Consider the following 144179-nt stretch of genomic DNA (forward strand, 5'->3'; position numbering starts at 1 on the left):
CTTTTATCAAAAATATTTATATTGATATCATTATCAACTATTTTAATTTTTAAATCTAAATACTAAAAACTGTGGCCAATACTGTTTATAAAATCAAACGAAAGAAATATAATATTGAAACACTAATTAAAACCAGTAGAAAAATGTGTTTTTAAGCAAATTTTAAAACTGGTATTCTTAAATATTTTAATATTTTTAAATCATCCCCTGGCGACTTAGTTGTAAACTTAATAACTTATAACGCTAAAATTCGAGATTCGATTTCTAAGGTGGACATAGCAGATAACCCATTGTGCATTTCGAAGTTATAACGCAATGTACGAAAGTGTTAGGACAAGAAAATATGTTCTCATTCTTTCTATTTCATGAGACTAATACTTCCATGCCATTACAGAATGTAAATGTTAACACTATGGTAATGCTTCACTGTTCCTTCTTTACGATTAAATGAGCCATGGTGAGAATATTTATCATTCACTGGAATTCCCATATATTTGTATCAAGGGCATGTCATAAGGGTTCTGCTTGAATGAACATACTGATCAAAGTTAGGGTCTGAAATAAATGTAATTGTATCCCATTCAATGTCTACTATATAGAAAGAAGCTGGTAAGGAGCTAGCATATGGTACCGATATATGCCAGAAGAAATCAATTTAGTACCACTCCACAAATGAACCTTGATAAAAACAGTGTTTAATACTGTATATTAAGGTAGAAAACCTGAACTTAGTGACACTTATGTTAAATCTCTTCGTTTATTCAGCTTTCGGGATAGAAGGAAGACTGCCACTGATATAATGAGCCATGTACCAAATGAGAGAAAAGTGTCCAGATCTACAGTACCGAAAAGACTCAACGAGAATTGTGTAGCAGTTAATATTGCCAAGAGACTGAAATTTGATAAAAAGTACAAAACCTGGACTGTTGATGATTAGAAAAGGATGTTATGGACGGATGTGTCCAGGTTTGAAATAGTTGGTTCAAAGCGTAGTTGGAATGACCGGTGGAAGATAGGTGAAAGATAGTTATTTCAATTATAGCACCTACCATAAAACATGAGGGCGGCAGTGTGATGGTTGAAGTGAGGGTTAAGGGTATGCTAAGACAAGAGGAGATATTTGAAAAATATATGGAATAATGGACAAATGTCAGTACCATCAGATACTGATCCATCAGAGTATATCCAGTGGCTTGTGTATTATTGAGAAAGAATTTTACTGTCAAGAAAAAAATGACCTCAAACTCTCATCCAACCTATGCAGAAATTACTTAACTAACAAAGAAACTGCTGGAGTCATTCAAGTGATCCAATGGCCTCCATATCTTAACCAAATTGAACACATCTACGATTTAATGGATTAAAAACTTGACAAATAAAAAAATTACTTCCAAAGAAATTTTAGAGGAGTTTATTAAAGATATATGGAGTAAGATCAAAGAACGCTTTGATTTAAATATCTTGCAATAATACGTAAAAGACTGTCTGCGGTTATTAAAACAAAAGGGGGACACATAGTATTAACTGTTTGCTGAACTCAAGCACTTCTACTGAGTTTCTCTTGTAATAAATGTAAAGAATAATAAAATATTGATATTTTACTTGAGATTTACCTTCCATTGTTCTTTGAAAGTAACCTGAAATATAATTTTTGACTTTGTCCTAACACTTTTACACAGTACCATATACGAGTGTGTGATTTAGACCTGTTGGTTATTTTTTTTCAGAGTTCCTTAACCCATCAATTTTCACGTGTCTAAATGAGCTTAAAAACCAACAAATTCCAAGAGGATTTTAGTGGAGATTTTGTTTAATTAACGAAAAGCTACACAATAGGCTGTCTGTACTGTCTGTCGCGAGAATTGGATCCCAGATTTTAGAGTTTACCACTGAGTCACTCAAGAGCTTTAGTGGAGGGTCAAAGTGAACTTTATGTTCGTATAATGTTAAATTAAATAGTTTTTAGTTAAAATAACACGTTAAGCAGGCGGTTTACAACGTGTTTTTAAGGAAGTATTCAGAGTCCAAAGTTTTCATTAAACTTTAAATCTTGTATTCTTTTAGCTAGTTTAGCTCTGAACAATTCGTTCTTTGCGACATTTTTACTTCTTTCATTCACACACTTGGCTCTAAATCCTGGTTCATGGCTTAGTCTTTATAAACCACACTTCAAGTCAAGTCATTACTGTCGACTTTTGTATAAAGTGTGCAAAAAAGTTTTGTATAAAGAGATCATAAAATGTATTTTGAGATGTAAAAAAAAAAGAGAAAAATAGAAGACCGGATATAAGTATATATATGTTTTTTCGGCTGGTAGATAAGAAATTCTATACATTGGTATCCCAGGGCGCTTTACTTCCTATTTCCTGTCTGCGACATGACTCTCCTTTTTATTGGACTTACATTGTCCAGATGGCGCTTTCCCAAATACTATTTTACGTCGAACAAGAAGATATAGCTGTTCAAGTGAAAAAGTACAAAAAAAAAGGACAAGCCAGATAACAAATTACTCCTTTTATCCTAGAGAGATATGTTGATAAAGATTGAAAAGTGACGTTTATTCGATAACTTTCATATTGTTTTTTTTTCTAAATATAGATAAAAAATACATATATTATCAAAACATTATTCACTTCCCGTTTAGATTTTGATTAATATAAAAGTATTGGATTCAGTGAAATGTTTCTGTAAGAACTTGTATTCAATAAAAAAAAACTAAATTAAACAAAGAAAAAAATTTATAAAAATAATATTTGTTTGTTTTGATCTAGTTTTCATTTATTTGTTTGCATATTTCAATTTATTTATATTAATAAATTATTTAGTTTTCATTTTTAGGAATAATAATACATTTTTATATTTCTGGTATAAACAAGTAGTTATTTATGATCGTTACAAACAAATGATAACAGTAAAATGGTCATTCGAATTAAATTTTATAACCCCAAGGGTGTCTTTGCATGAGGTGAAATCTATTTATAGAATACGTAATAAAAATAAAACAAACGCATATATATTACGTAATATTAGTCCACTTTACCTTTTTATCATAGTTATACTACTATATCATTTTCTCTTATTATACTTAAATAGGTTTCTTGACCTTTGATCTCATAATTGACGCCTCGCCCATCAACATGCACTGTTTATATATCTTAATAAGCTCAAACTGTCTTAATAATATTAATATCTGGACTTTATACTCCAAGGGTCTAGTTTTAACTCTGGTATCATTTCACCACATTTGCTGCTTTCTTGAGATCACTCTATTGCTAGAAGATGAATTCCTGCCCAACATGTCTTGGGTCTGAGAGAACAACATGATGAAGTAGAATCTGCCTGTACCTATCGGCAGTCAGGATATCATCAGTTTTGAGTATATCTCTAACTTCACAGCTGAAACACTTTTCACGCTTCTATTGATCTCTTAGCTCGCTTCGATGTACATGTGATTTAATCGTGATATCTTTCTCTTTCATAGGAGGCTCGGCGTAGCTTGATAGTTAAGACGCTCGACTCGTAATCTGAGGGTCGTGGGGTAGAATTCCCACTACACAAAACATGCTCGTCCTTTCAGCCGTGGAGGCATTATGGTGTCGGTCAGTCCCACTATTCGTTGGTGAACGAGTAATCCAAGATTTGACTGTGAGTGATGATGACTAGTCTTACGCATTAAATTAGGGACGACTAGCGCAGATAGCCTAGTGTAGCTTTGCGCGAAATTCAAAACCAAAAAAAATTTCATAGATGAAATTACACACGCCTTCGATAGTTTTAGTGTCTTGACATTCTTACATGTTTTACACTAATTCCTGTACCCTGAATCCGAAAACTATATTCATTTTTTTTCTATTACGTAAAGGTTTCTTCACAAAACTTGGTATGTACTTTTACAAAAATGAACCATTTTCATTGAAACTAGATTAAATTGTGTGCTTAACAATTTGACAACACTGGCTATAGATTTCTCTAAACCAATCGCGACGTAAGAGTCTTATCGATGGTTCGAGAACCGGCCCGGCATGGCCAAGCGTGTTAAGGCGTGCGATTCGTAATCTGAGGGTCGCGGGTTCGCATCCCGGTCGCGTCAAACATGCTCGCCCTTTCAGCCGTGGGGGCGTTATAATGTGACGGTCAATCCCACTATTTGTTGGTAAAAGAGTAGCCCAAGAGTTGGCGGTGGGTGGTGATGACTAGCTGTCTTCTCTCTAGTCTTACACTGCTAAATTAAAGACGGCTAGCACAGATAGCCCTCGAGTAGCTTTGTGCGAAATTCCAAAACAAACAAACACACAAAAGGTTCGAGAACCCAAACATAATAATAAAAAATATCTTCATTGTGGTAAATGAAATAATAATTTGATCTAATTAAGAGTTGTTTGTTTATTCTGTATCTGTAAAAAAAAATATTATTTTTAAAATATGCGTAACTGAATTATGGAAAAATCCGTTATTAAAACCAAAACACCTTTATGAAATTTAAATTTTCAAGTCTGTGTTAGTGTTACAAAACAATTTGATACATTTGTAAATCTATCCTCTCCAGGTCTGCCAAACGTTTTTGGCTGCCAAGTGTCCATTTCAGCATTGTAGCTTGGTTATTTCACAGAAGCAGTAGTTTTAAGTGACAATTTGTATCTTACTGTTCTGAAGGCAGCATTTCCTCCTGTACATACAAGCTAGGTGTAGGTCAATGGCAGTACCTCTATTGAATTGTTTTGGATCACGTAACAGTACGTTTTAATTTACCTAATATTACTTTTGAAGAGTTTGAGTTTTGTATTTCGACCGTTTCAAAACTATCTGTTTCACATAACCTCTTCACAGGGTCCGTAACATTAAGTGTAAGTTTTCACATTAACTTGTTGCCTGAAGAAGTGCTTATCACAATACTACTGAGAACTGTACGTTTACTAATATTATTCTGCCGTGGCACTGTCTAATTCATAGGATGGCAGCCATTTATAAAAAAAATACAAAGTATAGACAAGCTAAACTTATTCTAGCTCAGTTCACTTTCATAAAGTAAAGAAAAACCAGTCCTATAATATTTCCATTTTCTAACTATTTTATTCACTGCTTTCATAACTATTTTCAATATTTAATACATTTTTATGTATATATTAAACCATAAAATATTGGAAGGTTAAAAGAGTGGTGCGTCATTCCTAATTTGAGTAAACTGTGTAACGGTAAGAAAGACCAAGTTTCACACAGGCTGGTATGTAAGTATCAGGCCATCCCATAAGTAATGTCCGAAAATTTAATACAGAAAGTACATCATATTTTCTTTCTTTGTACAATGCTTTAATGACTAAAATATGCAGTAGGACGTGTATAAAAATGTTCAGACAAATAAAATAAACTAACCTAACTCAATTTTTTCAGATCATTAATCAAATAAACCCTTATGAAGATGGATGTGTTTGAGGAGCACATTAAACATATAATATTTTATGAGTTTAAAAAAGGAAATACTGCAGCAGAAACTACACGAAACATTCAAGGTGTTTATGCTGTGGAGTTTCTCAATGAAAAAAATTTCGAAGGTGGATTCAGAAGTTCAGATCAGGTGACGACAGCTTAAGTGATGCGCCACATTCAGATCGTCCTGTTGAGTTCATTGATGCCTTGCTTCTGGCTGCATTTGATGAAAATTGTGCTCTAACAGTTGATTAGCTAGCACAGACGCTTAATTCAACCCATTCAACTTATCTGCAACAGCTTGGAAAGGTGTCAAAACTTGGAAAATGGGTCCCCTATGATCTGACACAAGCCAACCTTAGAGCAGCTCTCGTGAAGGTAACTCATTTTTTTGGACACGTTAGTGAATGGAGATGAAAAATTGATATTTTATAAAAGTGTTAAGCGCCGAAGACAATGGCTCAGTGCAAGTAACCTGGCTAAAGCACGGCCCAAAATGGACCTCCACCCTAGGAAAGTCTTGTTAAGCATTTGTGGGATACTGTTGATGTAATCCACTTTGAGTTGCTGCCATTAAGTGTAACTATTACATCAGACTTCTATTGTCAACAGTTAAAACACTTGAATGTTGCATCGAAAGAAAAGAGGCTTGCTTTTATCAATCGTAAAGGTGTTGTACTACACCAGGATAATGCACGGCCCCATGCAGCAAAGATTGAAGAGCTTTACTTGTAAAAACTTCCATATCCTCCTTATCCTCCGGACCTTGCCCCATCTGATTATCATCTACTTCGACGTTTGCAGAACTATCTTGATAGAAAAGAGCTTGGAACACATAAAGATGTTAAATCTATTTTCTCTACATTCTTTTCCTCCAAACCCCAATAATTTTATAGAAGTAGCATTCAGAAGCTTATAAATCGTTGGCAGGAAGTAATTAATAATAATGGAACATAAGTTATTGATTAAATAACATTAAAAGTGTTTGGAATCCTTTCTCTTTTTCTGAACCTAAAATCAGACATTAATTAAGGAATAACTTAATACTTTGTTTCAACTTAAATTCACATTCCTATACTTGAGTAACGTTTTAGCTCGCAGTGTCGTCGCTAGGTTTATGACGAAGATCTTCAATACAATTAAGTAGTGAGCCTCGACATCTAAATAGTTAGGAACTCTTGGCCTAAACAACGCCTTATTGCCAAGAGTAGTGACAATACACTTCAGGAAACAATTCGTCATTTTTATCGAGAAGAAATTCCAATACTTCCTCGACAACACAAGAAAGACACGAAAAGTCAAACAATTATAAAGATAAGATATATATTTCAGACAAAAGTGGTGTCATTTCAACAACTAAATTCAAAGCAATAAGAGTGAATAAAAACTTCTAAAGGTGCTGGGTGACATTTAAACAACTGAAATCATAACAATGAGAAAAACAAAATAAGAACATTCATCATATATTTTCGGAGCACTTGGGAAACAGAATACTTTAAGACGCATTACATACCATCTTAAACAACCAATATAACATAGCGCTAAGAAAACAAAAAAAAAATATTATAAGATGAATTAGTTACCATTTTAACATAGAGCTAAGAAGACAAAAAGTACTCTGAGATGAATTGGATACTATTTTAACATAGCACTACGAAAACAAACGAAATTATTATAAACTGAATTGTGTATCATTTTAACATAGCACTAAGAAAACAAACCATTTTATTTTAAAATGAATTGAGTATCATTTAAACTAAGACAAATCAAATTACTTAATTAAGGAAGAAAATAATTATTTTTTTACCTTCTCGTTGTCACGCAGTAATTTAAGTATTCTTAAAGAGGTTTAGTTGTAAGCCTAATGTTTTAGCAAAACATATGCAAATATATTTTTTTTAGTTAATAATCTTTACTATCTCAATACGACTGTGAAACTTCATAAATAAAAACAGCATAACGTGAAATGTTAATTTTTACAAGAAAGATATATATGCAAAGATATTTTAGATAAGCAAATCTGCCTTTTACTGGGCCTAATTTATTTATTCCGATACTTTAACAAGATATAAAAATATAATATTGTTTTTAATGTTCTGTTTCCGTCAACTTCCTATAATTGGCTCTTTGTGAAACTTTTAAGCTCCCCTAATTGAGTAGAAATGTGTGCACACGTGAATCTATAAGACAGAAGCTGCTGGAACATTTAATAAAAATTAATGTACGTTTCCTTTGTGTTAAGCTAGTGATTAGCATGCTAAACTACAAATTCCAAGACTGGGGCTGTATGTGTATTTTAAGAGTGATGATAAATACAACAACTGTATTATAATTGTTCGTGAGGCTGTGAACTAGTTGCTTTCTCTCAAACTTATCCAGTATTAATTTGATTGATAGAATTCATAACATAAATTATAGATACCTGAGAAAAACGTAAAGTCGAATGTTGAGTAAATGGAATGACTAGTAAAATTTTGTATTATTATATTTATATGTAATAAATAATTATATTTTTAAGTAAATTCCTCATAATAAGCTCCATAAAAGTTTAAAAAACACGGTTATTACCTATTTATAAATAGAATGATAAAGAATTTTTTATTTTTATTAATAAAATCATTAATAGTACCTTACATAAGCAATGTTATATTTTTATTACCATCTCTTTAATCCTACTGACCAAAACTATATGTAGTTATTTTGTTTTGTTTTTATTTTTCACTCATTGCGAGATACAAGATTAGGTTTTAGTTTTAATTTCTGTGACGTTAGGCCCATACACATTTAGAAACAGGCTAACAAACGTTGATAAAACAATTTGATAAAAAGAATTCCAAGAGAGGAATCCTGAAATGGCCAGAGCAACAACTTACCAGTAGTAGTTTCGTTTATTTCTCATCCAATTAACCTAAAATCCGTGTCTATTGAAAAACAAAGAGAAGAGAAAAACACAAATAGTTTAAAATAAGCTAATGAATAATGTTTTCTGGAGTTATTACAACAGCTATATTAAATAACAAGAACAGGTATGTCTCTTAATCTGACAGGAAGTAACAAGGACAGGTGTGTCTCTTAATCTGACAGTAAATAACAAGGACAGGTGTGTCTCTTAATCTGGCAGTAAGTTACAAGGACAGGTGTGTCTCTTAATCTGGCAGTAAGTAACAAGGACAGGTTTATTTCTTAATGTGGTAGTAAGTAAAAGTGACAGGTGCGTCTCTTAATCTGGCAATAATTAACAAGATTCCTATACAATACCAGGTGTTAAGTTAGCTATTGTAGATATTACAAAACAATGGAAGACCCTGCTCCAATATCAGTTTTCAGTTTATCTATTTTACAGAATATGGAGCAATATAAATTCCTTACTAGGAAAATCAACGAACAAAATCAGTCTCTTCAAATGATTAGTGAGGTGTATCTTTAGATTTTCGTCTCGTCAAAAATGTCACTAAATTTGAGGTTTTCATTAATATCATATTACAATATCGACATATTGAATATTTGTTCTCTTGGCAGTTTTGACTATGTACGTTAAAATGAGTGACATCTATGAGTCCAATGTAAGACTACTGTTCACAAAAATCGATAAAGTTTAATACATCATGTCTTCATCCATCACTGAGCAAAGAAGGGATGTTTACCTTAAACAAAAGACTGTTCACATATTAAATAACAATGAAACGTATCGCTTTTTCGGAATCTAGAGAAATATTCGCAACGTAAAACGCAAAAGATAAAAAAGAAAATAAAGAAATGTATATTTGAAAGGCGTCTCATTTGCTGTGTTAAAGAAACCATAAAAAATGACTGAAAAGAAAGGGTAAAACAATATAGAAGCATGAATAACTTAGTCCAAGTTTAATGAAAGGATAAATGTCACCCAGTTGAATATTTTCAAGTATGTCGCTATGCCATTTGGTTTTATATGTTTTGAATTTCACACAAAGTTACACAAGGGCTATCTGCGCTATCCGTCTCGAACTTAGCAGTGATAGATTTGAGGGAAGGCAGTTAATCAACACCACTCACCGCCAATTCTTGAGTAACTCATTTGCCATCGAATAATAGGATTGACTCTCACTTCCTAACACCTCCAGGTATGTCGAAGATCAGAACCCACCACTCGCAGAAGGCTAATCCAGCGCCCTAACAATAAGGCCATGTCAGGCTATGTCATCTAGCACGTTATCAAATCATCTCCTTAGGTATATCGCTACGTGTATCTTTGAAAAAGTAAATCATTTCCTTACGTTTGCCACTACGTTTGTTTGAAACAATAAATCCTCTTTCTGTTTCGGTTACATTTGTTTTTCTTCTAAAATAGAGAAGGCAAGTTTGCTTAATTAATTGTGCTATGCAACAACCAGACAAATACATGTATAAGTAAACAAATATAAGAGAAATATATACAAACGCATGTAAGACCTAAAAAAAATAAGTTATGAGGTTCATTTCTAATATCGTTATATATTGGCCTTTAGGAACAGCTGATGCATAAGTTTTAGTTTTGGTTTTCAAATGCTCTCTTATGGTTTCGTCCCAGCTGAGTGAGTTTGACTAGTACAGGTCGTGTATCACTCTGGCATATAGATTATTATAAAAGAGAAATAAGCCTATTAACTAAAGTCGCGATTCTTTTCAATGGTATGTTTAATAAAATAATAAACTGATATTTGCACTTTATCCAGTGATCTTATATATGTGTGCATGTGTTCGAGTTATTTGATAGCAGTATGACCACAGAGAAAGTACTATGTCACTATTTTCTTAATTTATCCTTCTCCGAAACCTTAGGCACAGGATATTTTTTTATACGTGGTAAACTGGGTGAGAATCTCACACTAAAAAAACTTAAAGAATAAATGCTTACAAAAATCTATAAGACGTAGAATACAGCCACTTGTGTCTAGATGATCTCTAGACAGATAAACCTAACTTTTCGAACTTCATGTAATAAAAGTTCAATCTTCAACTTAATTTATTACTTCCTGATGTTTTGTTAGGGTTAGTTAAGGTGAAATTAGATATGTTATATATATATACATCTCCTAGTAGGTATAACATATTGTTTTTATTTTAATCACATTTAACGTCGTTATTTTAATTGAAGTATCAGTGTTCGAAATATTTATCGCAAGAATTTAATTTATTCTTTTTGTATCTTTATAACCATTTGTTGATGGTTGTACTCTGGACATTGTCTTGCTACTTGACCGTGTCGTAGTAATATATCTCTGAAGCCATGTTCTTCTAAAGTTACACTGTCGGAGATGTTTACTAGGTTTTTATTAGCCACAAGGCGTTTTTATTGTATTGTTTTTTTTTTAAATATTGTTTATATGTGGTTACACCGATGCCATTTTGTTTGTTAATTAAATTGGAGACAGTCTTGAAACCGACAGCTGAAGTTCGTGTGTTCCGTAAGTAAGGTATAATATATTGTTGATTGAAAATTATATTTTATTCATAACAAACCTTATATATAATTAGATATGTTCGTTAGCGGATTTATTTTTATTTATTTTCTAACCAGATACTTTGGTTTGATTAGATTTGCCCCCCGCTTATACAGCGGTATGTCTCCGGATTTACAACGCTAAAATCAGAGGTTCGATTCCCCTCGGTGGGCTGAGCAGATAGCCCTTTGTGGCTTTGCTATAAGAAAAACACACACAAACACACACGGTTTGATTAGAAGATAATAATGATTTATTGCCATAATATATTTCAGAAACATAACTTTATTGTGGGTTCAAAGTTTTTATTAATTCATATTAAAATAACAGGTAGTTTAAAAGTGAAGCAGTAAGAACAACAGTAAACATGAAGTGATAAAGAATCAATAAGACAGGAAGTGAGAAAAACAACACGAGAAATCAATTACCTACTCAGTGTTACAACTCCACGTGTGTGAGATCTCTTGTGATTTGAGTGACTTGAGTAAAGTACGTATATAACTAAGAAGAAAAACATTAACAGTAACATCGATATAAACATGTAGTAGGTAGTGAACTGTTAGCAGCAGTTTCAACGTGTTCATGTAGTAGGGAGTGGACTGTTAGCGGCAGAGAGAATATACACGAGTTTGTACAAAAATATCCAGATCTGACTGGACCAAACATAGTGTATTTTTTTTTAAATATATACCTTTCATTGTAACTGCATACTCATTAGTAGTAGAAATCGTTGGCGCCTTTTTCAAAATAATGAGGTATGGACCCAGTGATAAAAGAAGTTGGCTTTTGGAAAAAGCACGTTTGGGGTACAGTTTGGATAACTAGATAAAAAGAAAATTTAAATTGATGAATTTCACGTGAGCATTTTGTTAAGTCCATTCCGTTTTTCATTAAAATGTTCCAAGGTGTTTATTTAACCATTACATTATGTAGTGACATTTTTAATGCGATTCTATTTATAGCTTCCAAAGGCTTGTTTAAAAGCAATTTCTATGTGAATCTTTTAAATATCTGTTTGTCATGCAGCGAAAAAGGCAGGTTTATCTCACTTGTGATAGAATTATTTTATTTGTAAGAGAAAATATATATAATTGTTTGTTGAAAGGTAAGCACCAAAATACAGAATGGGTTATCTGTGCTTTGCCTATTACATGTATCGAAACCTAGTTGCTAGCGTTGTATATCTGCAGACATACCGCTGTGCCATTGGTGGACTATATGTTATTAAGGGCACAAGTATTTAAGGTATCGCAAACTTTGTACCTTGCATCCAGATAGCTTAAACCTATTGTAATCTTACCTTAGACCTTGATTCTGATATATCAGGAACTTAAAGAGCCTAGACTTATTTAAACCTGACCCTTGACCTGAAAAATATTACCCATGGTATAAATCCATAGAAAATAGGCCTATTTAAGTCTTGACATTCATAACAATACCAATAAAATCACTATTAAAGATTTTACACATTTAGAAAAGCAAGGTCTATTGAAACTTAGCCCTTTACCACAGAGAGAGGCTAAGCCTATTTCAATTTAACCCTTAACTTTGATAATGATATTAAGGTCGTAATTATGGCGTTAAGCCACACTTGTGACACAAAATACATTTTTCACACAACATTTGTCGTCACAACTAACGTGACATCTGATTGTGAAATTCTGAGAAAATATATTTGTCAGGGCATTTTTCACCTTGAAATGATCTCGATGCAATTTTAATGGTACAGCTTTCGACAATTGTTCGTTCTGGGTAAGTTTTGGTGTTCTGGTCTCATATGTGAAGAAATAATTCATTATTTGTATTTACTTATTTTAATATTCCTTTTCTTTTGTTATTCTAGGTTTAAACCTCTTACTGTTTCACAAACGTAAACTTTTTTTACGTGATTGGCCTCTAACAATAGACTTCCTGTATTTTGTCTTTTTATCGTGTTACAATTTATCTTCTTAACGTGTTACAATATAGAAGCTTTGTATTTTGTCTTCTTAGCGTGTTACGATATAGAAGCCCTGTATTTTGTCTTCTTAGCGTGTTACAATATAGAAGCCCCGTATTTTGTCTTCTTAGCGTGTAACAATATCGAAGCCCTGCATTCTGTCTTCCTAGCATGTAATAAATATAATGTCCTGTATTTTGTCTTCTGTTATTAAGAATAGCCTGTCTTCAATCAATCAGGAATCATGTAAACAGTGTGGAAAATTTCTACTCAGAACTGTATAAAAGTAATCGGAATAGTCTTATAAATTATATATGTATTAATTAGCATAGAATTAAATATGCTGTGATCTAAAACAATTTTGCGGTTTAAACCAAAACACTTTAGAGGCAAACTTACGTTAATATTACCCACTTCTGTCATTAAGCAAGAAATAGTGTTTAGTGTGTTTATGCCGTAAAAAATCCTATTTTGATGGTACAACTAGTGTTATGTAACAGCGATATTATATTTAAACTCGATTTTCAAAACTGTTATATTGTGCTTCGGGAAAGAATCAACAATCAACATTTTTTCAACCCCGCTGTCTTCTTCGGTGCAGTGAGGCCCATGAAGTGTTCTTGGAGTGCACGTACCACAAACTGACAGAAAAAAACATATCCTTAAGTAATTTGTCATCCTCTTTCAGAAATATTTGTCTTTTGTTCGCAGATTTCTAGGCTTCTTTCAAGTTACTGGTATATTATTGTAAAAACAAAAACTTATACGAACTGGTCCTCATTTGGAATTGATTACAAGACGTCTGTAAATAGCTCTTTCTCGCTGTATACAGCAAATAATTGTTCGTTTAAAGATACTAAATGGGCTCCTTATGCTCTACCCACCCCTGCTATAAAAATTGTCATAATGCCTCTGACTTATCAGTGAGCCACTGGGGATTTATAACATTTTCTTTAAATCTTTAAACGACAAGAAAACCATGAAACAAAAACAACTGACGGTAAAATTCACATACAAAATATCCTCAATGTTACTCACAACATACCTGTATAATGGTACATATAGCATATCCATAGCAAACTACACTAGAACATATCCCCAACATAAAATACAGAATATCGCTAGTAGATTACACTAGGAATTACGCTCAAAGGAAGTAAAAGGACATGCACCAAAACAAAGGAAGTAAATAACAAAATATATATTAAAACAAAGGAAGTAACAAAATATATCACAACAAAGTCAACAAATGTTAATAAACCAAAACAAAGAAAATAAAGAGCAAAATATTATATCATCGTAAAGGAAAATGATACGTCAACCCTTAAAAGGAACGTCATACATAACAACTTATGAAATAAAGTGGTATATCACACTCATAGAAACAGTCACATTTAATGCCAACAGAAGAAAAAAGCAATATACGACGGTAACAGAAATAAACAGTAATATACCACATCAATAAACATCGATACATCACATCAATATAAAAAAAAAACAATACCACACCAATAGAAGTAAACGGTGATATACCACATCAATAAAAAATAAACAATACATAATACCTGTAAAAGTAAAGAGTGACATAACACACCAATAGAAATAAAGAGCGATACACAACACCAATAGAAGTAAACAATAATGTATCACGCCAATACAAGTAAATAGTGATATACCACATCAAGTACGCTATTCAATTGTTTAATCGAGTTTTTCAATAAATATTTTATACTAGCAAATACGTTATTGTTACGAAATTCTGTTCAAGTTAAAAGTGGGACAAACTTCCTTTAAGTATCTAGTAACCATGTTTGTGAACTAAGCTACTGGATCTTACTTTCAAGTTTAATAATCTAAGATATTAGAAACTGCTAAAAGACCTTTTAGCTCGGTTGATAGAACACTCGCTTGTATTTCAGACCCTTGGTTTAAACTGTGTACATGAAAAATGCAAAAACTGAATTTACAAAAATAAAAACTTGGTACACAATGTGTGGTCATCCCACGACCCGAGGACCGGCCTTTTGTTCACAGGTCTAGTTGTTAAAAAGTGCCTTCCTGGCAGTCTTCATAGAGATCTAGTCACTTAGTTAAACTGGTATAGCACGTGACTCCTGTTGGAATCTGAGCCAAGAAAGTATTAAAATACAGGGAATGTGTTTTTGATGTTGACTGACGTGAATCTCCAAATCATTTGGTGACGTGCAAAAAGACAGCGGAATGTACAAGTAAATATTTATCAAGGATTACTTCTTCTAGTCGGATGCAAAACTAATGTTAACAGTCAATCATGAAGAATCTCGTCAACTAACCCTCAAGTGTAATAAGTAGTTATCCAGAGGTTAGACAATAACTAATTATCTTTCGTCCGCTCTAAAACTTGGAGTTTGAAAATGAGTTATTTCAGTGAGAAGTTAATAATTCAGATTACTGAGAACACTTTTAATGACTTACTGAAGAAGCGACAAGTTGCTAGTTGATTAAGTAAACCACAGCTATTATTGTAGTTCAGTTATCTTTTCAGCAATGAACCAATAATTACTACATGCTATTTCCAAATCTTCATCACTTAATGACCTAATTGGAAGCATTTCTTCTTTGAAAGCGATTCGTATACACCAGTCTTGTAAAACTGGTCCAAAATGTACACACATTTGACGGTCGAATACTACTATAGAAATAACTAGTACTGTTTGCTTAGTAAACCAATAACTTCTCTTTACATCAAGAAATGAGCTTGATATGTCCGTCATGGACAACAGAAGACATACTAGACCTCTTAATGTGACTGTGTTTAAAACATACTGTATTATGACCAAACTTTTTAAATAAAACTCGCAATTATAAATTGTAATGTTATACTTAGTAACCCTGAAACAAGTGGCGCTTAAGACGTAACACGAAGTTATGTTTATAATAGCTCTGCACGCACAGGATGTTTGTTTTTACAACATAACACAAAGACAAAAAATATGAACCTGCTGAGTCATGATTACAGTTTCTCCCGTACATTGTACAGAACCTCTGTAACTAACATAATATGGTATAAAACTGTTTAAACATGATTCCTCTTTGTCCCGTACATTTTACAGAATCCCTGGAGCTGATATAATATGGTGTTAGATATTTCTGTGAACACGTAACCACAGTCGAGTTTATAACGGAAACATTTTTGTTACTTTGTATCTAAGTTCTAATCAAGAAAATTTATTGCGTTTTGGAGGGTATCAGAGCATAAGTTTAGTGGATTTGAGGATGTGCGGAGAAAGGCGAGATATGCGATTAGCAGATGTGTTAGAAACTATGCCTCAGTATGTTTCAAAGATGTTAATAATCATTTTAATGAGTGTGTGAATTATAAGAAATTATGTTTTAGTAGGTTTAGAGTTGATTTTTATGACATTTGAGTGCAGTAAATATTATTTAAATGATTTTGAGAAGTATATTTCACCGTGTTTAAGATATGTAAGGAATGGTGTTTAGTAGCTTTGATGGGTGTTGATAAACGCATGTTTAAAAGGTTTAATAACAAAGGTGAGGATTAACGAGTTCAATAGTAGAAGAAAATAAGATCAGCAGCACGTGCTATAGCAACATGTTGTTTACGAGATTAAGTGTTGTGTAAATGATGTATAGTAACATGTGTGTATGAAAATAAGCGTTTGTATAAATAATGTATGTGTATCTGAAAGGTTAAAAAACACGCTCAGATTTCATCTGTTTTTAAATTTCCCGCAAAGCTATACGAGAGATATCTGCGCTAGCTATCCCTAATTTAGCATTGTAAGACTAGAAGGAAAGCAGCTAGTCATCGCTACTCACCGCCAACTCTTAAGCTACTTTACAAAAATAGTAGGATTGATCATAACTTTATAACGCTCCCACGACTGAAAAGACATGCTTGATGTGATGGAGATTAGAGCCCGCGGCCCCTAGATTGCGATTCGAGCGCCCTAACTACCTGGTCTTGTCGAGCCCTCGCATAGAGGAACGTGTATATTTAATGACAAAAAGTCTAGTGTAAGCACTTAATAAATGTGACGTGCTCATCATTAACTGTTAACATTTTTATTAAAGGACGGATGGAAAGAACACAAGTAGTGTTATTAATACAGTTAGGCCAGAGCTGAAAGAGGATTTCTATACAGAAACTCTTTACATTGATCTAAAAACGAGGTTTGAATATATGAAAATATAATGACGAAGAATCGAACTCGCGACCCTCAGATTAAGAGTCGAGTGCCCTAACCACCTGGCCAAGCTGGACCCAGTAGTTTGAAAGCCATAAAAACATTGACAACCGCCCTACATAGTCTATCCAAATTCTCTGAACACAGTTTCCATTTAGCTTCCAAAAGATCAAACTTTGTTCATTTTTTACATACTGTATTCACATCTCGTAGTTAAGTTTGAAAACTTAACTAAGTTTTATTTTTATTTTGCAAAATTGACGTCCGACAGGAACTTTCATTACACGTGCAGAATACAGTTAAAAATAAACCCAAAACTGTAATATTGTAGCAATGACGAAGAAAACTGCAATTATAAAGATCAGATACTGTAACATTGTAGCAATGACGCGGAAAGCTATTATAAAATAATTTCGGTCCCCACCTCGTCATCCAATTTTGTATAGAAATTGTAATGTAATTTGTTCATTTGTGTGGGCTATATGTGATTGTGTCGCACGTGTCTTTGATATGAACTACAGTTAAACAAGATCTACATGTGTAGTTTTTATTAACTATAAACTGATGCTGCAGAGTTTGGATATCTTACAAACCGCCCAGATCTGAAACAAATATTTGAAGTGTTACCTTTCTCTGGAAATGTTTCGATGAACGAAGGTCCATCACAGCAACCATAGTGGACAGTTTTATTGTCGCTATAGCAGCTGCTTTCATGCACTAACCAACGGTATAGCGTGTTCAGCAACGTGAACAAAATTATATTTTTACAAGATACTATGGAACATAAATTATTTTTCGTTTTATGCAGTGTTGCTCCATGTTGTCCAGAGTGCGAGATGTTTTTATAGGGTTGTACAAAAGCAAAATTCAATTTAGAACTTTATTTCAACATCTAAACATAACTTACAACTTTATTTTTAAAGTTGTTTAAAAACTGTTGTACGAATAATTCTTGAAGGTGTATTTTAATATACGGATGTATACGTGTAACGGTTTTCTTTCATACACAACTGGGTTGATATTCACAAGTTTGCTAACAGTTGGCCAGTTACCGTTGTAAAGAGAAAATAATTCTTTTCAAACTTGCTGAATTGGTTTTATTAGACGTAAAGAATAAAAATTCTTTCTCCGATTCGTCGTTTTTTTTTTGTTTTTTTATATCTTGTTTGCAAAAGAGCTCGCAGTTCGTATCGATCATGAGATGTCTTAATCCTAACACAGTACGTGAATATCCAAATTCTCAAGTTCTATACGGTTGTCAGTGATACCGTATAGTGAATTACCACATGCACTATTTACTGAAAAAAACAAAACTGGGGAGCTTTTATGATTTCTTTCCGTCACTAAATGAAAGTTTGCATTATGCCAGTTAATTTCATGATAAGAATATGGTAAGAGCCTCATCCGTTTTATAAAAAAGAAAAACCCTTCTCCATGCAGCTAAAAATAAATAAAACGTAAACAGTACTCATTCATCGTAAAGCATAAAAATAATTTGTCTGATTCTAATGTAAATAATACAAACGTTCTGGAAATTTTATAAATTATACTGACACAATCTTTAGTATAGCAGTTAAAACTACATTAGACGAAACTAAGAGGAAGGAATAGGTTACAACTTGCAAGTTAATACTAGAGATATATAAATAATGAACGTGTAGGGACAAACAGTAAAGAATCATATATTATATACAGCATACGAATAATTGCATCTGACGTAATGACATCAGAAATAAAATAAATTAGCATAATTACAGTAATAAAATTAACAATTTTAATTATTCTACTGTAAACATTCGAAAGCTTCTCAAATAAATTGACCAAGAGATGTCGTTTCAGTCCCCCTGCTGTCCCAGATGCTCTACTGTACAAGCTTCTCGCTTCAATAGAAAATATCGAAGACTTCCTTCACTGATGTGTTGTCCTTTATATAGTTTAACATTCTCGTCATATAAATATTTCCCCTCGAAAATGACTGTGATGTAGGCTGACGTTTAGCAGACGAAAGTTCGTCCAGAGAAGAATTACACATTGAATTGGTTGTGAAACAAATATGTTAAACTAGTCATCTATAGCGTTATAGTTCTGACCTGCGCTGAGAAATAGTTCTTGCTGGTTATGATTATTTCTGTATATTTCTATAAACAAATTAAAGTATTTAATATTTGTACATAACAACAGGTAAAGCAGATCTCCCAAAAACATTAACAAATTTTGATATTAAGATTAAATAAAATTTATGTAATTATCAAAATTTATTCACAGCTAATTAAACTTTACGTTCAATTTTAAGATACAATTACACAGGTGGCGACATCTTACGTTATACAAATAAACTGTTTTTTCTTGTCTTCGCATTCCGTTTCTTGCCGTACCGATTGATAAAGAGGTTTTACTTTAACTGGTAATTCTCTCCAATATCATATTTTATAACTGAAAATATGTTTAATCTTTTGTTTGCAAACAGCTGGTCTATCTAATGAGTCACATGACTGGCAGTTGCCTATGCATAGCTAACACTAATATCGAACTTCTGACGAGAGGGGGGGGGAGACAACCTACAAACAGCATCCCATGCTAACATGACTACTCTTAATAGTTGATGCTGTTTGTAGACTTTTTACGCAAAGTTGCTACACACCTGTGTTAGAAATTAATTTTGAGGTGAAAGAACCACAGCACGCTAACCACTACCGTCACACTCTGTCCTAGTCTAAATGCTATCTAAGAGTAGTATTAATTGTTAAATTAAAATGCCCACTCTCAACGGTCTCCAGTTAACTAGAGCATTAAAGAAGACCCTTGAGACCCATCATGAAGGTCAGTGGTTCTGAAGATGTGATATTCCAGATGGTTTAAGAGCTGATCCAAAAAACATACCAAAATTAGCACCATTCTTCCCATTAATCCGATTTTTTTTATTTTACTTTTTTACAGTGGCAGGGAAAATGAAGTGAATAACCAGGGGCTAATATTCGAGAACCACTGCTTTAAGATGAATTGTGGAAATTACTGCAACGTAAATAGCACTTCTAAAAAAATGGTCCAGAGATGTAACAGAAACCTAGGATAAAACTAGATACAATTAACTTGTCATATGATCCAGTAACCCTTACAAGTAGTTATTGTTGTAGTTCACATAATGATAAATGAAATGTTTGATAGTTTGTCGTTTCATAGCACAAAAAGGTTGTTAAAACTATGAAACAAAACATAAAAACTTCAAGAAATTTATTAAACATAACACACAATAAAACAATTATTTTTTTCCTCTACGCTGGAATTCCACAAAAACTATAAAAATAAAATATTTTTATTTTTATATTTATATAAAATATACCTTTACAGTATACAACCATCTCATAGAACCATTTTGGCCTCTTCAAAACAGTTTGTTATTTGTTCACTAATATTGCTAGTATTTCCAATTAATGTTATAGTAATTCTAATGTTGTTGATTATATTAATAGCAACTATTAACACTTTAATTTATATTAGTTTGTTTATTAAAATATATTTTTCATATGTAATTTTATATGCTCCTGTCATATTCCTTCCAAAACAACACTTTGGCACAATTCTATTAATCACACAAATCTATACTTATAGCATGATAACACATACATAAACTTCATTATAAACACAAGTCAACAATTAAACATAGTATTTGCTGCTGTCTGTGTAACACGAAAAATATTCTGAAGTAATTAAAGACTGCAAATTCAGGCCCAAGAGATGAGTATGGAAAAAATATTGGTAACTAATGATAAACATTTCTTACAAACTAAAAGTATGAAACTTGACTTAATTACAAATTCCAAAAATCTTTGACTCATGAGCTTTATAAAGCTACACTACATGCAATTTTACGCAAACCTACAACACCAAAATATCCGTTTTATGTAAAAGTTAATGGTATTTAATGTAGAAATGTAACCACTTGTGAACCTGGAATGCCAGACAGTTGTTTTAACTAACAGTTAAAGTTATTTGGGTGCAGGTAGTGTCTATACAAACACAGAGTATCAAAAGTCTATTTACTAACATTTAATAGTATTTAGTTTGTGGTAGTGGCTTTACATGACCTTTGGACTCCTTTAGTGAGAGCACCTTTGCATTCTATCACATTTAGCAATAGATCAGAAAGTTGAGAATGTAACTCAGCTGCAAAATTAGCTAACTTCTGAACCATTTCCAATGCAGGTGACAGTCGAGGAGGCGGCTGTGGGTCACTTGGGCCTTGCCATAGAGAGTAAGTTGCTGGAATTCTAAAGTTATGTTGTGTTGGAGACTGATACAGGATATGTTGGAGCCCTGTTATATGGTTTCTGAAATAGTGTTGCAAATTTTGAGTTGGCTATACATTATATTTTCTAACACAAACAGTAATACCTTAAGACAATAAGTAACTGTATTGTAACAGTATGTTCTTTTAGGTAAGACTAAAAAACAAACAAAACTTTTACAACAATCACAGAAACTACATACATTTAAATTAAGGAGTTTCAGATTAATCTGCTTTATACCAGCATTAAAAGATAGTTTTTCTTGAGTAACAACTATCATACTAAACTTACAGCTAGTCCTATCAAACACCATATTTACATGGATATCATTTAAGATAGCTACAGTATGAAAGCTAAGAATCCTCTGTACTGTTATTTAACTGTATATGATATATTGACAATGAAATCTTTATTTCTAATAAACTAGCAAATAATATCAATAATTAACTAACTACCTACAAAAATCTAACCTAATTACTGATTTTTATAATGCAGATTTCTGCAAGTTATTTGACATCATTGATAAAATATGTAGCTTTACAAAGTTACAAGTTAAAATATCAGTACATTAATGTTGATAAAATACACACATCATTCTTGCAAGGTCTAGCCAACTCTGCTTTCCACAGTTCTTACAAATCATAATAAAAATACAGTACACATTCTATTTAAATCACATGTTAACAAAGGTGGCAATATCATGTGTTTATCCATACCTATCTATAAACTTAAAATTTAGTCAGTTTAGTAACAGAATAAATAGACACAAAGGGCCAAATGCATTACCTTATGTGTTCAACAATACTATTGGAGTTTAACAGAACAGTATGAATGCGATTTACAAAATTTTGGGAAGAGTTTCGTTCCATTATTACAAAAGATTCAACCGTGCTCCGTAGAGTTCGTTCTTGATCCAGCTCCGACTTCACCTAAGTGATCAGAAAGTGTCACTTGTATACAGTTCAAACATTAAACTAAATAGTTCTGTCACTCATTAAAATAGAGGAAGATTGAAGTTTAATTTAGTACCGAATTCAGGAATTTATAAACACATGTTTGTAAGGAAGACAATCTCAGATACGGATCTCCTTGAATATTTCGAAATACAGTACACATTATGATGTTTTTAATCAATGTTATATTTGAAATGTAAATTTATTGTCTACACCACTTGTTAGAGAAACAGTGAAGTGACACTGTAAACTTCAGCAATACCCAAATAATTCGAGAACATAGAACAAGATCAAGCTATAGATGGACCAGTAGCATACATGCTACATGCTTGTATGAGTTACTACAGCTTAAGAGATAGAAAATACAGTTGTATACAGAACAGGCATGTGTAGCACACTAACTTCTACCAGCAGCATACAGAACACTCATGACATATTATAACCCCTATAAGTAACATACACACACTGTAGCCCCTATGAGGAGCATAAAGAACATTTATATGACACAGCCTAAGCATACAGGCCATGAAGAAACCGGTACAAAATGTTGTAAGTTGTTTTAATAACAAAGTGTAATTTAACTGTTTTAATGATTACAAAAGATTAACGTATATTGTTAATATCAATGAACATTAAAAGAGATGGTATAATTTAACTGTTGCTTTAACGATTTTTTGAGAATCGAAATACCTTATTAACAGTAAACAGAAGTGCAATTTAACTAACAAAATAAAAAGTATAAGAGTGAATAAAACATACCTTCTCTAGTTCCTGCTCCAGTTTCTCTACTTGGTTACTCATATAATTTGCATATACTTGTTCTTCAGGAGTGCTAAGCAAGGGAGCATTTCTGTGCCACCTGCTAATAGCTGCCGACATCTTCCTCTTTGGACCAATGAGCCTCAATAGAGAAACAGAAAACTTAACTCCCACTCAAAGAAAATAAGATTCTTGCTGATTCATAAAAACTGTTTAACTTGAAGTGGAAAGAAAACTAACTACGATATTTGACTTCTACTGTGCAGTATGTACTGTTTGTGTTTTCCAGAGATGGCTGATATGAGTATTAAAACTTTAATTGGAATAAATTACAGAACAAAGTTAACCTTTTTAGGTCATCTTCAGATTAAAAAGTACTGTCTGTATTGTACTCATAACAAGAAGCATGTGTAGTTACAAATGATATACAATTTTGGGTTCATTATGGTGACTAAAATAGAAGCTCCTTTTGTAGTTAATACTTAGACTATTAACTTTTACCAAATCTAGTTTCTAACTTTCAAGTACTAATTTCTGTCAAATTGTTTATGACATAAGAAAATCAAATTGACTTGTGCACACTATGACATGGTTTACAAACCCCATTTTTACATCAGTAGTTCTTCTGTAAACAAAAAGATATAAATGTTAAAATGTACAAAACTTGTAACAAGAAGATTCAAAATAAAACTTTTATTTATAAATGTACTCACATACTTTGTCTTCTCTCGATAGTATGATTCTAATATAAAGACAAGATAACCCTTTCCAGCAATAGTTTAACTTAAGTCTATTAAAACATTGTCCACCACCTGCAGTACTTTTACATCAAAAGAAATTAACACAGAAACATTAACATACTTTATTCCTGCTTTCTCAAGGCCACTTTCATCCAGTGTTAAAAATGCTTCTAAATCAATATCTTGACTTTCCAAAACTGGGTAGTATTTTGACAAACCAATGTTGTTCAAAAAAGCCTTTAAGTCAGTGGGATATGGCATGGGCAGCGAGTTTTCTAGTGAAAAATAAAGACATCTTTAATCCAGGATGTTAACCTTTCCCCAAAGGCAGGGTGTAATTTTGTTTGAGAGCATAGAAAAAGAAACTTCATGGTGAAATTACTTCTAGATATATCTGTATCAGATGAGAAGTGTTTCACATACAAAAGAAAACACAGCTTTAACCTTGAAATTATAAACTTGTTTATACCCTGCTTGTTACCAGTGAGGTCTACTTGCTGCATCAGATTGAATCAATGTCAAACCATTCACTGTTAGAAACTAACAAGAATATTTTATGAAATATTTTGTAACAACAGTAATATTGAAAGTAACCATTAAAGTCATAGACTCAAGCAACTTGGTACATTAACAGTTTAAAAAACAAATGGGGTCCATATGTAAGCTCAACAATAATTCTATGGTTAATAAATCTACAATAAGCATTTTACATAAAACTCTTGAAGCCATTTAATTATTAAAACATGAATCTTTCAATGTTATAGGAATAGTCAGGGTTCACTTTTCAACAGTTTAGTAAAATTAGAAATAACACTAACAAAATCCAAGATGCTTCTTCCAAAAACAATTAAATACAGGCTTATACAACCTGCCTTTGCAGATATTTTGTGCAAATAATTTCTAAAAAATCTTCAAGCACAATTACCATAGAACATTTAAATTACGAGTTGTTTTCAAGTAAATTCCTATCACAAATGATGTCTCAACCATTACTGTGTCCATTGTGTTCCACTTGGCCTGAAGATCTATGACATTACACAAAAGTCCTAGCTGACATCAGATAGAGTTAACAGTTATTTTCTTTCACACCCTCACTCAGATGACCTTACAAATAATTATTTGCCACAAAAGTAAAGTTCTTTTAAGAATTTTTTTTAGCAGTCCAAGCTATTTGGCTTAATTTTACACAACACTATATAAAATATAAAACAAATTTAATATGAACCATAAATTGTGCTTCATGAAAAAAACTAAGTACTACAGTTCTCGTTATAATATATACTGGATATAATACTGTTTCTTACCATCAGGTTTCTTTGTTATATAAATATTACAGGTTCTGATTATTTCTAAATTAAGTAATCTAATACATATATGTTGGGTGGATAATTATAAAAAAAATTAAACATTTTACTTGTTTCTACCAAAGAAACTCATCTAATTCTATAGCATAGTTTAATTTATTATTTTGACTATCTAACAGAGTTATGCATTTTATATTCTTTTGTGCTAGTCCCACTAGTACTAAGCTCTGAAAAACATTCAAACCTGATTTGCATTTTAACCACACTTCTACATAAAACTTACTCTGAAGAATATACCTATATGATTTTCAGTGTAGCATTCTGACATTCTTCTTGAGAAAAAAAATTATTAATTTAATCAACAAAATGAAAAATATTCTAGAAACTGACAAATCAAATCCATTATCCAGAATACAGCATGAGAGATGCATGTATGTGTGTTTTTTTTATAGCAAAGCTACATGGGGCTATCTGCTGAGCCCACCAAGGGGAATTGAACCCTTGATTTTAACTTTATAAATCCAGAGACATACCGCTGTACTTGCAGGGGGCATGAGAAATGCATTTTTGGATGCGAAAGATCACAAATTCTCAGCCTATTGAATATGGAGGTACCAAGAGGTCAGTGGTTCCCAGCCTACAATCCTCAACTGAAATTTTAATAGTAGTATGTGAAAATGAGAAATTTGTTTTTAATGTTGGAAACTTAAAAAGTATTTAAAAATAAGGCTTCTGCCTATATGTTAAGAATTTTTGCATATTTATGGGCTTTATAAAAATATCTTATTGTATCTATGTTTATATCTAATATTGAGAATTCAAACCTCTATAAGAGGAAGTACAGAATTGTTCTTGAATCTTTTGTGACTAAAATAAAAACTGGAGTGTAAAAGTATATCATACAAAAACAATACCTTGATTTTATATGCTTTATCTATTTTCAATATATATATATTTTTTTTCTAAATCCATGTAACAGATTTTCATATTACACTAAGATATTCCAGAATATGGTAGCAGCACTGGAGAGGAGTATTAAAACTGGTTAAACCAATATAGCCAGTTACCTAGGAACATCAGTTACATCTAAAATGGTTGACTCTTTAATTAGATATGTGGTTAATGTCACAAAAATAATCACCAATACCCATTACCATAACACTGACTGTTTCTATTAGCTGGTAATTGATAGATCAGCATTACAAGTTTTGAATAATTCAAGTTTCCTCAACATAACTTTACCATTATAATTAATAAAAATAATCAACTAATGATAATTTCCAAGTATTAATATTTTCAATTACTCAAAAACTACCCATGTAACCAACATATGACCATAAAGTTTATTTGGTTTTAAGGACACAATGGGTTCTCAATGCTCTGATCACCACAAGTATTGAAATATGATATTTAAACTATGTAGTCTTTATAATTTTTGCCATCTTGTGAGAATAATCAACAGGTTGAATGTAACTGATCATTAATTAACTAGCAAATTTCACTGACTGCTTACCTCCAAACAGTACTGGTACAACAAGGAATTATCTATTGTCAGTTTAGGATTATTGTACAATGAAAATTTAAAAATGTACTACTATACGTAATACTGTATTTACCTTGCAACCAAGGAGGAAGCCCTGGGATCCCAGGAATCTTTGGCTGTTTGGTAACACTTATTCCATAGGCATCCATTAAATGTGAGAACAGTTCAGGCATATACTGAATGGATGTTTCTAAAAATAAAAAATATTAAGCAGTTTTCATTCTCATGTATAAACTAATTAATATACCTAACTTTATCACAACGATGTACTTCTACATCGTTTTTTTGTCATGATGGTGGCTCATAAAATGTGTCCTAGATAATTAAAGAATAAATATCTCCTATAAAATTATTATCAATACTATAAGTGTGGCAACTAGTATTTGGAAGACAAGTATGATTTCATTCCTTTAAGTTACATACTCATTCCTTATTACACAGCACCGTTTATTCACAAATAAGGTGTTTTTGGTGAGGTATTTTATTATGACTTATTCTACAATAAAAATCCAACAGTTAAGTGTACTGAGGTTTTGAAAGTAATTTTGTTGTTAAAAGTTTATTTCAGAAGTCTTCACCTTGATTGAATTTTTGTAAGTGATGTGATTCTAAAACACTGACGACCTTCACATAACCTTTCTTCTCTGCTAGAGACTTAGCCGTATCACCATCTACAGATTTTTCCAGTGGATTAGCCCCCTTAAAAATAGTGAAAATCAACAAAATCAATGCCAGTTTTTACATAGTTCACATTATGTTATCTGCAGAATTAACCATAAGACAACACAACATCTGCAAAACTAAGTTAAATACAAATCTTGAGACAGTTTAATAAAATCAGTTTTTTTTCCCCACCAATAAGAAGTTCAATCTCCTGATATGTACACAACTTCTTGGAAAATAAACTAACATTAACAATTTAAGTTCTGAAATATAATGAACTAAATCTTATTAGACATTAGGTTTTTCTGCATTTTAAATGTTTGTGTGTTAGCCATGACAGATGTAGTCACTGCACTGCTTTAAACCAAAATCCTAACTTATACACGTGTTACTTCAAAGAAAGACATATCTGATTTTATCACAACAGTGTACTGGATGTTTTGAAGAAACTTGTTGAACCCTAATCATCTATGACCCAATTCAACAGAAATAGACAAATGCACTTTCAAATTTAGATTAGTAATGTAAATCAAAACATGAAGGCTGTATTAAACATAAACTAAGTGTTTCATCAGTATCCATGAGTCTATAGTTTTAATATTTCTTTACATAAATCTCATTTTCATAACATTTATAACTAGAAGTACGTAAAAAGTGAAAGAAAACCCCAATACTATGTCCGAGAAAAAACAATATGAAGAAATATTACTATACTTACAGCTTAAAATGTACTAGAGTTCCATTTATTTTGTTAGAAACAGCCAGAGTTCAATTTTGGTGAATAGATTCCAACTCAGTTTTGAATTCACAATAGAATGTTGATTTTTATATTCTATTTAACCGAGTTATAAGCCAATATACATTTCATTTTTTCTCTTTTACCAACATTAAATAATGGAACATTATGGTAGAGTTTATTTGCTTGAGAGAAAATGAACTTTAAATAATTGGATTTAAATTAAATCAGACTAAACTAGTGTATACTGATTAACATAAGTCAATACTTTAACATCATTCTTAGTGAGTAAAACTTTAATCTTAAGTGAAGGGGACTAGTAATAATGTAGTCTTTGTTATGCACATATGGAATAATGATATGAGGAAAAGTCAAAAGCTAATTAAATAGTACAGGGGTTGATAAAACTATTTAAATACAAAGGCTATACATGAATTGTGTCAAAGATACTGCCAGAAATTAATTGTGGATAAGATTTTGAGTAGTCCACTAGCACTAAATGATATGCTGAAATTAATATGTAAGGATGAGCAGCTTAGCTAGTTGGAGTTTTAAAATCAGTTCAGTGGGAGGAAGGAACTTTTTGGAATGGATGGTTACAGTTAAAGGAAAGGGTCTGACATGTTTGCAAGGGCTATAAAATCAGCTGTAAGGGAAGTTTTAAACTACGACTAGATAGTAGTGGCAGCAAAGAAACTAAATGAAACAAAACTAAGATGTAGAAAAAGGTTTAGCACAGGAAATAAATATAAATGTAGTTCCAAGAATAGGCTTGTTACTTTTGTAATGCTATACATAAGAAATAAAATAGATGATTTTATGGCACTGGTAGAAATAGAATATTTTGATATAATGGAATAACTGAAATATGGTTAAAAATAGATTTCTTTTTATGACAAACTTCTTTAAAATACATGGTTATATGTTATTTAAATGAACAGAGTAGTAAAGAGAAGGGAGAAATGGCTTTGTATGTAAAGAGAGTTATATCCTGTTGAAGTTGACAATATTAAAAGTAATATCAAAGAGACTGAATCCATTTGGATTTCTGTTAGTGGATATAAGTTGAAAAAGCTCTTAGCAGAAATTTGTTGCAGACAACCAGATTAAACTGATGAAATTAGTAAGAAATTTTACAGTGAAATTAAGATTTCAGTTGTTGATGAAGTCATAATTATGGGTGATTTTACTTTTAGGCATACTGACTGGAAAATGCTATAGTCAAACCATGAGGGAGAAAGGTATCTGAAAAGTGATGAGATGGATTTCTTCACAAATTGGTCATGAAACCTAATAGAAATAATGCTATTTTAGATTTACTGTTAACTTCTAATATAGAAATGGTTGAGAGGTTGGAAACAAGGGAACACCTAGATACACATCATCATTACTGTATTAGGTTTGATGTTTTGCTGCTTGTGAAAAATCAGAAATAATGATATATGTAAAAACGGCTAGTTTGGGTTAAGGAAATTTTTATGTAGAGGAGCGAACAATGTTTTGACCTTCTACGATGATGAACGAATAAGATCAAAACGTTGTTCGCTCCTCTACATAAAAAGTTTCTCAACCCAAACCAGTTGTTTTTGCATACATAGTTTTCTCTACAAGTGGGTTTTCTCGTCATCACATGAATAATGATATTTTGATGCCAAATATTGAAAAAGTAAATTCTGATGGGATGCAATAAGAATTGTTTGTTGTGAATGGGGAAGATAAGTTACTTAGAGACACTGAAGAAATGTGAAAATTTTTCAAATTAAAAAAAATAAATAATATGTATAACATATTCCTCACAGATAGAAAGTAAAAAGTAAAAAAAAGGCTGAAAACAAAAATTAACAGTAAGAATTTTTTAAAGTGCATTAAACAAAATGTTAGGAAAGGAATAAGCCCCTTGAGGGATGATAAAGGAAGGTTTTTATTTGATGATACACAGTACCTGTGTAGTAGTGGGTGTAAGGCTGAACTGATCCCTTGAGATTCAATCTAAATCATAAAAATGTTGGCTAGAACTGGTAACACAGGATTTTCCATACTTAGGCCATTTATATGTTGGTAGTTTTAGTTATTGAACATAAAAAGTTAGTTTTGGTGGTAATGAATTCTATAAGGGTTGCAAATTAGTTGCTGGGGATGTGTATCAATGGGTTGGAGTCTTAGATATATAGTTAAAGTTATCTTGCAAGCTTCAGATGCTGGGAATTCTGTGAAGAGGGAGATTACATCAAAACTGGCCATTAAGACTTTATGGTTTAGTTGATTAAGTTAACCACATTAACTCAATAAACCTCAAAATTAAGTTCACCTGTGAACAGGTGAAAAACTAATCAAATAGAATTTCTTAACCACAAGATCACTAGAACCAATACAGAATTCCACAAAAAAATCACCCACAAACTGTTGAAAAAATTATATGCACACCCCTAGACCAACAACACAAACCATAATAAATTACAAGATATAAACTAAATTTTACACTGCAGCATACCATATGTTCCCTTTATCAGGAAAAAAAATAACCAACATTTGGAAAAAACTTAACATTCCAGTAAACACCAAACTTATTCAAAAACCAGGTACAAAACTAAAGTCCGTACTATCTAAAAACTACACTAACAAACACAACACCAACGTTATTTATAAAATACAATGCAACAACTGCCATGATTTCTATATTGGAAAAACAAGCAGAAAAATGGAAACTACATTCAAAGAACACAAAAAACACCTTCACATGTTTTTTGAACACTAGAAACAAACACAACATAACCAGAGAAAACACAGATACTAAGTTGGGAAACAAATATAATAAAATGCAAAAATCAAAGGAGCCCTACTTATACAACAATAAACCAAAATTAAACAAATGTAAAGGAATGCCTGTATACTTATACTTATTAATAACCTAACATCCAACTGCAACTCCCCCCTACAGTCCATTACCTATTTATACTCTGGTCCCCAAGATGTGCCCAGCAATGGTCAGTTGCAAACTACCTCTTTGTTAACCTGAAGATGACCTAAGAAGGTCAAAAGATTGTTCTCTGCTTTATTAGTAGAAAATGTGTTAATACCCATACCAGCCATTCTGAGATACATTTTTATAGGCCTATCAGTCTTACATCAGTTGTTGGAAAAGTTTTAGGATGCAGAGCTTCTTTCATTAGACAAAGTAATTTAACAAAGTTTATAATTTCATTGAATAGTCAACATGGTTTCAGTAAGGGAAAATATTGTCTTACAAATATTTTGACATAGTTTGAAAATGTTACTGCATATATTGATGAGGGTAAAACGTGTAGATTTGAGGTACCTGGATTTTCAGAAAGCATTTGACAAAGTATCACAAAAGGCTTATTAAGAAACTCATCTATAGGTGTGGAGAATAAGTTAACTAATTGGATAGAAGAATGGCTAGAGGGAAATAAACAGAGGGTTTTTTATAAATGGAGTTCAGTCAAATTGGATTAATGTTATAAGTGGTATATCTCAGGGCTCAGTCTTGAAACCCCTGCTCTCTTTGACTTGCATTAATGATATAGATGAAGGAATAGTCAATAAATTACTTAAGTTTATTGACAACATCAAGGTCTTGGGTGTTTCTGACTAAGAGGATGTTGCTGTTAACAAAAGAATTTAGACCATTTAGTGAGTTGGACAAATACTTGGCAAATAGGTTTTAATTATGATAAATGCAAGATAGTACATGAGGGTTACTGCAATTTGATTTATAAGTATATTTTGGATGGGAATAACCTTAAAGATGCCATCTTCAATGAAAAGGATCTTGATAGAATGATTGGTCAGTCTCTTAAGCCACTCAAACAGGGTGTTGTTGCTAATGGTAGGATAAACAAGATTTTAGATTCTGTCAATAATATTAAATACAAGTCTAAAGAAATAAAACTGTTGTATACATCAATGGTTAGGCCATATTTGAAATACTGTGTTCAGTCTTGGATTTCTTACCTTAGCAAATATGTGGTATTTTTGGATAGGGTTCAGAAGAGGATTATTAAACTGGTTACTGGGATGGAGGGATTTTCATGTAAGAAGAGACTAAGATCCATAATGTTGTTTTATCTTGAAAAAAGATGACTTAGAGAGGATCTGATTGAATTGTTTAAGATTGTGAAATGAATTGATTAATGTATCAACAGTTTTCATATTTGTATTCTTGAGACAGCTGGTATGGCTATTAAAAGTTTCAACCTTTTTTAGGTTGAAACATTGTTCTGTACTTTATTTTACTTTAAAGTTTTAATAACCATACCAGCTGTCTTTAGAACAGATTTTTACTTAGAGTTTCTTGTTATCATGAATTTTTCATATCTAACAGCAAGAATAATAGAACCAAACTAGTTTCAGGCAAGGAAGAAGCCATCTTCAGCTAAAACAATTTTATTTTCTAAACAAAATGGTTGGCCTATGGAATAAATTGCTTGCAGATGTTTCGGAGGCAGTAAATTTGATAGTTTAAAATAAAGTTTGATAGATATATGGATGATAAGGACCAAGTTTAATTTTTTTTTTTTTTTAATAGTTTTAGTTTAGCTTAGAGGATGAGATAGCCAAGGTGGACATTATGTCACATTATCCAGTCCAACAATAACACGATTACCTACTGATTGTCGTCAAATAACATACTTACATTTTGAAGAAGGGCAGCTACTATCAATTCATGGCCTGCATTGGCTCCAATCATCAAAGGTGTAAACTTTCCAATTTTCTCACTAAGGCAGAAAATATAAACATCAAAAGGAATATTCCTTCATTTATATGAACAAGAAATGACTAACATATCTGTAAAGACACTATCTCAAACATAAATGGTAGATGATAAAAAGACCTACCAGATGTTCAACTGTGCTCCATTTTCTATAAGAAGATGGAAAAAGTTCAGGTGTCCTAAATATACAGCATGAAACAAAGCTGTCCAATCTTGATTGTCTCTATCTTCTGTAGAAGCCCCATGCTTTCATTAAACACAAACATATATGAACTCAGAGGTCTTTGCACACATTTAATATATTTAACTCTTTATTAATTTTATTCTAAAAACTTTAATCTTTCCAAGTTAAATAAATGCAAAACTTACCTGAAAGGCTACTTTTGTAAACTAAAAAACATCACACTGAAAAGCAACTTCTGTTTGTCTGTGTGTGCATAATGAAAACTGAGATTCCACAGTACACTTAACAGTTATTATAAAAAACATTAATTTGTTTGCACATTTTTGTGCATATGACATTATTTCAGTTTTCTTCTTACTCCTGCTAATAAATGATTAATATTCACACACATTCCATACAACCATTATCATGAAGCCATAAATATGCCACACATAGCAAAAGTATCTTTACAAGTTTTAATACAGGTACTACACATGGGATACAAAAGTACCTATAGAGTTAAGGCCCTTTAAAAGGTGTTACTGCATCTAATTAAACTGTACTACAAAATTCAACATATACCCAAACACATTTGAAAGCCTAACACTTCCATAAAGAAAAAAATCTGTCATTTAGATGTTTTAATTAAGAAAAAACATGATTAAAAAGCTATGTTATTAATACTGAATAACTCTGTTAATATGAATTACAATCAGGTAATTCTACCTGAATAGTTAAACTTCAGTTAAACATTACTGTTGTAAAATAGACACCTGCAGTAAATGTTCATATGAAATTAAAACACTTAAAACCAAACCTATTTGTACTGTACTACCCTACACCAACTTATATTAAATTTTAATTAATTATTCAGTGATTGTACAGTACACAAATGACTAACGCAGGTTTAAAGATTCTTCATATACAGATACTAAAGTCAGAATATAAAAGTTATCTACTTTCAGCTTATCACCTAGTTATTTATAAGCTGCTCCTTTTATTTTACTACCAACAGTTTGTCACCTGACCACTATACTACCAACAGTTTGCCACCTAGTTATTTAGCCACAAATAATTAGTCACCTAGTTATTTTAAATTTGCTTACAATATTTAGTCTCCAGTAAGACCTGGTGTTTATGGCATTTTATTCCTAATCTGAAGTCTCGAGTTTGAATCAAGATTATTGTACATACTGAGTAAGTCAGCCATTGAATTGCCTTATCAAAATATCAATCAAACTTGTAATAAATTAAGATTGAATGAAAATAAAACTTAATATTTTGTAAAGATAGGAATTTAACTCATTTTGTGTTAGTTTTTAAAAACTGGTTTTGTTTAAAAGACACGGTAAAAGTTCTGTTGTATGTAAATATACAAAACTGAATATCACTCTAAATTTGTGTTTAGACAAGTATCTATGTAATGCATGAGTAACTTGACACAGAAAGTGATACCTATTTTAATAAATGTTATTATCCTATGTCTGAATTTAATGTTTGCTTCTTATTAATTGAAATTAATTTTATAGGATTTTTTGTGTACAAAATACACTGCCTTTGTCATTAAATTTAAGATATACAATACTAGTGTTTTAATGCAGGGTGTTCAGAAAGTCACTGTGCACTTGTATATTTATTAACAGACATGTTTCAATATAGAATACAGGAGGTAAATATGAATGACAATTATAAACAATGTTGAAAGTAACCCCCATTGGGATCAATACAGGCTTGGATCCTTCTTATTTTGTTTCTAAACACTGCTATCAGTTACTGGCTTGAAATATAATAATATATGATTACAAAACTGCACAGTGACTTTCTGAACACCCTATATAATGCAAATTTATTTACCAATGTCACTATTAAATTTCCACTTCAAACACTTTACAATTCAACAAACCATCTTCATTAAAGGAAATGGAAAACAGTTTTATAAATTTGCTATTAGACAACTTTGATAGTTAGAACATTATATAAAATCTCAAGTGTTTCCCCATGGTTGTGTAAATCAATGAACAAAAGACACAAAGAATACCTTCTTTTTATCATTAGTATTAAAATAAGATAGTTACAAACATCTAGCACACAAGAATAGACAATATTCATAACTACCTGTAATAATGTTTTTCCACAGTTAACATTATCACACATAGCGGCCAACATCAGAGCCGTGTGGCCTGAAAAGTTCTTTTCACGTGGGTTACTTTTTGACATCAATAACAACTTGAGTACTGTTTCATGGCCCCAGTAAGCAGAATACATCAAAGGCGTCCAACCACCTCTGTTTTGCTTGTCTACATCAGCAGAATCCTGTAAACTTAAAGAAATGTACTCTTCATTTTAACTCCAAACTTGATTTATGGTTTCTGTTTCTAGTTTTATCAGTACAAGTCTGCTTGCTGACATTAAAGATATGCCAAGTTTCTTTTAGTATAAAACTTTGATAAAATGTTTCATTTCTCTGATATTGGCAAAACTTGTAGTGAAAACAATTATGTAACACTTACAGTATTTTAGCCACATAATAATTAGAAATTAGACTTATCATACTCACTCATAAATCAACATTTCACCACTGACTGTTCATGTTACAATGAAACTATGCAAGTTAAAATTTAACTGCAACTTCTTGTGCAAACTCTGACCTGGTGGCAAGCAAGTTATAATGAGTGTTTGTACATGTTATGATAAGTGAATTTGAAAGTTTAGTCAATAACTTCATGATAACAAGTTTGTAATACACTGTTAAAAAAAGGTATGTTGATATTACTGGCAATCAACACTGAAGCTAACTTGTACTGTTTCAATCTTTCTCACTTTAACTTCTTACATTAATATTTCATGTTTCTATTTTATATATACAAAGTATTTCTGTGATATAAAATAGTTTATTCTCTAAACAGATGACTCAGAACATTTCAAAATAACTTACCTTTCTAAACATTTCTTAACACAATCTTCTTTCCCTAAGCTAGCTGCAGTATAAAGGTCCATTGTGTCAAAACCAAAATCATTTTGTTCTGCCCATGGCCATGGCAAATCAGTTCCTTCGTTCACATCAGACTCTCTAGTCTGTCCAGAATCAGTCATCGTTTCCACTTCTAGATGGTACTCTTTACACTTTCTAATACTTCCAGTTTTTAATTTAGAAATCCATTCTACAATATGGTTCTGTGTCTTCAAACTGTTGGATAAATGACAATAAAATTACTTTTATCAATAAATATATTTTATACAGAAAAGAATACCTTTAGGCTAATACTTTAATTAGATCCATAATCTAAGCTACATTCTGAATAAGTAGAGTAATACAAATTATGTGCCAAAACCCACATCAGTAAAGCACTGCCCATTCACCACATCAATGAAACTGTATAAAGTTTATAGATTTGGATGAAAAACAAATGTTGATTGTAATTTGTGCAGCCATCTTAAATATATTAAAATTATGTATAAAACAGTTAAATGTCCATAACTAAAATCATAAATTTAGAACTGTATGTGTACAAAGTGTTGATCCACATTTTTATAACTACTGATTTTATGGCCTTGTTTAATAAGTGCTTAGATCAGGGTTTTGTTAATAAAAGTCATAGTTTTTGCAATAAAACTATCGTTGATTATATTTTTGAGTCAAAGATGTCTTTAAAATTAAATAACAGGTTGGACAACCACCAAGTTTGGATATTTTTGTATATTAAAAAAATGATGACATTTTGAGCTAGCTCTGTTCATCAGATCATATGGTTTTTGTAAAGTGTATGATCTGACAAGGAAAGAGCTAGCTCAAAACCTTATCCTTCTTTTAATAAAAATATATAAAAACACTTGGTGACTGTTCAACCTATTTTATTTTTGTTGCCTCTATGGCTTGAACTATATCATTTCATAAAACATATAGTTAGCTTGAAACACTTATCTTTCAAGAAATGCTCATGGAATTTGTACAAGATTGTCAACGTCAAACAAAAGCTAAAAGTTCAAATATCCCATTTTAAACTAGTAAGAATATCTAAAAAAAAAAAAATACATTCACACAAAAAAAATGTTTTTTATTTACAGCAACTATATTGGTTACTCATAACTACACCTGTGTATCAATATTTCTAACCCAGAAAAATTCAATATGTAAATTAGGCTTTGCACCCTAAAGAAACTTGTTACAGGGGGCTTTCATTCTTGCACACAAATCTAAAATATAGACATTTTTTGTACAAACATCGTAGGCTATAGATATTTAAGATCATTGCTTAGTTTTGTATGTTTAGTTCACCATATCCCTACTGTTCCAGTTATACTTCTTGAAAACCACCACCAATTATATAAAAATACTTGAATTCCCCCCCCTTTACTTATAAATATTTCATTCCATTTGGGAATTTTAATGTTATTTCATTATTGGACACACTGTAATAAAAACCTGAATACAGCAAAATGAGAATACATTACCATTCACTTCATATTTGCAAAATACATGTTAAGATTTTGAGTTCCTCATCATACATTATCTTTCAACAATAAAAATTTTATTCTTTAATAACTTAACCTCACTATATAAAAATACATTGCAAAGAACTATTATATCCAATTATCTACTTGTAACATTATTTTTCTGCAATATTCTTAAAATCACATTTGAATTTGCAAGAGTAAAAAACTTTGCAGCATTTGTAGTATGGAAGACATTAAAAGTTCCATTTTATATATATATTTTCTGTTAATCCTATATTAAAAAGATCATATATCTAACTTTTTTTAATATCATATATATCCAAGTTTCTTAATTTTTATTACTTAGAATTTCATTAAGTATTACTTCCATTTTTGTACTTCAGTTGAATGTAGCAGTAATTTCACATCTAATTACAATGATTAACAAACACCAAAACAATAAATATGTGAACGCTATTAAAGCAATTTGTTTTACAAAGTATTTCCATACCAAAAACTTAAAGAAATAACAAGTTATTATAGGTAGAGTAACAGACTGTGCAACAGGAAACAAAATTCTAGACTATACTAACACTGGAGCTTAGAGAAATAAATATCACATGGACAACAATGGGTCATTTCGTTTTGTAAAGCGTCTCTTTAACACTTACCCTTTGAAAAATATAAAAACTCAAGCCTACCATTTATTTTTTTCAGGAACTTACATATTCATGGACAATATAATCCAGGCAAAATATCAACAGCTGAATATTAGTTATATAAAGACACCGAATATTCGAAAGCCGAGTAAATAAGTCATAGTTAGATGGGTTTTCAAATCTTTTTCTAGGGCCATTCATCGTTAGAAAAACATCCCACTCGCAACGTTAAATTTTCAAAATATGACTAACATATTTTAAGGAATAATTTACTACTTTTAATTTTACATCTCTGTATAAAGCAAAAATTATAATGAGAAAGAAAAGTCATTTTGATATGCAAAGATTACAAAACATTAAAAGATAAAAGCCACTACGAAAAACAGACACAACGTCATAAGGCTAAAGTACAGCTAAACGACATAAGCAAGGAATTGAAATAATACAGAGTACGACAGACAACATCCTATCTTATCCTTATTAAACCCATAGAAAAGTATTGATCACTTCACAATAATTATAAAAACTATAAGTTATAGTATACAATATCGAGCGTCCATTTGACAGTCACATATACCCTCAACTCTGGATTAATTCGTCCCGTTGGATCCTCGTTAACACAGTGTCACAACTTCAATTTTAAATTACATAATAAAATTGTACGTTAAATATCACAAGTACAATTTGTTGTTGAATAACAATTTAAGCTTGGAGGCCTCACTACTGAAAATGAAACCTAACAAACCTCAAAAGACTTGTCAAGATTGCATTTTCACTGATTTGTAAATTCCAACAAAGCGTTACTCTTACCTAAACACAAATCGTACCAATTGCAAATACGATGACGTGAGACATCTAATTGCTAATTCACTTATTTGAATTAACATTTCTTTAAGTAAATCGAAAAAGTAGCCATGTAAATTATTAAAATTAATACAATTGTCAAATATGCGGTATTAAATAAATTATACTTCATAATGCAAAGCTATAATACGTAGTTTTAAAATTAAAAATTATATCTAGTGTTTCATTTAAAATGTATGCAAAAAATAAATATTATATCTATAGCGTTTCATTTAAAATTTATGCCTGTTTCACAGAGAGTTTGAATACATAATAACATCACAATGCGTTATGTGTAAGCATTTAGACTTCTCTCTAAGCCGCTACGGTTTGTAAATATTTACCGCCTTTGATACTTCCACGAACTCTGCATTCTGAGGCACTCCGCTATTACCACGACCTTCCAACAGCTTTACAACTTGGGTATTCAAAAGGCAATATAGAAAATGCCTCTATACTCTCTGGTTACAGGGATCTGTAAAGAAAGGACGTAAATCATGTGTACTTTGTTGGAAGTGAAAAGGTCCATGAAAGAAACAGTATGTGCAATAAAACCAATTCTGTGTATGAGAACCACTTGATGGTGTTGTTGTCAACGTGCTTGGCCATCTGTTCTATCACAGAGTAACAATGAGAATAAATACATCATGTTGGTGATAGACCATTTTGCTAAATGATTAGAAGCATATACTGTTCCTAACCAAAACAGAAACTCATGCAAAGAAACTTAAAGTCAACCTGCTGAAGATCACATGAATCCCGTTAAGATATACTTCAAGTGGATTGTCAAAAATAGAGCTGCCAGTGGATTTCACCAAGCCACCTTCTCGAGAAAAACTTTGCCATTTTTAAGACAACAAGAGAAAAGAAAATCACCAAAAATGGTTTACTGAACTGTTTGTTTGTGTGTGTGTGTAATACAGGAAGGGGCAGTTGACTTATATGTTTGCTCGCTAGAATTAGCATTCAGTATATAGTAGTGAAAATATAACTATCTGGAAATATTTTGTAGTGTGTAGAAATAAGAGTATAAAATAAATCTGTGTGAATAATTAGTCAGTAACTGAATCAGTTAGATGCAAGAAAGTGAGTTATTTAGCTACATTTCAGTTAGTAAGCTAAACAGTGAACTAGTAAGAACGTTTATTATCGATCAATTAGTGAGGAAACTCTCAGAAGTAAGTTTTGTAAGTTAGACATATTATTAGTCTCGGAATAATGTTTGTGAAGTTAGACCTACAAGTGAACATATCCTTTAGTAAATTTTGATGTCAGAAAAATACGTAGGTTCAATAAGTCTTGATAAAAAAATATAAAAATCTTGTAACTCAAGTCAGAAAGATGTTCGGGATTTTTAACACAGCTATTCTTTGGGTAGAAGTTGAGATCCTTACTAATGGGACTGAATTGTGCTTCAAAGATTTGTTATGTTCGAAAGATTAACAATATTAAAGATACAATGCTGGCCAAAATCTTAAGGCCAATGAACATAACAAAAATATGCATTTTGCGTTGTTAGATTTATTTTAGTGGAGCTTCGAAAGATGAAAATAAGAAAAGGGAAAATAATAATAAAAAAATATTTAATCGGGAAAATGTGAACACTGTGAAATTAGCCTAAATACTGGCTGGTTAAGAGTTTAATACCACACCAAAAAGAAGTCCTAAACAGGGTAGGAAATGCCCAACAAGAGGTCTCAGTAATGAGTTGCACGACCGTCATTGAGAATAACTGCAAACATTCGCTTTGGCATGGTTGATATAAGCGTTTGCAGAAGGCTGGCTGGAATGTTATTCCAAATGGTGAAGATGGTTTCACGAAGATCATGTACTGCTTGGAATTGACGTCCATTTCTATAGACTTCCCTTGCCATCCACCCCCAAACATTTTCAATGGGTTTCAGTTCGAGCAAACACGTTAGATGGTTTAAAGAATCACGTTATTTGCCATGAAAAAGTCCTTTGTCCTGCAGGCATTGTGGATTGGAGCATTGTTCTGCTGAAAGATCCAGTCATTTCCACGTCAATAAGGATGCTCTCTCCAACATGCCAATGTAGCTGGCTGCTGTTTGACGCCCCTGTATAACTTGAAGCTTTATTGTTCCATGGAAGGAGAAAGCACCTCAGATTATGATGGAACCTTCTCCACTGTGTCGTGTAGAAATTGTCTCCGGTGGGATATTCGTATCGTGCCAGTAACGTTGGAAGCCATCTGGATCATCCAGGTTAAGTTTTTTTCTTATTAGAGAACAAAACCTTCTTCCACTTTGCTACATCCAATGTTTGGTGCTTTTCAGCAAAGTTTAAACGAGCTGTTTCGTGGTGTGGAAGGAGGCGTGGCCTTTGAAGACGTTTACGGTTTTTAAAGCATTTCTCTCGTAGATGCCGTCTTATTGTTCTTGAGCTGCATTTTAGGAAGACAGTCATTGCCTTTACATGATATGGACGTACATTGTCACTCATAAGCAGAAAGTCTGGTGAAATTACACTCACATATAGACAAAAAATGTGTGCTCTCATCTCTCTGTCTAAGGATTAAAATTTTCATTTCATATGATTACAAAGACGTTATTGCCTGCAATTGAAATACTTCCTACACCATGAGCCTCCTCCAAACCAATCATGTTGGAAGACATTCTGAGGCAAACTGTGCTCACCATGGCGTCTTAAAACTCTCCTGAATCTCTCAAGAAAGTCCACACAGTAACGGGACTCGTCACTGAAGAGTACAGTCCTCTATTGTTGCACAGTCCACTTCCTGTGTTGTCTTGCCTACTGCAGTCGTGCCTGTCTGTGTTGTCGGGTTAAAGGGACATAAACAGCAGGACGTCTAGCCTTCAACTGAGCTTCGTGAAAGCGTCTGCATACTGTTTATGTAGACATTCGGATTCTAGTAGTATCTTGAAGGGAATTACAGAAATTAAAGGCTGGAGCATATATTCCTTTGATCCTGGGTGGTCAAGTAGCAGTCTTGTTGTGGAGTTATTCATCTTCTCCTTCCTCCACCATGTCTCCTATTAACTCTGCCAAACTGTCTAAACCTGTTCCAGATGATGAGCATCACACTTGGGATGTACCAAGAGCAACAGTAACTTTCCATTAAGTCACGCTTCCCTGCAGCATCCCAACAGCCCTGTTAAGTTTTGCAGAGGAAAGATGACGTCTTTGACCTAAACAAGGCATTTCCTGTACTGATTATTCTCAATCAGACCAATTTAACATGTAGTGATCTCAAATTAAGAATATCATAATTTCACTGAATGAACTTTAAGTTTGAGGGGTATAATCAGAAATCAGAACGAGGATCTACTCAAAGCCACCCAGGCAGAAAGTCTATACTTGGCAGACAACGTCCAGATTATCGACTTCCAAGCTATGTCTTATTTTAGAACTGACCTTTATTTATATAATATGTACTCATTCTCTTTATGGGCTTGCATAACTGCATTTAAAAGAATTAATGAAGGGTATTTCTAATTTGTGGGGTCAAAAGTCAACACATGTTGTATGAAGCACCATCAGTATGTAAAACATGTTAATGTTATAGGGTTTGAGAACATATCTCCAGAAAATTTGCAAAAATAGGTGTAATGAAATTATTTCTGGAAGGAATTTTGCTTGAAATATAGCTTTAAACCATTGCGTGGCTATCCACAACTGCGATAACCAACAATGTTATAAAAACTTGTATATACGTTTTACTGTATTGTTGTTTGCTTATTGTTAAAATTTATCGCCAGCAAGTTACAAACCCCTACTGTAAGGAATCAGGCCTACAAATCCTGAGATATTACAAAGTGTCAACAGAAGCCATTGCATATGACTATTTCAACTAAAAAAATACTACTCCTTCATCAAAAGAATATGGACTATATAGCAACGTTAAATAGCATAAGCAACTGCAGTATAACAATATAAGTTTTTTTTTTTTTTACATTATAAAAATATAGGGTTCAGTCAACCCCGTGTTAAATTGCAAACTCTCTCTATATATATTATATCTAATTTAAAACATTCATTAAAACGTTGCTTGAATACTACCATCAACTAATATAAAAATAACGATAAATGTTTTATTGTTCGACAAATAAAGTAAATTTTAACATTCTTTTAAGGTCCGAGATGGTCAGGTGGTCAAGACACTCAACTCGCAATCCGATGGGCGCAGGTTCGAATCTCCATCGCACGAAACATGGTTGCCATTTCAGCTCGTCAATGTGATGGTCAATTACACTATTCGCTGGGAAAAGAGTAGATCAAGAGTTGGTGGTGATGACTAGTTCCTCTAATCTTACTCTGCTAAATTAGGGACAGCTAGCGCAGATAGCCTTCGAGTAGCTTTACGCGAAATTCAAAAACAAACAAACCCCTCGCTAGACTCAGCAGATAGCCCGATGTGGCTTTGCTATAACAAAATACACATACTTTCATAATGTTTAATATCATTTATAAATTTTGTTAAAATGTATTTGTTTTATTATTTAGCATGTGGAAGTACTAGGCTTAACTATACCACTGGTTAATTATGCAGCCTCTAATACAATAAATTATAACATGGAGTGTAAAAAATATAATTGTTAAGGAACTTTTGAGAGAGTGAAACTAAGTATTCTAAATATAATTTATATTTTATGTTCAGTTCTGTACTTATTGTGGGCAAAATAGCGAATTCAAATTCGGAATTACTAAGTATCATCTTTAGCCGCCACCATTCGCTTTTATATTTTAAAGTTTTAAATTTAGAAGTATTTAAATGTCATACCAATCCAAACAACATTTAATACCAATGGACTGTTTCTGTTTTGCAAATATTTACGAAATGCTGTGAAAAAATAACAAAACATTCTAACTACGTTTTACGTGTTTTTTTTATATTTTTTGTAACTTTGAATTTAATGACATTTAAATTATAAATGATTTGAGCTGTTTGTTTGTTTGTTTGTATTGAATTTCGCGCTAAGCTACTCAAGGGCTATCTGCGCTAGCCATCCCTAATTCTGCAGTGTAAGACGAGAGGGAAAGCAGATAGTCATCACTACCCACTGCCAACTCTTGGGCTACTCTTTTACCAATGAATAGTAAAACTGACCGTCACATTATAATGCTCCCAAGGCTGAAAGGGTGAGCATGTTCGGTGCAACTGGGATTTGAACCCGCAGCCCTCAGATTACAAGTCGAACACCATAACCTACCTGGCCATGCCGGGCCCGATTCGGGCTCTAGTAACGGTAGTTTCAGTCTATGTTGATAGTTTTTAAGAAAACATAACTTTATTGTGCAAGCTGCAAAATACGTTTGATTAAATTTTGTATAAATAGATAAAAATCTGTTTGGCTGGATTGTTTTTAATATATAGAACTTCTGTTTACTATGGAAATATAGATAGCCCTAAGATAATTTTTCTTTTTCGAGAGCATATTTAATAAATTTATTCACTAGAGTACCTTTAGTTACGTATTTGAAAACTGTTATACTGGTTTCACACACTATTTATGCCCTGAAAAGGGCTGGAGTACTGTGGGATACTCTGGTCCAAAATCTGCAACAACAACAAATTCTTACTAGTAGACGGCATGAAAGTTAGGGATGGAGGAAGAAGTTTTGTGCACATGACCCTCCTGGGTATTCAAAAATTAAACATACCTAAATACCCACAAAGAAGAAACGAAGCGAAGCACACTATATATAGAATTGTGTGTAATTGCAATTAGAAGTGTAATCTTAACTAAAGTTCTGTCTCTAATTTTACAGAAAATATAAAAACTTGTCACTTTAAATACAATATTCTCATCAAAATGTCTGATGCTGCATAACCAGTTGTTACTGATATAATTATATAATGTTTATATATCCTTTATTTTATGTAATACCAACAATTATATTACAGATAACATTCACAAAACATCCCCTTCCCAAGACTAAGCTTACCATTGGTAGAAATATAAAACATTTTAGAATGTCAGGGTTTACTTTTAGAAATATGAGTTTGGTTCGTTTTAAATTTCGCGCAAAGCTACTTGAGGGCTATCTGGGCTAGTCATCCCTAATTTAGCACTGTAGGAAGAGAGAAAAGGCAGCTAGTCACCACCACTAACTCTTTTATTGACGAATGGTGCAATTGACCGTTACATTATAAGGCCCCCACGGCTTAAATAGAGAGCACATTTGGTGTGACGGGAATTCGAACCCTTAACCCTCAGATTGTGAGTCGAATGCCTCAACCACCTGACCATGCCGAGCCTAGAAACATGGTAGCACAGAATGAAAGTGGGATTCATTTGTAGCTGTAAAGCTATTTTTTAATGTATACAATTCAGCGAAGTCCCTTTCTTTCACTCATAGCTGTTTTTTTTTTTTTAATTTTGTTTGGATTAGTTTTCCTAACACAATTAAAAGAATAATTATAAAACAAACATTTAATGCTTATGTAACACTGAGAAAACTGATTATAACAAATTACATTAACACAGCTTCAGAAATTGGCCTGGAATAAAAATATAATGGGCTTTTGAAGTTTCATTCTAAGATCACCAATAAGACAGTACAAGCATTCATTGATGATGTGCTGTCGGCTTTGTGTTCACTGCTCCTGCTTAGTCACCAGATGGCACCAAAGTTTCATGTGAGCTCTCAAAATCATCCAATTTTCATCTATAAATAATTTACTAATAATTGTAAGTTTTATTATAAAGATTTAAAAATAACGGAAATATGATAACTTTATTAGATGCAAAAATTACGATTTGTCAGTTAAATGTCTGATAACATACACAATATCTTGTACAGTGCGGCTTCAATCAGCACGGGATTCACTATAGTGCGGTTTATAATTTGCGACTGATGATTCGACTAGTACTGAATGATTCACTATAATGCGACTTTATTCATATACATACAAGTCCTTGGGTCCTTTTTATTATGACTGACATTTTCTGGAACAATCTCCACGAATTTGCGTCACTTGCTTATTCTAGATCTTTCTCCGAACTTATACAATGCGCATTTATATACTGTACAGTATAAATTTGGGCATCACTCGCTTCTACCTGCAGTCCAGCTTCAGCCTTTTCTTCTTAAGTATGGGTGTATCGTTATCGCAGAGATTCCTTTATTATGAGTGAAAAGAGAAAGTGTGATGATACCGAGCCAAATAAACGTAAATGACTGACATTAGAACAGAAACCTAAAATCATAAAATGCCATGAAGAAGACGGTTCGTTTGCCAAACTCTCACGGACAAAGGAATACATAAATCATCTGTAAGACGTCCGATTCGTAATCTGAGAGTCACGGATTCGAATTCCCATCGCACCAAACATGTTCGCCCTTTCAGCCATGAGGGCATTATAATGTGACGGTCAATCCCACTATTCGTTAATAAAAGAGTAGTTCAAAAGTTGGCGGTGAGTGGTGATGACAAGCTGTCTAGTCTTATACTGCTGAATTAGGGACGGCTAGCGCAGATAGTCCTCATGTAGCTTTAGGCGAAATTGAAACCAAACCACTCCACACAATACATCTATACTGCAACCAGTGGATCAAGGTGTCATTGCGACGTTTGAAACTTATTATTTGAGGCGAACTTTTTCTCAAGCAATAAAAGCTACAACTAGAGAAACTGCACTATCTTTGACTGAGTTCTAGAAAAATTACATCACAAATGTTATCGAAAACATCAATGAAATATGGCTTGAAGTTAGTGAGAGTAACAGGAGAGCAGTGTGGAAGCTCGTTCTGCCTCACTGCCACTTGGAGTCCGAAATTAGGGATGCTCCCAAAGACGTCATCAAAATTGGATACAATCTTAGATTCGAGTCTTTGGAAGTGTCTAATGTTCGAGAGCGCATTGACGCACATTCTCAAGCTGTCGACAATGACATTCTCCGTAATTTAAACCAAGATCGGGCATATGAGTCAGAAGAAGGAAGCCCACAGTGTAATGAAAGTGCTAGTGAAGAGCGGGAAAAAGAATTTCTCTTACAGAAACTTGAAAAAATATTACGGCAGTGGAAACTGCTTCAGACTTAATTATAAATTATGATTGTTGATTTTAAATTAAGCATAGAGCTACACAATGGGCTATCTTTGCTCTGCCCACCATGGGTATCGAAACCCGGTTTTTAGCCATTGGGGGGCTATGAATCATGATCCAGACATAGATCGCAGCATTAATGACCAACGAGCGTTAGAAAATGTCATTCGATGCAACCAAGAACTCCACGAAGAAAAGAAAATGGTGAAACTTAGATTAGTTAGAATTTTCTTTAATCAGTAAATTTTTAGAGTTTACATTTTTTCAAAATAAAATTTTCATTGTTTTAATTTTTCAAAATAAAGTTTATCAATTAATTTAGTTTTTATTTTACCTCATAACTATTTGTTTATTATTTTTTTATAACTAACCAGGCTTAATTATTTCTACTATGAAAAAATTCCTTATGATACACACGAATCATTATTTTTCCTATTGAAAGTACTACACGTTCAATCAATACTGTAGTTATTTCCAACGCATTAACAGCACTGTGCGAGGTATTCCTCTAGTCGTTTCTTTATGAACCTGTATGTGATAAAACCTTCTAGTTTTACTAAACTTTCTGGCTCAAAATATCACTAACAGTTAGTGTACTCAACTTCTGAATTAATATATTCTAATCCTTGTAGGTTTCAACTTTCTTTATGATATTAAGAACTTGTAGAAAGTATAAAAATGAGTGAAAGCTCACCAAATCAAAATTATTTTATTAGTGACCACAAAAACATTTCAGATAAGTCCTTCATCAAGTATTCAATAGAAGGCTGTTGCAAAAAACAGTTTTCATGTTCTCTAATACAATTACTATATTTTCTGTTTTGTAACTTCACCCACCTACTTTGTTAGTTTGTAACACATTTAGGTTTGTCAACATGTTACATTTTCAGTTTTATCTCCACTTTTCTTACTCTTATCAGAAGATCTTTATAATCCAATAATTCAGCATTATCAGAAACACATCTTTACACCAATCAGACTTTCATCTAATAGTGTAGCTTTGATACTTCAGTATTACCAGGAACACATCTTTATATCAATCAGACTTTCATCCAATAGTGTAGCTTTGGTACTTCAGTATTATCAGGAACACATCTTTATACCAATCAGACTTTCATCTAATAGTGTAGCTTTGGTACTTCAGTATTACCAGGAACACATCTTTATATCAATCAGACTTTCATCCAATAGTGTAGCTTTGGTACTTCAGTATTATCAGGAACACATCTTTATACCAATCAGACTTTCATCCAATAGTGTAGCTTTGGTACTTCAGTATTATCAGGAACACATCTTTATACCAATCAGACTTTCATCCAATAATGTAGCTTTGGTACTTCAGTATTATCAGGAACACATCTTTATATCAATCAGACTTTCATCCAATAGTGTAGCTTTGGTACTTCAGTATTATCAGGAACACATCTTTATACCAATCAGACTTTCATCCAATAGTGTAGCTTTGGTACTTCAGTATTATCAGTTCATGAGAGAAAAATAAATCAGGAACACATATTTATGTTAAAATATCCATAAAGATTTTATTTGCACCAAGAAAAAACTAGTGATCAATAAATGATACATATATATCTCAGAATGAAGAATTCTGTCAATATCCACAAACTGTACTCACAATTAAACAGTGAATATAACACAGACAAGCAATCAGATGAATTGTTGCCAGAATAACAAATATAATGTTAATATTTTTATAAACTATCAGACAATATATTAAGCATTATTGTAAAATATCCACCGAAGGTTGGAGAAAGTACCTACTTTAGAATGTAACTGTAACAAGCAGAGTATTAACTGGTAGCATAATTTTTATATTATGTACGTATATACATACACGTTGAATAGAGGAAAACAAAAACTATTATCCATGTAACTGTCAAGACAGTCATAACATAATTAAAAACTGAAACTTTGAATTATTCAACACAGTGTCTGGTTTTACAAAATTTTGAAACATAAGGTAGTATATCTCTTGTAAGACTGGTTTATAAATTACCTTAAGTATGATCTATTACACTTATATTTCTTAAAACTATAAATCAGATTCTGGTTTTGAACATACAGAAACACAAATTAAAGCTTAAGGTAGAAAAGACAGAATTCATAACTATAGAAGCTACTGTTATCACTCTGGTATTACAAAGGGTAGTTGTTACAATATATATATGCACCATCACCCTACTTCACCTTTGTTCCAGCTGGCATTCCATGTGGACTGAACTGGAAGATAAGATATAAAAAAATTATTACTTTATTTTGGAATATGACAGGTTGCGACACACAGTTATACAACAGTTGATTCATTTTTCCCTGTGAAAGCTCAGACCTGCAGAGAATGTAAAGTTAGAGAGCTATAACTTCTTACACAAGTGATTTACTGTAACAAGATTTCCTGTGAGGCCAGTTTTTAAACTTGAAATCTATGTATTATTGATTACTGTAAAAACTGTGTAAAATCAGCAAAATAAACCAAACTGATAAAAGCTAACATAATATTTGTCTGTTTTCAATGTTTTTTTAAAGCTACTCAACAGATATTAGCTCTAGCTATCCTTAATATTGAAGTTAATAGGTTAGTGGGAAGGCAGCAAGTCAACATCATCAACCAGCAATATGGGTTGCTCTTTAATACTGTTTAGTGGTATTGGCTGTAACATTACAACATCCCCACAAGTGAAAGAACAAGCAAATTTTGTGACCAAATTCTAATTAACAACCCTCAGATTACAAGTCAAGTGCCATAAAAACATTTTTATGTACACAGGCAATAAAAACTATGTCCTAACAAATTATAAAAATGGAATTAATGATTAATATATATGGAAAAACATCTCGTTTGGGTTGAGAAAATATTTTACGTAGAAGAGCGAACAAAGTTTTGACCTTCTTCAGTCATCGTCAGGTTCACAAAGAAAGAAAGAGGTGACTGACCGGATGCTGACCACATGTTTGGAATGGGTTGTGTCTCTACTGCCCTCTACATTCCAACACTCAGTTACAAAACCCCTTCCAAACATGTGGTCACCTTCCTGTCAGTACCTCTTTCTTCCTTTGTGAACCTGACGATGACCGAAGAAGGTCGAAATGTTGTGTGCTCTTCTACGTAAAATATTTTCTCAACCCAAACGAGGCATTTTTGCATATATATTTCTCTATAAGTGGGTTTACTCGACATCACTGGGAATTAATGATTATCATGTCCATAGTTTATTCTCAGTAATACTGGTATATTAAATTAGCTATATTAATAACTGGTTAATTTTTACACAAGTAGCTTATACTGATTAGAAGGTAGCAATAAATACTCTAACATGTAACATTACAATTCTCTGTAGATAAACAACTAGTATGCATTATACATTAGTGTCACTAATAGTCATGTTACTGGCATGTAATAAGAACCACTTTGACATCACAAATATTACAGTAATACTTGATGCCTTTGTATATGATGGGGTGTAGGTGCATTACTTTTACGTTTGTTGTATGTCCTGAGTCAGGTAGTAATATCTGTGATTGGATGCAGAATCTGAAAGAGTAGATGTATTACCTGTATGTTTATTGTATGTCACAAGTTAGGCAGTAGCATCTAGGATACGATGTAGATTTTGGGTGTGTAAATAAATTAACCATAGATTTGTTTTACATCACAAACCACAGAGTGACATTTGTGCTAAAAAATATGTTCTAGGTGTGTAGATATACTAGTGTATTTAAGTGATAATTCTTATGAATAGAACTATTTTAGATTTTAATATTAGGCAAGTAAGATGCATAATTAGACAGCCATTTATTAATGTTCACAAATCAACCTAGGCTAAGAGAAGAGCAGACACATAAACAAAGACTAACTACTTACAATTAAACGTACACCAAAATGGGTGTCTCTATCTGAGGAACTTGTTGCAAGGGCAGACTTAATAACTCCATTGGGGCATACAGCCATGAACCTTCCTTTTTCAATTGCTGATTCAAGGACTATGAAATTTTTATCAAAAGGAACCTCTCGAGCTTGAAAGCGACAGTAACCAGTTCCAACATTTCCAGGGCCCTGAACAGGCAGAGTAAAAAAATTTGTAAACAAAATGTTGTGATAAATACACTGTCAAAAAAATGAGCAAAGATACAGTAGAAATATCTCATTAAAAATCTTGATCACACATTTATGCATTCTGAATTATTGTTCAACTTTGTTTTAACTTGTTGACTGCCATACAACCCACGGGTTGGTCATGATAGTCTTCCAGTAAAACCCACATGACCCATCAATACGTCCTGTTCTATTTTATTTTTGAAGGGCTACTTACTGGCTAGGACACAATGGCTACATATACATTCTTCCTACAAAAAGTAACTAATGGGACCCTGGAAAGTATCAGCAAAATAGGCTTAGGAGCCAACGTGTTAAAATTAATCAATTTTTACTTAAAGGAGAAAAACAAAACTTTTATGCTGTGCAGTTATAAATACAATTATACGAATGTTGGTACTTAAATTTATAGTGAATATACATTCATATCCTGGGTATGGCAATCCTTTACTGAACAGAACATCTCCAATCACTCTCCTTAAAACACCTGTAAGAAGTATCACCCAATTTATGTTGAATTATTAAACTTATAGTTCCTAATTTATATTAACACTGAGTTCAGCAATAGTAACTTTCTTTGATAGGTTGTTTAAGCAGGGTATTCACAACAACTATACTGGAATGAACAATAACTGCATGTCGTAGAAAACACACGTGTAGAGGATGACATTTGAAAAGACTTTCATCTTTTATCCCCAGTGTAAACAGAAGACTGTTCAAACATTCTCTACACTTGTGTGTTTCCTACAACAGGCAGTTGTCATCAATTCCAGTGTACTTTAAGAGTAATTTCTTTTCTCACACTCGTATTACCTGTATATAACATTTCTTTTAATACATAAGTTACAGTAAAACTTACAGTAAATTACTTGTAATCTTAGAAATATAGCAGACTATTCACTAATTCCATTTATCCATACATTACTTTAATGCTATGACCTCAATCACCAATATTTAATATGTTAATTGATAATATACATGAAAATGTTCTAAGGACAACCGATATTAATTCATACTGCATTCCAAAACATATCCATGCATTATTGAATTGTACAAGCTAGATATTAAGTATTATACATTCTTCTTTTATGTATGTTTTAGACATATTGATAGTAGACTAAAATATAAACACTGACAGCTGAATGTAGTTGAAGTGTTCCATTGATGATAGCTAGGTAGTTGAAGTTGTTGTGAAGTTGAACAATACAATCTTCTTCTCTCATTACTGTGAAGTGAGCTGAAAGATAGTTTAAGTATACATTAAATAAGCCATTCTTACTTCCACTCTGCTAGAAAACACTAGATAACAATCATATATTTGTAAGATTACTTTCATACACTAACAAAATAAACCAAGTATTTACTATCACTGAATATTATTTTATCTTCCACTGTTGGGTGTGTGATTTTAGTTGCTCTATTGTTTATTCTATTCTATGTTACTCATTTTCTATGACCCAGCAGTAATTTTCACTTCCAAATTTAATTCTGTGTGTGTGTGTGTGTGTGTGTTTGACTTCTTTTAATGACAAATTGTTTTTTTAAGAATTATACGTTCATGTATCTATATATAACAACCTGTACTATAATGCATATTCTGTACAATAGTTAAAGCAATAGTACAGTAAAGAATAAACACAAACAGCCTGTACTATAATGTAAGTTCTGTACAATAGTTAAAGAAATATAATGGTCCAGAATAAACACAAACAGCCTGTACTATAATGTATGTTCTGTACAATAGTTAAAAAATAGAACAGTAATGAGTAAATACTGTTAAAAAACTGATGTCCTTCTCCACCAAGTCCATCTAATACCAATCTTCCATCTTGGGCTTGAAGAATCTGTAGACTGCGCCCAGTCACTCGAGATACCAACTGTACAACATTACCAGCTTGTAAGAGTTTCTGAAAGAAACAGATTATATTTTTAACTTTCTATTAAATAAATTGAAAAAAATGTTTGAACAAAGTAGGATGCATAGAGCTAAGTCATTATTTCCATTACCTATATGCATCTATTAAAGACAGATATGATAGTGAATCTAATTTATGATTAATTTTAACAAAACTACTGCATTATGATTTCTCATTATAATCTTCAAATAATTCAAGACTTTCCTTTCATTTGTGACTCTAAAAGTAATCAACTATGTATATTTTATTATTCCAGTTATCCATGTCTCTGAAGAGAATTATTGATTAGCAAATTCCAGTAACCATCCAGCTGTAAGTTAGTGAAAAATCCTTTGTTACAAGAATCTTAGGACTAAAGAAACTAACAAACATTTAGAACAATTAAATAACACTTCAACATGCGTACTAATGTACATATTTACTGTCTTGATTCAGGTAAGCATATACAAGTTGCCAGTTAAACAGCTCTATTAAGTAGATTTTGAGCATGTACACAAAATTTTACAGATATTATTGCAGCTGGATATTTTTAAACAATAAACTGTTCAACAACTAATTTAAAAATATAACAGCAACTTTTACCGTACACAAGTTATGATTTTAATAATTACAATGTTTCAACCTTTAATGTGAAATCATTATCAGGTAAGTTACATTTAAAATGCTAATAACTCAATACTGTGGGTCAAAATGTAATCATTACAATAAGAATATGGTCTGGTAAATGTTGCTGACATCCATCCATGTGTAGACAGATGTTACTTGGACATTTAGGAATGTGACAGGCTAGAGTAGGGGACTATGGTTGGCCATGATTATAAGGTAGGCAACTACAAATTTTACACCTTTATCAACAACATTAACTACAAAATAAACTATATCTAACTAACTTTATCAACTACTTTAACTAGAGTGTAAAATATATTTAACTACCTTTATCAGCTACATTAACCCTTTCACAACAGGTCACAATTCAAAGGCAATGTCATCATGTTTATTGACTTGCATTCAAAATTTTATTCAATTACTATTTTATGAATTTATCTCAATAAATTTTGAATCAAGTTATATATCATAATTCAAATTTTAATATTTATATATCAGTTAATTTCGTAATTTAAAAGTAAATATTAAAAGAATACATTTAAACATAGATTTTTGGTAAGTCATGTGGTATGCTTAATGCAGCATTGTTCAAAAGTAGATGTTTATGATGTCAAAATACTGAGCCTATAATTTTATAAAAATTTGAAGCTCAAATGTTGATGGGCTACAATATAAAATAAAACTTCACATCTTTTTATTTTGGTGAGATATGGCTCATGTACCGAATCAAATGTGGTGGTCCTGTTCAACTCTTTCCATTTCTTGAAGCAGTCCCTTATATACTCTTACTACAGCAGAGAACATGTGAATAACCAATCAATAGATTAGAATGTTTCTACAGTGGTTTTATTCAGCCATTAATCTTTGAAAAAGCTACCATATTCTTTTGATCCAAGTTTTCAAGGACGTACATTGTGCTTTAGTCTGCTCAAAGTTTCATAATTTTAAAATCTAAATAGATCTTACTAAGTTTAATAAATTATAGTGGAATTCTACAATATCAATAAAGTTATTTATGATTTCTTGGTCATTCAACTGTATATATAAAACCTAAAAAAAAAAATTATTTGATATCCTCCACTTGCAAAATTTTGAAAGGTTAGCAACCTATGTCCAGCAACAATCAAGTACAAAGGTTGTAGCAAAAAGAGTTAATTGTTTGCTTTACTTTATGTTCTATGTTTTAAGAAAAATAAGTTTAATAATTTATTTCTAAATAGTAATAACATTGCATAACAAAATTTTTACTTTTTCTTGTTCCTGGGCAGAAAGTGTTATTTCCCAATTGCTTATGCCTAAAGTAAATGGAAAAAAAACAACAACTATTTTTTCTCTTCAAACTTTGCTTTTGTGACCTAGGTAATGAAATTTTCAAATTAACTATTTTCCAGAACATTCCAGGTAGATTCAGTTCTGAGTAGCTGATAGAGAATTTTCTCAAATTTACAATATTTTTCAAGAACTTCCTAGAATGTTGTAGAATGTACGATATTTTTCAAGAATCTTTTAGAATTTTCTAAAACTTTCCATAGTAATATATATATATATGTACACGGGCTCACCACTCACGACTTCAGTTTAGTTCCAGCTACCTAAGTGAACACATAGACCTTTCTAATTCTATCAAAGATGGTATCAAGAAGCTGCAATCATTCTCTATATGCATTCTGCTACGTATGTGGCCAATTTATCAAGACAAAAGCAAAAAAGTACTTTGTGATAGCATCTGCTAAAATATGTGAAGTCTACAAGTCATATTTCAGCATGTCTGTTGAGGATCAAGACAAACCATGGACACCTCATTTTACCTGCAAAAAAACTCTATATGGTAAAAAATACAATTTATGCTTTTTATTTATTTATTTATTTATTTTATATTATACAAATTTTAGATCTTTTAAAATTTATTACACCTCAAAAAGGAATACAACAGTGTCAAGACCTTGCTAGAAGCCTTGAAGTATGATGAGCATGATTTGGAGGTTATCGGAGACTTCAAAATGGTGACATTCCTAATGGGTCTCCAAGGAGGCTTTACAAAGCCTCCCTGTTATCTTTGCCTTTGGGATAGCAGGGACACTGCAGCACACTACAATAGGAAGCACTGGCCACAACGGACTGATTTCTCTGTGGGGAGGCACAATGTCAAGTGTGACCCATCAGTGGACCTCCAGAAGGTGTTGTTCCCACCATTGCACATAAAATTGGGTCTCATGAAACAATCTGTCACAGCTCTTGATAAGGAATCTGCAACCTTCAAGTACCTTTGAGACTTCTTCCCTAAGCTGTTTGAGGCAAAGGTCAAAGCTGGTGTCTTTGTTGAACCACAAATAAAAAAGATCCTGGAGTGCACAGAATTCTCACAGAAGCTCAGTAGGAAGAAAAAAAAAAAAAGCTTGGGACAGCTTTGTCGTAGTGGTTCGGGGCTTCTTGGGAAATCACAAGGCCAGAAATTATGTGGAACTGGTTGAGGCTCTGGTGAAGAACTATGGCAAAATAGGCTGCTGGATGTTCCTGAAAGTCCATATCCATGACACTCATTTTGATAAATTAAAGGAGAACATGGTAGCATACTCAAGGAGCAAGGCGAGTGCTTCCACAGACATACTGGACTTTGAATGCCGCAACCAAGGAGCATATAATGAAAACATGATGGGAGCCTATATTTAAGGGATGATACGTGAAATTGATCAACATTACAGTCGTAAATCTTGAGAAACTACTCACTTCTAAATATTTTTGTATAACTTTAGTATAAATACATGTAAATATTGATTCATATATTGTTTTATTCAGAACTTATGTAAATGAAAATGTGCAAATTTGCACATTTTTACATAGAAAATTGGTTAATTTCTAAATTTCATTATCCAGGTAACAAAAGCAACGTTTGAAGGGAATAATTGCCATTTTTTGTATTTTTACAACATAAGCAATTAAGAAATTACACATGCTATCCAGGAACAAAATTTGTGTTACATAATGTAATTTATACACACATATATATAATATATAATAATTGAAATGTTACTGCATATTACAAAATACTAGTCCACTAAAACACAGCCAAGAAGGGAAGACTAAAGGTCAGTTTCATATTATTGGATATGTGACCTGAGTGCACATGCACTGCACCAATGGAAGTTATGCTTGACATGACTGGAAGATCAATATGATAAAAATGTATATGTTCCTGTATGGCATTATGAGACTCAAGATACTTGGACTAAACATTTGTATTTTCATGTTATAATAAGTAGCTATTCTAGCGTGAAAAAAGAATAACTTATATTTACTTCCTAATTTTTTATTGTCACAAGGTTGGTTAAGTAACAGACCCTACAAAAGTATACACAATAACATAAAACATAAAGTCTTACTGAAAACAAACATTTGAAATGTATTTAGGAGTTTATATTATACAAATAATATTTGAGAATTTTGAGAACGAAGAATTGTTTTTATTTAATCATAACATGAAATCACTTTGCACTCAGACTAGTAACAAAATAGACTATTTTCACAAACAAATCTTCCGTAAACATATTTCATTAAAAAATCTTATTGGACTTGTAATCTTTACTAAAAGTCTACCAAATATTGTGAAGATAAACATGCTTTATCAAAAGTTATATTGAAAATACTTAACATGTGCAAGTGTGTTGAAAAACATGTATATTATACCAAGCTTGTCACAAAATGGTTAAAAGACCTATCCTAAACTCTGACCCACTACAAGCAAAATATAGAATTTTTTTCAAAGATTGTATTCCAATACCATTGTTTAATACAACTATATTTATAGACTACAATCTAATTTGAATCATCACACTGAAACAAACAAAATTATGTCCATATATTTACATAAGGACTTGAAGCAATAAAGTTTATTACCCTAAATATATCCAATTAAAAAACCCAGACATCACCTAAAATCTGAATACAATTCTAATAAAGTCTCTCATCCAAAAACCTCAAATGTTGCATCAAAGATCACATTGTTATATGGAGTAGATGAACTTGTGTATGTTATAGTAAGCCAGTTGTGAAAGGGTTAACTTACTTTTTTATCAACTAACTTAACTTCAGTGTAAACCATAATTCTATACTATTATTCATCTTAATGGAATTTTACACGCTTAAGATTTTCCCAAATCATACAAATATTTTGCACTTTTATCCAAAATCAGTTAACCTCTACATTTTTACTTCCTGTTAAGAGACTAATACTGTAATTGCAGAAATTATCATTAATTTTGTAATTTTTCTATAAAAAATGTCATATTTATGATAATTAAAAATAAAGAATGTAATATACATGCGATATTAACACACACATTATATACAAAATTAGTTTTAAAAAATGACATATAATATGCTGAGAAAACAAAATTTACAAAACTAATCAGCAGTTAACATGAAGACATCACACTTCTGTCTACCTGAAGTTCACTGTTTAACATTTAGCAAGTGGATGCCATTTCTTTCTTCATGAAGTGCATTGTTTACCAGACATAACATTCCACTTATTTATACAGAAGTTCAGTAGTTTACACATTAAATATAATAATATAGCTTTTTCATTTGACTTGTCAGCATAATACTCAAAATGTAAATTTTGTATTAGAAAGTTAGACATTTTTCTTAAAAGAACATTTTGTATGAAGCTTACCAACAGTTTTACTATCACATATAAAATCTTTATTTCAATATTTATTACAATGTAACATCAGTACACAAATTATTTCTTTCGTAAGTAAAATATTTTAATACAGTGTAACAAAAAATGTGATATATTAATGTAACAATCACCTATTTTTCAAAATCAATAAAATATTTAAGTTGAAATTTGTTAGAAACAGTCATAAAAACTGGTTTAGTACTCCATAACCATTTTATTTAAAATGGGTGTGAGCATTACACTGAACTTTTGAAGCTAATGATTTTTGAAAAATAAAAAATTAATTTTCCATGGTTAAAGTGTCAAAATATGCATTTCACTCTTCAACTGCTTGACATTTCAACCATATCATTGCCATCTCAGTATAAAAATACATACCTACTATCATCTTCCATCCTTATTGTTCTCCAAGTGTTCTACTATTAAATGTAGCTACATTATTATCATCTGAGAATAATGAAACATACGTACTACCAACTCTTATCCTTATTGTTCTCCAAGTGTTTCACTCTAGGATGCAGCTATACCATTAACAACTAGAGTATAACAAAACTTACCTACTGTGAAATGACATCTTTCTTGTCTTCTATGTATTTCACTCTTGAACAGAGCTATACCTCTACCACCCAAGGATAAAAGAACCTACCCACTACCAGATCACATCCTGGTTCTCCAAGTGTTCTTCTCTTAAATGCAGCTGTATTGGTAACTACCAAGTTTGTGATGAAAACATCAATATAGTGGTGCATCCTAATCAAACCTATGAATGACCTCAGAGATGGCTCAAATTTTCTGTTCTGTGTCCAATGAGGCATTACTGTATCATTAAATTAACTTGCACATGAAAACATAAATATGCACTTTCTTCAAAAAAAATTATAATAGGTTCAAATTACCAATAAAGGATGATCAATGTAACGGTTTAAAGTCTTTGCACCTGTGGAAACTAAACTTCCTACAACACTTCCAACTTCCTTTCCAATATTCATCAAGGTGCCTGTTAGCCCATGGTTACTCTTCACAGCACCCTAAATTACATTAAATATGTTAATCTCAGAGCTCAGTTTCTCTTATGAAGCTAAAAAGTAAAAAAATTAGATTAATTAACACAACAAAAATATCTTTTAAAAATAAGGTTACTCAAAAGATCAGGAAATAAAAGTATGATTGGTTCCTAATACCATGAAAGCATAGTTGGTTACTAATACTATGCCTAGAACTTCTTCCATTCATTCTTCAGTAAGTTCTAGATAATTGACTAATTGAAAACTTTTTATTAATTTTAGTACTTTACTTGTGATAAGAATTAAATCTTATAACTTAAATTATAATCCAGACAACAAACAAACACAGAAGGAAAACTTAACCTTACCATCCAAAAGTAACCAGTGGTCTTCAAACAGCACAAATCTGAAAATTCTGTTTTAATTATTACAGCTCAAGTGTAATATGGTAACAAGACATTGAAAATGTAATCTTACTTGATATTAAGAATTTCTTTACATGCTTCCAGTTATCAGTAAAAATTATGATAAAAATTGCATGGACACATCTTGCTTGTACAGCTCTTCACAATACATCCAGCTTATATATATTAGTTTGGTTTTCATTCAAATATTTAGTTTGTATCTCATGATTGGTCAGTTGATTTAGTGTTTTATAACACAAAGCAGCTAGACTATCCACGCCAAACGTCCGGTAAAAAGGTAAAAATAAAGTAAATGTAGTAAAATTCATAAAAGGAAATGAAGTTAAAACAAAACATTATTTAAAAACATAAATAGCATAAAACCAATGTTGACATCCAGTCTACAATGTTAAGAAAGAAACTACAGTAAGAGAAGTTGGAAAGGACTTTCTGCAGCATAATGGTAATTATCACAACCCACCAGGAACACTAACAGGTAAGTACAAGAACCACTGTCAGTCACCTGAAGTTGGCTTTTCCAGTCCTGGTTCCAGGTTATGTGTCATTATGGCCATTTTCAAAAGGTAAAGTAATAAAAGTTTCAAAAGACATGCAGCAAAATTGTAATAATAACTCACCAGGATGACTAAAGGGTAGTACAAACGGATAGTTCAAACAGCAGCGTTAGCCACCTGAAGTTGGACTTTCCAGTCTTTGTGTCAAGTTATTTAATGTTATGGTCATTTTCTGCTTTTGAAATCGAACAAGAGAGATTGTGATTCTTAAAAGGGAACCACATTAAAAAAGGTTTAACATATAAATTTAAAACACTTGAATGACATTAAAAAGATTAATGGCCTTTAAAAAACTAAAAATTTTATCAAGGTGGACAGTGTCACCATCACCAATAACACTTTCTAATGTTACAAACAAACCTTGGTAACAAACAGTGTTTAAATGGTGCCATCGTTGAGAGTCGTAACAATTGCAAGAAAGTAAAATGTGGCTTATAGTGATTTGAGTGTTACATAGACTACACACTGGTGTATCAGTTCCAGATAAAAGAAAACAATGAGTTAGAAAACTGTAACCAATGCATAGTCTAGTTAAAACAACTTCCTCTTTCCAATCCTTACAGAAACAAGACGGCCAAAGTCCAATACAGGGTTTTATTTGGAAAAGCTTGTTTTTGTGTTACTCACTCAAAGTTGATTGCCAGCTGGCATGGAGCCGAGCCTTGAACACAGGACCATAGTCCATGTATGGAATAGGCACAGTGATGATAGTGCCAGAGCAGATAGATTTAGCTGCCGTGTCTGCAAGCACGTTCCCATGAATACCAATGTGGCCTAGTATCCAGAAAAACTTGATAGATGTAGATGTCAATGAGAAATGGTTCAGTCGGTTTTGAATATCAGCATAAACAGGGTGTTAACCAATATGAAGTAATTCTTGGGCCAGTAGAGAACTAAGCGAATCAGTATAAATAGTGCACTTTGAGTACTGCTTAGCTTCAATATAATCCAGGGCAAAAGAAATGGCATACAGTTCAGCAGTGAACACAGAAGCTGTAGAGGGGATTCTGTGCACAACCACTGAACAGCAACAAACCATGGCAGAGCCCACAGAGTCACATAATTTGGAACCATCCGTATAAACTGGAATGGAAAGATTGTTCGAAAGATATTCAGTAAATAAAAGACAGTACTTCCAATCGGGAGTATCTGCTTTACTCAAATGACTTAAAGAAAGGTCACATTTGGGAACTGTAATAAGCCATGGTGGGATGGGCTGACCAGTGAATACTGTAATGTTATCCGAGGACAGACTCAATTCATCCAATTGTGCCTGGACACAAAGGCCAGAAGGAGCAATCTCAGATTGTCTGTTCTGAAAAGGTATGGCCCACCGAGGAAGGACAACACAACCCTAGGTGGGATGCTTTGGTAAGGAACAAAGTTTCGAAGAATATAGTAAAGACAGTTGCAAACGGCGAAGGTGCAAAGAAGGTTTACGAGATTCTACGTATAAGCTCTGAACTGGGGAGGTGTGGAAAGCCCCAGTGCAGAGTCAAAGTCCTTGATGATGAATGAGGTCCAACATCTTTAAAGCCAAGGGTCTGGCAGAGCCATAGACCAGTGATCCATAGTCGAGTTTTGAACGAATAAGAGCACGATATATCTTTAACATAGAACATCGATCTGCTCTCCAACTGGTAGTAGAGAGGACATGGAGGATGTTCAGTGCTCTTGTACATTTGATCCATAGCTGCTTAATGTGTGGTATAAAGGTCAGCTTATGGTCAAAGATAAGCCCCAAGAACTTGGTCTCATGGACCACAGGCAATGAAACTTCACCGATACAGAGATCAGGTTCAGGGTGAATACCCTGTTGGCAGCAAAAGTGCATGCAAACAGTTTTAAAGAGAGAGAAATTAAAGCCATTTGTCCTAATCCACTACAGTACACGATCGAGGGCAGTTTGTTATTACCGCTCAATATATCTCATGTTCGATGACTGACACAAGATGTAAAAGTCGTCGACATAGAGCCCGTTTGCAACAGTGAGAGGGAGTTGTTCAGTGATGGCATTAATCTTTATACTGAAAAGTGTGACACTCAAAACACAGCCCTGAGGGACCCCAAGTTCCTGTAGAAAAGAACAGGAAAGTGTTGAATGCACACGAACTTGGAATCTCCTGTCCATTAAAAAGTTTTTAATAAACATGAGTAAATGGCCACGTAACCCATATATATCAAGGTCTTGCAAAATGCCATACCTTCATGTTGTGTCAGAAACCTTCTCAATGTCAAAGAATATTGATAAAGATGTTGTCGTTTGAGAAAGGCTTCTCTGATTGACGTTTTAAGTCTAATCAGGTGGTCCATGGTGGAATGCTGTCGTTGGAACCCACACTGGGTGGGCGAGAAGAGGTTGTTTGATTTGAGGAACCAAACAAAATGAGCATTAACCATCCTCTCCAAGGTCTTACAGAGACAGCTTGTCAAATCAATTGAACAGTAGTTTGAAGGAATCTTGGGATCTTTCCCAGGCTTAGAGAAAGGTAAGATAATAGCCTGGCGCCAAGCATTAGGAAAAACATTCTCCTGCCAGATCTGGTTAAAAGCAATGAGAAGAATATCAAGAGAAGCAGGAGATAGATGGCACAGCATGTCATAGTGTACATCATCTGGTTCAACAGATGTACTGCCAGAATGATGAAAGGCAAGTTTCAGTTCCACCAGTGTAAAGGGACAATTATAGTCAAAGAGATAGTCAGTTCAAAAGGAAAGAGGTGAATGCTCTGCCTGAGTCTTGATGGCCATGAAGGTGGAGGAACAAGCAGAAGTGCTAGATACCTGGCAAAAGCTTTTGTCTAGAGTATCGGCAATGCTCCGGACATCAGCTACTTCTTGGCCATCAGAGAGTAAGATCGAGAAGGGGGCAGAATTGTAGTGCCCACTGACCTTCTGGACCCTGTCCCTTGTGACCTTGAAACTGGTGGTAGAAGATATGCTAATTGTGAACTTAATCCAAGATTCCTTCTGGCTTTGACGTCTCACCCAACTAGCATGTGCACGGGCCTTTGGATGCCATGCGGTTTGAAAGTGTGGGATATCTACGGAAAGTATCCCAGGCCTGTTTTTGAGCTTACCATGCCATGTGACAGGCAGGATTCCACCACGGACGAGGATATAGTGGAAAATGTGTCGAAGTTTTAGGAATACAATGAGCAGCTGCTTGTATAATATAGTCAGTTACTGCTGCCACACAGTCGTCTATTGATGGCTGACAGATGATGGCAGGATCAAGTTCTGCAAGAGCAGTGAAAATGGACCAGTCTGCCTGATCCAGCTTCCACCGTGGCAAGCTGGTTGGGTGGCATCGACCACAGCCAGTCTCTCTCAAAAGTATAGGAAAATTATTGTCAACCCTCCATGAAAAAAAAATGGGAGAATAATGAAGGGGAGCCAACTGAGAGATCAATAACAGTAAAGGTGCATGAAAATAAGTGGAAGAACCAGTATTGAAAAGAGAAAGGTTGTGATCAGAAAGCATATGTTCTACAGAGCGACCTCTCCTATCAATAACAGCACTTTCCCAGAGGGGATGGTGTACATTAATGTCCCCCAGGATTAGAAAGGGAGGTGGCAACTGTTCAATGAGAGCATCAAGGTCTGACTGATTATATGTATCTCCAGTTGACAGGTAGAGAAAACAAACAGTGATGGTATGACTCAAGGAAACATGGATGGCTACAGCCTCCAAGGGTGCGTTGAGTGACAAAGGCAAGGTGGGCACATGCTGATCAACCAACAGTGCCACCCATCCATGTACTCGTCCATCACACAGCCTGTCATTTCTGTACAGAGAAAACTGCCGAAAGGTGACTGTTTTGGCAGGTATCAGAAATGTTTCTTGTAAGGAAAGACATACAGGATGGTAGAAAGCAATCAGTGTTTTGATGTCATCCAGATTAGAATGTTAACCTTGACAGTTCCATTGTATCAAGGTGTCCATTTTTAATGATGTGTAGGTGAATTGGGTGGAGAACCCTTCTGTTTACAACAACGTCTTTTTTCCTTACTGTCCTTATTCGGGGGAGGTTTATTGACGTCTATGGATCCTGCCCTGGGTCAATTGGGCATGTCTTTGTTGTTGGAAGGGGACTCCAGTGACTGAGGACGTGAGCAAATGATTGTTTTGCATCTTGGAGTGGGAGAAAAAGATGTATCTGAAGAAATGCCTGTACCTGGAACCAAAGGATGTGGATCATGGGGTTTGTTGGAATGTATGAGAGGAACAGAGATTGGTGTAGAAGTTGATTCATCAACCTTTTTAACCATGGAAATCAAAAGGCTTTTTATTTATTTTGAGAACGATTCTCTTGGAGGCACAGAGAGATCTGTCTGTACTCCCACTGTAGTTGTGAAACGAAGTGCAGCAGCATGTGTCCTAGATGAAGTGGTGGACAGCAATTTCCGAGCCTCAGGATAAGTAATGTTATGAGTCATTTTCAAACACTGCAGCTCATTTTCCTCCAACCATTTAGGGCAAGAACAAAAGTAGAAAGGGTGAGAAACATTGCAGTTGACACAATGTGGGTCTGTTTCACACTCATAGGCATTGTAGTCCTTGCCACCACAACAAGCACATGTCAGGGAACCACAACATGACATCTTTGAGTGACCAAACCTCTGACATTGGAAACATCGGAGAGGGTTTGGAATGTACGGCCGCACCCTGCAATTTAGATAACCTGCCTTGATGGTGGCAGGTGCTCATGGTGATGTAAATGTTAAAATGAGGATATCTGTTGGCAGTGTAACTCCATCTTTGCAAGTGGAGATGTGCCTCACTGCAGAAACTCCTTGAGTGGAGAAACCAGTGAGAATCTCTGAATCGGGGACATTCTTCAAATCCCTCTCAACAATAACCCCTTGTGATGAATTCAAAGTAGCATGAGGTGTGACCTCAATAGGTATATCCCCAACTGCCTTTGAATTCAAGAGGAGTTCACTGTGTTGGGATGTGGATGTTTCAACCAATGTCTCCAGATTGAAGCTTCTTTACTGATTTTGGAGAGCCAGCAAGTCCCTCCAGTCCCTTCTGAATAAAAAAGGGGGACATTTGCCCTAAAGGTTTCTCTGAAAGAGAATGTAGGATGAGAAAATGAGGTACAACTGGTGGTACAGATGTTGAAGATTGCTGATCAGTCTTCAAGACGTGGTCGTTTACCTTTTGACTGTTTTTTCATTATTTTATTTAAATTTTTATTTGGAGGATCCATAGGAAAAAGGAAAATTTCAGTGCCCACTAACCCCACCCACCATGGAGCCCAATGAGGGGACGCACTACAATGTCAAGCAATGACACCACAGCAACACAAGGTTTCGTGAGCACAATACCCAAACACCAGCATACGACACAATGTCCACAACGCTCAATGAGAACTTCCAACACTGGTACTTGGTTGACCCTAGCTCAAGTGGACCAGCCAATTGACCCAAGGGGGGCCACCAAAGGCCACCCGTCTACAGGAATTCAAGGCCAAAGTGGTGTGTTAGGGTTGGACCCCTCAACCACCAGGATCCTCTCCTCCCCTTCACGGGTCGCCACGCATGGAAAACACGTGGGTGGATGTTTAGATCCCACAGGAGGTAACCTGAAAAAACAGAACCTTCCCCGGGAGGTCCCCTCACCATGCACAGGAATCCACACCGAGGGGTGTATCTCAGGATGGTTGGTATGGATATTAACATTTTTACTAATAAAGCAGAGAACAATGTTTTGACCTTCTTAGGTCATCTTCAGGTCAACAAAGTGAAATTCAACTGTACATTTTAAAAAAAATCAATATGATTTGAATTATTTAAAAGGAAATTTATTGCTAAAAATTTGTTTTTAACTATAAATCATATTTTTTGTATCTAATCTAAGAATTAACATTATTTCTGTAAAACAGAAGTGAGATTTAAACACAAGTTTGCTCAGATATTAAAGAAGGGGAATGTCATTTCTTTTAAAATAAACATTTCAGTAAATAACTTTTGATATTTGTGTTGCACAGATATCCCTCGAGTAGCTTTGCTCAAAATTCAAAAACAAAACAATATTTGTTTTATTGAAGTATACACATGATTTGAAATGTGCTTAGTATTAATGATTTTTTGGTTTTTAAGTTAACAAATGTTAACCTGAAGATGACCTAAGAAGGTTGAAACATTCTTCTCTGCTTTATTAGTAAAAGTGTTAATACCCATACCATTCATCCTGAGATACATTTTTACTTCAAGTGGGTTTCTCATCATCACAAAATATTTAGTTTCTCTGGTCTTTAATCAATACATTTGCTCTGTAACCTACTAGTCTGTTCTGCTTTTCACTGATAACAAAGTCTGTAGTTTCGGCCAGGCTTAAAAATATTTCTATTTACTGTAAACCAACTGTTCATAAAAAATTTGGGCAAAGCAAGATTTTTATGATCTGAGAAATTTTTATTTTCACTAGTTTCTGCCAGTATAACTAACATTCTAGCAAAATGTGTCAACCTTAAAATTTTTATAATTGTATTATGGTTCGAATATTTTATTTCTTGGAAATTCATGTAGACCATGACAATGTGGGAGGGCATCATCTGATTACTATTTGAAAACTCAATGATGAATGGCCAATGCATTAAGGTTTGACAACATGGCTTATCATGTCCCCAGGACCCATTATATGCTTAACTAGTAAATACACAATCTGACAATGAAGAATTTACTATTGACAAGCATACATCAATAATATGGCAAACACAAATCTGTCCAATGTATCCGTCTCCAAAAAACGTTCTCCTGGTTTAAGTTAAACAATTTAATTTAGGTTAGAAACTTATCTACGTGGAGAGAAGTACTTGTAAATTTACTTGACAAATGAGATGAAACAAAATAACATTTCAAACTGTTAGAAACAGTCAATTCACCTTTGTAAATCAAGGTTGTAGTTGACCATCAAGTGTGTTGCAGAAGAATATGATAGAAACCTGTGATATGTTGACATCCTTTTAACTACTTATATGTATATGTAAAATAGTGAGGATTTAACTGCCTTCTTCAGATTTCAAGGTGGCAGCACCCTTGATGAAATTTGACAATGCAGGTGTAAAGTGTTGATTAATCTTGTTCATAAGCCTATTGTTTCAATTTCCTTTTTTCTGCTGCAGTTTACAATTTGTAATTTTTTTCTATTTGAGTTCTGAATTTTCAAATAATCATAACAGGATTGATACAGTCTTCAAATTCAAAGGAAACCCATGTAGGTCTAACATTTTTAACGGATATATTTTGTTGTGTATCTTCAACAATGTAAATGTATGATGATATACTATGTCAATGAAAGTCAATAACAATCTGCTAAACCTAATCTTTTGACACTATGAAATTGTTAATCCCAACATGCCTTAAGACATATAACAATTGTTGACTGTGATCATTCAGGTAACTTAGCCTTAAAATCTATAAACTAATCTGTTAATCTTGGAATAAAAGGTAAACTTAGTTTTTTTTTTGTTTCATTTTTTTTAAATATACCTTAACTCAGTATTTTTCACTGACAATGAAACTTTACTACACTTCTTAGATGCTCTAATTACGATATTTGGTTAAAATCCTCTTTTAACAGTAACATTTTGTTACTTAAAGCTTTCTGTCTTGAACACTTTTTTAAAGTTCTGGTAACATATGTATAAAAAGCAAAAATATTTAGGGAGTTTCACATAACAGGATTTCAGGTGTGGCTACACTACAACATCAAAGGGTTTTATATAAAATGATATTTCCAAGTTATCTGGAGTACCAGCTTTACCTTTGACCATTGCACCTAGCTCATATTCTATTAAGTCAACCTAACTTTTCACTGATACATTTACTCTAGCCTGTAAACTACTAATTTGTCTCACTTTTGACTAAAATACCTAGTATATCTGACTATCTATTGTTATATATAGTCTGTAGCCTACTAGCCTGTTTGGCTTTAAACAATACATCTAGTCTATAGAATACTAGCCTGTTTGACGTTAACTGTTAGATGGCAGCAATCATCAACTGATACTATTACCTACAACATTCCCACTGTTAAAGGGTTGAAAAGTACACCTAGTCTACAGAATACTAGCTACTTCAGTTTGAAACAGCACATCTGATCTATAACATAGCAGCCTATTTGGCTTTCACTGATACAAACAGTCTTCAACCAATATGGTCATAGAATAACCTTTTTCTTGCAAGCCAAATTCTGCTTAATAGGTAACATGGCAAATGTTCAAAAGAAATCTATATTCATCCACTTTATGTAGTCATATGTTTATATGTAAATTATGAGGTTATTAAAGTGTTTTAAGTAAATTCCACAATCAGTAACTACTTATAAAAAAGCTGCATAAGGTGATTATGGATTCAGAGAAGTACAAAACTTTTATCTCAAAGTCAAATAGCATCTGTGTGATAAAACAATTATTTTCACTCTTAAAAGTGTAAACAGATGTTATTGACTGCTTTACTACAAGTTTGTGAAATAAACAATTTCTACTAAAGTGGTACTAAGAAGAAAATAGTAACAAAACCACAAAACTTACAGGCTGATAAGGACCAGAATACTGTGGTGGTGGAGGCTGCTAGAATGTAGAAATATTTACTGTTATTATTGAAACACATGCAAAAAATTGGATTTGTTAATTGTTTTTTCTTGTAAAAAAAATTTAATGTTAAATTTCTTTAGAAATATACCAAAACATGGAAAACTAAACCAGTACATAATTCACAGCATATATGTGATAAAAACACCATGAACTAACTTATAATAAACTGTGAAAATTATAATAAATATGACTAATCACCAAATTAATACAATATGCTGACAATAAAATTATGTTCCATGGTGATTAGTAATTTATTTAGTTTTATAATGTTTTCCAGTATAAATCAGTCACTGAAAAACAACTCTTGATGAGATTATGATACTGTTAGAATGAGTGACAATGTTGAAACTAAAATATCTTTCATTCACAAACAAGTATATTTTTTGTAAGTAAACAGCAATAAAGCTAAAAACACAGGTCTTGAAACTGAAATATCTTTCATTCAAAAACAAGTATATTTTTGTAAGTAAACAGCAATAAAGCTAAAAACACAGGTGCTTTTAATACAAGTTAACATAGATACATAGCTACTGATTGTAATGTAAATTCCAGTAATATACATAAATATATACATAACATAGATAAATGCATACTATTTTTTTAAATAGAAATAATTCTGATATTCTAAACAACAAAGTTCTGTAAGCTAAAAGTAATGAAATACAATCCAGCCCTGTTTATTGGTCAGCTATGGGTCAGCAATTACTATCCACATACAGGGGTAGCCATATTACTAGGTGTTATCACATGGGGTAAATTCTAGGATCAGACTGAGTCCTTAAAGGAAGAGTGTATGTACCCCTACAACTCACCCATAATACTCACCTTTCTATGTTTTTGTGTTTGATACAGAATATCTTTACATATCTACTTTTACATTTATGGTCTAAAATATAAAATTCTATACTGCATTTTTGATTAACAGATACATATAGCACAATCAAGTTCGTGACTTTCCCTGTACCACACAGTATCAGAGGCCAGGGCATAATGCTGTTGTTTATGTATAGATGTAGTGACACCTGGTTATAAAGACACTACAATTATTAAGCAGCTTTCTGCCACTTCTGTCAATAGAACAAAGACAATTTGGCTGAAAAAAACAGAACTCTATTTACTGCAAACTAGAGGGAAAGGTGACAAAACATTAGATGAATGGGTGAATTTTACCCTTTGAACAAATCTTTTGTTCACAATAAGACTAAAGAGACACCAAACTAGAAGTTTTAGAAATGTCAAAGTTAAAGAAATGTGAAACTGTACTGTTTGTTTGATCACTTATGCATGATCCTCAGTGTAGTATGAGGTGTGAAGCATCAGGTTGGATTAGCATAACATTAATAGGAAACATTGATGGCCACCTGGTTTTTAACATCTACAAAATGTGACTGCTGTCAGTCACTGTATAGTAGTGGTCTCACTTTAACTGAAAGGTCACAATTGGGTCGTGGCAGTTGAGAGCCAGCCTTTGAGGCCACAATACTGAGTTCAAAGAGACTGCTTGGGACTGAGGAATAGGTGACCACAAGCCCAATTGGAAGCAATACAAGTGTCCATAATAGTGGATATTTAACAAACATAAAATAGAAGGAAATATTTGGAACTGAAACAAAATGGCTATAATTAAAGATTGACCACTATGTCACATTGACTGGTATGCAAGTCTGGACTGTACCTGCATATAAATAGTTGTATGTTTTTAATGACGAGGTCCAAAGCTAAGAATGTACATGAAAGTAATAAGTATAATTTATATTACTATAAACCATAAAGATTTTACCTGTTAGGCCTAATACACACTTAATATATTGTTGTTGAATAACTTATCCATGCAAGTCTTAAAACACTAAGTTAACTACAGGTAAAAAATTGTTACGTACCTGTTGATAAGAATATGAATAATGAGACTGAAAATAACAAAAAAATCATCATCAATATATATTTATTTACACTCATCACTTTCCATTTTCAAAAATAATTTAATTTACACAAAACTATGATTTGTATTTTACCACAGGAACTTCAAGTACCAGTACCAGCTCACTAACCTTCTGCATAGCTGACTAAAATATTTCACCAAGAGTTAACTATGTATAACACAGATTAATATACCTTTGTCAGTTTATTCAGCTTGTATAATAGGCTAATGGAGATTCAAACTTTTATATCTCAAGATACTTAAAATAATTTAATTTATTTTCAGGCACATTGTAGTACTACATTAAAAGTAAAAACCAAAAAAATGTCAGGTTTTTTTCTCTTAATACTTAACGTATTGAATCAAATGATAAGTAATTCTTTTTAATAATGCGAATTATTCTTTTGAATACATTTATGAAAAATTAGGTTAAAAACTTTCAAGAATCAAGCATTACTAATGTGGAAGTTTCATTAATTTTTGTTTACCAGAATTACTTGTAAAAACTTGTTGACTTGGATTCTGAATAGATAATATGGCTTTTTGAGAAGTCTTACATCAAGGAATGTCTGAAGAAATAATTAATAAGCAAAGTAAAATAAATGGAATTTAATTTATATTTCTTTTTAGGTGATGAATTCTGATATTTGATAAAAACAAGCTAACTACACATAGTAGAATTAAAAATAAAACTAGCAAATATTGTGCACTGTTACACAATTTTTACTTACAATCCCTGTGAATGACAAAATGCATGAGCTTCTGTTTACTTAATTAAAAATCATAGAGAATGAAAGGGATTCCAGTCTGTTCTCATGAAACCATTTTAACCTATCCTTAAGTGCTTTCTCAATGATAAAACCACCCCAAGGAAAAGTATGAAACATATTCAAAAAGGAACATATTCCTTCAATCATCAGCAACAGAAGAATGAAACAGATATTCATAATATTTCATATAAAGCTATACCACTCAAGTCTACAAAAGCAACAGCCATGAATTTCTCTGCAACTAAACTTGTCAAAGCAGTACTGGAAAGTTGTCCTCCTCATATACTACCAGATGTATTTTGGAAAGTCAGCAGGAACAAGTGGTATGCTTTGAACATTACAGCCTTACAATAGAACTGCTAGCAACAGAAACTATGTGCAGAGATATTGTCAAGATATAAGGCTATTAGATATACAGCATTACTGGACAAAGTGATATAATGAGGCATCAACATTCTTTTAACATACTCGGTCTATGGAACTATTGAAAATTAGATATACCAAAACACTTTAATGTTTAACTACCACATAAACAGTAAATACCGATACTTCCTGGTGTTATTTCTATATCATTACTTGAAATCAATGCATCAACTTGTAAATAATGTATACCAACTTCGTACTGGAAAAATTATTTTCTTACACTTCATGGTATACAAGTCATTAAAATTATACTAACCTCTACCTGATTTTCCAAATAATGATAGATATGGAAAATAACATTAGAATTTGTAAGAAATCACACATTTCAAAATGATGTAAATAATATAAAATTATTAAAGATTAACAAAACTGAAGAGTCTCTGTGCTAGTGAGAATCAGTAGACAACCCCTTCTAAATGCTTATTATCAATGTAAATAGAACTCCTACCTTCATCACTGCTGCCTTACTTTTATTCTATTTTCAGAAATACTCTTACAAAATCCCACATGTATTTCAATATCTATTAGTCAGCTTCTAATATAGGACTGATGAGATGTTAAGTTATAACTCATAAAAATTCCTTAAAGCTTTGAAGATAAGAAATTACATAAACTGTTTCAAAGCCAATGACTGCACAACTTATAAACAAGTACTTCAAACCTAATAATATATCTTTTTCTCATACAGGGTGTAACTATTAACAATATGGTAGTTTCTTTCACAGGTAATCCATTATACTTAATTACATAGTGATCATGTGATATCAAATAATCTTCCAGCACTTTACAAAACTCCACAGAAAAATTATGAAATATTTGTCAAAAACACACTTTCATGCCAACCCCTGATAATCTCATGCAAGAAGTACAGCCTTCAATACTACTATGTATATAATTTGTATAACAAACGTTATGTATTAGACTTTCAGATTTTTATATAATACATTGCTGTACATTAAACTTTGTCTTTTGTAAATAACCCTATCTAAACTTTGCATGCAATAATAAGCAACAACATAACACTTTCTCAGCTCTCTACATATACTATTGTACATACACTATTAATTATTAAACATTACAGTTTTGTGTTTTTTGTCATGGGAGATGAAAACAACATCCTTCAGTGTTTATACAGGTACTTACCTGTTCATATGTAGGTGGTGGAGCATATGCTCCTTGAGCATGTGAAGGGAGAGGTTGATAGTTCTGTCCATAGCCACCAGGATTAGGAGCAGCCATTCTTCAATAGTTTAGCTAGCGTTCTGTTTCACCACTCTAGAAAAGAAGAAAATATAATGGTATTTGTAATTTCGATTCATATATTCAGCTTAAAATGTATATCAAACATAGAAAAGAATATACTTTGTACTATTGACGATAATGTGTCCTAATGAACTCTAAAAACCTAAACCTGCAAAAAAGGTACATTTCTGTTGTTTAAGAGTTAAAGGGATTCTAAAGTAATATTTTTAAACTAAACCTGACAACAAAAGGAATATACTGCATGATACTAAATGAAATTTCACCACAGAGAAAAATGATAATTGTTCATGAATATCTTTCCAGTCAAAAGTGCAATTTCTTCGTACTGAAACAATGCAAACCCTGTATTTCATCAGTTTCAGAGATTGCTGATTTTGTAAAACTAAAACGATCCTGGAATATAAAATTCTTGGTTAGAAATGTTAATACTTAATTTTCTGCTTTTTCAAATGTAGTTAATATGGAAAAATTTTTAATGATTGAAAAAACATCTTACTGATGTTTTAATGCAAAACCAAAACAGAAGTTGAAAAAAACTATAAACCTCTCAATTTTATCACTTAAAACATTATCTTAAACAGTTGAAACAGATAAATAGGGTTAAGTGTGACTAAATACAGGAATTGTTTTTCCAGTTATATCAATTGTCTAGAATTCCTAGTGTTTCTTTGGATGTTCAGCTTGATGGATAATGGAAATGTCCACTTCGATGGTGAAAGGCACTTCTGAGAATGTCACCTCAATGGTCAAAAGTGCTTCTGAGAACCTCCAGTGTGATGGTTAAAGATGTTTCTGGGAATGTCCAAGTTGATGGTTAAAGGTGCTTCTGGGAATGTCCAGCTTGATGGATAAGGATGCTCCTTTGGACAATTATCTTCATGGATGTGGAAGCTTCTGTAAAGGTACAGCTTGATGGTTAAACGTGTTTCTGTGAATGTCTGGCTTGAAAGATGAAGGTACATCTGTGGATGTTTAGCTTGACAAACAATGATGCTTAGAATGACAGATGTTTCTCGAAAATTCAGTCTTGTGTTTCAAATGGCTCTTGATATTATACAAAACTGTAAATGCTAAATACGATTCTTATGGTAAAATTTAAAAAAAAGTGAAAAGTTGTGTTAAAAATTAGGGCTGTAACAAAAAACAGAGGATCATAAAAGTCAGTGTTCTGACAAGTATCAGTTCCTCAGTTGTCTTGTGACACACTTTTCATTCACAATACAAATGACAACAGGCAATAAATCATCTCATTTTACTCCTATTTCATATTTGATTTACTTAAATGTATCTAACAGATCAATAAAATGCATTTACCCTTTATTTGAAAAGAATGATAATGATGTACAGAAACCAAAAGATGTGGCTGTAATGACAGAAAAGTCTGAAGGTTTAGTTGTAATGACTAGAACTAGGTGTTTGAATATAGAAGAAAAATACACAGACTAGAAACAAAATTGTTTCTATATGCATGTATCAAAACTCTTTTGAAACAATCTATGACAGTACAAATAATAATTAGTTAACAGCCTTTAATTAATAAAACCCATCACCATATGAAAAAAATCACAGGTCAAAACATACCAATTTATAATTTATAAAAGAATGAACTTCTATCAATATTGACTGAGTCAGAACTTGACAGGAATATAATCAAGAGTGGAACTGACTATTTTTGAAAAATAAATGGTTTAAATATTGACTTTTATTAAGAGCAGGTGTATAAGTACAGCTTTGAAAGATCAAATGATCCCTAAGCACTAATATATGTTAACAGCCAAATACCTATAAGACATTACGTGCATTTCATATTTTCAACTCTGGTATTACAAAAGAAATAAAGGATAGAACTGAAATAAGAAAGTAGAGCTAATAAATTAACCTAATTAGTAAATATAATCAATTAATCTTAGAAACATCAACCACATCTATCTGTGTCACTTAAAGTATGAAATTAATCAAAATTTTGACCAAATCAATAATCTAGAGCATGAACTATGTCAATTAGTGCTTATAAAATCTACAATTCATAAAAATTTTGACCAAATCAAATAATGTCAAGAAATTACCATTTTTTATTAATTTAATTGTGCAAGTCTTATGACAATGTTTGACTAATAAGCCTGAAGATTAATAAATTTGATCATCCACCTCTGTATCAAACCATAAAGAAATGTGGTAGATAACATACATGGATAAGTTAATGTAATGAACAACCTTCAGGAACTCATTTGTGTAGAAAGATGTTTAACAATCACATCATGTGTAGTGATTAGAAAATGATTAATTGAATTAAATGCTAAAAACCATGGAGAAAAAAAAAGGAAATTGTTTTATTCACATTCTAGTTTTTTGTTATGTAAATGTATTTTCTTCAGTACTGTTAACATTAGAATTAAAATTACTGTTTTACTAGTATACTTTCCATAAGATGTTATTAAGTGTATACATGCTTTGGTTTGCAAGGCTAACATTTTCTGATGTCACTCTCTTTTTGTCTTCTTTGTACTAAATTACCCTCACACACACCTTGTTTTCATACTTCACTGTTGACAGAATATAGACATTATAAAACACTTGTAAGTAAACATATTTCTGTTTTAAATACCATTTCCCTCTATTCCCAACCATATTTTATAAAATAGCAAAAACATAATTGTCATTGACAAATTTACAATTAGTTTTCAGTTAAGGGATTATAATTATACTGATTTCATTATAACAAAAAGATATTTTTCAACCAAAGCAGAAAAAGGCAAAGGGACACTTTTGTTTAAAAAAAAAACAACAATGTATGAAATGCTTAAACACAGTTGATTTCTTACTGATAGAGCTCTGAGAACCTAAAGTTTATTTGACACTGGTGCTCAACATGAATAGACAGAACAGCTATAAAATACATATTTTTTTTCTGTATTGTTTCTAATAAATTATTTTTTCCTTCTTTAAAATGGGAAGTATATGTTCTGAATTACTATTTTTAAACATCTACATGAATGAGGAAATAATAAAAGGCACATTTGGTTGGGATTGCATACAATATTCTTAGCTTGGATATCATACCATCTGTTAACCACTTTAGTTCTTCATGTAACTAAACACTGAAACAACAGTGTAGACAAAATAATTAAAAACGCATTTAATAGTTACATATTTGTAAATTAACCCCTAGCATAATAACCATATCCAGGGTACCTTACAATTACACAAGTCATCTAGATTGACACTAGGTATGCTTGGCCAATAAACAGAAAAACATTATATTCCTTGTATTAAGTACTTCTTTTCATGGGAAGAAGAAAATCCATGATTTCTATTTCTTCCCACAGTAATATAATCCAAAACTACTATTAAACTTTTTGATTTAACTATTAAATATGAATTTTTATTTTTTACAACAATATGCATTATAGAAATGTAACTTATCTGATATAAATGGTCTTTTGGTAAAATAAATCAGAGGGGGAAACCACTTATACGTTTCCATTTAATTTGCAATTTTCTGAAAAATCTTCATGAAGCATTTACAAACTAATTTTTAATTGAAAAGTCTCCCAAAAATTGTGTGTACACAAGTTTAAAAGCAAAATGAATGACAGATTTTGGTTTCTCACAAAAGTAGCATTAACGATAGGGTGGCACACTTGTTAGACAGTACAAAATACTTATTTCATTTAGTTTTTATCACCACGTTTTTATTTTATTACTTTTTAAGTACGTTTGAAGGAAAAAGTTAAATTTTCTATTTACTGAATCAGACTACCCAAACATAGTAACACTCAGTAACCATCGCTTATCAATAAGCTTAAGATTTGTGCTGTAACTTCTGACGTTGTTTGGTTTCTTAGGGTTACCATCATATGCTATTTTTCAAAAATAAACTTCTTAATACAGGAAATAAATACACTATATTAAATTATTATTGTCAGTCAAATTACTAAGCTAACAAATACGATATTATATATATATTATCAAATTTAAAATAGCTTCATTTCGTTATCTAATTCTGAAATATCTTAAATGTTCCTTACCTACGTTGAAATCTGTAAAAATGGGAACAAACGTCATTAACATGCTAAACTTACGTCTCTGTAATAGACATAATCATACATATTGCATAATATCCGTTTTACAAAATGCACTGCTACATAGCAGTATATGAAAATTTGCTGATATGTATAAATTTTTTAAAAAATATATTATTTTTTAAAACAAAATATGAGCAAAAAATTAGCAAGAAGATGGCTGCATAATGTAAAAATATAGTTGGAAGTAATAATTACTTATCTTAAGAGGTATGTTTTCCTCAATCACAACCCCTCTTTTAAGTAGTGTGTTTGTATGTGTTTTTTTTTACAGCAAAGCCACATCAAGCTATCTGCTGAGCCCACCGAGGGGAATCGAACCCCTGATTTTAGCAATAAGAAACCATACACACACAGACCTGTCATTATCCTGTAAATAAAATGTTACACCAACTAAACAGAGGGATCAGTTACAGTATAAGATTACCAAGGACAGAGCAGTCAGTGGATGTATTCGACGATATTACCTAGGAAGAATTAACATTCTAGTGATAGGACAACAAATCATGACAAAGAACAAGAGGTTATCCCATTTGCATACTATAACCACAGGAAAAGAAAAGACTCATGGTTTGTATGTTTTGGTTTGAATTTCGCGCAAAGCTACTTGAGGGCTATCTGCGCTAGCTATCCCTAATTCAGCAGTAGAAGGCAGTTAGGCATCATCACGTATCGAAATATCTTGGGCTACTCTTTTAATGGGATTGAGCCCCCATTATAACGTTCCCACGACTGAAAGGGCGAGCATGGTTTGGCGGGATCCGGACTCAAACCCGCAATCTTCGGAGTACGAGTCGAGTGCCTTTATCACCTAGCCATGCCACATGAATGGGGAGCTTAGAATACTGTTTGATTTCTATATTAAGGTTCTGCAATCCAGGAAATGGGCCAGTTGTGTAAACCGTAATTTAACATAATACTTTTTTTATATTCATTTGCTAAAAGAAGGTTCCTGTAGCATTTGAAAATAAAATTACAAATAAATACTAGGATGAGTGAATTACAGAGGTCAATGTCATTAAATGAGTTAGACAATGACTGTTTTTATTGTCGACCAATCAGAGAGAAACTCATGCAAGTCAATTATATAAATATATATATATAATGTATATTAGTTTGGCAGTTATTAATAAAAACTTGTTTGTGTGTACCAATGGTCGTCGTAGTCTGTAGCTTTTTACTGCAGAAATGGATTAACGTTTTATCGGCAGAAGATGTTAAAATAACATTAAAGACTTTACTATAACTTAAATATTTTCAAAATGCTGATACAGTTGGTTCAAATTGATTTGTTTAATAGAAATATTTTACTGATACTGGGGAATGTACAAAAGAATGTTCGTTAGAATGTTTGTTTTTGTTGTTTTTCAGACTACTCCTATGAAAGTTTATTAAATTCAACGTTTGTAGAATGACTTAAAGCAAACGTTTCATCTATTGACTCATGCACCAGACGTTCTGTTATGAAGGTTGATTTTAATTCTTGTTTATTAGAACAAGCACTCACTGTAAAAGCTTCAACTTGTAATAAAATAATACTTTATCAGCAAGTAAACTCGAAACTAAACTATTGATTCTTGTTGTTGTTGTTGTTTTTAATTACACAGCTCTTCTGAAGGAATGTCTTGTTTTACTTCACGATGACTCGAGCTGTCTCTGTTACACCCATAGTCCCCCGTTGGTACAGCGGTAAGTCTACGGATTTACAACGCTAAAATGAGGGGTGCGCTTCCCCTTGGTAGACTCAGAAAATAGCCTAATGTGACTTTGCTATAAGAAAAACACTCACAGACGCACTACCCAGTATGGTATCATCAGCTCAAGGTCTTTATCTTCGTGCGTGCACAATTTTCTGCGGGTCTTGCTACAGTCATAAATTACTTGTAATAATTGCAGTTGTAAATTAATTTTTACTCGTTTCTTTCAGATAATTGTATATATACTTTTAAAAGTATATAAGTATGTATAATGATTCTGGAACACAGAAAAATGTTATTTTTAAAAGGTATGTTTTAGCTGTATATAGTTAAATAAAACATAACAGCTCTCTAAAAGTCTGACCTTGATCTTTGTAGCTAATACTACGTAATAAATCTGATTGAGGCAGTCGTTTGTGGCAATACGCCTTAAATGATAAACTATTTAAAACTCTGAAATACAATTTTTCAGAGATTTTTTTCTTTATCATACATAAAAGTCATCCTAACCCAGCACCAAGGTAACAAAAGATTGTATGAAATCAATATTTTAAACTGATATACTAGCCAGTATAAGTAAACAACTACTGCATATGTTCTGTGAAACATCGTAATCTATGTTCTTCCTCGAGAATATCTCAACTAGAAACCACGTTTTACAGATTAACATTTCTATCAAAAACACAAATGTTATATCAGGTTGGTATTTTAGTATAATATGCACTGATATTATGGGGTTGCTGTTCTGATCGCAACGTGTACTAATAGTATTAGATCAATATTCAAAGCGCAACGTGTACTTTATTAGGTTCGTATACTTTCTGCAGATTCAACAAATATATTTAAAACATATTTTAGGTAGGTACAAGTATCTAATCGGTTATACATTTTTCCTTCTTTTAATTTGTTATTTCATATTCTATTTTTATTGTCATGTTTTGCTGATATCAAATGCTTCAATTTTCATTGATCTTATTGAGCTGTGTATTTTATTAAGTATAGATACAAGACGGTTGATTCTTTACCTTATCAGGTTGGTATCATGTATAGCCACATTTCAGATAGCTTTCTCTACTACAAGTACCAACTATACTAACCTGTTTTCAAGCTAATTACATCATTTACATTACTGGGGTAGTATGATATAGTCTAGATATCATATTTCATATATCTTTCACTACACCACGTACCAACTATGCAGGAAGAAGTGGTGGGGGTGCTTTAGACATGAATGCCTCACTGCGGAATTTTTTTCAATGGAAGCTACGCTGAGGATTATTGTCCAACAATAGTCTTCAGACAGGGCAGGATAGGACGAGGTGATAAGGACTGTGATCCTTCAGAACTATTTTGATACAATACATCAACTCTTAACTTTAAAATAATGATAACAACAACTCGTTAAGATAATAGAGTATTAAGCCGAATCGTGTTTTGAAGGAAACGTTCTAACTACCCTGTTTCTCCGAAAATAAGACAGGTCTTATATTAATTTTCACTCCAAAATATGACACTAGGGCTTATTTTCGGGGGATGTCTTATTTTGATATATTAAAAAAATGAAGTTACAAAGTAAAACTATTAAACTAACCATTTAAAATAAACTATTATTAAACTATTAAACTAACTGATCAATACTTAAACAAACTAATTAACTAACTATTAAACTAATTAATAAATTAATTTTTTTTATTTCTTTCCTCTTCCTGCCACTCTTAACTAGGGCTTATTTTAATGGTAGGGCTTATATTAAAACTATCCCCAAAAATCACACTAGGTCTTATTTTATGGGTAGGTCTTATTATCGGAGAAACACGGTATGTGAGATATAAAACGTAACACACGATCTTGTGATAAGTGGAAAGAAAATAACACATGTTTTTAGTGATTTTGAAAGTGGAATATAAAATAGTAGTTTTTCATTTAGGTTATGAGCTAATTTGAATTAATTATCTTGTTGATACTGAACCTAAAACAAATTAGTTTCAATGTAAATATCATTCTGCGGAAACCACGTTCCAGTCTGTTTTGTTTCTTCCTATGTAAGAGAAAATATTTTTTATTTGATCCACTAGTGTGCAACTTGTAAAGCCAAAATAAGTATGTTTACAAGATTACATAGATAATTCTTGCTATTGCTTTAGCGTGAAGCTACATAATTGGCTGTCTGTGCTATGTCTACTGCGGTAGAATCAAATCCTGGGTTTTAGCTTTGTAAGTCTGTATTACTGATCCACCGAGAGTCACGCAAATAAAGAAATGAAAACAATATTATAATGATGAATGTCATTGGTAATTGCAACTTTTAAATTCAAATAAGTTTAAAATAAACTTGCTTATTCAGAATATATTGTTGTATTTTGTGTATTTTTATAGCAACGCCATATCGGGCTATCTGCTGTGTCCATCGAGGGTATCAAACCCCTGGTTTTAGCGTTATAGATCCAAAGACTTACCACTTTCCCAGACTACTCAGAATAAAAAACACAAATGTGTTGTTTTTGTTACTTCCACAAAATATATGTAAGCTAATAGGAGATAAAGAAATCACAATTTTAAAAACATAGACTAAATTTTCTCTTATCCTAAGGTTAATGGGCATTTCGGCCTGGACGCTCGATTCTCTGGATTGAAACCCATCATCACATATGCTTGCCTTTTCAACCGTGAGAGCGTTAGAATGTTACAGCCAATCTCATTTTTCGTTGGTAAAAAGTATCTCAAGATCTGACGCTAGGTGGCATTGAATAACTGCTTTCCCTCTAATCTATCACTTCAAAATTAGGGATTGCTAGTATAGATGGGTCTTGGATAACTTTGCACAAAGTTTAATAATAAAAAAAACATTTCAGCTTAAGCAGCTTTCAACCATCCCTAAAAAAAGCACATGAGGGATGAATCTAAATCTGAGGAAGACATGAGTAAAGTAGTCTGCGTCAGTAAAACTCGAAATACCTCTCCATGTCACGTAGCTCTAGCAGAGCTATGATGGGGTACGTCAATGATGATAATAAACATACACACATGGTTCCAGCACTTTCAAAAGTAGGGTAGGCGAGTTTCTCTAATAAAATAACCGTAAGGGCGGAAAAAATTCTCTGTTACTAGGAGAACATTCGTGAACGAAACAGTTATATTTCTATGATGGTCGTCAACTTAGGTTTAAAAACTCATTCTTTATGGAAGATACTTTTGATGGTTGTAATGTTAGGGTTATCACATCTTGCTTTTTGTGCAGCTGTTGCATTTTCTAAACATAGATATAACACAGTTAAATGATGTATTAGCAGAGATTAGGATTTCAAATCTTTAATGGCTAAACGTTAATAAGCGACAGGCTTACGTTCTTAACATTCCAACCCTGGTAAACACATTTACTAAAACTGCTGATAACAAATGGCGAAATTTCTTTGTTTATTGTAACATTTAATAGCTTTTAATAAATTTTCGAAAAACATTTCTTTTCTATGTTTTCATCCAATGCTAATTTGCTTTTGACGCCATTTTGTGTTTAAAAGATATACACATCGTTATAACCATATTCTTGGCAAATTACATAATAAACTTTACTGCTAAGAAAATACAGAAACGTCAGTAGCGTACATTAACAAAAATATAAAACATACATACGATTAGTTATAGATTACGCCTAATTCAACACCAACAAACTTAAAAACGTACAATACACCGATATCACGAAAATCGTTAAGATATTTCAAAGAAATGCATTTGTAATTACAAAGGCATATCGTTATTTAAAAACAAGTTTTCTTTTTATTCTTTTCTTTATTACCCTGATTACATGAAAGCAGGATTGTGACAAATTTATACTTTTTTTCATATAAATATACAAAATTAAAATATGTTTTGAATAATACTTAAGTGAATATTGTGCTCTGGATTCAACGAAGAATTATTTTTAGAAACAAAAGACGAAGTTTTAATGAAGCGCTGTGGAGATTCACACACAAACATGTTTCTATTTATCACACAAATTATTCCGTTGTTAGGTAGAAGATTCACATAAAAAAGTTCTTTCGTTGTCAAGTAGAAGTTTTACGCACAGATATGTTCTTAAATATCACATAAGTTTTTTCGCTGTCAAGTAATAGAACCCCAGATTTTAGTGTTAAAAGTCTCGAGAGTTTCGCTGTTCCACCAGGGTGCGGTAGTGATTTCACACACAGTCAACTTTCTAAGTATTTCTCATGGGTTCTTTCGATATCTGTTCTATTTTTTAATAAGTAATTATAACATAGGATTATTCATGGTTGAATAACAAACGACTGTTTGTTGGAAGTTTCTGAGTCGGAGGCTAAGAGACACTCAATGAGTTCATTAGAGAAACCTTATAACACGGATGAATAAAAACATTCGTAATCACACCAAACATGCTCGCTCTTAATGTTACGGTCAGTCCCACTATTCGTTGATAAAAAAGTAGTCCAAGAGTTGGCGGTGGGTGGTGATAACTAGCTGCCTTTCCTCTAGTCTAACACTGCTAAATAAGGGACGGCTAGCGCAGATAGCCCTCGTTTAACTTTGCGCGAAATTGAAAAAAACAAAACAAACATTAATCATGCTTTTGTTGTTATTTTTGTGAAACGTCGCCATGTTTTACAACTTCGTATTCTCGAAAGCGCCCTCGCGTGCTAAAGAGCTCGAAAAGCTACACCATAACGAAGCGTGGTATAGTAGCCGTTCGTACACCGTACACTGGTTGTAGTTTTGGTCGTGGTGTTCATAACTTTTGGAAGTGTTTGCTATGACGGTGCCTGAAGAGCCGGCTTTTGAGGGTGTAGGTCAGGAACCCGGTCTTCTGATTTGGAGAATTGAGGTAAGAAGCACTACTTATTGTTGATTAAGAAATAGGACCGTGGCGACAATTTGACAATAGTTATTACATGTGGGAGACTAACAAAACGAAATGGTGCACTAAAGGCCGGCGGACTAGAATAGGTCGACTTGTCCATGTTGGTTATAACTCAAGAACCAGGCGTCGTAAAGTAAACCTCTACACAGTTTCTTTTCTATAATGAATTTTTAAGGTCACAATTGTATTGATTTGCTAACCAATAACATATGTGCTGCTTAAGGGCACGAATGTATCATAATACTGTAGCTGAAGCGAAACATTAGATGACAATGGTGTACACGTGAACTGCGTTAAAGTTAATCAAATATATCAATCGTTTCTTCAGAATTATTTTCCTACATTAATAAAATGTTATCCCACTTTTAATACTCAAGTTGTCTGTGTATGGATATCAGTGTTGGTAATATGTTTTAAAATTTCTTGTAACAACATTGGTTTACTCTACTGGCCTTGTAGTGTAGTTCGCCCCAGAGATAAAGTAACTGCACATCACAACTTCGGTATGTTACTGTACATAACACCCACAAGAAACAGTGCACCATAGTTTTGATATGGTACTGTACTAACGACACCCACAAGTAACTGTGCATCACAGTTTTAAAGAAAAAAATTACATAAATTACTTAAAAGTTATTAATCATGGACATGGAAAGAACCAATTTTTTCTGACTTAAACACACTGTTAGGATAAATATGTGTTGTACTAACAGTAACTTAATTCCATTTGTCTTTGTTTTGACCTAAAAATTTCGGTATTTCCTGTTACGTGTTCATCAAATTATTAAGACATGCATCCTGTGTGAGATAACTCGAGGGTGTGGTACAGCCCGTCACTTTTGGGTGTCTGCGTAGCACAAGGGTGGATTCACTCGGTGAATAGTTCTTTCATATTTATAATTAATGAATACCTAAAAAGAAAGTATCTGCATAAGAGCGCACCCGTGTGGCCTGTGCTACTGTATTGTATTGTGAGGCTAGTCAACGATATTAGTTCTTCGAAACAGTGAATTTTTATACGCTTTACCAATAAGATAAATTGTAAAGAGAATGAACAAAGTAAATTATTTTTCTTTAGTTTGATGTGATATAATATGACAAAAATTACAGGCGGATACTTGAATGTTATAGAGTTTGACTGTCTTCTATAGCACAGTTGTCTCTTAATGTTCATTTTTTCACAGAGTTACAGCAAAACATGTTTACACTAAAATTAACAGATGATATTGTTATTGCTCCCTAAAATTTGTATTTTTTTACTTTTTACATTAATTTTAATCAATATTTGTAGAAGAGTTACTTCTCTTCTTTCTTTAATTTGGCATTTCCTGACATACTAGTATATAAAAGTTGAGATGTCTGTTACTCCATTGTTTTACATATATATATATGTATAAAAGTTGAGAAGTTTGTCACAACCTTGTTTTATATGCTGATGTATAAAAACTGAGAAGTCTGTTACTCCATTGTTTTATATATGTATATATATATACAAACTGAGAAGTCTGTTACTCCAATGTTTTAATATATATATGTGTGTGTGTGTGTGTGTGTGTGCATAAAAGATGAGAAGTCTGTTACTACATTGCTTTACATGCTGTTGTATAAAAGCTGAGAGGTGTGTTTCTCCATTTCTTTACATATATATGTAAAAGTTGAGAGGCCTGTTACTCAATTGTTTTACATGTACATATAAAATCTGAGAGGTTTATTACTACCTTGTTTTACAGACTAGTATATAAATTTGAGAGGCCTGTTACTACATTGCTGTATATATATATATAAAAATTGAGAGGTCTGTAGTAACTACACTGTTTTACATTCGGCTATATAAAGTTGAGAGGTCTGTTATTACACTGTTTTACATTCGGCTATATAAAGTTGAGAGGTCTGTTATTACATTGTTTTACATACTAGTATATAAAGGTTGAGAAGTCTAGTACTACATTGTTTTATGTACTTGTATATAAAAGTTGAGACGTTTGTTACTACTTTGTTTTACATACTGGTGTATAAAAGTTGGGAGGTCTGTTATTAACTTGTTTGACATACTAGTACATTAAACTGAGAGGCGTGTTACCACATTGTTACGTCTGGTTACAAGATTTATAGGTTTTATAAAGAACTAGCAAGTAAAACTCGCACTTGATACAGACAGATGTTACGATGGCAGGCAGTCCAACATGTGCCATAAATAAGCCAGATATTATTACTGGATTCCACAAAACCATTGGCACCTGTTTGACAGAAAATATTACGTTATTTTTGTCATAATCACTTTAGACAAGTCTGGGACTTATTTTAAACCATTATAAAAGAATTAGAGTATGTAGGTATAGCAGCCACCTTTCTAAGGTCAGCTGGTATGGATACTACAACATTCTCTGTTTGTGTTTGTTTGTATTTAACCACAAAGCTATACATGGGCTATCTTTGCTCTGCCCACCGCGGTTGTCGAAACTCTGTTTATAGTGGAATAAGTCCACAGACATCCCGCTGTTTTACTTGTAGAGATCCTCTGTTTTTGTGAAACGGTATAATCCGATAGAAGGGAAATAGGCGCAAGATTTGGAAGAAACGTACCAGTTCGATGTGGTTTTGAGAAAGGAATACAGGAGGTAGGAGTTCAACAAAACAGAACGAGAAAACAGTGAGGTGTGAAAGAGAATGAATAAAAAACAGAGAACCGATAGAAGAATGTGACATGAGTGTGTGTGTTTTTTCTTATAGCAAAGCTACATCGGGCTATCTACTGTGTCCACCGAGGGGAATTGAATCCCTGATTTTAACGTTGTAACTCCAAAGATTTTTCGCTGTCTCAGCGGAGGACAAAACATGATATGATGCAAATAAGAAACAAAAAAAACATTTCTGTTTATATGTGTTATTGATTACCATCGATAAAGACAATTCGTTATGTTTACAATGGTATGAGTCAGATCCTACCTAATAAGTACAACCTAGATAAAGTTGAAGGGCATAAAAAGGGAAAGCCAAGCGCCTATAAAGCATTATCATAGCATGACAGAGGGGGGAGAAGTGACCTCATAGTTTTGGGTGTGGAGTAGCATGGGCTGAACTAAGTAAAGTAAACCTCTTGGATGACAGAAATAACTTTACGGCGGAAGACTTAGTGGAGAGCAGAAAAAAACAACATATATATAAGGATCTTATCATGGAATTATGGAAACTAAAATGAATCAAAGCAAGATTTGGAATCCAATTGATGCCCTTTACATTGCAAAGTGTGTCTTGCATAATAATGCTAGTCATATAAACACAGTGATTTCTGTTCTCTAAAAATCTGAGTTTACTGAGACAGAACAGAACCTCTGGGTCATACAGACAGCTGCCCAGGTATTGAATAAGAACTCTGCTCTCGAGCGTGTGAGAAAATATAGGAGTGGTGGCCAAATACGTTTTTTCTTGACATAATGACACCGAACTTAAAACAGAGGACGTGACATTTGTATTACACAGAAATTTTGTCTGTAGCTCTCCGTTATCCGGATTGTTTTACATAAAGTGGCTCACCCGTTATTTGGTGCCACGCAGTACAACGACAAAAACGAAGTTACAAACACGCAGAGCAGAAATAACCAGTTTGTAGTTTACGGTCTAGTGGAGACGTGAAACACGTTTCTGGTAACAATGAAACATAACTAGTAGCATAGTGTGTATACACGTTACCCAATAAGCACAGTATTATACGTCACGTCAGACTACCACTGAAAAGTGTCCAGTTTATAAACTAGTTGAACAATAAGCATGGTGTCCTGCATATCCTATCAAGCTGCAAATTAAACCAACACACAACATTGTTTACTCTGTATAAACATGTTGATCTGTAATCACAGTGCCCTGTATACCACATAATATTATTAATCCACCCAACAGTGTAAAATGTCCAGTATGTATAAACACGTTGATCCGTAACCATAGTATAGTGCCTTGTATATCACATCAGACTACCAGTCCACTCAACAGTGTAAAATGTTCAGTATATATAAACGTGTTGATCTGTAACCATATTGTTCTGTGTGACACATCAGATCACCAGTCCATTCAACACAGTAGACTGTTCTTTGTACCAATACTACGTAACAATGTGGTATAGGAGGTTGATACCAACACTACGTAACAGTGTGGTATAGGTGGTTAATACCAAACAACGTAACAGTGTGGTATGGGTGGATGATACCAAACTAAGTAACAGTGTGGTATAGGAGATTGATACTCACCTTTATTACATAATACCAGTCATATTAATATAAAATTTGTGCGTTTTATACTTAATCAAATTAGATACATAACCATAAACCAGATCATAGTGTGGAGACAGTGACACTACACAAGAAAGTAACGTTTAAACTTTGTAAGATAGGGTGCGTCACGATAGTCACTATAAAATTGAGCCGCTAATAAACAGATTATTTCTGTGTGAGTAAATTAAATTATATTACGAGTGGAAAAGGATATTCGAACTCATTGTACGAGGGCTATTTTGTAGCATACATGTAAAATGTAACTTTCGAGACTAATTTTGACTCATGGTTCGGAACGTATGTTAATAGAACTACGACCTGAAGAGAAAGTGAAAGTGTGATCGCAGCGTGTAGTAAACGTTAATAAGTGTTGAGCATATTTAGCGTCCATGTGTGGCTTTTCGCTACAAACTGAATTATACCACACATATTGTAATGCATAGTTTTCCTCTCTGGGGGCATAAAATTTTATGGGAGTGTCAATAAATTAAAAGGATGAAACTGATCTAAATTTCTAAGAACTTAATGTAAGTGTTTGTAGAAGTTTTTTATTAAGTGATATGAAACGAATTGTTTATATCTAAAAGCTTAAAAATAACATGTAGTCGCTACGCCTAGATTTTTTTTGCAGGAGGCTCCCTTCCTCTCCCGGTTATCCTCTTGTGATGTAAGTTGAAACTGAAAGGCAGTTCTATTTCCAATGTATCTCAGAACGGCTGGTATGGATTTTAACACTTAAAAAAAATACAGAGAACAACGTTAACATCTTGTTAAGCTGAAGACGACCTAGGAAGGTTGAAACGTTGTTCTCTGCTTTATTAGTAAAAGTGTTAATACCCATACCAACCTTTCTGAGATACATTTTTATTACAAGTGGGTTTTTCGTCATCAAGAGTCACAGTACTAAGTTTGGTTAATTCTCAGACGAGGATGAGGATAGGTCATCTGGCGCCTAGCTTGGTTATTGCGCAACTAGACGGAGTTGATTCATATATTTATACTTTCCACGTATAGCTACCGTGTTTCTCCGAAAATAAGACAGGGCTTATATTAATTTTCACTCCAAAATATGACACTAGGGCTTATTTTCGGGGGATGTCTTATTTTGATATATTAAAAAAATGAAGTTACAAAGTAAAACTATTAAACTAACCATTTAAAATAAACTATTATTAAGCTATTAAACTAACTGATTAATACTTAAACAAACTAATTAACTAACTATTAAACTTATTAATAACTTAATTTTTTTTATTTCTTTCCTCTTCCTGCCACTCTTAACTAGGGCTTATATTAAAACTATCCCCAAAAATCACACTAGGTCTTATTTTATGGGTAGGTCTTATTATCGGAGAAACACGGTAGCTATTCACAAGGTCTATCTGCGCATGACAGTCCTCAGTTGAGAACTACGTACAAAAAGAAAGACAGAGAAGCGATAGCGCTTACAGTTAGCGTCTAGACGAATAGACCGTCACTATTATATTGCACCCACGATTTAAAGTAGGGATCGCATTTCCGCGGCAACGGACCTCGAACCCAGAACCTTCGGGTTCTCATTTTGAATATGCTAACCATTATACCACAGAAGATTCCACCAGTATACGAACCGATTTAAATCTAACAAACTATTTTACTAATTCGTGTGAGAAGTCCATTTGATGAAAACTGACTCCTTACTCACACCTACAGCCATAACTAGATCGGTGAGGGACTGCCTTCGAGTAGGACAGTGAACACAGTCACCTCAGGTCTCGGAAAAATTTCGCATTAAAACACGTGTATATGTATATTAGATGTACTGCTGTAGGGTTCTCGAAGGTATTCTGTTTCATGAGTAAATAAAACTAAAATCAAGAATAACAACTACATTTTTATTTCTTTTTGTGTTGTAGCCTACGCAGTCCATAATACTTCTCATCTCAGCATGTGCACATTTTATTGACGCCACAATAGCACAAACTGGACGTTAAATGCCTTTATTGTGACATAAGTTTAGCGTCTACTGAATGACTGATAGATAACACTCTACTGTATAACTGTGTGAATGGTTTAAACAGGTGACGTCTCCAGGCGGCCTTCAACCGGCTCAATGGGAAATATTGAAAGTACTGTAAAACGATAAAGTCCTATGTTAATTTACTATACATGTATTTGTATATTAGTAGAGATACCAGTCTTTGTTTCTCCATAATTCACCATGAACAATAACACAAGCCTGCAAATTTAAACTTTATAAAATTTGTTTTGGTTTTAATGATGGATTTTGTATAATTCAGTTAAAAAGATTTCGAAAATAATACTAAGTTTTTCTACCATGTAAGTATATTTTACAGACAGGGAAGAAAAAAACTGTTACTTGGAAAAAAATTATTATTTTGTTTGCCACGATGAACAAAAGTTGACCAAAATACAAACAAAATGAAGGAAAGAGAAAAACACTAATATAAGTTGGTTGTATTTGTGAAATCTACGTCTTTTATTCTCTAAACTGTGTATTGTGATTTTCTTTTGTGTGTTGCCTCTAGATCATCTTGTTTCAGGGAGCAGCAGCAATCTGCCATCATGCTGATGCTATACTATCCCTGATATCGCCTCTCCTTTTCCCTAATGTATTGATACAACTTATCCCCTTGTTTTTCACCGACAGCATTGAGATTTTCAGGCAAATATTTAATGTGTGTATTACAATCCAACTCTTTGAATTTAACTAAGCATGTTACTGAGAGTATTTTTGTAATTTGGGCCTTTGTTGTTTCCTAAAAGTGTCTCATTAACATCTCTAAAGGTAACCCACACTTCTTTTTTAACTTTCCTCATGGTCCTTTCGAACTGTTCATCGGAAGTTTGAGGCCCAACAAAAATTTACCACAAATATAACAGAATTTATTTAGATCACTTACGCAATCTCTTGTTATCACAGCGACGAATAAATATTGTTTACAAAATAATGTCAAAGTACACACACAAACAAATACTATCCAGAAATGACACAGTATGCGGCCTGTTAACTGTTTATATACTAGCGGCGTGTTTCTCGTAGGTTCTAGAGTAATTGATAAGACTCACACGTCACGATTGGTCTAGAGAAATGTATAGTCAGTGGTTGTCAACCTTTTAAGCATTGCAAAATGTGACTCGTTTTCAAAGAAAATGAGTCGCTTATCCAAAAGCAGATATGACATTTGTGGAAAAATCTGTACGCGATGGAGAAAAATGGATATAATTTTCGAATTCAGTGTACAGGAATTACTGTAGAGCATGTAAACACATCAAGACAATAAAATCATCCCAGGCATGAGTTATCGTTTATTTTTGTTCTGCTTTTTGTTTAAAGGAAAGCACAAAGCTACACAATGGGTTATCTATGCTTTGCCCAGTACGTTATCGAAACCCGGTTTCTAGTGTTGTAAGTCCGCAGTAACATTTCGCTGTGCCACTTGGGGGGATGGTTGATAGCACTCCCATTTATGTACACACACACACACACACACACACACACACACACACACACACACACACATGTAAAGATACTACTATATGCATTTATATATTTTGTATTTGGGATATATACATGTATGTATCTACAAAGAAATAAATATATACGTACACACAAACATACATGTTTCGTATTTTGGTTTTATATATATTCCCCTTGGTCGTTGAACTTGTAATGCTAAAAATCATGCTTCGATACCCACATTGGGCAGAACATATATAGTCCACTGTACAGGTTCGTGCTTAAAATGAAAACAACAAACATATACATAGGCCTGGCGTGGCTAGTTGGTTAGGGCGATCGACTCGCGGATTCGAAGCTCCGTCACATTAAACACGTGTACCGTTTCAGCTGATTAATGTGATGGGCAGTCCCGCTATTCGTTGGTAAAAGAGAAGCTCACAAGTTGGCATTTGGGGTGATGAATAACTGATTTCTCTCTAGTCTTACACTGCTAAATTAGGAACGGCTAGTGCAGATAGCCCGCATGTAACTTTGCGCTAAATTCAAAACAGAATACACAACCACATTATAAACTGCGTAGGCAAAATTCTTGAGCGAATAATCAGTAACAGATTTTTCATGCTCATGGATACATCAAAATTACCAAAAGAACAAAACGGTTTCAGAAAATTCAGGCAAACTACAGACCATTTAGTTAGACTAACAGAAGCAGTTGTTGATGGTTTTAACAAACAAGGGTGCACTGTCGCTTGCTTTCTCGATATTGAGAAGGCATTCGACACTGTATGGTAGAATGGTCTTCGGTTCCGAATGAAAGAAATGGGACCACCATTATTCGCTGACTATCAAACTTTTTGGAAAACAGAATATGAAGAGTTAATGTTGAAGGGACTTCTCAGAGTGTTTTAATCCAGAAGCAAGCGTCCCTTAAGGAGAGGTGGCAGTCTGGAAAAGTGCACCAGCAACAGCAGCCACAAACATACAACCGCAATTAAATAGAATAAGTGAATAATGTCAAAAATATAGAATCAAAATAAACACAACTAGTAGTATTCACAAAGTTAACTAAACACTAAAAAAGCACAACCAGAGATATATATGAATGGAGCACTCCTTCAAACTGCAAAATTTTTAGGTCTAACATTCAACTCTAAATTAACGGATAAATCACATAAATAGTATTAAAACAAAAATTTGGCAAAGAATAAATAAAATTGTGGAGCAATGGCAGACAACATAAAAAATATATAAAACATACATTAGACCTTTATTTGACTATGCAGCCCCTGCATGGATAAATGTAAGAAAAAACTACTACAAGCCAAACTACAAACAATATAAAATACACTATTTACAACAGCTTATAAAGTACCCAGAACTACCTCATCAGAATTCATGCATAAATATGCACACATAGAAACAATAACAGATAGACTCCTACATAGTACAATAAATTATTCTGACAAAAAGGAACTAGTAAGCAAACTAAATAGGTACAGCATACATGATGAGGATAGTCCTAAATACCTTTTCCCAGTAAATATATATTTCCAAATAAAACAAAAAGGCCACCTATAAACTAGACTTGACATTAGCTTAGGGATTAACTAATAAACATTGAAAGAGATTTATGTGAATGTTTTATGGTTAATACTTATCTAATGATAGTGCAAATTGTTATGAAACTGTAAAGAGAAATGATATATTTGCACCAAGTGTATATGTAGATGGTGCATGGACATTGCCCTGATAGGGACCTGAGTAAGTGTGGATTACTCTGGCCCTTGTGTGAAATGTATAAACACACTTGGCAGTCACTAAAACAAATACAAAGGAAGGAGGAAGGTATACAAAGACCATAAGAGAGAGAGTGCGAACCACAATATAAGGAGGAAGAAGTCTAAGAGAACCTGATCCTCCCTGGTTTACAAGACCAAAAATCTGATAAGGAGCAAATGCAAACCACATTACGTACATACACCATCCACACATTTAAAGTTTCATAATAGCACCAGGGTGGGTAAATTAATGCACAATTAGTGTAGATGTGTAGAAGAACTAGCACTAAATAGATAATGTTTTGAATTGAATGAATCACTTACACCAGAACTTAAGGCAGTCATGACTACCAGGATAGACAGTTCTTGTTGTGTCTCATGGAGCTGAAAGGAAGGTTATTCTAGCAGACTTATTCCTGTATGTATACAGGAAAAGTGAGAAGTAAAGGTATTTGATGTGCAAGGTTGATTATGTGCCTGTATATGAGGTGTGTAATATACTGATGAATGTTTTAATGTTAGTATGGAAATCTCTCCAGAGCTCTGACATCATAAAGACTTGTATCCAGTTTAGTGATGTTTAAATTTCACTTTAAATGACTGTTCTATACTTATTGTCTAAGAAAGAATTACTGAATATGCAGATATAGTTAAACTTCCAAATTTCATTTTTGTCGAAAGATACTCATCTAACAATCTAGCATGGTAACCATTTAGCCATGCAAAGTTTAAGGTTCATGTCTCGTTGCCACAAAATCTTACTTTTTACACTATACACTTGGAAAAATCACAGTTTTTATCAGTATTGTTTTGCTGAATATCTTATAGATATAAGAGTGACAATCAAATCCTAAGAGTTTACATTGCATGATTTTCACCAGCTAACTATCAATGTAAAATTAGGGATGGCTAATTACTATAGATAACCCTTGAGTAACTTTGAGCAAATGTTCAAAACAAAACAAAAAACATTGAAATTTATAGCTGGTATGCCTGGCTAAATTTTTTATTAAAGGAATATTCCAGAGCTACTGCAATAGAAAGCAAACATGGTATTTGGTTGTTTGATAAAACTAGCACTAAATGGAGATGTGTTGGAGTCGACCAACAGGTTTTTCGTCCTACATGCACACTTAGTTACGTTCCTTTACAGAACTGATATTATTAGGCATAAAACGAGACATGGCAAAATTCTATAGCAGTATTTCTAATGTTTTGTTAATTTTAACTTCAAAGATACGAATTGGGGGGTTTTGGTGACCACATGAATTGTAATGATATAATTAGGGCCCAGATGCTAGCAACTCTGTCCTATAACAGTTGTCACACAGTAGAATTTCTAGGATTTCTTATTTGGAGGGCATAAGAATAGTAAAGAGTTAGTGTTTGGGGAAGAAAGAAGGGGTCACAAAAATCAAAGTAAAGAATTTTAAAATGTTGAAGGACTATGTCTTGGATAGGTACTACTGGGGGGGTAGATCTTTAGTGAGTGTTTTCCCTCAGATCACTTTGGTGGAAATGTCTTTTTTGTGATGCGTCTTAAAATTCAGGATATTATAAAGAATTAACACTAGCTTGTTCTTTGTGATATGTATTTTTTTGTTTAGGTAAATGTACCCAAATTGTTGGGACCACAATAAGAGCTACTAAACACAAGTACGGATACTGGAATTGGTTTTGTTTTATTACAACTACTTGGCCAAAACTAGAATGTTAAGTTTTAAGTAACAAATTAGGCTAAACTAGACACTTACAAAAAATCACAGTTTTTAACCTGTATTGTCTTGCTCAATCTTTTATAGATATAATTGTGGTAATAGAAAAACTAGATTGTTACAAAGATTATCTTTCTCACTGTAATTAAACTTAGAAGATGAACTAAAACCAGTTTCCTAGTTGCATTACACCATTACAATGGTATATTTCAGGTTTCTAAGTGTTGTGTTTTGTAGACTTATATATACAAGAACTTTAGGAAGTGCAGTTGAGAGATATAGTTGAATGAATACAAGTGACTGATTCAGTTTCTCAGCTGAATTGATTTCCTTTATTCATTACATATTTTTGATTCACCAACACTTATTACATGTTAGCTTCTAAAATACATGCTTGGATGGAATCGTATGTTTAGTGCAGTATATATAAGTGTGTTTATGATTGATGTGTATCATTTAATAGTCTTATACAAGTATTTAGTTAGTACTGTATGCATACAGGTATGGTGATACATGCTATTTGATAACACACTGATTTTGTACACTAAATGAAATGTACAAACCAAAACATCTGTTTGCATGCTTCATAAAGATAGTGCATGTTTTATAAATTTATGCACATATTGTATAAAGGTAGTGTTCATGTTGTATAAAAGTAATGTACCTATTGTATAAAAGTAGGGTACATGTTGTATAAATGTATTGGGCATGTTGTATAATGACAGTGTGCATGTTGTGTCAAGGTAGTGTACCTGTTGTATAAAGGTAGTGTGCACATTATATAAAGGTAGTGTGCATGTTAGATAAAGTTAATGTGCATTTTATATAAACATATCTTGCATGTTGTATATAGGTAATGTACATATTGTATAAAAGTAATGTATTTATTGTATAAAGATAGTGTGCATATTGTATGAATTTTGTATACATGTTGTGTATTGTATAAAGGTAATATATTGTATAAAGGTAATGTACCAGTTGCATGAAGGTAGTGTGCATGTTATATAAAGGTATTGGGCATGTTGTGTAAAGATAGTGTGCATATTATATGAAGGTTGTATACATGTTGTGTAAAGATTGTGTGCATGTTGTATAAAGGTAATGTACCAGTTGCATGAAGGTAATGTGCACATTATATAAAGGTAATGTAGTGTTGTATAAAATTAGTGTGCATGTTGTGTATGTGTTGTGTAAAGGTGTACCTGTTGTATAAAAGCTGTGTGCATGTTGTATATGTGTTGTATAAAGGTTGTATACCTGTTGTATAGAAGTTGTGTGCATATTGTATAAAGTACCAGTTGCATGAAGGTTGTATACATGTTGTATAAAAGTAATGCACCTGTTGTATAAAGGTAATGTGCATGTTGTATGAAGCTGTTGTTCTTGTGAAAGTATGAAACAAGATTGGTTTGGATATTTTATCAGTTATTGTGAGACTTTCTTTAAGCCCCTCATTAAAATTATGTGATTGCTTATGGTTCAAAATATCCAAATAAGTAAGGGGGCTCAAGGTATTAAAAGCTTAGGAGCTGCAGTGTGAGAGAGAGAGCAGTTAAGAAGCAGTGTATGTTCAGTGTGACTTTCGTAAAGTAATTTATATTTTATGAATGTTGTAAATTGTTGATGTTTTTTGAATATTTAGTGGATTTAGATGATTTTATTTATATTAGACTCTAAGTTGTTAAAGTTGTCTTTTTCAAGTAGAGATTTGGATGGTTTCTGTTTTAAAGCTGAGTTGATTATGTTTATTCATATCAAACTTTGATAAGTTTTGTTTCTCATACTAACAAACAATGTTTGTGAAATACAACTTTTATAAAATTCTGTTTGATTTGTATTACACATAAAATTTAATTTCTGAAATGCTCTAAGACATTAAGTGTATAATTTCTGTACTTCTTTGAAAATATGTTAATGAACAACTGATTTAAGTATCTGCAATTAATTGGTTTTAAATTAAAACATTACTGCTAGAATTTTGAAGTGAAGCCTCTGGAAAGCCAAGAGTATGGTACATTCTATTCAGGAGACTCTTACATCCTGCTTCATGTAAGTTCTAATTCAACAGTGTTAAATAAGGTCTGTTAACTCAAACATTTTATCCATATACAGTTTTTAAAACGTTTTTCTATTAATAGTGAAGTAATTCATGTTATTATCCTATAAGTCAAATTTAAATATTTTGTTAATACAGAAAATTAAAGCTACATTTTCTGTTGAAATATTTGATGGGAGTTTGTGACTGATTGCATGCATTGTTTTAGGAATTATGGTTAGCTTAGGAAACTTGTAAGAATTATACATTAAAAATGGTTACTGAAGCCTTTGATGTTGAAGATCTAATAATTTGTAGTTTAAAATTTGTGGACTTCTTTGTTTTGCACTTATTTTCACTAAAAATGTATTATTTCAAATTTGTAATAGACAAAGAAGACAAGAACTGGAAAACTGGAGTGGAACATTCACTTTTGGCTTGGAAAAGATACTTCTCAAGTAAGAGTTGTGCAGTGAACACTTGAATTTCATTCTGCAACTAAATACTAGAAAACTTCCCATCATAATTTAATATAAAACAGTTTGTTACAATTACAAGATCAGGATAAAATGTTCTAGTTCATTATATTCTTCTGGATATCAGGTTTAGATACAATATTATGTTATGGTAAAGACACTAGGTGTCATGTTCTCCTGGTAAGTCAGGTTTAGATAATACATATTATGTTCTTCTGATGTATGTTGTGGAGATCAGGTCTGTATACTAGGTGTTATGTTCTCCAGGTAAGTCAGGCTTAGATACTACATGCGTGTCTTAATCTCTCTTGGTACTGAGATGAACTACAGATCATTTAGTGCTCATCCACAAAACCAAGAAGTAGCTGTTTGGATATTGATTCAGTTAAAAGATTAGTATGTAACATGCTAGTTTTGATACACTGAAACATTATGAAGTTGGGTAGTTGGATATTATAAATCAATCATAACATTTTGTGGTAATTATTCAGTTCTAGTAAATATTATATAACTTGTAGAACTAGTTAATGTAATGCTGAACATTTTTAGTTTGCTGTGGAAGCAGTGTTTTACATATCTGATGTCTTTTAAACTGTACTTGTTGTCTAAGTTAGCAGTGGTAGGTGGTGATGAAATAAAACCATTTTACTCAAGATCTTTTGAATGGCTGACCTTTTTTCTTCAGGGGCACACTGAGATATCAGTTTGTTCCTGAAGAAGGATGATTCATCTTTTGAAAGCACTCATGTTATAGGGTTTTTATTTCATCTCTATCATTTTTTAACCTATGTGTTTTTTTAACATTATGAAAGTAGTAGGTAGCAGTAGTGTTGTCAGTGCTCAATATGGAAGAGCAGTCATTGACATCAGTTACAACTCTTTTAAGTCTTAAATTCATAACATTTTAGTAATTTTGTTCTCAGGATGAGAAAGGAACAGCAGCTATAAAAGCTGTTGCCCTTGACAATGCACTTGGAGGAGCACCAGTTCAACATCGGGAGGTGCAGAGTCATGAGTCACAGATGTTTCTCTCTTACTTCAAAAAGAAAGGTGTACGGTAAGCCAAGTACTGGCTAGTCTCATATATTATTGAACAAGTTTAACCTTCTTTCAATGATTTGTATTCCTTAGAACAAGCAAAAATTAGTATATTTGACAAATATTAAAACAAAAACTGTTTGGTTTATTTATTGTATATTTATTGAAGAAAGGCCCTAAAAGCATATTGTATTGGGTTAATTGCAAAACACCCTTATCAAAGTATGCCTATATGGGAATCAAAATAGTGAGTATACCAAGTATATGCTTACAATAAGCAAATGTTAGAAAAATTTGACAGAGAAATTAAATGAAACAAAGTATGTCCATGTTATAGTTCTAGCTTGGAAATATATTTTGGATGATATATATATATGTATAGTAAACAGTAGTTTGTAATGAATCTGTTTATACCAGGATTCTTGAAAAAGTAAAGTATTTATTAGGACTTAAACAAATTGAATAGAATTAAATTCACAATTTAAAAGCTACTGTTCTGGTCATTTTTAAACAACACAATTGAACTCTAAAATTCTGACCAAACAATATAATCTTGATGCAACAAGTTACGAGAAAGGATCAGAAAGAAAAAAATATTTCTAAACTTTCACAAAACCTGCTTAATAATGCAACACTTATATATTTATTGGTTATAGAACATAACACTTACAAATTCTGACATTCAAACAATATCCAATCTAAAACTCTTCTTACCATTTTTTTTCACCCTTGCCCCTACTCTAATTGTAAACAGAATTAGGTGCTCTTTGATGAAGAGATTATAACATAGTTGAAGACTATTGTTGGCCACTGATAAAATCTCTGTAGTATTCCTAAAGTCAAGGGACTAAAATAAACATACTTACACACTTAGGTTTTTAGTGAATTTAGACACGTACAAATAAATGGAAAAGTATAAATAGACATAAGTGTAAACAAGCCAACCTACAAGTATTCCAAAGTAATTCCATTAACAAAGCACCACATTGAATTCTTGTAGAAGAATCAAAAGTTAAAATAAGATTGTTGGTTATTGGTTTGTTAACAGATTTGTGTTAAGGTTAGAAAGGTCTAGATTAAATGTCATCTACATGTAGGTACTTGGAAGGAGGTGTAGCCTCAGGATTTCGACATGTTGAAGATGAAGTTATGAAATGCATGATGCAGGTGAAAGGTCGTCACAATGTGAGGGCATTCCAGGTTGATCTGAATGTGGATTCCATGAATAAAGGAGATTGTTTCATCTTGGATGCTGGACCTAATATCTACATTTGGGTAGGGCCAGGAAGTAGACACATGGAGAGGATTAAGGCCATTCAAGTAGCCAATGGAATTCGAGATGACATTCATGCTGGTCGTGGTCAAATTTCAATTATTGGTATGGGTGTTAAACTTTGTAATTTTGATAAGACAGTAACAATCAGACATTCGTTTTCTTGAGCATGTAATTGTGTTATAGTGTTTTGAAAATTCAATCATTTTAAAATTTGTTGCATTTTTATTTTTGTAAAAGCTGTATTTATTTATTTACATTTTTAAAATGATTCTCATATGCTGTTTCTGGTTGATGAGCCATTTCTTCTGATATCACACAAAATAATTGTTTTTTAGTTAAACCTAGTATACACTGCTGAAACTCAGTAGGTACAGTTTACATGTGTAATGTTCCTGTGATATTACAGAAAATAATTGTTTCTTAGTTAAACCTAGTATACACAGCTGAAACTCAGTAGGTACAGTTCACATGTGTAATTTTCCTGTGTTGGAAATTTTAACAGTTGCTATTTAGCTGAAAATAATAGCTTTATGTGATAACAAAGTTTGTGTACTAAACTGGATGATTAGTAGCTAAAAATAATAGCTTTATATGATAATGAAAGTTTGTGTAATGAAGTGGATAATTAGCTGAAAATAATAGCTTCGTAGAATAATGATAACTTTTATACTAAAGTGGATAGTTAATTGAAAATAACAGGTTCATATGATAATTATAGATTATTATTAAAGTAGATAGATAGCTGAAAATAATAAGTTTACATGTTAACCATATGTTAATGATAGTTTGTATATTAAAGTGGATAATTAGCTGAAAATGAAATAGCTTCTTATAAACCTATTATTTTCAACTAGTTATCTACTTTAATATACAAACTATAATTATCATAAAAAGCTAATTTTCTACCTTAGTTGTAAATAATAGCTTTATATGACAACAAAGTTTGCATACTAAAGTTGATAATTAGCTGAAAATAATAGGTTGTTATGACAATGATAATTTGAGTACCAATGAATGGAAAAACAATTTTACTTCTTGAGCTGATTTTAGGAAATGTGTATTCTTAATATTTCATTGTTACCATAAATTATTAGTTTATTGTTATCCAACATCCACCTTTTTTTATTCTTAAGTCAACTTTATATATTTATACAAGCTTAATTGTTTTGTGAATAACAATTTTAAATATGGATGTTATTGGCTCAAGCATCACTTCATTAAAAATGACTAATTTTTAAACTTCAAGATGTACTTCATTTATTTGACACAGAAAGTTAATTTCTACACATTTCATTAGTCCCTAAATGTATGTGAAACATGATTGGAATTATTTAAGTACTTACTTGGTTATTAAATAATAACCACAGTGATTATCCTAATATTTTAATGTAATATAACTGTTATATGTATTTATTTAATTAAACTGTGAAACATTTGGTATCTGAACTCCTCAGACTAGTTAAGTATTAAATATTAAATGTGTTTTAAGATGAACACAGTAATCAGATATATGTGTAAATGTGTTTTCAGATGAACACAGTAATCCAAGAGACCATGAGAAGTTTTTTGAGGATCTTGGGTCAGAGTTCCCTGTTGACATTAAGGATGCAGAGGAGGTAGCAGAAGATACAGAACATGAACGTGCAGTAGAGAGAGTAATTACTTTACACAAGTATAAAATGGTTGAGAGTTTTAGTTTTAACACTAGCATAAGTTTTTACCATCTTCTCCACAAGTTTCATATCATAACCCTTTGTAGGTAAAGCCACACCTGTAAGACTGATAAAGGTTACTATTTATATGAGGCACTATGGGAAATGATCCATTACATTTTCTAGAGTTTTAGGGACGTATGTGGGTAATTGTAAAGTAATAGAGAATGGGAATCTTTGAATAAGATTTTAACTGTTAACTTACCCAGTAGGATTGCACCTAATAGCTTTAATAGTGTAACTTGAGTTTATGTAGCTAATCAGAAAGATGTTACGCTACATGTATAAATTCTTGACCATGTAGGTGGTCATTTAGAACAATAAACTTCATTAATGAACTTATACTATAAAGTAGAAAGTCTTGTTTGTAAGAACACAGTTTCTCTTTCCTGAATGCTAAAATTGGACTGGAGTCTATTCTAACACAACTTTTATTTTATTATATAGATGAATTGTTGTATCATTGTGAAGTTATTAACACACAAATATTGATTTATGATAATAAACATGAAGATTATTTCTGTATTCACGTATTTGTTTTTGTGATTAGGATTTTATTATTATTATGCAAAGGAAGCCACTCAAAATGTATTTATATATAATATGTTTAATTACCAATTTAACCAAGAACTCTTATATATTGGGTTGAGGAATAATTCGTGAGCGTTTTTTCAAGTTAACAAAATATATTCATAAATGAAATGCTTTCGCAAAATATTTCATGTCATTTGGTAGATAATTTTTTGCTCTAATAGATGGTGTGTTTGTTTTTCATATGTCTTTAATTTTTGCTTTCATTTTCAGCTCATTAAATGGAATGTCAAGTGGACAAAATCGAGCATTTTCGACACCATCTGCTTTTCGCATTTAATTTCTTGCAATTTCGTTTAAAACAATGCATACTATATACCTAGGTATTACATGAAATAAAGTATCATAATAAATATTTTGGGTGTAATGTGTTCATGCATTGAAGTATTGTATAGTCTTGCATGTAATGCTTGAATGAAATTAGTTAAAAATGCTCACGAATTATTCCTCAACCTAATAAAAACAAAATCAGTTTAAAAAGTTGTTTGCCTTTAGGTTTGTTTTTTAGTAATCATAACAAAGAAGTGTAGTATTTCATTGTTTCTTAGATGGATTAGAAATACTCATGTTAATGTTGTGGCAACACTTTTTTTTTTAATGTGGCATATATATTGTGTGTGATTGTGCAGAATCTGGGAAGAAGACGGGGAAGTGAATATTGAAAAGATTGCTGAACGTCCACTGAAGCAGGAACATCTGGATCCTGGGGTATATAGTTACATTTAATTCTTACTTTAAGTTTATGACATATGTTTATATTCTTACACTCTACATTTAAATCAGTGATACACATTTGTATTTAGGTCTTGGTATTTTGCTGTTAATACATGTAGTACATATTTGGTATTTACTTTTGCTTGTAATATATGTAATAGGACAAATCAACTCATAATTTAACTCTAAGAGAATGGTGACTTAAAACAATTAAGTTCTAGTTTTATTAGTGTGATTGATCAATTTCTATTTGTGTGATTTATTATAAACATTTTTAAGTCATATTTTTAGTCTTAACTTTAAGAAAGTTTCGTTCACATTTAGTTCTACTGTTAAAGTCTCAGTAAATAAAGTACGTTAATGCTAAGTATACTGGTACCACAAACTTATAAATAGAAACTTTCTGTGCAAGAATTACAATCCTAAATAGATGTAGAAGTGACAATACAGGTACATTCTGGTACTATAGATTTGTGAATAACTTTAAATGCAAGGATTAAAATTCTAAATGGATGTAGAAGTAACAACACAGACATATACTGGTACCATAAATTCATAAATAAATATTTTAAATGCAAAGATTAGATCCCCAGAAATATGTGGAAGCCTTTGTATTCAGTCTGTGTGTCATGAGGTCCTTGTAGTGAGTTCATGGTGGGTCTATGCATGTCTCCAAATCCTTACACAGGATCTGTAGTGTGTCTGTGTGTGTTAATGACTTCTTACATTCAGTTTGAGTGTATCACCAAGTTCTTATGCACAATCTGTAATGTGTCCATGTGTGTTAATGAGTTCTTACACTAAGTTGGTGTGTATCATCAAGTCCTTATGCACAATATGTTGTGTGTCTATGTGTGTTAATGACTTCTCACACTCAGCTTATGGTGTGTTTGTGTGTGTTATCAAGTCTTTATGTGTTTATATGTGTCTTCAAGTCCTTACACAGAATCTGTAGTGTATCTGTGTGCCTTAATGACTTTTTACACTCTGTTTTTGGTGTGTTTGTGAATAGCTCCAAGTTCCTGTACTCATTCTATGATGTGTGTCCATGTTTTATCACGTTGTCTGCATGTGATCAATTTTTTATGTTAGTGTTTAAAGTGGTTTATAAACTTAAGCCACTGTATGAAATGTAGATACTTACTTATATTTTTATTCTTTGGTATTTTTTACTTATACAAAAGTAACTCAGTTGTTAAACTACTGAAGTGGTAGCATTTGTTAAGGATAAAAAATATTAACAAAACCATCTTAATTAGTGTTAGTATACTTCATGTTATCAAATCTATATTTGTACAGTTAGTATGATGTGTATGAGATGGGATTTATCAACATTATAGTACTATATTAACATTTACTGGATTCTTAATTTGAAGGTGATTTGTTTGAAAAGCCTTGTAATATTTTATTCTCTTTCATATACCTGTGTAACTTTCTTTTCACTGCATTAATAGAACTGCTTCATGTTGGATGGTGGAGTTAGTGGACTATTTGTGTGGGTAGGGAAAGAGGCAAGCCCCAAGGAGAGAGAGGAGTCTATGAAAATGGCAGAAGTAAGTTTAACTTAATGTTATGTGTGTAATGGATCATGATCAATGTTAGTTCATGCTTCACAAAGTTAAAAGATTGTACTTTCCAGGTGTTGAGAGGAAGTTCCTGGACAAAGGGAAAATATTCTCTCAAAGAAGTGTTTTATGCCAGGATTTCTATCAGGATTATATTATTAAGGGAGGTTGTTCATAAGACACTCGTGATATAAATTACTTGTTTCAATACAGTTTACCTTGAGCCTTAGCTTTTGAATATCTACACCCTCTGTTGTTTAGGAACTGATCATTTCTGTAGATTTAATGACCAGTTTCCAGCTTTACAAATATTGTCTACAGTTTATAAAGTTAGTTGTCCTGGATATAAAAAAGGCTACTTTGGCTCTAGTGAAATAAAACTGTTAAAACAAATTAAGGAAATACTAACCTAAAATCCCTCATTAAATCATGTGTAGTTGAACAACATACCCTAATAGAATGTGGCATTCTCATTCATTCCAATATAATTAAGACCATACTAAGGGTCAGTGATAAACAGAATAAAAGAAATGTTACTTATTTATAATCTGAGGCCTGACGTAAACATTGCTGCACTAAAGTTATTTCAATTGCTCTAAAAATTTAGTCTGTGTGCATAAGCAGTTAACAAACGTTGTTCTTTGCTTTATTAGTAAAAGTGCTTATACCCATACGAGCCATCTTGAAATGCATTTTTACTTCAAGTGGGTTTTTGTCATCACTCATCACAAATAGTTAACAAAGTGCTTTAATTCAGTGGATCAGTCAACATTGCATTGTTGTAGAAAGTTCCACTTTCTTCTTGTATACAATGATAAATATAGTCATAATATTTGGATTTTGTCTCGTTATGTGTGTATTGTACACTTTAATAACTTATTCTAGAAATATTTGGAAACAAGAGGATACCCATCTTGGACATCTGTAACCAGGATCATTGATGGTGGAGAACCACCAATGTTTAAGCAGTACTTTTCTTCTTGGCATGAGCCAGAGGACCAGGTTGGACTAGGTCGTGTTTACAAGGCTGAGGAAATAGCTGGTGTGCTGGCTTTTTTGTATTAATTAAATGTTGTAGCTGTAGTTATAGATGTAAAGTAATATGTGATGCTTTCTAGAAGTGAATGGCTTCTTGATAAAACAAAACAAATAATAAATCACAAGTTATGTTAAAGAAGTCTTAACCCTTGCTGGGATCCAGTAATTTTGCTTTTATGATCATCACTACAATTTATTCATCCCAATGAAAACTTTGAAATTCTTCACATCCATGTGAACTGAATCCAGAGAAAGCTATTAAAATCTAAATTTTTAGTAAAGTACAATTTTTTTTCATTTCAGTTTTTATTAATTCATAAGCTTATTAATTGTGATGGCTGTCTTAAGAATACAGATTAAGTTTTATATTCCATTTTCACTCTAATAATTCAGCAACTGTGGATGAAGAATTTGATATTAACTCACTACACAGAGAGAAGCGTAGACTTCTGGCTAAGAGTTTGGGAAAAGCTTGTGGATTTATGCCAGATGATGGATCTGGACAGATAGAGGTGGGCTAATAGATAGTCTCATGCTATGTATTATATAGTGAGATTGTTTTATTTGTGGAAGTTTACTTGGAGAATGGTGTTACATACCTAGTGAGGAAGTTGTTTATTATGCAGTGAGGTTACATTAGTAGGACAAGTTAAGAAGTAGAATACAGATAATTATGTGGTATTTGTGTAAATAGGTAATTACAAAATGTACTGTTTCAGATCTGGAGAATTGAGAACTTTGAGCTAGCTCCTATAGACTCATCAATTTATGGCTTTTTCTTTGGTGGGGACAGCTATGTCCTTAAATATACTTATGAAAAGGAAGGACGAGAAATGTACATCATATACTTCTGGCAGGTAGGTATGGCTGTTTTTTATTACATTTCTGATAAAGAAGGATGAGAAATGTACATCATATACCTCTGGCAGTTTTGTTATTATACTTATGAGAAAAAAAGATGAGAAATGTACATTGTCTCCAAAAGGTAAGTACATACTTTTATTTCTACTTCAAGTCTTCAGTAATGGTTTTAATCTTACTATTACCAGTAAAATTTTCTCTTTATTTCAGTATACTACTGCTGTTCATTGTAAAAATTTCTTCTGTTTATGAGTGTAAAGTGGTGCATAACACTGGACTTGGAATCTGAGAATCAATGCTTGTGTCCTGTTACTAGAAAAAAAAATCATACTCTTCAATTTGGGGCTCTGGTTGCAATATAAGAATGACAGTCAAATCCCACTATTTGATTAGCTTAGCTAAAGAGTGGGTTACTGTTTAGTCTTTTCCTTCTCTGTAGTTTAAAAATTCAAAATTAAGCATGGCTCGTACAGATAGATCTTTGGTAACTGCATGCAAATATTTGAAAGATACATGTTATTAAGGACTAAATAAAATATGTTTATGATAATTTTTAAACTTTTTATTTTGTAAAACAGTTTTGGGTTTTATTGTTAATTTTGAATTTCTCTTCTATTTAAAAGATTTAAAAAACAAAACCATTTCCACTTTGAGTAATATGTTTTAGCTCTTTATGAAAAAAAAGATTTTATGTTTTATTTGAAGCACTTAAGAAATTAACTATTTAGTGATTTCACTGATTTAAAAGAAACAATGTTTTTTTCACAGGGACTCAACAGTTCACAAGATGAGAAAGCTGCCTCTGCCATTTTGACGGTAAAAATGGATAATGAATTAGGAGGAAAGGCTGTTCAAGTAAATATATATATCTTTTAATTTTTTGGCAATGGACATGTGTAGCAGGCAGAGTGGTTATATAGAATGTCATGAAAGAGCAGAAATATCCTTACTTTTTACAGAAACAAGTGTAGGACATAGTGGTTGTTTCATGATTATTTAGTATACTGTTCACATTTTATTTGTATGTTATGGTTAAATTTCTCTTTATACCAATATTGATATATTGGATTATTATTTATCTTAATCTTTGATGTCTCACATAAACCTTCTCTATACTAGTATCAAAACATTAATGTGATATTATATTTCTTAACCTTTTTTTATTTTCACTTAGATTAAGTTGTCCAAGACAATAAATCACAACATTTTATGCCTTCTTCTTGTTTAGGTTCGAGTTGTCCAAGGTAGTGAACCACAACATTTTTTACGGATCTTTAAAGGGAAGATGGTAGTCTTTATGGGTGGCCATGCCAGTGGTTTCCGGAATATTCATGACCATGACACTTATGATGAAGATGGTACAAGAATGTTCCAAATCAAAGGAACAAGTGATGTAGACACACGTGCCCAACAGGTGAGAATAGAACATTATGTAGAATTCCATTAGGCTGATTTTCAATGCATAAGTTATTGTTTCTTATATTTTAATGCTATGGAAGGGATACCTTAAGTTAAGTTAAGTACTTTTAAGAATTTTGTTATGAAGAATGCTACATCAATATACTCTGATATATTTGAGTTTTATATTCTGGAAAAGACAGAGTTTTAGTATGCTTTAAGTTTATGAAAGAAAGATCATCTGTACATAGACTTTGAGAATGTGTTTGTGCTTCAAGAAACAAAACTTTAATGACATTTGTTGTCTGTCTAGGTTCCAGAAAAAGCTACTTCCCTGAACTCTGATGATGTTTTTGTTGTGGAAACTCCATCTGTTACGCATTTGTGGATTGGGAAGGTTTGTAATTTAGCATGTGTTTACATGTACACATTTTGCAATTGAGTTGAAGTTGTGCTTATTTTACTACATTTCAAAATACTGTAATGTAAGAAGCTGAAGCACCATCTGGAATTTTCATCTCAATCATTCCTAGCTGAATATTGTGTTGTTGAGTATTGAGCTACTAATGCTGGTGTTAAGAAAGGAACTTTATATACATTTGCCACAATACTGTTTTACATCTAACTAAAACAGTCTTAAATTATTTTTTTTCTCCTCACAAATTTATGATAAGGTTTTTATTTTCAGGAATCAAGTGAGGATGAACTGAATATGGCCCGAAATGTTGCTGAATTAGTCTCTCCAGGAAGGTATTATATTAATATACAGCTTGTTACAGTTGTTCATACTTTATAGATTCTGTATCCCCAGCATGTTACAGTTCAGATTTAAATCATAGTAAGGTAATGATGAATTTATTTTTCATTTATTACTTTAGTAAAGAATGTTGGAAGTTGTGCATATCTTTGATTTATCTTTCAAACTTTAGAAATACTTCATATAGTATGGGCTGAAATACATGTTTAATTTATTTAGTACATTTGCAGATACCAAGGAATAATAAGCAAAAAAAAAAAAAAAAGAGAAAATCTATTTGCCCACAGGCCCAGTCTTCAAGTGAGAATATACATTGTGAGAGAGAGCACCAGAACATTTTAACATGTTTTATGACTGTTGTATGTTACAGAGTATACAAAAGTGTATTAACAAGTTTTGTGACTGTAATATGTTACAGAGTATACAAGAATGTATTAACAAGTTTTGTAACTGTAATATGTTTCAGTTTATACCATAAATGTAGTACAAGTTTTGTTACAGTTTATACCATATACTCGTCTGTATAATTCTTATCATTCATATTTTAATAGATGTGTCAAGTAGGTGCTCTCTTTTATAGTTTTAAACGAGATAAAATACATTTTATGCAGATATGTCAAATTATTTTTCTGTGTAACTGTTTTGGTCATTTGAAGAGAAATCGTGGAAATAGGTGAAGAAGAAGAACCAGATGAATTCTGGAATAGTATTGGTGGAAAAAATGAATACCAAAAGTCAAGAGGTTTACCATCTACACCACTGCTTGAACCACGTCTGTTCAAGTGCTCTGAAGTTCATGGAAGGTTTCGTGTGGAAGAAATGTGCAATTTCACTCAAGAAGTAATTTGTTACAGATTATATATTATGTAATTTCACACGAGGGTGGCTGGTATGTGTTATAGTTATGATGTGAAGGCAAGTGTCAAAATTTGCACTTTTAATTCCTTCTGCGTGGCTAATTCTACAATCTTAGTTACATTGGAGAATTGTTTGTTGAGAACTGCAACTTATCAGCTGTTAAGTCAAATCCATTTGAGTACTTTAGCCTAATATTTCTTGTAATTTGTTTAAGTCCTTAAACAGCACCTGTCTGTATTGTCAGCTGTTAAGTCAAATTCATTTGACTAATCTAGCCTAGTATTTCCTGTAATTTGTTTTAACCATTAATCAGTACCTATCTGTGTTTGTCAGCTGTTAAGTCAAAATTAATGAGTAATCTAACTTGATATTTCTTGTCATTTGTTTTATCCCTTAAACAGGACCTCTCTGTATTTGTCAGCTGTTAAATTAAAACCAGTGATTAATCCAACCTAATATTTTTGTAATTTGCTTTAATTCTTGAACAGGACCTATCTGTGGATGATGTAATGGTTCTTGATGCAGGTGAGGAAGTTTTTGTTTGGATTGGAAATGGAGCAAGTGAAGAAGAAAAGACCAATTCGTTGAAACTTGCTGAGGTAAGTCTAATTCATAATTCTGTATATTTATTTATTACCTGGGGTTTCCACTTGAGTGATTAGCACTATCTGGTGACTAATCAGCAAAACATATCAAAATGCAGACACTGTGAGAGAAATAAAATTTTGTTAAAACGTTTATCAAACGTTAGGCTTAACTGCACATGAAATATTTTTTTAAATTTGGTGACAACAAAAGAAATTTGCTTGCGAATTTGTGGCACTGGAATTACAAAGTATGGTTTTGTAAGGTTGTAGAATTAATGAAGAAACCTAAATTTCAAAATTAGTCAGTAAACCTATAAATCATTTACAAGATTTAAGAGCCAGAAAAAATGTTTTGTTGTTTCTAAGGTCATGTACAAATTCATTTAAATTTTGTACTTTGATGTATTTTTATGATTTTTTTTTTGTAGTGGAATTTAATCTTTAACAGATCACAAAGTACCATTCAAATGATACTATATATTTGATGCTTGTTATCAACTATTCATTTTATCATACATTGCTGAATTAACAAAAGTTCATGATAAGGAAGAGTTAAATATTAGATATAATGTATAGTGACAATGAGAAAAACTGTATATGTGCATTTTAGAGGTTCTAGAAGTTATGAGAATAAAATATCCAAAGTGTATGATGGAGAGAAGTATCTTTATTCTTCACGTGGAGATCACTTTGCACTTAGATTTCTCAGATATGCCATCGATTCACAGACTTATCTTGACTACACATACCTTTATTATTCATCTGAGTTTTGTGTACAACAGAATTGTTCATGTTACTAAAAACTTAACACATTTCAAGTATTTACATATAGTAAACCAAACTTATAGTCAATATTTCTTCTCCAACAGAACATGCCCATAGACATTCTGTTAATTTGTTTGTAGATTTATCAAGTTTTTCGACCTTGTGCATGTATTTGTATATACAATGTACAGATTTTTGTTTTTCTGTAGGACTACATCCGCTGTGATCCAACTGACCGCACCTTAGACAATACTGTAATTATTACTGTCAAACAAGGAGAAGAGCCAGAAAGCTTCAAGCTGATCTTTGATAAGTGGGATCCAGCCTTTTTTGAGGTTAGATTACACAGTTAGATCTAAACATGAAATTATATTGATCATTTAGTTATTAGTTATTGTATTGGCTGGATTATAAGGCAAGGCTGACCACAGCCTCCTACTGTAGCCTGTCACATTCCTGAATTTCCAAATGACATCTGTGTATGCACGCATGCCAAATGTTTGCTCAAGGTCATCACTGATTCTTGCAACTAATCCTCCTGTAGGTTGTTCACTTATACTATTGGCTTTGAGGCCCTAAAAAAAAGGTCATTATGACACTCAATTTTATTTGCCATTATTTCAAAAAATGAGGATCACCTTATATTCCAGATCACCCTGTAACTGAGCCAATACAATCCATTCTACTGATCTGTATATTATTTACCAATATTTGTGCATATTTCTAATTAATACAAGTTCATTACCTAAATTTTGTATTAAAATCTGTGGTTTGGAATCAAACCCTTCTTTAATAACCCTTTAAGACATCAGAGTCTCTGGAAATCACTCTGTATAAGTATTGTAATTTATGTAAACATTTTGCTTTGCCTAGTTTTATCACAATATCTACTGTGAATAAATACTGTGTGACCTTCATGATGATGAGAAGCCCACCTGAAGTAAAAATGTGTCTAAAACAGCTGGTATGGGTATTAAAACTTTTATTAAAATAAAATAGAGAACAACACTTCGACCTTCTTAGGTCATTTTCAGATTATTTGTCTGTACTTTATTTTAATTAAAGTTTTAATACCATACAAGCCATCTTGAGATACATTGTGTGGCTTTGTTCCAACTAATGAACTGATCTGTTTCTTATTAACTTACCACTAGTAGTCTTATTTTAGTTCTGAAGGTTATTTATAGACAGTTGTAGGTTATTTCACGAATATAAACTCAGCAATTGTAATTATAAATATTCACTAGGTAGCCCTTAAGATTATTGGTTTACCTGGACTGTGAGAACTGATAATATATGCTTTTGTTGCATGAATGAAGGCTAGTGTATTCTTGGGGAAACTTATTTTTTTTTGTAAATCTTAGCTTATGAGAATAATTCTATTTATTTTGTAGAAGTGCTTAGTAATAAAGATCTTTAGGTTTGAGTAAAATATAATTTATTTCATAAGCTGAAAATGAACTAGAACTAAAGACAGTTTTACAAACATGTTCTGTGTCTTTTTAATAAATCCCATAACACATCTGCACCTGAATTCTTCTAACATTTTTAGGGTAACTGAAGTAACAGAAAGTACTGGATTTCCTGGTCTTACTCCAGGTATGCATGCATTCCTACTGTTTAACCTATATTCCCTCTTGTGTGTTTTTATCCTGTTTTTCTACAACACTCATGCCACTTAGACATAAAATCATTTTTAGTAGTAGGTTATCTTGTGTATTACCTGCTTGTTTTCAGTTTATGTATTTATTTGTTCATTAAATATAACTCTACTGTTACTCTCTCTATTTCCTACCACAGACTATTGAAAGTAATTAATATACAACTTCTATGACTTCTTTAGCTGATTTCTGTTTTGATTTGTTAATATAAATGGGAAACACACTGTGATGATACATGAGTTAGTGATAATAACAAAAGCTTTTATTTGAGTTATTTTTCCAATCCACTTTAAAGTGGTAAATATTACATAGGTAATATAGGTGTAAATATGATATTTCGTACAAAGAGTATTTTGGAGTTTTGTACATTGTATTTCTATATACACTGTCAATATTCAGTGCTCAAGTGCATTCTTACTTAAGTACAATGTATCACAATGTGGATGTCCACAAAAATACTTCATTCATCAGGTAAAGTTGGTATCAGCAAAAACATTAAATCCTAGATAGGACTAGTATCCACAAAATACTTCATATCCCAGGTGAGGCTGGTATTCACAAAAATACTTCATATCCCAGGTGAGGCTGGTATTCACAAAAATACTTCGTATCTCAAGTAAGGTTGGTATCTACAAAACTACTTCATATCTCAAGTAAGGTTGGTATCTACAAAACTACTTCATATCTCAAGTAAGGTTGGTATCTACAAAACTACTTCATATCTCAAGTAAGGTTGGTATCTACAAAACTACTTCATATCTCAAGTAAGGTTGGTATCTACAAAACTACTTCATATCTCAAGTAAGGTTGGTATCTACAAAGCTACTTCATATCTCAAGTAAGGTTGGTATCTACAAAACTACTTCATATCTCAAGTAAGGTTGGTATCTACAAAACTACTTCATATCTCAAGTAAGGTTGGTATCTACAAAACTACTTCATATCTCAAGTAAGGTTGGTATCTACAAAACTACTTCATATCTCAAGTAAGGTTGGTATCTACAAAACTACTTCATATCTCAAGTAAGGTTGGTATCTACAAAACTACTTCATATCTCAAGTAAGGTTGGTATCTACAAAACTACTTCATATCTCAAGTAAGGTTGGTATCTACAAAACTACTTCATATCTCAAGTAAGGTTGGTATCTACAAAACTACTTCATATCTCAAGTAAGGTTGGTATCTACAAAACTACTTCATATCTCAAGTAAGGTTGGTACTTATTAAAATACTTCACACCCCAAGTAAGGTTGTTATTGATAAAAATGCTTCATATCCAAGGTAAGGTTAGTATTGACAAAATTGCGTCGTATCCGAGGTGAGGCTTATATCCACAGAAATACTTAACGTCCCAGATGAAGGTTGTATCTCAGGTGAGGCTAGTGTGTTCCATCATATTATGATTGATGTCACTACCCACAATTATAATACATATGTCAGGTAAGTCTGGTATTTATAAATCATTACTCATCTTAGTTGAACAAACACATTAAATATTAGGTATAAGTTTTATGGTTGATATTAACAAAGTTGTCTCTTGGCAAGTAAGTTAGGTTAAATAAAACAAATATAGATATCAAATTTGATGATGTGGTATATAATTTAAAAAATGTTGAATCACAAGAACAACATCAATTTAAGCCAATATTTGTAAAAATTAGAATGTAGAAAGCATAAGGAACACTCTAAATATAAAAAAAAAAGAGACATTAAAACCATGCCATCAATGATAAGCAGTGACAAACTCAGCAAGACTAAAATTAATGCAAGAATTTTACAGGTAATATTTCTTTGTCCCATCTGTAGATGTCAGACTAAACTAGGAAAACTTGTCAACATGTGACATCAACATTGCCATTAAACATTTATTGCCGCTTGTCTTCTGCAATACTACGACACTACTGAAATCTCAAAGTTAAAATTATATTGAAAAATTAACCTTGTATTACCTTGATTAATCTGTCTTGTTTTATCACAGCTCTTAGATGGGAATCAGAGGTTCTTTTCTCTGGAATCTATATAGCCTAAAGCATTAGTTCTCAAACTTTAACATGCTGTGAGCCTCTTTCATGATAATACCAAATCTCATGAATCCCCTCCTAAAAATAAATATTTTCCAGGTACTTGCTCCCTTATCTGAATACAAATTAATAAAACAGTAATTTTGGAAATACAAAAATTTGTTTTTATTATGACACTTTTATTAAATAATATTTGTTATTATGTTATTATTTATCATTACATTATTAATTTTAGTACATTTTAAAAACACTTTTGTGCTGGCTATTACGAAATTTTTTCAAAGAACATCTTAAATCATTTTGTGAAACCCTCTTGGGGGGTTTGCAGACCATTGTTTGGGAAACACTAACCTGAACGAATGAAACAAAATGGACAGAAATTATGACTTTAAACACATTTTTCTTACTATGAATATTTCGTACAAGGATAAATAACAATACTTAAGGGCCAATATTTCTAAATAGCCTTAATTGTCTAGAAGATTAATCTATTCATAAATATTTCCACTTTTCAGAACTTTAAGACCTACAATGACATAAGACAGGAATTTCACCCCTGAAGAATAGTGACCATCTTTATAAAAAAGAAGAATATTGAAGTTTGTTTTTTTCACTGTTTTGAGTTTATGTTGTTGACATATTTGCTGCTACAGTGAATTTGAATTTCTATCACTTTTTCAACTTTAATTATTACACTGCTATGTTCTCTATTTTTTTATCATTATGGTTCCAGCCATGTAATAAAATAATTGCTTATATAAAAAATGCTTCTGTGTATTCATAGAAAACAATTTAAAACAATATTCTTACTATGTGAGAAATATATTTAGTACATTTGTAGAGAAATAACATATGAAAACTGTATTTAGTAAGCCACAACAAAGAAACAACCTGTATCTAATATAATTATCATAGAATAAAATGTAACTGGTAATCCATCATAAAACATGCTCAACTTCTATCATACTTGTTTAAAGAATCTATATGAAGAACACAGATTAAACTCAATATTATTAATTGCTATAATAAAGTGGGAATATTTCATTATTTCAGATTATGAAATACAAGAAAATGTTTAATAATTGTGAGATGATTTACTGATATTATGACTTGTTTACATTAAGAGATTTTTGAGGTTCCAAGGTAATCCTAAACAAGTCTAATGGTCCGTTTTTGAAAGTTTTTAACTTCAATTCTTGTCACAGATGGTGTTAATTAGAACTATAGGTAGAAGTTTGTTATACATTTAATCCATCAAAATATTTAACATTATACAATAAACCATTTCATAGTTTATTTGGTAATTAATAAAGTATTCATACAAAATTAAGTACCACTCAGTTTATTCCCCCCCCCTCACAGGTGGCCTGTTGTGTAACTTTGTACTTACCAACAAACAAATAACCATAGTCATTATTATCAGGAAACAAACAAGTGTAATAAACAATTACATTTTATAAAGACAAGCAGGGAAATATATATGTGTATATATGTAACCTAGCTAGCTATAGTAATATAGCAGGATCTAATGATACAAAAAGTATTGAAGTAATAAAGTCAAGATTACAAAACTGAATTACTCGAACTTTAAGAAAGTATCACTGATTTAGCTTGATATAACATAATTACAGTGATTTCCCAAAATAGGGGCAAATATTTTTAAATCTTAAGCAAATCAGTTTTATAGTTTTGAGTTTCTTGTTTCAATATTTTTTGTAGCTAACTTGGTTAATTATATATAGGAACTGATACTTGTAGGTATGAGTTTCTTCCAGTGTTTGTTAATGGTGATTTATACTGTACTCCACTGTTCACTAAGGGTGGTCTTTACTATCACCCATTGTCCAACAAGACGTTATTAAGGCTGTAATCTAGTTGAACTCTTGAACTATGTTAATTTTTAGGATGATATTTGAAAGTTAGTTTTGGTATAACATTAAGAAAAAAAAATTTTATGTAATATTTTTCAATGCTGTTATTAATTGTATATTAATTATATATATAATAAAAGACAATAAGTCTTAAAAATACAAAATACAAAATGTGCTATTAAAATTAAGTAACCAAGATTTAGGCTCTAATTTGAGATATAAGATATGACCTGGTCTTTGAAGGTGACTGCAGAAGTAGACCTATGATACGTTGTAATTGTGATACACCATGTATCTATATTAATTCCAGTTGTAAAGCCTCACATGTAAAGACTAAAACAAGAAGTATAATAAGAGAGCACAATGTGAGTAAATGTGTTTTATCCCACAATGTTCCACATCTATGTTATCCTTCACTGTCTGGAGATAGTAGTAGGAAAAAAAGAAATAAGAAAGAAAGAAGTTTCTATCATTCGGGTTGTGAATAAGAAACTTTTACATCCAGATGTTGGCAGCTATTGTGGTAGTAGAAGCTCCAGTTATAGGTAATATTAGTAGGAAGTTATACTATAATAAAATACCTACCTGGATATTTTATGATAAATTTAAAACAATATTAATGAGTGCATCTTGAAAGTTATTTATATTGCATCATAGCTGCCTAGATAACTTTTTGAATTGAATCTTTATGCACTTGATGGTTCAGAGGTATGTTTATGAACTTACAAAGTTAAAATCTGGGGTTTGTTTCTCTTTGGTGGACACAGCACATAGCTGAATGTGGCTTTCTCCTAAACCACACCACAACAATAATAAATTATGTGCTTAAGAAACTAAAATGTACCCCCTCCTGGGATCTAAATATTCATCCACATGTTTGCTGTGTGTGGTGACCCATGAAGGGGAGGAGAAGATCCTGGTGATTGGGGGGTCAAATCATAACCCTCCATTTATACCTAGAATTCCTGTAGATGAGCAGCCTTGGGGTGTCCTCCTAGGATCAATTGACTGGTTCACTTGGGCTAGGGTCAACCAAGTCTCACTGTTGGATGTTCTCAACAGGTGTTGTGGACATTGTATCTGATGCTGGTGTTTTGTTATATTGCTCACGAAATCCTGGCATTGCTGCAGTGTCCTTTTTTGGCATTATAGTGCATCCCATCGTATTCTTTTTCTATTATGGATCCTCCAAATACAAACTTAGCTAAAATAGTGAAAAAACAGTCCATAGGTAAACGACCACATCTTGAAAATCCTGAGCAGCAATCTTCAATATCTGTAACACCTGTACCTCATTTTCTTGTAATACATTCTCTTTTAGACAAACCTAAATTTAGGGCAGATGTCTCCCTTTTTTATTCAGAAGGAACTAGAGGGACTTAGTGGCTCTCCAAAGTTAGTAAAGAAGCTTTGCTCTTGTGACATATTGGTGGAAACATTCTCATCTCAATACAGTGAACTCCTCTTGCATTCAAAGGCAATTGGGGATATACCTATTGAGGTTACATCTCATGCTACTTTGAATTCGTCACAAGGAGTTATTGTTGAGAGGAATTTGAAGAACATCCCCGAGTCGGAGATTCTCGCTGGTTTCTCCACCCAAGGAGTTTCTGCAGTGAGGCATATCTCCACTCATAAAGATGGAATTATGATGCCAACCAATATCCTTATTCTGACATTTACATCAGTGCATCCACCTGTCATGATCAAGGCAAGTTATCTTAATTGTAGGGTATGGTCATACATTCCAAACCCTTTCAGATGTTTCCAGCGTCAGTGGTTTGGTCACTCAAAGATGTCATGTCATGGTTTCTTGTTGTAGGCTCGTTACTGTGGCAAGTACCACGATGCCTACCACTTCACTCGGATTATGCTGCTGCACTTCATTCCACTACTACAGTGGGAGTGCAGACTGATCTCTCTCTGTACCTCCAGAAGAATAATTCTCAAACCAAATGAAAGTCTTTTGACATCCATGGTTAAAAAGTTGATGAATGATGAATCAACTTCAACACGCATCTATGTCCCTAACATACATTCCAGCAAATCCCAAGATCCACTTCCTTTGGTTTCGGGTACGGACATTTCTTCGGATACATCTTCTTCACCCACCCAAAGATGCAAAACGATCATTCGTTCACATTCTCAGTCGCTGGAATCCTTTTCCAACAGCAAAGACCTGGCCAATTGACCATGGAGGTCGACAGACCTCCCTCGAATAAAGACAATAAAGAAAAAAATACGTGGTTGTAAACAGAAGGGATCTCCACCCAAGTCGCCTACACATAAATAAAAATGGCCACTTTGATACAAAGGAACTGTCAAGGTTTACTTCTAATCTGTATAACATCAAAGCACTTATTGCTTCCTTCCATTCTGTACGTCATTCCTTACAGAAAAATGTCTGAAACCTGCTGATACAGTCACCTTTTGGTGGTTTTCTTTGTACAGAAGTGACAGGCTGTGTGATGTACAAGTGCATGGAGGGGAGGCACTGCTGATTGATCAGCATGTGCTCACCGTCTTTCCCACTCGACACACCCTTGGAGGCTGTAGTCATCCGTGTTTCCTTGAGTTGTACCATCACTGTTTGTTCCCTCTACGTGTCGCCTGGAGAGACTTATGATCAATCAGATCTCGATGCTCTCATTGAATAGTTGCCGTCTCCCTTTTTAATCCTGGGGGACTTTAATGAACATCATCTCCTCTGGAGAAGTGTTGAGGGAGTCGTTCCATGGAACGTATGGTCTGTGATCACAACCTTTTTCTCAGCAGTACTAGTGTTTATATTTATTTTCATGTACTTAGTCAGTTTTCTACTGCTATTGATTTCTCTGTCTGTTCCACTTCACTTTTTTCTCACTTTTCTTGGAGGGTTGACAATGACTTATGGGGCAGTGATAATTTTCCTATCGTTTTGAGAGATATTGGTTGTGATCAATACCACTCGACCCGCCTCCCTCAGTGGAAGCTTTACCAGGCTCTCTCAGAACTTGACCCTGCTGTCGTCTGTAAGCCATCGATAGACGACTGTGTGGAAGTAGTAATTGACTGTATTGTCCAAACAGCTGCTCAATCGATTCCTAAAGCCTCAACTCGTTTTTCACGTTATTCTCGTCCGTGGTGGAATCCTGCCTACCACATGGCACAGAAGGCTCAAAACCTGACCTGGGATACCTTTCGTAGGTATTTCATACTTTCAAACTATATTGCTTTAGAGCAGGCCCATGTAAATGCTTGGCAAGTAAGACATCAAGCCATAAGAAATCTTGGATTAAGTTCACAACTAGTATTTGTTCTATCAACAGTTCCAAAGTCATATGGGACAAGATTCGAAAGGTTAGTGGGCAATATAATTCTGTCCCTTTCTCGATCTTGCTCTCTAATGGCTAGGAAGTAGCTGATACTTGGAGCATTGACAAAACTAGGTGAAAGCTTTTGTTAGATATCTAGCACTTTTACTTCTTTCTCCATCTTCTTAGCCATCAAGACAGAGGCAGAGCGATCACCTCTTTCCTTTCGAGCTGATTGTCTCTATGACTACAATCGTCCCTTTACACTGGTGGAACTCAAACTGGCCCTTCATTGGTCTGGTAGTACATCTATCGGACCTGAAATGTTGCAAATCTATCTCGTGCTTCTCCTGCTATTCTGATTGTTTTCTTCAACTGAATCTGCAGGAGATTGTTTTTCCCTGATGCCTAGCACCAGGTTATTGTCCTACCTTTCTCTAAGCCTGGGAGGGATCCCAAAATTCCTTCAAACTACCGTCCAAGTGCTTTGACGAGCTGTCACTGTAAGACTTTAGAGAGGAAAGTTAGTGCTCTTATTGTTTGGTTCCTCGAATCAAACAACCTCCTCTCGCCCACCAAGTGTGGGTTCTGACGACAGCACTCCACTGTGGACGACCTAATTTGACTTCAAACGTCAATCAGAGAAGCTTTCTCAGATGACAACATCTTGTATCTTTGACATTGAGAAGGCTTATGATGCAACATGGAGGTATGGCATTTTGCGAGACCTCGATATATATGGGTTACGTGGCCATTTACCCATTTTTATTAAATTTTGTAATGGACAGAAGATTCCAAGTTTGTGTGGGTTCGACACTTTTCCGTTCTTTTCTACAGGAACTTGGAGTCCCTCTGGGCTGTTTTGAGTGTCACACTTTTCAGTATAACGATTAACGCCATCACTGAACAACTTCCTCTTACTGTTGCAAACGGGGTTTATGTCGACGACTTTCACATCTCATGTCAGTCATCGGACAAGAGGTATATTGAGCGGCAGCTACAGACTGCCCTCAATCGTTTACTAAAGTGGGCCACAGCAACTTTAACTTCTCTCTCTTTAAAACAGTTTGAATGCACTTTTGCCCCAATGGAGTATTCACCCTGATCCTGAACTCTATATTGGTGAAATTGTGCTGCCTGTGGTTCCTGAGACAAAGTTCTTGGGGCTTATCATTGAACGTAAGCTGACCTTTATACCACACGTAAAGCAGCTACGGGTCAAATGTACAAGAGCACTGAATGTCATCTGTGTCCTCTCTTCCACCACTTGGGTAGTTGTTCTATGCTAAAGATATATCGTGCTCTTATCCGATCAAAACTAGATTATGGATCACTGGTCTATGGCTCCGCCAGGGCCTTGGCCTTAAAGATGCTGGACCCCGTTCATCATCAGGCACTTCGGCTCTGCCCCAGGACTTTCTGCACTTCCCCAGTCCAGAGCTTATACACAGTCTCATGAACCTTCTTTGTACCTCTGTCATTTGCATCTGTCTTTACTATATGCCTCAAAACTTCATTCCTTACCAAAGCATCCCACCTGGGGTTGTGCTTTCCTTCCTCGGTGGGCCATACTTTTTCATAACAGACGACCTGTCATTGCTCCTTTTGGCCTTTGTATCCAGGTGCAGTTGGATGAATTGGGTCTGTCCTTGGATAACATTGCTACATCCACTGGTCAGCCCATCCCACCATGGCTTCTTACAGTCCCCAGTTGTTACCTATCTTTAAGTCATCTGAGGAAATCAGACACTCCCGATTGGAAATACTGTCTGTTATTTGCTGAACATCTTTCGAACCATTCTTCCATTCCTATTTATACAGATGGTTCAAAATCAGGTGAATGTATGGGCTCTGCCATGGTTTGTTGTGGTTCAATGATTGTGCACAGAATCCCCTCTATAGCTTCTGTGTTCACTGCTGAACTGTATGCCATTTCTCTTGCCGTCATTGAGAGTTGTAACGACGGCACCATTTTAAACATGTTCTGTCCCAAAGTTTATCCGTAACGTTAGACAGTGTTATTAGTGATGGTGACACTGAACACCTTAGAAATGTTTTTGTTTTTTAAAGGTCATTAATCTTTTTAATGCTATTTAAGTTTTTACATTATACATTAGACCTTTTTTAAATGTAATTCCCTTTTAAGAATCAAAGTCCATCTTGTTTGATTTGAAATTAGAAAATGTCTGTAACGTCAAATAACTGGAAACTAGGATTGGAAAGGCCAACTTCAGATGACTAACGGTGATTTTTGAACTTACCTGTTAGTCTTCCTGGCGAATTATGATAATTACAGTTATGCTACAGAAATTCCTTTACAACTAGTCTTACTGTAGTTTTTCTTTTACCACTGTAGGCTAGATGTTAAATTGGATATAATGCTATTCATGTTTTGAATTCAAAAATTCAAGTTTGTTTTGTTTTACCTTAATTTCCTTTTATGAATTTTAATAATTTTACTTTAATTTAAACTTTTTACCAGATGTTTGGCGCAGATAGCTTAGTTCCTTTGTGCCATGAAACACCAAGCCAACCAACTAACTGCTTGAAACCTTGCGATGCGATTTTATCATTCATCAAGCATACACAACCTGTTAATTGTTCTCTATGATCAGCAAGAATATTCATATAAAGAAAGTATGAGTGTGACGCTATAAAACAATATGTATAATCATAGAATAAATATATAAAAATAAAGCAATTAGAAACTTGTGTTGCCATTTGTTGCTAATAAAAGTATAAGTAGCTTAAAGCCCTAATTGTCATTCATGAGTGTTTCTAAGAAATAAAACATAATAGGAGATTTCACACTAAGCACAGGCAGCATACAAAGCATGTTAATGCTGTGGGGATCGGAGGGATGCCTCCCAGAAAGTATATAAAAATGAGTGCTATGGAAAAAAGATTGCATGAAATATAGTTTAAACAATTGTATGACCTTTTACATGAAATCCACAAAAATTTGTAATACGTTTGACTTGTTTAAATATATTATTTGAAAACAACTGGACTGTGTACTATTTGTTTATTGTCGAAATTTATCGCCAACAAGTCACAAACACCTACTGTAAGGAACTAGATCTACAAAACTTGACAGTACCAAAACGGCTTCGGCATCCAATAACAAAGTGTCAATAAAAGCCATTGCATGTGGCTATTTCAAGCCGAAAAATGCTAGTCCTTCATCAGAAGAATGTGGACCATGTAGAAAACGTTAAATACTATAAGCATCTGCTTTATAATTGTATAAGTGTTTTTTTACATCACAAAAAGAGGCGGTTCGACCGAACCCCTTCAGACCCTCCCCTGTGTGAAACTGCAGCCTGTATGTATATTATACCTAATTTAAAATATTAATAAAAACTTGTTTGAATGCTGCTTTTAAATAGTGTAAAAATAAGTATAAACGTCTTATTGGTTGACCATATTCTCTTTTTCACTTTATTTAACTAGAAAAGTGCATTTTATGAACGCTTTACAAAATGAAGTGTTTTGTTAAAGAAAAAAAACAACAAAAACACCTTTATATGTTCCGGTTAGTTTCGACTTTACATTACTTTTTGAATAAAAGAGAAACAACGGAAGGGTTTTTGAAATAAGAATTTTCAACTATAATTCCTAATTATAGAAAGTTATAAATTCTTGTATTTAAATCTAGGCAACCTTGAAGTTTGTTTTAAAATTGTACAAGATAAATTGTTTATTTTTAATTTTGGGAGAGATATATTATTTTTCTTTAATGACCTATTGTTACAGTCTTGAAAATGAAAATTATGAACAGTACACGTTTGGTATTTTTCAAACGTCTCGTAAAAAAAAATGTCATGTTATGACACTATAACAACGTACAACATTTCTTCTCCCTCTCAAACCTCTAAGGAATTATATTCGGATTTGTCACAAATATCCCAGATAAAACAAGTGAAAATTGATTCTATACGTAATAAAAAATAACGTTTTTACGTGTGTGTGTGGAAACGATATATTATTTAGCATTAAGGCCATCATTTTTGTTTCCTAGATTGTCCTAATATTCACAATTGGTGATTTTGCACTAACTTCAAATTGCAATGCGCACTTTGTTGTATGCTTCGAAAAAATATACCATTGGTAATTTTCTAAAATTTCGTGAAAAAGTATTTTCCTGCTATTATACTATGGAGATGCATTTAATGTACGCTTTTAACAATAGTATTCTTTTAATAAAAACTATCAATACCTAAGCCTCTATATATTGTAAATGTTTCAAGTTCTTTCGAATTTAATTTAATTCTGAAGAAAAGACAATTTATAGATTACCTTAAAAATGAATATTTAATCAAAATCCTAAAAATCAGCTAGAATACCATTAAGGTTTCTTACGTAATTTACTCCACTTTTTATTTTTTAGTGTGGATGTGAGAAAAGTATTATGATTCTTAAGTTTAAAAGCAGTAACTTATTTTGATTGTAGTATTAATATTAAGTATTGAGATTTTAGAAGAAATAAGTATATTACAGATTTTACACTTAATTTTATATTAAAATACGCAGTATTATGCGGTTTTCGAAAACAAAATCCCTTTTTTCATGAAAATTAGGAAGGTAGATTTCTAAAATTTCATGAAAAATCTTTTTCTCTCTTGTTAAACTACAAAGATGCACTTGATGTACTCTTTTGAAATGGAATTATTTTAATTAAAATTCTCACGAGTTATGTCTTGGTTTCTCTCGGATATTCCATTTAACTTCGATTTTAATTTACTTCAGAAGAAAAGAAGGAACGATAGAAGACTTTAAATTAAGGAATTTTCAATGCAAATTATTATTTCTAGAAGATCATTACTTATTCTACACCAGTTTAGTCTATCTTTAAGTTTTGTTTTATTCTGGATATGAGAAAATTATTCCTTCTGTTATCTTTGGAACCGATATATTTCTTGATAAAGTACTAATGAAGTACTTTAGTTTTTGTAATAAGTAAATATATCGAAGATTTCACATTTAATTTGATATAATAAAATAGGCGTATTTTGTGCCTTTCTACAAAATTATTTTTTCATCAAAATCAACAACGTCATACTCTTGGTATATTTTATCTACCCTTTTCAAAATGATTTTTTTGTATCAACCCTCACCATATATTCCATGATTTATTATGAATATTCCATTTATTTTCAATTTCAATTTACACCTGGAGAAAAGACAAATAATAGAAGGACTGTCAGATAAGAAATTTTTAATGAGTATACCTAAACCTGGATTATTGTTACGGTTCCTTTTATAAGTTGGTCTACCATTAAATTTGTTTTTATTCTGTATAACGAAAAAGTTTTATTAGCCGTGGAAGTGGTAAAATATCTTTGAACGAAGTCCTAATTTTACTGTTTTTTTCACCTTTAATTTTGCTTTAAGACTAACACTTTTTTGCGTGTTTTTTAAAAGGTTTATCGCCAATATTGCTAAGCCTATAACCTCTCATAATTTCCTACTTTTTGAGGAAAATCGTAGGATTTATTTTAGCCAAAATACCCAAATATTGTATGTCATTACGGCATTATATATTTTAAGTTATTAAATTTATAAGGCAACATTAAAAAACAAAATTTCTCCTAATGTGAGAATGTGAAGTATTTTCTGCAGGCATACTCTGTTCTCCAATTTATTTAATAGTTACGAAATTACTCACTATAATAATATCATCGTTCAGACAAACCATAATTCTTATAACCTTCAAGTTGTTTTGGTTACAGTTAGAAATATCGGACTCCTACCAACCTGTCACATCCTCTATTTCAGGATTTGTTAATAGTCCTCTCTTACAGTTAATACACTTTGATCTATCAAACGACGTATTATACTACGTTGTTTTCTGTATAGAAAATGTCAACCTCTCTTTTAATGCAACTTTCCTTCCTGCGGGAAACATAATAACTAGCTTACATGAATTTGTTATAGCTCTTGTCGTATATTTAGACAGCCCCCCGCTAGTGCAGCGGTAAGTCTACGGATTTACAACGCTAAAAGCGGGGGTTCGATTCCCCTCGGTGGGCTCAGCAGATAGCCCGACGTGGCCTTGCTATAAGAAAAAACACACACGTATATTTAGACAGTCTACAGCGGTGATTGTCCCGTATATACACGGTAATAACCAATAAGATAAAAATAAAATAATGAAAATGAGCTCATTATATGTTATTTCTTAAAAGTGATTTAATTCTAGGATTTTCTCAGTTTGTAGACAGTCGTTTTTGTTCCTTGACTAATTATATTAAAAAAAAGTTCGCGGGCAGCTCTCGATGCAGATTGAATTATTCAATATACGTTGCACATGCCTGTTTAAAAAAGGAGTTTTTGATTGAAATATAAATTAGAATATTTAAGTTGTTCTTTAAAACACCGTATAGTAAAATTATATGGAGATCTTTAAAGAGTTATAATACGTAACTTGCTCAGTGTCACGTAAACTGCTGTGAGAAAAGGTCATGAGTTACTTGTTCTAATTAAGCCTTATTGAGGAATAATTCGTGAGCGTTTTTAAATCATTTCATTCAAGCATTACATGCAAGACTATACAATATTTCAATGCATGAACACATTACATCCAAAACATTTATTATGATACTTTATTTCATGTAATACCTAGGTATATAGTATGCATTGTTTTAAACGAAATTGCAAGAAATTAAATGCGAAAAGCAGATGGTGTCGAAAATGCTCGATTTTGTCCACTTGACATTCCATTTAATGAGCTGAAAATGAAAGCAAACATTAAAGACATATGGAAATCAAACACACCATCTATTAGAGCAAAAAATTATCTACCAAATGACATGAAATATTTTGCGAAAGCGTTTCATTTATGAATATATTTTTTTAACTTGAAAAAACGCTCACGAATTATTCCTCAACCAATATATCATAAATAAAGGTATTATCTCACGTGGTGGAGATCCCCACAGTAACATGGTTTTCAGGCTAACTTGGCCACGCTTTAACCATTCGCATTTATTTACGTCAGATTTATACGATGATGACAGAGTACCGATTCCAGTCTTTGGAGCAAAAAACTTGACAAACCATAATTACAGATCAAGTAGAGAACATCATAAACTTAACTGGACCAGGTAATTCGTCAGTAGAAATGTCAAAGGCATTACCTAATTACAACATAAATATTATTACTTATTTATGTAATATAATATACAACCAAGAATACAAACCAACAGAAATGAAACAATCTATGTTTGTTCTACTACCAAAAAATCTCAAAGCACGGAACTGTACAGACGTGAGAATAATCACTTTAATGAGACATATCACAAAGTTACTCTTGAAAGTAATACAGCAATGAGAAGCAACAAAAGTGTGAGTCAAAAGAATGTATTTTTGTTCTGAGAACAACTTGTAAACGTACCAGAGAAGTCCAACAAAATGTACACACATTCTTTATATATTACACTAAGGCTTTTGAGAGGATAAAACACTTAATTATGATACAACCCTTACAGAAGATAGAAACTGACAACAAAGGTCTCTATTTCATCACAAAGATGTCTTGGGAAAAAACAGAAATAGTAAGACCAGAACAGTGAGTAAAAAAAGTTTAAGGTAAGTTGGGAACAAAGAGAAGTGGAAAGAACAGAACAGGGAGTAACACCGGAGTTTAGGATGAGTTGGGGACAAACAGAGGTAGTAAGACCAGAACAGAAAGTATCACCAGAGTTTAAAGTGTGTTGGGAAAAAACAATTGTATTAAGAATAGAACAGGGAAAAAACACTAGTTCAAAAAGAATTGGGAATGAACAGAAGTAGCAAAAATAAAACAGAAAGTAACACCAGAATTCATATTGTGTTGGGAAAAAACAAAAGCACTAAGAACAGAACAGAGAGTAACACCAGAGTTTAAGATGTCTCGGGAAGAAACGGAAGTAATGAGAGCAGAAAAGGGAGTAACACCAGAGTATAGGAAGTGTTGGGAACAAACAGAAATGGTAAGAATAGAACAGAAAGTATCACCAGAGTTTAAGATGTGTTGGGAACAAAAAAGAAGTAGTAGAAATAGAACAAGGAGTAACACCAGAGGTTAAGATGTACTGGGAACAGGGGCGTAGATCCTGGGGGGATGGGGGTATACACCCCCTTCATTTTAGATGGGGGTATGGTGCATACAATCATCTCCCCCTACAGTTTGGTCTGTTGAATTGTTTTATTGCATCACAGGCCTATAAATTGTGTATTTGATCTTGTGATTCTCGTGTTCTTGCCAATCGAATTACATAATTAGGCCTAGATGTAGGCTTTTTCAGTTGCCTACATGTACATCTTTAATATGGGCGCGCTTCTAAGCTTTTCGATCTAAGCGATAGTTCGTAAGTGTCAGTCAGTAGGCTTAAGTATACATGCAAGTATCGTGGCAACAAGATTACTCTGTGACTGCATGTTTACAGCTTTCATGTTCACATAATCAAAGATTACCAATTTGCAAATTGAACAGTCCACATAAGTGGTTGCAAAAATCATACCCCCCCATCGGGTGTAAAAAATTTACGACCCTGATTGGGAACAAAGAGAAGTAGTAAGAACAGAACAGGGAGAAACATCAGTTTGAGATGTATTGTGAACGACCAGAAGTAGTAAGAATAGAATAAAAAGTAACAAAAAAGTTTAAGATGTATTGGGAACAAACAGAAGTAGTAAAAACAGAAGAGAGAAAGACACCAGAGTTTAAGGTGTATGGAGAACAAACAGAAGTAGTAAGAATATAACAGAAAATAACACCAGAGTTTAAGATATGTTTGGAACAAACAGAAGTATTAAGGCCAAAACAAAAAGTAACACCACAGTTTAGGATGTGTTGAGAAAATAAAGAAGGAATGACACCAGAGTTTAAGATGTGTTGGGAACAAACGCAAATAGAAAGAACAGAACAGAGAGTAACATTAGAGTTTAAAATGTATTGGAAAGGAATAGCAATTGTAAGAACAGAATAAAAGGTTAAGCAAAACTTTAGGATGTATTGGGAACAAACAGAAGTCGTAAGAACAAAACAGAAAGTAACACCAGAGTTTAAGATATACTAGGATAAGAAAGAACTAGTAAGAGCAGATAGAGAAGAAAACAAGAGTTTGAGACGTATTGTGGTCAAACAGAAGCACTATGAAGACAACATAGAGTAACACTGGAGTTTGAGATGTATTGGAAACAAAGAGAAGTAATAAGAACAGAACAGAAAGTAACACCGGAGTTTAAGATGAGTTGGGAACAAACAGAAGTAGTAAGACCAGAGTTAAAGATGTATTGGGAAAAATAGAAGGAGCAACATCAAACTTTAAGATGTGTTGGGAAGAATGAGCAGTACTAAGACGAAAACTTAGAGTAACAGTAGAGTTTGAAAGTTATTGTGGTCAAACAGTAGCACTAAGAACAGAACAGAGAGTAACACTAGACTTTAAGATGTATTCGGAAGAAACAATAGTAGTAACATCAGTGTTTAAAATGTGTTGAGAACATACAGAAGTAGTAGATGAAGAATACAGAGTAAAACCAGAGTTTAAGATATGTTGGAAATATACAGAGGTAATAAGAGTAGAACTGGGAGCAACACCAGAATTTGAGATGCACTGGGAAGAAACATAAGTAGTAAGAGCAGAACAGAGAATAAAACCGGAGTTTAAGATGTATTGGGAACAAACATAAGTAGTAAAAACAGAATAATGAGTAAAACTAGAATTTAGGATGTATTGATAACAAACAGAAGTAGTGACACCAGAGTTTAAGATGTGTTGGGGAAAAACAGAAGTATTAAGAACAGAAAAGGGAGTACAACCAGAGTAAAATATGTATTGAAAGCAAACAGAAGCATTAAGAAAAGAAGAGAACAGAGAGTAACACGAGAGTTTAACATGTGTTGGGAACAAAGAGAAGTAGTAACACTACAAGCAGAAATAACAGAAGAAAGGTAACTCCAGAGTTTTAAATGTATTGGGAACAAATACTGGTAGTAAGAACCAAACAGACGAAAAAGTAACACCAGAATTTAAGATGTATCAGGAACAAACACTAGTAGTAACAACCGAACAGAAAGTAAAACCAGCGTTTAAGATGTGTTGGGAACAAAGAGATGTAGTAAGATAAGAACAGTGAGTAAAACCAGAGTATAATATGCATTGGGAACAAACTGAAGCACTAAGAATGGAAGAGAACAGAGAATAACATGAGAGTTTAACATGTGTTGGAAACAAACAAAAGTAGTAGGAACAGAACAGAAAGTAACATGAGAGTTTAAGATGTGTTGGAATTCAACAAAAATAGGAAGAACAGAACGGAGAGTGAAACCAGATTTAAAGATGTATTGGGAACAAAGAGAAGTTGTAACACTAGAGCTTAAGCTGTATTGGGAAGAAACTGAAATATTAAGAGGAGAACACAGAGTAACACCAGAGTTTAAATATGTTGGGAAGAAACAAAGGTGGTCAGAGTAGACGAGAAAGATACACCAAAGTTTAAGATGTTTTGGGAACAAACAGAAGTACTTAGAACAGAATAGAAAATATAACCAGAGTTGAAGATGTATTGGGAACAAACAGAAGTAGTAACATCAGAGTTTAAGATCTATTGAGAACAAACAGAAGTAATAAGAATAGAACAAAATGTAACACCAGAGTCTGATATGTGTTGGAAAGAAATAGAAGTGGTAAGAACAGGAGAGAGAGTAAATTCAGAGTTTATTGTGCATTGGGAACAAAGAGAAGTAGTAAGAAAAGAACAGGAAGTAAAACCAGAGTTTATGATGTGTTTGGAACCAACATAAGTAGCAAGACTAGAAGAGGGAGTTACACCAGAGTCAAAGATGTATTGAGAAAAAATAAAAGTAGTAAGAAGATGACAGAAAGTATCACCAGAGTTTGGAACAAACAGAACAGAGAGTAACACCAGAGTTTAGATGTATTGGAAACAAACAGAAGTAGTTAGACCAGAACAGAGAGTAACACCAGAGTTTAGATGCATTGGAAACAAACAGAAGTAGTTAGACCAGAACAGAGAGTAACACCATAGTTTAGATGCATTGGAAACAAACAGAAGTAGTTAGACCAGAACAGAGAGTAACATCAGAGCTTAAGTTCAAGAAATGATTAAGAACCAAAATATGTACTATCATCTAGTTTGTTAAACTTGTAGACAGATAAGTATTTAGGGAAATAAAACACATAAGGGAAGTAGCGATTGGTGGAATTAAAATCTAAAGATATGCGGACGACATAGCACTTCTAACTCTAAGTGTATCGATCTACAAGTAAATTTCAAAAGAATGAAAAACTATGAAATGCAGATGAATGTTGTAAAGACCATGCAAATGGTGGTAACGATAAACTAAGATGTATTTTGAATCAACCTAACCATATAGGGAACATCAATTGAACAAATAATAAAATTTCTTCTTGTAGAAGATAAGAGTACTGAAGATGGTAAGAGCGAAGAAGCTTAGAAATAGTCAGGAGTGTATTAAGCAACGTTTCAAAAATATCAACACTGAGAAACATTAACGTGCGAACACAGATGATATTTGTCAAACGCTGTGATTCCACTGAAATATGAACAATATCTAAAACGATTGCTGGAAACTATGAGACATTTGAGGTGTGGATCTATAGGAGAGTACTGAAGATATATTGAACAGAATATAAAATAAACAAACAAGTATTAGAAATGACGAAACTAAAAAGACAGTGTGAATATTTCAGACATAGAGAGACAGTTACTATAAGGAAAAATGAATGGCGGAAGAAGTAGAAGAGGTTCAAGAATTGTGTGGATGGATAACATCAGAGATTGCAGGGGAACATTATATAATAGCTATGTTAGAATGGCGGAAAGAAGAAAACATTGGTTCTCTATAACAGTCAACATGCTTCGAGCAGATAACACGTGATAATTACAATGCATGTAGTGAATGAAACAGTTTTTTCACATGATGTAGAATTAATCATTCAACATGCCTTTTCTATAATAATTTGGCTGTTTGTTACGTAACTACTTTTATTTTCATTGTAACTTAAGTACAATTTTCATACTGGTGATCATTCCGAAATCCTTTTGGTAAATGACTCTTAGCACTGGTCACAATATCTTGTCACTGGAATAAGCCATATCTAATAAACCTTCCAGTCAGGAGTGGAATTGCACGAAGAGTGAATGAGGAAGAGACGACATTGCTACTTTGGAATATCAAGATAGTTAAGAGTATAATTATGATAGATGAGGAAGTAAAAAATGATAAAAGTATCGTGTATAATAAAAAACAGATGATTTTATCATTCTCAAATTTGGTATCTAACTTCATTATATAGTTTTGAGAAATGGTTAGTAAAAACTCCAAAAAACACTTAGAGAGGGCGCTACAGTACAGGAAAAACAAAATATATGCATACTCTGTGTAAAGATTAGCAGAACTAATAATCCTAAGATTAATAAATATGAATAGTTATTCAAAGTGTAGCCATAGGTTTTAGGTTGTAGACTGCCAGTCTGGCACATTGATGACTTGTGCAATGTTAAAGATCAGATTGGATAGGAAGCGATGAAACTGCCTGTGTTATAAGCCTTAACTAATCACTAAAATTTGCTTGAAACATTTAACAACTGTACTAGCTAAAGCACCTGGTAACAAAGAACTTAGAGGACGTTACACAGCGACAACTTCAGTTCTTAAAGTGGTACTACTTAAGGCAATAGATAAGAAATATATTTTTTAATTCATTAATCCTGACCTGAAATATGTGATGTTTATGGGAAAATATTACATAGGAACTCGTGTTATACAATATAATTTATACTCAGGGAACGTGATTACCGAGTTCTTGCAAAGAAAGAACGAAAATTTCAAAATCTGTTGAAGAATAGGTGTCACCTTAATAAACGAAAATATTTTACAGAACTTGAGAACCATACCATTAAATTTTCCTACCACTAGGTTATTACATTTCTGGGGGATTAGCGGCATGATAAGAATATAAATTGTAGATATTGAAGCAGTACGTCACGAATTAGTTTTTACTTCGTTAGCGCAAACTTCAAGACAGGCAACGCATTATACAAGCCTCAAAGTAATTTCTAATACAAACAACTAATACTTCTTTAGTATTTTTGATCAACAAAACTACAAATGCTTTTAAATAATTAACTGCTTTGAAATTTGACTTTGAACCTCACGCTTAGGTCACGTTGATAAAACGAGATATATAATATGCGAAAGAAAAAGGTTGTGGAAAAAAATAGGTATAGAATATTTGTAAAATGTACTTTATCTTTTTTGAGATAAGTGATTTCGATTTCTTTTGAAATAAGTTATTCTAAATAAAGTTGTGTTCGGGAGCTAATAATAATAATAAAAGGAGAGAAGTTGGAGTGCATTACTAGGCTTTCTAAATAATAAAGTCGTACTATGCACTTTTTCAAGTTTTTAGGCCTAATGCGTCATGTAGTCGAACAACTAATGTTTTACAAGTAATAGGTCTAACAAGTAATCAAGTTTGAATAAATTGTTTCTCTGTATGTACAACACTATGTTGTTGTTTTTAAATATACATTTTGGAGCAAAACCGTAACCAAGAAAGCAAACTTTGAGAAATTAGCAGGAGTTTCTTACCATCAGTACTGTGCTGGTATGACATGCACAAGAAAAATATTCTGACACGTTCTAAATGTTCTTAGATAATTGTTTGTGTATAAACACCAAGTTTTTATAATGGCGCAACGGGTTACGGGATTAAAACTAACAACTATACGAATAGGATGTTTTACCAATAATTATAGCATTTAAAGAATAATTTATTTTCAAGGAAGACATGCTGTAGTAAAAATGATTGAATGATAATATGTGTATAGTTATTTATATGCAAAAACGGCTCGTTTGGGTTGAGAAAATGTTTTACATAAAAGCGCTCTTCTATATAATTTGATATATTCTATATAATTCTTGATATAATTTAGAAGCGCTCTTCTATGTAAAACATTTTCTCAACCCAAACGAGCCGTTTTTGCATATAAATTTCTCAACAAGTGGGTTTCTCGACATCACTGATGTGTATAGTTACATGCGTCTGTGTGTATGTTTTATAAAGGAAATTTGAAATTAAAGAGATTTATTGCAAACTCCGGTATAGTAAAGTACAAAGAGCTCTGGGTGTGTGTTATTAACACCATCACACACATATCAAATAAAATAGGAATATAGGTAAAAACACAAGTACACTTCTCTAAAAATAATACTGAACGACTCTTACCTGCAACTTCTGAATTGTTGTTACTTTGAGACGAATATCATAAACTTTGTACACAGTATGTAACTATCCTACAATAATTTGTTTTTTGTTTCTTATAGCAAAGCCACATCAAGCTATCTGCTGTATCCACGAAGTGAGAATCGAATCACTTATTTTGGCATTGTAAATCCGAAGACGTACCGCTGTTTCAGCGGATGACTCCTAGAAGAAAGATATCTATGTCTATTCACTGCAATTAGGTCAGTAAATTTATACGATTTAATTCTATTACTCAGATGACGACAGACCATAGAACCATTTGTGTCAACGTCAGAGAATAATTTTTAAGTTTTTAGTAGTGAAATAATAATAATATTAAAATCACAGTTGGCACTCGCAATTTCGCACGTAACAACTTTAAGTTATTAAAAAAAGAACTGTTTAGAGTGATTAGACATAAGAACTATTTAGAGTAATTAAACATAAGAACTGTTTAGAGTAATTAGACATAAGAACTATTTTGTTTATAGATATTGAACATCTACGTTTACAGCAGCGAATACACATTAACTGCGTTAGAAATAGACTTTGAAATGATCTACATAAAGAGTTAGATGTCGCTTTGTGTGTTCGTGATTTAACAAATTTTATGGAGGTGTACAGAGGTTGAGAGATCGTTTTGTGAAATATCATTTAATCGCTTAGCGTATTAAAAGAAACATATTGTGGAGTCGTCTAGATTAGAAGTTCCGAAGTTCTGGTCTGCGGACCACTAATAGACTGCGAATCCCCTTCATGTTTTTTTTAGAAGGTTTTAATAAATATAGAACAGAAGACAGTAGATCCAGAGGGCCCGGCATAGCCAGGTGGGTTAAGGTGTTCGACTCGTAATCTGAGGGTCGCGGGTTTGAATCCCGGACGCACCAAACATGCTCGCCCTTTCAGCCGTGGGGGCATTATAATGTGACGGTCAATCCCACTATTCGTTGGTAAAAGAGTAGCCCAAGAGTTGGCGGTGGGTGGTGATGACTAGCTGCCTTCTCTCTAGTCTTACGCTGCTAAGTTAGGGACGGTTAGCACAGATAGCCCTCGAGTAGCTTTGTGCGAAATTCAAAAAACAAAACAAACAAGTAGATCCAGAACAAAAGCCCGACAAAATATTAAATATTCAACTATAAAAGTAAGATAAAAGTGTACAAGTTATGTGGAAAAAGTCTATTTTATAATGTGTGAAAATTCACAAGTAAAAAATGCGTTTGCTACAGTTAACTCAAAAACAATACAACATAGAGTCTTAGACTTTTTTTCACATAACTTGTACACTTTTATCTTACTTACGACCAATTTACTAGTATCTTTACTTGTTGATATTTTAAAATATAGACCTGCCTGTTGGAGTCTTAACTTGGGGATGTTATGAAATAAAGACCTACCTGTTAGTGTCTTTACTTAGGGATATTGTACAATAAAAACCTGCTTACTAATGTTTTTACTTGCGGATATTGAAAAATATAGACCTGCCTGCTGGTATCTTTACTTGTGAATATTTTAAAAGAAAGACTTGTCTGTCAGTGTCTTTACTTGTGAATATTGTGAAATAAAGACCTGCCTACAGATTTCCCTACGAAAATGCTTATTGGAGCCTTCTTGCTACGGGACATTAAATTAACAGCTGAAAATAAATTGTCTGTTAATGTTTGGGATTCAAAGAACTGGGGAGCATGTGAAACTCGCAGACAAAGCAGGTCGTTTTTTGATGCCATTTAATTTTATGTAGCTGTGTGAAACAAGAGTTTTATCACTTGTGGTCCTGAAGGCCAAATACAGAAGAAGGATTAGTGCTGATTCTAATGTGAGACCAAAGCTAACGAACATTGCACCTAAGATTATAGAACGTTTCTTAAATGACAACAAAAGCAAACTGATTGGTCTGAAGTTATCGGGATTAGAATTACTGGAATTTGATTTAGGAATGACTGTGATGATAGTTTTTTTTTCTAGGAATCTTGGTAATAAATCATAAGTTTATGACGTTGAGTGAGTATGTTATTAGACTGTTTGATTCGTTTTTTAATGTTATACACGGATACCTAATGGCCGGGAGCTGAGAGTTTAGTGATCTAATGCTTAGTTTAAGATCGCCAACAGAGACTTTTCTGTTAAAAAGCTATGATTATCAGGTGTTGCAGATGTTTCGATGAAAGCTGGAAACATCGAGGTAAATGGTTCGGGTCAAGAGGTTATATGGTTGATAACGTTTTGTTTGAGTTGTTGGTTGAGCTGAGGTGAGTTGACGTTATAATACTATGTTCAAAAAGGATGAATAAGTGCTTTATGTGATTGAGATTAAGACTACTTGATGATAAAGTGAAGCGTGGGTGAAATACGAGGATATAGCAAGCATTGTATATTGTAGTTGGGATGTGTGGTGAAACTCGAAGATATAACAAGTCTTGTGGATTGTAATTTAAACCAATGAAATTTGTTCTTTACCATTTGACGACTAATGATTGCTTCAATGGCTAGTCTGAAGTCCATATTGAGTTCGAGATCAAGCCACTTGCGATCCCTAACGCTTATTTCTTTATATAACCTTTCATAACCACTTACATGTTTTGAATATAGTAACCAATAGTTCAAGAGGATTTCAATATCGTCTAAAGCCGGATTCTGGATGCTCTAAAGAAAGCTACTTGTTGTATCGGTTCATGTCTGATTTTCAATAGAGGAATGAGCAAGCTAATCGTTCGTTCTATAATCAAAAAGAAACAATAAAACAATACAGATGACATTGTCTCAAAGTAATGCGGAAACAATAAAAGATGACCAAATCTGACTCTTAAAGGTGGGGTACCATCTTTGCAGAACAGGAAACACACGAAAAATTTACCGAAACTAGCATTCATTCTCCGAACAGAACTAATGACGTATTGATTTCAGTAATCGTGTTAAGGAGTAATTTGCAGACTGAATTAATTCTTTATCTCTGGGCAGTTGGTATAGTGTGCGTATAAAGGCCATCATGGGTCATTATCGGTTCTTTTTTCTAAATACTTAAAAGTAAACAAACTTGATTTAGCTTTCTAGACCTGTTTAACCTCTGTTAATTAACTTAAAGCTCCAACAAAAGTAATTACATGGACTCCTTTCTGAAGCTGCTTGTTTGTATTTTCTTCCCTTTCAAATAGAAATATATTAGATTGTCTTCAGTATATTCTCTGTCAGTCGTCTTTTTAACATAAATTCGAAAACCTAACTTCCAGTTTCAGAACTTCTGACCATATCAGTATCAGAAATTATGTGATTTTATACATATTTTCTAATATTTGTTTGAAATTAAGCACAAAGTTACACAATGGACTATCTGTGCTCTAATGGTGTTAGTCCACAGACATATCGCTGTGCTACTGGGGGGCATATTTAACGAAAGCAATAACACTTGCCATCCAAGTATGCTGGAACAATTTTTTTTTAACAAATGTGGTTGGACCAATAATGATAAATCAGTAAGCTCGCGCTCCTGAATTTCAGATTGTAAAGAGATTACGAATGTGTCTTGAAAGCTGGTAATAAATAACATATTTTAGTAGAGCACTGAAAATCTACAAACTCGGTGCCGCCAAGGATCACAGCTGCGCATGTGCACGCTCCTTAATTGGCTTCACTAAGATAACGTCTAAAACAGTAAAAAACAAAATGTAGGTTTTTAAAGAGATTAATCAATATTTTCAAACCTAAAAAACAAATGTGTTGGCTCACGTGTGTTATTCAACACTTTTAGTCGGTAGAACGAATCTCTTTACATTTCAAATCTACGAACAGTTAAGTAATCTCAATCGAATTCCTACGTACTCGACTTGAAATAATTTAATTCCACGACGATGAATCAACACTACCGTTCTTTAGAAATTCCATTACAAGGTTTAAGGGTTTGTACGGGAAATAATATATTAACCCCTTTTTATACAACTTGTCTGGAGTATTAGTGTCATGAAGAGCCAAGCCTAATAACTTAAGTTTTTTTCTGGAGCACACGAGGTCAGACCTATATATGCTGGCAGCATAAGTGCACTGAATAAACAAATTTTGATTGAATTGGAATAATTGAAACTCACAATTGTAAACAGTTTTGATGACAGGAATTTCTTTGAAATACAGGGTGATATGTGTTTAATAGGGATAGAGTATTAAAAAGTGTGAGAGAAAGTGGAATTATATGTAAAAATGTGAGTTATAGCCTATTCAAGTTAGGATATTAAAAGTAATAGCGAGAAGGTTGAATCCATTTGGATTTCTGTTAGTTGTTATAAGGAGAAGTGGTTTTTAATTGGAAGTGGCTACCGACCACCATGTGACACTGGTAAAATCAACTAGCAGGTCTATAGAGAGATAATAATTAGGAAGTCATAATTATGGGAAACTTTGAAGTCAAGTTTTAGGTGGAGACGAGTTTTTGAAAACTGTTCAGGATGGTTTTCTTCACCAGTTGGTTAAAGAACCCATTAGGAACAATAGTATTTTAAATTAATTGTTAACTTCTAATTTAGAAATGGCTGATAGGCTAGAGATTAGAAAACATGCAAGTAATCATAGCTCAGTCGGGTTTGATGTTTTATTTCTATGGAGAAAAGGAACAATGAGATTTTACTTTTGATTTTTTTAAAGCAAATGTTGAACAGTTTAGACCAAAATTCTCTATTGGAATTGGACAATTGAATTAATAATAGATATTGATCAAACGTGGAAAACTTTTAAGAATACTTTTTAAATATTCAAGACAAGCATGTTTTCTCGTAGAAAAAGACTGCAATTTAAAAATGTTAGTTCACAAAGGATATAAAGGATAGTATTAAGTGCATCAGAGGTAAGCATAATTTAGGATCGATGGAGAAGGGTCTTTAATGGATGCTACAAGAAGGCTTATATCTGATGATTATCAGGTGAATGGGTTATTAAGTTCTAATATTTATTTCGATATTTATTGATAAAACCTCAAAAAATATTCCTAATTCTGACTAGTTGATAGATGGTCACGTTACTTCCGAGTTTCTTAACAATAGAGGAATTTAAAGATTGATAGAACTTCTGGATTTAAAATTTCCGCAAGGGTTTTGAAGAAGGTTGAAGACTAGATATGTAATCCACGTGTTACAACTTTTGTAATTCCTTGAAAACTGTGCAGTGTCTTAAGATTAAAAGTTAGCTAATGCCACTCCTATTTTTAAGGGAGGTGATAAAAAATTGTTACATCATTGGTGGCAGACGTTTTGGAAAATTTAATAAAAGATACATTGCAAAGTCATTTAACAAAGTTTAAAAGTTTGTTCGAAAAGGTTGCCATACGAAGAGAAGTTAATATTTATTAATTTTTTTTTTAAAAAAAAGAAAGTGTTAGAGGGTATCTGAGGTATTTAAGATTGATTTTTGAGAGAACTGATGCTATTGATATGTAATTTTATTTCATAGGTAGTGGTGAAAATAATATAAATATGGAACACAAGTATAGATTTTGATATGAGAGGAGTCATATTGAGATTAAATACTATATATTTCAAACAGGATCGAATGAGTTGCCTTCATATATGGTGGATGAAGTTAATTTAAAGAAATTAAAGGAAAAGATTGATAAATATTTAAATGGTGAGGGGTGCTATGAGTATTTTAAAACTTTAGTTTAGTAGATGCAACGGTCTAAATAGAAAACCAGGTTCAATGTTGTCCTTAAATTATATTAAAATCTGACATGTAAAACATGTTGGTCTAATTAATAAAGACTTAGTTACGGTGGGATTATACTTTCCTTATTAGAAATTTACATGGAATAGATTGGTCTGGAAGTAACTAGTAAATACAGAGCGGGATTATACTGTCCTTATTAACACCTTGTATGAAATATGTTGTATAATAGTAACTAGTGAACACGGATAGTTAGTTATAGCAGGATTATACTGTTCTTATTAGAAACTCACATGTGGAATAAGTTGGTCTAGTAGTAACTAGTGAATCAAAATTTTAATTTGTTCTATGGGATATTTTACTTTTCCCTGAAAAGTAAGTGTTATTAGTTTAATCCAAACGACTTCAGGTAAAAGAAGTGTTTCTATCTGACACAAATATGTACTTTAGTGAGCCTGTGAATGTGGAACAAGTTCGTGAATAAGTTTACCGGAATAAGATATCAGAGGAAATGTAACATGATCAATTCAATCTCAAAATACTAACATATAACATAACGTTTTGGAACAATATGGAACTTTCTGGTCCATCTTGGCTGTTCCATCCTCTAAACTAAATTAAAATGACTTATAAAATAAATATAAATTCTCAAAGCTATCTCTTATCATTCATAGACATATGAAACTTTTTTCTTAAATTAACTTAAATTTACTGCCTCTACAACATTCCAAGACAACCCATTCCAAAGGCCAACCACTCTGTTAGAAAAATAAAACTGTCTTATCTGAAAATGACTTCTACCCTGTCAAAAGTTATATTTGTGTCTATATCTATATTTGAATAGTGGGATTAATCGTTGCATTATAATGCCCTCACAACTGAAAGGACGAGAATGTTCGGTGGTGGGATTTGAAACCACAAACCAAATATTACGAGTCAAGTACCATAATTATCAGGTCTTGACAGGTCCGATTAAACAAAGTTTGGGACCTACATGGCCAGGTGGGCTAAGGCGTTCGACTCGCAATCTGAGGGTCGCGGGTTCGAATCCCGGTCGCGCCAAACGTGCTCGCCCGTTCAACCCTGCGGGCGTTATAATGTGACGGTCAATCCCACTATTCGTTGATAAAAAAGTAGCCCAAGAGTTGGCAGTAGGTGGTGATAACTAGCTTCTTTCCCTCTAGTCTACTGCCAAATTAGTGACGGCTAGCGCAAACAGCCCTCGTGTAGTTTTGCGCGAAATTCAAAAACAAATCTTGTTTCTATTTAATTAATTTAATTGTAAAATTAGCCCTCTGTAATCTGCTATACATTATGTGAGGTGATCTTAAATATGAAGTATTCTACAACAAAAGCCATGAAGACATAATCGATGTTATACATGGAAAATAATAGTTTTTGTTTCTTACTGTTAATGAATTAACAGTAATGTTGACCATTCAATAGTCACAGTCGAGACACTGAACAAAATCCCATAGGGCCGGTGACTCCTAGTTGTACTGTTCCAGTTCTACTAACTAACCAACTCGAGATCTCTCTTTGTATCCGGGTTTCCAATAACTAGGACTGAGCACAAGGCCTTACTTGGATGAGCTAAACCTGCAGTTGTTTTATGAAAGATATAAAATTAATTATCATATCTCTTTACTGCAATTTATGTTGAATTTAATGTCTGAACATTTAATTCTAATACAATAATAAAACTGTGAATACTCAGATAAATTCACGGTTAGTGCTACTGTTTTTACTCACGATCACACACTATTTAGTCTTCTTCCGCTACAACTAAAATCCTAGTACGAAATTACAGCAGTTGCGTCTTAGTTTAACTTTGTTTATGTTTGGACTTAATCTCTAAAAGCAAGCAGCCTTAAGGACAGAGATTATACACATGAACTCGACAATAAAAGCCATTATCCTTTTCTGTAATAGCTATAAAAATGACCAGCTAATTTAGTCTTTAAGTTGTAAAGGGAACATGAGCACAAATAATGTACAGAAACTGACCATTTTTATGTTGTGGCCAGATTGTTGAACGATTTTTTTTGTAACATTAAGAGGGTTTTTGTGAAGAGATTTTCCTGAAGGGCATTTTTTTCTTTATGTTGTTTAACAACAGAGTATTCTGAAGATTTGAAGCTGTTTGTTTAACAGCTGGGAACCTAACATGATTCAGAATAAGCCCTATATCATCACTATTTATATATTTGAAACCGAAAAACTGCCAATATGATGACCTCGTAATACAGGCCTACGAATTTAAACTTCATAAAAGTTGTGGTTTTAATAATGATTTTCCATTATTCAGGTATGAAAATAATGTTGCTTTTACAAATCGGGAAGAAAGCGTCTTACACAGATCAAAATTACAATAAATTCACCACAGATATTACATAATATGTTTGGGTAATTTTCAAAACATCTTGTTTCCATAGCAACGAATAAATAATATTAAAAAGAAAAAATAATGTCAAAGTGCATATAGAAATATATGCTATCCAGAAATTACACGTCATGCGTTTATATACTAGTAGCGTGATTCTCGTGGGCTCGAGAACAGTTGATAAGACTGAGCCAGTGGTTGGCAAAATTTTTTGCATAACAAAATGTAACCTGATTTCAGTGAAAGTGGTTAATTTATATAAAAGCAGATATGATTGTTGTGAACAATCTGTTCGTGTTGGAGAAAAATGGATATAATATTCAGATTCAACATACAGGAATTACTGTATAACGTAAAAATATCAAGACTTCGCAGGCCTGTGTAATCTTTAATATACCAAGACTTCGCAGGCCTGCGTAATCTTTAATATATCAAGACTTCGCAGGCCTGTGTAATCTTTAATAAAATAAAATCAAGAAAAAATATTCAAGGGACCTCAGCGATTTTTGTTTTTCCAAAGCTAACAAAAATGTTTAAATTATTATACAAACCATTCAACTCCAGTGGCACATCGGTATGTCTCCAGACTTACACCGCTAGAAACATGGTTTTGATATTCGTGGCATAGCTTTGTGCTTAATTAAAAGCAAGAAAACATTTGAATATAGCTTGTGTTATATGTTGTTGTATTTGTTAACTTTTGGTAATTCATTACGAGTCAAAATGAGTTTCTCCAAAGCACATTTACTATTGTTTCCCGTAACATTAAGCATTAAATTAATACTTTTACAGTGCTTAACTACCTTTTAACACTGATTATATAAACACTCTTCACTGCAACCAGTTATCGATCTCCGCTCCGTAGGCGCGTTTACATTACGAGTTGTTTGGATAACTTTGTGTTTAACGACGTTCTTTTATTGTATTCTTACTGGATGTTACCCTAATTAAACCCTTCAGCATGAATGAAAATTTTTGTTTATGGCGCGAAACATCAGGACTGTCAAATATGAATAAACTCAATGAGTAGAATGAAGAACAGGCCCGACATGGCCAGATGATAAAGACACTCGACTCATAATCCGAGGGTCACGGGTTCGAATCCCTGTCACATCAAATATGCTCAACTTTTCAGCCGGGGGGGGCGTTACATTATGACGGTCAATCCCACTATTCGTTGGTGAAAGAGTAGTCCAAGATTTGGCGGGGGTTGTGATGATTAGCTGCCCTCCCCTTGTCTTACACTGCTAAGTGAGGGACCGCTAGCGCAGATAGCCCTCGTGTAGCTTTGCGCGAAATTCATAAACAAACCAGAATGAAGAATACAAATAAAATATAATCTGAAAGGCCAGAAAAAAACTTCGGCAATTTCACTGTTATCTATGACAGTGTCGAATGCCAGGACACTGCAATGTCATTGTTACCCCTGAAACTATCTAATACCAGTCGTTGTATATGACGAGTCACCCTCTTTGGCACAGCAGTGTCCGTGGGTTAACAGCACTAGAAATCACATTTCGATACCCGTGGTGGGCAGAGCACAGATAGCTCATTGTGTAGTTTTGTGCTTAGTTACAATCAAACTGTCAATTAACCTTTCCCTCCACACCAGACTTGTTGCAACGTGCCTATTTAGATCCCACAACTTTAACCAATAAGCTAATGAAACAGCTTATAGATTTTTGTTTTGAAATTCATATGAATCACATGTACTCACGCAAGGTCCTCGAAAATTTTCTGTCTCAAGTATAAATAAAACCAATATAACGAGTAACAAATATTCTTAGATCTTGTTTTTCAACTTCATATCTCATGTTTTGTGATAGCTTACAGAATGCATTATTCTTCTCGTGATTCATGGCATGCGCAAGTTTTACTGAAATTGCTATAGTAGAGATTGCGATATTAAGCATTTCTTATGGGGGTCATTTTAGTGTCTGCTGACTGACTGATTGACAGACAACCCGCTACTTTAAGTGGTGCGAGTAAAAGGTGACTCCTCCTGGCGTCTTTCAGCCCTGCTTCAGGGAAATTAAATCAGAATATTATTTTAAATTTAGTATCATATATTCATAGTTTCGCCTTTCAATATCATTTAGTATCTTACATTTCAGTAATGATCTGTTAATCAGTAGTGTTCACTATATTTAAATTTAAATTATATCCTAAATTCTAATATTTTCATATTTGGGGTGATATCCTATTAACTAATAACATGTAGACCCTTGCATTTTATTAACATCGTGCTGTTTCATATAATTTCGTGTGCTACATTCTTCTGTTTTATTTTATATTATACACTAAGCGTATGTACGGTGTAATACGTAGCTATTCAGTACAACTTACATCTTTA

The 144179-nt window shown here is 32.8% G+C and overlaps 3 protein-coding genes across 20 annotated transcripts; 1 reads left to right on the plus strand and 2 right to left on the minus strand.

Moving 5' to 3' along the window:
• Positions 1 to 20226: 20226 nt before the first annotated feature.
• Positions 20227 to 38923, minus strand: LOC143225443 (uncharacterized). 10 transcript variants are annotated; one of them, XM_076454870.1, is made up of 11 exons: positions 38795 to 38921; positions 35827 to 36078; positions 35007 to 35211; positions 32853 to 32974; positions 32651 to 32732; positions 27176 to 27296; positions 26671 to 26787; positions 23872 to 24025; positions 23011 to 23152; positions 22085 to 22227; positions 20227 to 21340 (listed from the first exon to the last, which is right to left on the minus strand). In XM_076454870.1, the coding sequence occupies exons 1-11, from the start codon at positions 38869 to 38871 to the stop codon at positions 21070 to 21072; spliced, it is 1686 nt and encodes a 561-aa protein (XP_076310985.1). In that variant the 5' UTR covers positions 38872 to 38921; the 3' UTR covers positions 20227 to 21069. The 10 variants fall into 10 exon arrangements, with proteins under 10 accessions (XP_076310985.1, XP_076310993.1, XP_076310987.1 ...); XM_076454878.1 differs by having other exon boundaries at positions 35007 to 35204; positions 38795 to 38821; XM_076454872.1 differs by having other exon boundaries at positions 38730 to 38820.
• Positions 38924 to 48374: 9451 nt separating this feature from the next.
• Positions 48375 to 78075, minus strand: LOC143225445 (uncharacterized). 6 transcript variants are annotated; one of them, XM_076454882.1, is made up of 10 exons: positions 77162 to 77195; positions 73752 to 74027; positions 73014 to 73145; positions 70640 to 70666; positions 68697 to 68735; positions 59067 to 59198; positions 52742 to 52874; positions 52104 to 52204; positions 50737 to 50928; positions 48375 to 49097 (listed from the first exon to the last, which is right to left on the minus strand). In XM_076454882.1, the coding sequence occupies exons 3-10, from the start codon at positions 73107 to 73109 to the stop codon at positions 49056 to 49058; spliced, it is 762 nt and encodes a 253-aa protein (XP_076310997.1). In that variant the 5' UTR covers positions 73110 to 73145; positions 73752 to 74027; positions 77162 to 77195; the 3' UTR covers positions 48375 to 49055. The 6 variants fall into 6 exon arrangements, with proteins under 6 accessions (XP_076310997.1, XP_076310999.1, XP_076310995.1 ...); XM_076454884.1 differs by lacking the exon at positions 73752 to 74027 and having other exon boundaries at positions 68697 to 68732; positions 77162 to 78075; XM_076454880.1 differs by lacking the exon at positions 73752 to 74027 and having other exon boundaries at positions 77162 to 78075.
• A 5209-nt stretch (positions 78076 to 83284) lies between these two features.
• On the plus strand, positions 83285 to 115125 carry LOC143225447 (gelsolin, cytoplasmic-like). 4 transcript variants are annotated; one of them, XM_076454887.1, is made up of 20 exons: positions 83285 to 83749; positions 96981 to 97055; positions 97431 to 97499; positions 98441 to 98574; positions 99653 to 99933; positions 101362 to 101503; positions 102764 to 102842; positions 104303 to 104401; positions 105299 to 105455; positions 105845 to 105963; positions 106171 to 106308; positions 107081 to 107167; positions 107541 to 107726; positions 108024 to 108107; positions 108399 to 108460; positions 109124 to 109307; positions 109814 to 109924; positions 110887 to 111012; positions 112230 to 112276; positions 114876 to 115125. In XM_076454887.1, exons 1-19 carry the CDS (start codon positions 83678 to 83680, stop codon positions 112236 to 112238), a joined length of 2214 nt encoding a protein of 737 aa, XP_076311002.1. In that variant the 5' UTR covers positions 83285 to 83677; the 3' UTR covers positions 112239 to 112276; positions 114876 to 115125. The 4 variants fall into 4 exon arrangements, with proteins under 4 accessions (XP_076311002.1, XP_076311001.1, XP_076311004.1 ...); XM_076454886.1 differs by lacking the exon at positions 112230 to 112276; XM_076454889.1 differs by lacking the exon at positions 96981 to 97055 and having other exon boundaries at positions 83579 to 83749.
• The last annotated feature ends 29054 nt before the right edge of the window (positions 115126 to 144179 follow it).

Source organism: Tachypleus tridentatus, chromosome 9 (genome assembly GCF_004210375.1).
Source record: "Tachypleus tridentatus isolate NWPU-2018 chromosome 9, ASM421037v1, whole genome shotgun sequence".
Classification (NCBI taxonomy): domain Eukaryota; kingdom Metazoa; phylum Arthropoda; class Merostomata; order Xiphosura; family Limulidae; genus Tachypleus; species Tachypleus tridentatus.

Coding starts and splice junctions, on each gene's coding strand:
- LOC143225445 (XM_076454880.1), bottom strand. CDS start 73,109: ATGGCTGCTCCTAATCCTGGTGGCTATGGACAGAACTATCAACCTCTC. Junction 70,667..73,013: donor CACCACCTACATATGAACAG/GTAAGTACCTGT, acceptor TGTTATTTTCAG/TCTCATTATTCATATTCTTA. Junction 52,875..59,066: donor ACATTGATCATCCTTTATTG/GTAATTTGAACC, acceptor TGTTTCTTTCAG/AAACTCTTACAAGCTGGTAA.
- LOC143225443 (XM_076454870.1), bottom strand. CDS start 38,871: ATGTTAATTCAAATAAGTGAATTAGCAATTAGATGTCTCACGTCATCG. Junction 27,297..32,650: donor TAGCTGCCCTTCTTCAAAAT/GTAAGTATGTTA, acceptor ACTATTTTTAAG/GGGGCTAATCCACTGGAAAA. Junction 22,228..23,010: donor TGGAGCAGGAACTAGAGAAG/GTATGTTTTATT, acceptor CTGATCACTTAG/GTGAAGTCGGAGCTGGATCA.
- LOC143225447 (XM_076454886.1), top strand. CDS start 83,678: ATGACGGTGCCTGAAGAGCCGGCTTTTGAGGGTGTAGGTCAGGAACCC. Junction 99,934..101,361: donor TGGTCAAATTTCAATTATTG/GTATGGGTGTTA, acceptor ATGTGTTTTCAG/ATGAACACAGTAATCCAAGA. Junction 107,727..108,023: donor TAGACACACGTGCCCAACAG/GTGAGAATAGAA, acceptor TTGTCTGTCTAG/GTTCCAGAAAAAGCTACTTC.